The sequence below is a fragment of the Hypanus sabinus genome, chromosome 7 (genome assembly GCF_030144855.1).
Source record: "Hypanus sabinus isolate sHypSab1 chromosome 7, sHypSab1.hap1, whole genome shotgun sequence".
Lineage (NCBI taxonomy): Eukaryota > Metazoa > Chordata > Chondrichthyes > Myliobatiformes > Dasyatidae > Hypanus > Hypanus sabinus.
This window is the reverse complement of record NC_082712.1, coordinates 160,616,928-160,761,106: the sequence shown is the minus strand read 5'-3', so window position 1 is coordinate 160,761,106 and position 144,179 is coordinate 160,616,928. Positions and strand designations below refer to the sequence as shown.

Below are 144,179 nucleotides of genomic sequence, written 5' to 3'. Positions count from 1 at the left end.
GGACAATCTCAATTCTCCTCCTAGGCAGAAGATTCAAAAGCTTTAGAATATGTACCTCTGGGCTCAAGGAGAAATTCTGACCATTGTAAGACTATTGAATGGTCATCTTGTTCCATAAAAATAAACTCTTAATCCCATATTCTACCTTGTAATGACCCTCACACCTACACTGGTTGACCTATTCTACTCTATCCCTTGACTGTAACTTTTTTACATTCTGTTATTTGTTTTTCCTTGTACTATTTCAGAGTACTTATGTTTTCAAATGATCTGTATGGATGGCATGCAAATCTAAGAATTTCATTGTCTCAGTACAGGTGACCAATTAGAATTGCCAATTCAGGAACAAAATCAAAGGATATCATATTGAAAGGCTCATATAGAATGGATGTGGAGAGGAAACTTCCTGTCGTGGAAGAATCCAGGACTAGAGAGCACAGCCTCAGATTAGAAGGACCGTCCCTTTAGAACAGAGATGGGGGGAATTTCTTTAGCCAGAGGGTGCTGAATCTGTGGAATTCATTGCCATGCATGGCTGTTGAGGGCAAGTCATTGGGTATGTTTGAAGCAGAGGCATGATTAGTGAGGGCATGAAGGGTTAGGGGAGAAGGCAGAAGCATGGGGTTGAGGGATAATAAGTCAGCCATGATTGAATGGCAGAACAGATCTGATGGGCCAAAAGGTCTATTTTTTCTACTATGTTATATTAAGCACACATGCATGCATCATTCTCCTTTTCCACTCAGTTAACTCCTCAAATCTTAAAAGGAGATTCAAGCTACACTTCTGACTCACCTACAAGCTCTTCTCCAATGAGAATACGTTCCAGCAATCCCTGTCAGTGCGGTTGGACTGTGAATGAGATAGGTTGGCTGCAACGGAAGCAGCAGTAACAGCTATGCTAAACACACAGCTTTTTTTCTGCTATTGTATACAGAATGTCATCCCTTAAGAACTCACTGCCTGGCTAGAACTTAAACCAGTGCTTTTTCCCCTTGACAGGCAAACTCCCCCATAGCTAATACGAGTGTTCATGATTCAAGCCCCACCTCAGGAATCAATAAAAAGAAATCTTTGCAGAGCAAACCTGCAAATTCATTTCCTTTGTTCATACTCCACTGACTCGAAACTGGTTCACCTTATGTGCCAGCTCACTTTTGGAAACCCCTATTGATCTCGATTCCACCTTGCTTGTAGCCAATGGGTTCAAGGACATTAATTACTATCTCTCATGTTGTTTGTTGAAGAGAGAAGGCAGTGTGGTTAGCATCTTTTAATTTCTTCAAATCCATTCCCTCATCCTTAAATGTCAATAGTTCAGAAAAAGCCTGAAGTTTAAAGTTGGAATAATATCTTTGAGAAGTTTCTAGTTGCCATTAACGGCATTTCAGCTTCATAGAGTCATAGAGCATGACAGCACAGAGCAGGCCCTTTGACCCATCCAATCCATGGTGAACTGTTAGTCTGCATAATTCCATTGACCCACATCTGGACTAAAGCCCTTTATTCTCCTCTCATCTCTTAAAAGTAAGAACTGATCCAGCACTTTCACTGGCAGCTTATTCCACATGCACCACCCTCCGAGTGAAAGGGCTTCCATTTAAATACTTCATCTTTCAGCCTTAACCTATGACCTCTAATTCTACTCTTACCCAACCTCAGTGGAAAAAAGGTTGCTTGCGTTTACCTGTGCCATAGTTTTGTGCAAGCAGTCGTTTTCTTCCTATCGCTGAAGCAGGTAGGCTTCTGGATTACCACACAGCTTGTAAGACACCGCTAATGCTTTCCTTTGCCTGCACCCAGGCAATGGCATCTTTCTGAACTAGTACAAGGTAGAAGTAGTACGAGATCATGTTGTGTTTGTCGAAGTGGAGGTAAGGAAAAAGAAAACAGTTCAAATTCAACATCGTAACTAGATTTCAGCAATTAACCGTGGATCATTTGAGAGCATTCCTGCTCATGAGTCAAATTCAAAGGGTTTGAGACCAAAATTCTGCACTGATATTCCAGTACAGATTTGAAGACATGCAGCAATTTTGAAAGTGCCATTACTTGAAAGAATCACGAACTGTCTGAACATTCTCATGACACTATTTCCAAGGAAGTGTTGGAATGTTATGCATAATATCCAGACCAATATTTGTCCTTCAGTTAATTTTTCCAAAATTAAATTCAATCATTACCTCACATGTATGGGTAGGATGTGTACTACACATCCCACATTACAAGAGATAATTCAAAGCCTCTTCATTGACCATTATAAACACAAGAAATTCTGCAGATACTGGAAACCCAAAGTAACACACACAAAATGCTGGAGGGCAGCATCCATGGAAAGGAATAAGAATCAATGTTTTGGGATGAGACCATACATCGGTGCTAGAAAATTAGGTGGAAGAAGCCAGAATAAAAAGTGGGAAGAGGGGAAGAGGTACTAGATGGAAGATGATAAATAAAACCAGGTGAGAGGGAAAGTAAATGGGTGGGGTGGTGGGAATAAGGTGAGAAGCTGGAAGGTGATTGGTGAAAATGGTAAAGGGTTGAAGAAGAAGGAATCTGATAGGAGAGGAGAGTGGACCATGGGAGAAAAGGAAGTAAGAGGAGCATCAGAAGGAAGTGATAGGCAGGTGAGGAGAATTGGAGGGGTAAAAAGTGAGCCAAAATGGGGAATGAGAAAGAGACAAGGGTGAGGGTGGAGAGACTACCGGAAATTAAAATGTCAATGTTTTTTGCAGTCAGGCTGGAGGATAGCCAGACACAATAGGAGGTTTTTGATATCGTGATAAGCATGAGATAGGCAGCATACAATTGCATCTTTTAGTTTTTAAATATTGAGAATATAAATGCAGAAGTCCTGAAAATGACACTTATTTACAATGACGTATTGAAAGATCAATGATCACTGCAAAAATAAAGAATAGGCAATCATCAAACCCTTTGTTAATATAATTCTTCATTGATGAAAATGGTTAATCATGGTTATACCGTTCAGACTGCAATTAGTGGAATTTGGATCTCCTGAATCAACAGACTACTGAGGGAATGTTACTGCCCAAAGCGATATCCATGTCAGATATACAGGAAGGTGAGGGGAGCTCCAGCAAGTAACAATTAAGGGAATATGAAGATATTCATCAACTTCTTTTTGTAATTATATAATAGCTGATTAAAACTTACAGGAAAGACAAGCTGCATGTTTATTAAATCAGGTCTGCCTGTATGCTGAATCCCAAGAAAATTAGTATTTTGGTTTCTGTCATTGTAGCAACTGAAGGAAGCAATGCAAGACACAAAATCTAATTATGCTTTCAGTGTAATTATGAAACGTTGCTGCTTGCAAGCCTGATAATAATATAAGCAAAAACATGAATATGCTTCAGTCTTCCAGAGACATTCATCTCCGTAGCTTCCCTTTGTTGTACAATGAAATATCTTCTTCCCCTCTGCCATCAGATTTCTGAACAATGAACCAACCCACGAACACTACCTCATTACTTTTGCTCTCCTTTTGCTTTTTATTTATTTTAGATACTGTATATTTCTTATTATAACTTATAGTATTTTTATATATTGCACTGTACTGTTGCCACAAAACAAATTTCTCAAGATGACAGTGATACTAAACTTGATTCTGCTTCTAATTCTGATTTCTGAACATTTAAAAAATATATATATGATCTTTACATCACAAGTAAATTATGACTTATACAAACCAGGAAATTTGTGTCCAAGTGGGATCAACCTGTGGGACAGCTGAGAGATTAAAGAGAAAGTAAAGTTCCGTGGATGGAAGTCCAATAAATGGGGGTGGGTGGAGGTGTCAGTTACAGACTCAGACACCGTAAGTAGACTGACTGGCAGATTAGGGACAGAAAGAGTGTTTGGAGCAATACTTAACTTGGTAAAGTTCAAAGTTCAAAGTAAAATTTATTATCAGAGTACATACATGTCACCACATACAACCCTGAGATCCTTTTTCTGTGGACATACTTAGCAAATCTATAGAATAGTAACTGTAAGCAGGATCAATGAACGAAAGGCTGTGCAAAAGCAAATTTAAATAAATATCAATAAATGACAAGCATGAAATAACATGCCAGAGTCCTTAAAGTGAAACCATTGGTTGTATGAAAGCTAAAAGTAAAATGAGTATATTTCTTCCTTTTTGTTCAATAGCCTGATGGTTGAGGAGTAGTAAGTTCTCTTGAACCTGGTGTTCCAAGTCCTGAGGCGCTTGTATCTTCTACCTGATGGCAGCAGTGAGAAAAGAGAGAAGAGGAAAGGGAAGATGACGAAGGTGGGATTTGTAAGACCAGGTGCCGACTTAAATTAAAAATTGCTTGATTTTGTAAGAAATATGAAACTAAAGTAACAACTCTATAAAACTTATATGGATTTGACTAGGTACTGCATGTTCTTCGGATACTTTTCAGAGTAGAAACATCCATAAGATGATTGGTTGCACTGTAAGAAATGCCCATTTGTAGAATCTAATTACTTTAATAAACAAAATACTTTAAATTATCCTCCAGTGTATGAGAGGAAAAGAAGAAGATATTGAGACATAATGTTGGACGTATGGTTATGAAATGATGAAGTTTAATTACCACACCCAAAAAAGAATATTTAATACAGGTTGTCATCCTTTGTAGATGGATAATACAATATGAGAAGTAGCTTGCTGAATGATGCTACATTACAGAACAGGAAAAGATATGGGAGCTATTGTAATTCTTGGCAAGTAACCTGCCAGAGGGTCCTCCAGTAAAACCATAAGACCATAAGACATAGGAGCAGAATTAGGTCCATCGAGTCTGCTCCACCATTCCATCATGGCTGACCTATTTTCCCTCTCAACCCTATTCTCCTGCCTTCTCCCTGTAATCTTCGATGCCCTTATTAATTAAGAACCTATCAACCTTTACTTTAAAAATACCACGTGACTTTGCCTTCACCGCTGTTTGTGCCAATGAATTCCAGAGATTCACCACTCTCTGGCTAAAGAAATTCCTCATCATTCCTGAAGGCTGTGTCCTGTGGTACTAGACTCCCCCACTATAAGAGAAACACCTAATCTAGGCCTTTCAATGTTCGATAGGTTTCAGTGAGATCCCCCCCCCCCCCCCCATTCTTCTAAACTCCAGTGAGTACAGGTCCAGAACTAACAAACGCTCCTCATATATTAATTCCCAGGATCCCAGAAAGCACATTAAAGGCATCACAAGTACATCCCATCTTGTCTTTAAGTGAAACAAATCAGCATTACCTGACTTTGAGATGCAGCCATGAGCAGAGAGGATCCTTTGATGTGTCTTTTTTAATGGAATCAAAGTGATTAAGAAATAATGTTGAAAGATACTGGAGATAGCCAGTAATTCAAAACCAACATCAATGACAATGGAGTTCAGCCATCCAACTCAAGAGAAGAACTAACAGTAAGACAAAGCTGAATGCAGAGAAGTGCAGTCACACATGAAGGGTTCAAAGTAAGCAACCGCTTTACTTAGGGTGCAGGGATTGTTCATGTAATAGGGAAGATAGGAGTGCAACTGATGGGCAGAAAGTCAAATAACAGAATCTGAAATAGAGCCAACTAAGCTGTTACCACAAAGGTACCTATGACATACCATTATTAAGGTTTTGACAGGTTTTGAGGATGAAGTTCACGTTACCCCAATATCATCTAGGGGAGATGACTTGGTAGTGATACCCAGGCAAACATCATACCCTAGATCATGTGAGCTCATGACCAAGACTAGATAGGACTGGTAAGACAGTATTTCAAGCCCAAGTTTGGCAAGGTATGGCACCTACTGAGCTCCCCGCCCCCCGCCCCCCACACCCTTCCAATCACAGTCACGTGAAGCCATGGGAGCAGGTGGTGGATGATATTCCAAGTTCTGTTTATGCGACCACTGGTGCAGGCAGACAATCCCTGAAGTGGATTGATAATGGCTGAGGTCCCATCTGTCTTGTAAAGACACTGCCCAAAAGAAGGAAATGGCAAACCAATTTTATAGAACAGACATGGTCATGGAACAACCAGAATCGCCCACGTCATACATTAGGACACATAATGATAATCATGATGACTAGAGAAGGGATTAAACATTGAACGTTCAACATGGACACATAAACGCATAAAAATGGTACTTGGCCAGAAACATCAACCATTTACTCCCCTTCGTAGATGCTGCCTGATCTGATGAGTTCTTCAGCAATTTGTATGTGTTACATAGAACTTGGAACAGCAGAGTACAGGCTGATCGTTGAACTTACTCCAGAATCAGTCTCACCCTTCCCTCCCTCCATTTTTCACATATGGATTGAAGAATTCCAACATGTGACCAGACAGTCTATATGTGGCTGTTATATTGGACTATATTTCACAGATGACTTGTTGACAGTTCCCTAGGGAACACCCGCCTAGGTGCAGATTTCAGTGGATTTCATGCTTCTGCGCTTGTGTTGTTATACAGGAGCACAGAATGCACTGAAGGCCAGACGTGGGTGTACTTAGCACAAAGTTAGAGTGCACTCTGTAATTGAATTAAATTTGAATTGACTTTATTATTTACGTCTTTTACATACATGAGGAGTAAAAATCTTTACTTTACATCTCTGTCTAAATGTGTAATGTGCAGTTTATAACAAATACTATGTGCAACAGGACTGTCAGTATAACATAGAAATACAATTGTATCAGCATGAATTAATCAGTCTGATGGCCTGGTGGAAGAAGTTGTCCTGGAACCTGTTGGTCTTGGCTTTTAGGCTGCAGTACCATTTCTTGGATGGTGGTTAGCAGGAAAAGTTTGTGGTTGGTGTGACTCAGGTCCCCAGTGATCCTTTGGGCCCTTGTACACTCCTGTCTTTGTAAATGTCCTGAATAGTGGGAAGTTCACATCTACAGATGCGCTGGGCTGTCCGCACCACTCTCTGCAGAGTCCTGTGATTGAGGGAAGTACAGTTCCCATATCAGGCAGTGGTGCAGCCAGTCAGAATGCTCTCAATTGTGCCCCTGTCGAAAGGTCTTAGGACTTAGGGGCCCATACTAAACTTCTTCAACCATTTGAGGTGAAAGAGGCGCTATATTTCCTTTTTCACCACACAGTTGGTATGTACAGACCGCGTGATGTATATGCACTGGTCGGATTGAGCATGATCAGTGGCAGTTTTTAACAGGCCATTGCTGTTCATGTCCCCTCTGCATGGAAACCATTGTATGAAATGCTGCAGAATGCAATAGATACTTATTGTACTCTCTATTAGGTACACCAGTACACCTGCTTGTTAATGCAAATATCTAATTAACCAATCGTGCAGCAACTCACTGCACAAAAGTATACAGTTATGAGTAAGAGCTTTAGTTGTTGTTCAGACAAAACATCAGAATGTGGGAGAAATGCAATCTAACTGGCTTTGACCAGAAGCAGAATCAGAATCATGTTTAATTATTATATATAGTTACTGTAATTCAGTTTTTTTCTCTCCATTATCATATATTGCAATGTACCACTGCTGCAAAGTTAACAAATTGCACGACGTTGGCATATGTTAATTAAATAAAATAATCAAGTTAAATAAATAATGCAAAAATAGAAATAAAGAAGTAGTGAGGTAGTGTTCATGGGTACAATGTCCATTCAGAAATTGGGTAGCAGAGGGAGCTGTTCCTGAATCACTGAGTGTGTGCCTTCTAGCTTCTGTACCTCCTTCCTGATGAAAAGAGGACATGTCCTGGGTGGTGGGGTCCTTAATGATGGACGCTATCTTTTTGAGGGACCACTCTTTGAAGCTGCCTTGGATACTATGGAGGCTAATGCCCATGATGGAGATGACTAATTTTATAACTCTTTGTAGCTTACTTCAATCCTATGCAGTAACCAGCTGCCCCCTGCAACTCCCTCCCACCATCCTGCTCTTCCGTACCAGATGGTGATGCAGCCAGTTAGAATGCTCTTCATGGTACATCTGAAGAAATCTGCCAGTGTTCTAGGTTACATACTAAATCTTCTCAAATTCCTAAAGAATTATACCTGCTGTCTTGCCTTCTTTATAGCTGGGACCTAACCTAGGACCAGGTTAGATCCTCAGAGATATTGACACCCAGGAACTTGAACTTGCACACTCTCTCCACTTCTGATCCCTCTATGAGGATGGTTGTGTGTTCCCTCATTGTACCCCTTTAGAAGTCCACTATCAGCTCTTTGGTCTTAATGATGTTGAATGCAAGGTTGTTGCTGTGACATCATTCAACTACAGTGGTGCTAGAAACTTTGTGAACCCTGTAGACTTTTCTCTATTTCTGCATAAGTGTGACCTAAAATGTGAGCACATCTTCGCAAGTCCTAAAACTTGATAAAGAGAACCCAATTAAATAAACAACCCAATAAATTATACTTGTTCATTTATTTATTGAGAAAAATTATCCAATGTTCCCTGTATTTGTTGGAAAAAGTATGTGAACCTCTTGGGTAATGTCTTCTGCAAAAGTTATTTGGAGTCATGCGTTCCAATCAATGAGATGAGATTGGAGGTATGTGTTGTAGATGTGCCCTGCCCTATAAAAAGACATTCAAAGTCAGATTACTGACAGAGCCTGCTCTTAAGATCTGTTTATTTGCACAATGGTTTGATCAAAATAACTTTCAGATGAACTTAGAAGAATTGTAGAGATGCATGAAGCTGGAAAAAGCTACAAAAACATTTCTAATGATCTGAGTGTTCATCAGTCTACAGTAAGAGAAATTGTCTACAAACAGAGGAAACTCAGTACTGTTGCTACTCTCCCTTGGAAGGGGCATCCTGCAAAAATCACACCGAGAGCACAACATGCATTGCTGAAAGAGGTAAAAAAGAACCCAAGGCTAACAGCAAAAGATCTGCAGAAATTTCGAGAACTTGCTAAAGTCTCTGTTCACGTAATAAAACACTGAACAAGAATGGTCTTCATGGAAGGATGTTACATAGGAAATCACTGGTCTCCAAAACAAATGTGCTGCATGTCTCAAGTTTGCAAAAGACCACCTGGATGTTCTACAACACTTCTGGGACAATGTTCTGTGGACAGATGAGACAAAAGTTGAAATAGTTGACAAAATAACACATTGCTATGCTTGGAGGGAAAAAGGCACTGTACACCAACACCAAAACCTTATCCCAACTATGAAGCATGGTGGAGAGAGCATCATGGTTTGGTGCTGCTTTGCTGCCTCAGGGCCTGGACAGCTTGCATTCATTAAGGGAATGATTCAAATTTGTATCAAGACATTCCACAGGAGAATGTCAGGGTAGCAGTCCGTCACCTGAAGCTTAATAGAATTTGGATAATGCAACAAGACATTGATCTGAAAAACAAGAATAAATCAACTACAGAATAGTTTAAAAAGAAGAAAATTCATGTTTTGGAATGGCTGAGTCAAAGTCTTGACCTTAATCCTATAGAAATGTTGTGAAGGACCTGAAGCAAGTAATTCATGCAAGGAAGGTTCACGTACCTTTTCCAACAAATACACGTAATATTGAATCATTTTTCTCAATAAAAAAATGAACATCTATGATGCTTTTTGTGTTGTTTATTTAATTGATTTCTCTTTATTTAGTTTTAGGACTTGTGAAGATCTGATCACATTTTAGGTCATGCTTACACAGAAATAGAGAAAATTCTACAGGGTTCACAAACTTTCCAGCACCACGCCTATATGTCCATTCGTCACCATCTGACAATCTGCCAACCATAGTTGTATCATCAGCAAATTTATATATGGTATTTGTGCTGTGCCTAGCCACACAGTCATGGGTGTAGAGAGAGTGGAGCAGTGTGCTAAACATACATCCTTGAGGTGCATCAGTGTTTATTGTCACAGAGGTGGAGATGTTATTTCCAATTTGCACAGGTTATAGACAATAGACAATAGGTGCAGAAGTAGACCATTCAGCCCTTTGAGCCTGCACCGCCATTTTGAGATCATGGCTGATCAACTACTATCAATACCAGGTTCCTGCCTTGTCCCCATATCCCTTGATTCCCCTATCCATAAGATACCTATCTAGCTCCTTCTTGAAAGCATCCAGAGAATTGGCCTCCACCACCTTCCAAGGCAGTGCATTCGAGACTCCCACAACTCTCTGGGAGAAGAAGTTTTTCCTTAACTCTGTCCTAAATGACCTACCCCTTATTCTCAAGCCATGCCCTCTGATACTGGACTCTCCCAGCATCTGGAACAGATTTCCTGTCTCTATCTTGTCCAATCCCTTAATAATCTTATATGTTTCAATCAGATCCTCTCTCAATCTCCTTAATTCCAGCGTGTACAAGCCCAGTCTCTCTAACCTTTCTGCGTAAGACAGTCCAGACATCCCAGGAATTAATCTCATGAATCTATGCTGCACTTCCCCTACAGCCAGGATGTCCTTCCTTAACCCTGGAGCTGGAGACCAAAACTGTACACAATACTCCAGGTGTGGTCTCACCAGGGCTCTGTACAAATGCAAGAGGATTTCCTTGCTCTTGTACTCAATTCCCTTTTTAATAAAGGCCAACATTCCATTAACCTTCTTCACTGCCTGCTGCACTTGCTCATTCACCTTCAGTGACTGATGAACAAGGACTCCTAGATCTCTTTGTATTTCTCCCTTACCTAACTCTACACCGCTCAGATAGTAATCTGCCTTCCTGTTCTTACTCCCAAAGTGGATAACCTCACACTTATTCACATTAAACGTCATCTGCCAAGTATCTGCCCACTCACCCAGCCTATCCAAGTCACCCTGAATTTTCCAAACATGTCACACTGCCACCCAGCTTAGTATCATCAGCAGATTTGCTGATGTTATTTTCAATTCCTTCATCCAAATCATTGACGTAAATTGTAAACAGCTGTGGTCCCAATACCGAGCCCTGTGGCACCCCATTAGTCACCATCTGCCATTCCGAGAAACACCCATTCACCGTTACCCTTTGCTTTCTATCTGCCAACCAGTTTTCTATCCATGTCAATGGCTTCCCCCCAATGCCCTGAGCTTTGATTTTACCCACCAATCTCCTATGTGGGACCTTATCAAATGCCTTCTGAAAATCGAGGTACACTACATCCACTGGAGCTCCCCCATCTAACTTCCTGGTTACATCCTCGAAAAACTCCAACAGATTAGTCAAGCATGATTTACCCTTGGTAAATCCATGCTGGCTCCGCCCAATCCTATCACTGCTATCTAGATATGCCACTAATTCATCCTTAATAATGGACTCTAGCATCTTCCCCACCACCGATGTCAGGCTGACGGGTCGATTGTTTTCTCCCTCCCTCTTTTCTTAAAAAGTGGGATAACATTAGCCATTCTCCAATCCTCAGGAACTGATCCTGAATCTAAGGAACATTGGAAAATGATTACCAATGCATCCGCAATTTCCAGGGCCACCTCCTTTAGTACCCTAGGATGCAGACCATCTGGACCTGGGGATTTGTCAGCCTTCAGTCCCATCAGTCTTCTCATCACCGTTTCCTTCCTAATGTCAATCTCTTTCATTTCCTCTGTTACCCTATGACCTTGGCCCATCCATACATCTGGGAGATTGCTTGTGTCTTCCTTAGTGAAAACAGATCTAAAGTACTCATTAAATTCTTCTGCCATTTCTCTGTTTCCCATAACAATTTCACCCAATTCATTCTTCAAGGGCCCAACATTGTTCTTAACTATCTTCTTTCTCTTCACATACCTAAAAAAGCCTTTGCTATCTTCCTTTATATTCCTGGCTAGCTTGCGTTCGTACCTCATTTTTTCTCCCCGTATTGTCTTTTTAGTTAAGTTCTGTTTTTCCTTAAAAACTTCCCAATCATCTGTCCTCCCAGTCACCCTAGCTCTGTCATACTTCCTTTTTTTTAATGCTATGCAATCTCTGACTTGCTTTGTCAACCACTGTGGCCCCTTTCCCCCCTTTGAATTCTTCCTTCTCTGGGGGATGAACTGATTTTGCACTTTGTGCATTATTCCCAAGAATACCTGCCATTGCTGTTCCACTGTCTTTTCTGCTAGGCTATCCGTCCAGTCAACTTTTGCCAGCTCCTCCCTCATGGCTCCATAGTTTCCCCTGTTCAACTGCAACACTGACACCTCTGAGCTGCCCTTATCCTTCTCAAATTGCAAATAAAAACTTATCATATTATGATCACTACCTCCTAATGGCTCCTTACTGCAAGATCTTGCAGTTGTGGTCTTCCAGTTAGGAAATTGAGGATCCAGTTGCAGAGGGAGGTACAGAGGCTCAAGTTCAGTAGCTTTTCAATCAGGACTGCAGGAATGATGGAGTTCATTCTGTAACACCACTAGCAAAATGATTGCTAAAATCTCCCCCGTTGGGTAAAATGGACAGCACTTTACTGTGTGATTTTCCAGGTCTAATGAACAGGACTGGGGCAGCACTGCCATGTTTGTACACCATGAGGAAGTGATCATGAAGCATACTCTAACAACCTTTGCTTTGAAAGATTCAACAGTCCTTTCTTGGCAGTGTACTGACCATGGAATGATCGTGCTGGTGTTAGATGGGATGGTTTGAGTATTTAAGAAACTGCTGATCTCCTGGTAATTTCACGCACAACCATCTCTAGAGTTTTCAAAGGTTAGAGTAGAAAATCAAAACATCCTGTTAACAACAGTTGGGTAAAAATGCCTTGTTGGTGATAGAGGTCAGAGAAGAACACTCAAACTGATTCAACTTAACAGGAAGGCAACAGTAACTCAAATAACCATGTGTTACAGCAGTGGTGTGTAGAAGAGCATCTCTGAATGCACAATACATCAAACCTTGAAGTGAATTTGCTACAGCAGTAGTAGTCCACGAACGTACACTCAGAGGCCACTTTATTAGGAGATACACAATAAAGAGGCCATTGAGTGTAAGTCCTTACTTAAAACAAATTACTTTTCTTAGATTAAATTACCAGCTAACCTCCTGTATTATAGAAAGAGAATTGAGAGAAGGTAATGAAGCAGCATACTTTTGTCAGGATTTTCTCAAGGTTAATTTTTATTCCCAATGAAAATTTATCTTCTTACCATTGTAGTCATAAATATGTTCTGAATTTTACATTGTCAGACTACAGAAAACAATCATCTTAACCTATTTCACCAGAATATGTGGTTTAACCCTGCATGGTAAAATTAAACTGGCTTATTTTATTATTCAGTAAAATGAGAAGAATTGCAGCATAATCAAAATTATCGAGGTTTCAAATTCCAGACCATTACATTCACTCACTATATGTATAAAAGTTATCTATCATATCAGGCTCTCCCTGTGGGAAACACTAAGCTACATTTATTCTATATCGCTGGAAGGCAAACATCATGTAAAGCAATTAAGATAGTGTGAAGGGAAAAAAAGACTGAAACTTTGCCAAATACAATTGCTTTGCAGGTTTTTGTACTGTGCATAACTTTTTTGAGAGCCACGTAATCTTGTAATTTATGAATAAGCTCTGCTACTTATTTCTCTTATAATTTGTAAAATGATCATACAAAAGACATCGCTCACAATGGAATAGAATATATTCTGCTCTTAAAAAGGGTGGATTTGTGAAGATGGATGAGAAATGGCAACCCACATTTATGTCATTCCTTAATGTCAGAAGGGGCATTGCAAAGATGTAAAGAGAAATAAGACAATGTCATGACAGAAAAGAGGCAATGCACCAAAAGCTCTGTTTTAAGAAAGGCAAGCAGGAAAATAGAAGTGAAGCTGATTTAGGGAAGGAATTCCAAAGCATGGGGTCAGCTATCTGAAGACACTGCTGCCTAAAGAATGGAAGAAACACTTATGATCATATGAATCAGGGGCAGGAATAGAATGCCCAGTTCTTCAATCCTGTTCTGCCTTTTAATAAGATGAAGGTTAATCTTCTTGTAACCTTAGCTTTGCATTGCGGACTATCTGTGTGATATTTCATTTTCTTGCTTCTTCAGAGTTTATTTACTCCTGCCTTACAATCAATCAAAGAGCTCAGACTTCCTGGAAAGTTAAAACTTCCCGGATCCCGATTTTCTGACCAGAGGAAACATCTACATCCACCTTGTCAAAGTCCCTCATAATTTTCTACATTGAAATCCGGTCACGTCTCTTCTAACTCCAGCACATACAAAACTTTCCCCATAAGAGACATATTGTTCTGCTCAACACTGTTGGCCCCATAATGTGTGGTGACACTTGTGAGCTGCCTTCAGCACACACCTAGGTTGTGCTGGCAAACACAAATGAATCATTTCACTGTTTTGATGTGCATGTGATAAATTAATCTGACTTTGCATCATGTACTAGCCCAGAAGGCTTTCACTGAACTATGTCCAACACAGTAAAGTCTTTTTTTAAAGTAAGGAGACCAGTATACTACATAATACTACAAATGTGGTCTCACCAAAGTCCCATGGAACTGAAGCATATAAGTTTACATTCAAATCTCCTAGCAATGCACAAAGACTCAATCTGAACAAATAAAGACAGACCTGGGAGGCCTTCCAGAGAAAAGAAGGGACACTCCAATAAAGAATTTAAATACAAGGGCAAGAGTACTTATTTTGACTTTAGAGGGAAGAGAAGATGCAAGTTAAACATAAACACCAGAAATTCTGCAGAAGCTGGAAATCCAAAGCAACACAAACAAAATGCAGGACCTTCAATCCTGAAGAAGGGTCTCAGCCTGAAACGATGACTGTTTGTTCATTTCCACAGATGCTGCCTGACCTGCCAAGTGCCTTTGCGATATTGTGTGTGTTGCAAATAATAAAACAGTGAGTAGTCAGGCTAACTCAGGAAAATTACTTGCAATTGCAAAAACCTCTTTGATAGAACAGGATTGTGAAGGAATGTTTAATGATAGAGAAAGATGGTGACTGAGAAAGATTTTTGTAGGGCAGAACCAAAGACCTTCTGAACAACTTAGAGGCCACTGATAAATTCAAAGGATGCAGGCTGTATGGAGTTACACATGGTGACACAATGGTGTCAAGAACTTGAAAATGCAGACATTTTAAGTTCATTGTGTTGAAACTCAATAAGCAGGCCAATGGTGACTTATGTATGACTGGGACTTAGATTAGAAGTGGTATGTTGATACAAAGGATCATTTCAAATTAGCTGAGAAAAAGAAAATTAGTAAAATAATGGTAACACAGCTATGTGGCTGAAGGATGAATCCCTGGTTATATGAGGGAGATCAAAATAATTCTCTTTTTTATATGGAACATGGAAGTTAATGCAAATGGCTAGTTCAAAGTGTAGAAGAAAATCAATTAACATGGAAGTGTGAAGGAAGAAAAAAAGTAATTTCAACACTCCAGGCAGCCTACTTTCATTTCATATTCACAAGCTACACTAGTAGCATGTTCATGATTTGATTCTTATTAAAATCAAGTTAAAGGAAATTTTAAACATGAGAAATTCTGCAGATGCTGGAAAACCAAAGCAACACGCACAAAATGCTGGAGGAACTCAGCAGGTCATCTCTGGAAATAAATAAACAGTTGGCGTTTCAGGCTGTCATGTCTTTTTCATGACAAGAAAGGAAGGTGGAGAATGCCAGATTAAAAAGGTGGGGGGAGGGGAAGGAGGAGAGATAGAAGGTGATAAGTGAAGCCAGGTTGGTGGGAAAGATGAAGGGCTGGAGAGGAAGGAATCCGGTGGAAGAGCAGAATAGACCATAGGAGAAGGAAAGGAGGAGGGGGCCCAGGGGTAGCTGATAGATTGGTGAAAGCTATTTGCCAGTAGCAGAAACTGGCTCACTTGTAGGAGGTAGATAATGATCAACTACTTAAAAAAATATTGTCAGCTGTTAGTAATGTGGTTTATTCTAGATCTGTTGTATTGGATGCCTTTTGAATGGAAGGTATTTTTGCTATTATTCCCATACACAAAACAATGTAGGCAAGATTGATGACATCTTGGAAAGGGTGGATACGTTTAGACTGAGGACCAGCATATGGAACTGAATGTGGTTCAGGAAATATGAAATTTCTAGAAGCAATAGACTAATAGCTGTGGCAAAAGTTTTATTAAGACTCACACCACCACGTTCAGGAAGATTTAGTACTCTTCAACCATCAGGTTCTTGTACCAATGGGGATAAGTTCACTCACCTGATCATTGAAATGTTCCCACAACCTACGGACTCACTTTCAAGACTCTATATTTCATGTTTTTGATATTTATTGCTGATTTTGTTATTATTTGTTTGTTTGTTTATTTATTTTTGTATCTGCACAGTTTTTTGTCTGGTTGAACCCCCAAGTTGGTAAGGTCTTTCATTAATTTGATTATGGTTATTATTCTATTATGGATTGATTGAGTATGCCTGCAAGACAATGAAGTTCAGGGTTGTACTGTATATCGTGAAATATAAGTACATTGATAATAAGCTTACTTTGAACTTTGGGCTATGAACTTTTGAGACTCACTGAAAACTCCAGAAGAGTATGATGTCGTTCTTCAGTATATTTACAAGAATTCCGTGATGTTCAATGGCAAGATCAACCAAGCAACTTCAACCATTGATAAAAGTCATGAAATCATTGGGCAGTTTGGTCAGTGTGTTTGTGGCTGTTGAAAGAAGACTTCTCTTTGCTAGCAGCAGGTTTATAACTCAGCTGATCATGGCTCTTCAGGTTCATATCGGAGTCCATTTCAAAGATGCTAAGGACTGATGCTTTGAGCAAGCTTTCAGCAAGTGAATTGCAGACTCCAACCACAAAGGCTAGGTGATGAATATATCTGTCCTCATCTCTATCTTGCTCTTTATACCAGTTGTTTAAATTGACATTTCCAGCTTTTAAGGTCCCTGTTAAAGGAACAAAGTTACTTCCTGTTTTATCTTGGGCCAACATAATTTTAAACTCCAACCTCAGGACAATAAGTCATGGACACATAGAATCATAGACTCATACTAGTACAGAAACAGACCTTTCAGCCCAACTTGTATCTGCCGCCCATGTTGCCCAGCTAGCTACTGTAGTTCCATCTGTCTGCATTTGGCAAATAGTCTTCTAAATGCCCCTATCCAGGTACTTAGCTAGACAGCTTTGAGATGGACCCTACTTCAACCACCATTTCCTGCAGTACATTTCAAATACACACCACTTTCCATGAAGCTGTTACAGGTTCCTTTTTAAATCTCTCTCCTTTGGTCTGAAATCAGTACCCTCTCTCGCTCCCTCTCCCTGGGAAAACAAAACTATGTGCATTCACCCCGTCTCTCATCACCATTATGTGCTGTGTCGTATGATGTGGCCATTCATGGTACTTCCATGACCATGACTGTTCTTGACAAATTTTTCAAGAGAAGTAGTTTGCCATTGCCTTCTTCAGGGCAGTGAACCCAGCCATTATCACAAGTCTTCAGAGATTGTCTGTCTGGAAACCAGGAATTGTGATATTTGACAGTTGTTCATGTGACCATCCACCACCTGCTCCCATGGTTTCATGTGACCCTGAATGGGGGCTAGGCAGGTGCTACATCTTGACCAAGGGTGATGGGCAAGCTTTCAGAGGAAACGGGTGCCTTACACCTCCTTTGGTGCAGACGTATCTTTACCTCAACACTCTGTCTCTGCCTCTCTGATATATCTCCATCATATCAGCCCTCAATCACCTACATTCTTGGATATCAGGAGAAAAATCCAAGATCACAAAGCAAAGAAAGAAATGTAAAAGATGTGAATGTCTGCAGATGCTGGAAATCCAAAGCAACACACACAAAATGCTGTGGGATGTCAGCAGATCAGGTACCAACTATGGAAATGAATAGATAATCGATGTTTCAGGCTATGACCCTTCTTCAGGACTTAAACGTAGAAGAAAATTGAATATAGTGATGCTAGAAAGCTTGTTAACAGCAGAATTTTCTCTACTTTTGCATAATTGTGACTTAAAATGTGATCAGATCTTTGCGTAAGTCCTAAAACTAGATAAAGAAAACTCGATTAAATAAACAACACAAAAAATTACACTTGTTCATTTATTTATTGAGGAAAATTATCCAATGTTCCCTGTATTTGTTGGAAAAAGTATGTGAACCCCTAGGGTAATGCCTTCTGCAAAAGTTATTTGGAGTCAGGTATTCCTATCAATGAGATGAGATTGGAGGGGTGGGTTATAGAGGAGTCCTCCCTATAAAAAGGACACACAAAGTCAGGTTACTGACAGAGCCTTCTCTTCTCAAGAAAGAACTGTTTATGTGCACCATGGCTCGATCAAATCAACTTTTAGATGACCTTAGAAGAAGAATTGTAGAGGTGCATGAAGCTGGAAAAGGCACTAAAGCATTTCTAAAGATCTGAGTGTTCATCAGTCCACAGTAGGAGAAATTGTCTATAAATGGAGGAAACTCACAACTGTTGCGATTCTCCATAGGAGTGGGCATTCTGCAAAGATCACACCTAGAGCACAACTTGCAACCCTAAAGGAGGTGCAAAAGGATCCAAGGGTAACAGCAAAAGACCTGCAGAGATTTTCAGAACTTGCTAAAGTCTCTGATAATGTGTCCACTATAAGAAAAACACTGAATAAGAATGATGTTCATGGAAGGACACCATGGAGGAAACCACCACTCTCCAAAGAAAAGTCTCAAGTTGGCAAAAGACCACCTGGATGTTCTACAACACTTCTGGGACTTTTGGCAAAAATGCAGATAGCTATGTTTGGAAGGAAAAGGGCACTGAACACCAACATCGAAACCCCAACTGCGATGCACAGTGGAAGGAGCATCATGGTTTAGGGTTGTTTTGGTCCCTCAGGGTCTGGACAGCTTGCAATTGTTAGGGGAACAATCAATTCAAAATTGTATCAAGACATTTTACAGGAGAATGTCAGGGTAGCAGTCCATCACCTGAAGTTTAATGGAAGTTGCATAACACAACAAGGCAATGATCTGAAAGACAAGAGTAAATCAACAGCAGAATGGTTTAAAGAGTAGAAAATTCATTTTTTGGAATGGCCAAGTCAAAGTCCTGAACTTCATCCTACAAAAATGTTGTGGAATGACCTGAAGCAGGCAGTTCATGCAAGGAGGTCCACAACGTCACAGAATTGAAGCAGTTTTGTAAGAATAAATGCTCTAAAATTCCTCCAGGCTGATGTGCAAGACTGATCAACAGTTACCGGAAAGGTTTGGTTGAAGTTATTGTTGTACAAAGCTGTCACACCAGTTACAGAGAGCAAAGGTTCACATACTTTTTCTAACAAATACATGTAATATTGGGTCATTTTTCTCTATAAATTAATGCACAAGTATAATGTTGTTGTGTTATTTATTTAATTAGGTTCTCATTTTCTAGGTTTAGGACTTGTGTGAAGATGTGATTGATTTGAGGTCGTATTTGTGCAGAACCAGAGAAATTTCATGCAGAGTTCACAAACTTCACAGCACCACTGTATCAAATGCAGATGAGGTAACGGAGGGAGACTGATAGCCACGAAGATTTATAAGTATGGAAAGCATAGCTTAAACCTATCTTTTTTGTATGGCCCTGCAGTCTGCTTTTCAGAAACAGAAATATGGAAGCTGATGTCAATAATTAAAAGAGAAACAGAAATATGTTGATGCTCATTTTGCACATCAAGATATATTTTAATTTGACTGTTGCAATGGTTGTTTTGTTTTCACCAGAACTGTTCTACAATCATTTTTATACCAACTTGTCTGTGATCATTTATAAATTAAGTGTAATTAATTTTAAGTATCTGCTAAAAGTCAGTATAATTCTACTAATAGTCACATAAAAAAGGCACTTGTGTTTGACAGTGTGCACTTCCACAACATAAAACATATTTCCCAAGCAAAACACTCAAAATGCAGGAGGAACTCAGGTGGTCAGGCATCATCTAGGGCAGGGGTCAGCAACCTTTACCACTGAAAGAGCCACTTGGACCCGTTTCCCACAGAAAAGAAAACACTGGGAGCCGCAAAACCCGCTTGACATTTAAAATGAAATAACACTGCATACAACGTTTTGTTTTGCCTTTATGCTATGTATAAACAAACTATAATGTGTTGCATTTATGAAATTGATGAACTCCTGCAGAGAAAATGAAATTACATTTCTGCATGCAACAAAAACATTTTGAACTCCGAAAAAAAGACGTTGGGTTGAAGGTTACTTTTAAGTAAAATACTCAACGTCTATTTGAGTCCTTCTTGTATTTATGAAAAACGCCAAACTTAAATTTGCCGCCAGCAGCAAACCAAAAATAACGTCAGCCAGCTGTCAACCTGAAAAATAAAAGGACTATTTCACTGAACAATGAAAACATATGAATATACGTAAAATAATAGGCAATTAAAATATTTATCATACTTGTTCAGGTTGACTCACACCTGACAATGCAGTCGTATTTAGTAGGGATGGATCGATGCTTAGGGAAGGATAATGTGTTTTTTTCCTCTCTGAACTCACAGAAGCGTTTCCCAAACGATGTTTGCATTGCGATGATTGCAGAATGTAAATACTCCGAATTTATCATGTCGTGACCTTGTTTGAACTCTGTCAAATTGGGGAAGTGAGACAATGTGCCTTTCTGTAAATCTCTGGCAAGCAACGTCAACTTGCGCTCGAATGCCAAAACATCCTCCAACATGTGCAGGGCTGTACGTCCTTACCCCGTTGAAGAGCTGTGTTCAGCGTGTTCAGGTGCGCTGTCATGTCTACCATGAAGTGTAGCTTTTCCAGCCACTCTGGCTGTTCCAGCTCAGGAAAGTTGAGCCCTTTGCTGCCCAGGAAAGTTTTCACTTCTTCCAAACACGCGACAAAGCGTTTCAGCACCTCCCCCCTGGACAACCATCAGACTTTGTTGTGCAGCAGGAGATCAGAATATGCAATTTCCAGCTCGTCCAGTAACAAACGGAATTGACGGTGATTTAAACTTTTTGCCATTATTTTATTGACAATCTGAATGACAACATCCATTACTTCTGTGCATTCCGGAGGAAATGTTTGAGCGCACAGTGCCTCTTGGTGCAAGATGCAGTGAAAAGTCAGCAGCTTTCTGTCCAGCGACTTCTGCAGTAAAGCCACAATTCCCTTGTGCGTTCCCGTCATATTCGGTGCCCCCATCAGTAGCTACTGACACCAGATGGGTGGTCTTTATTCCTTTGGCTCTTAAACAATTCAAGACAGCCTCACAGATGTCCTCCCCCCGTGTTTGGTCTTTTAGAGGTATCAACTCAATCAGTTCTTCCTGTGGCCCGGCAGAGTTTACATACCGGCAGAACAACGCTATTTGTTCAATATCACCTTTGTCTTTAGACTCGTCACAGGCAATCGAGTAGGCCACAGCTGAATTGATGTCTTTAATTTGCTGTCTTGTGATGTCTTCTGCCATTTTTATGGTTCTGTCTTTGACAGTCTTTGCAGAGAGGGGCATATCCCTGATTTTCTGCACAATTTCACTCTTGTTTTTAAAGTCCGTGAATAGATGTTCTGAAATCTTAATGAAAGATTCTTTTATATATTCACCATCTGTAAACTGCTTCCCGTGCCTGACTATTTCCTGAGCGGCAATATAACTGGCGTATGTCGTTGATTTTCCAGACTTCATCCATTTCTGGAAATGATTTTTGCTCAGATCAACCTTCCGCATCAGTTCCGAAACGGCTTTTTTTCTCTCATCTCCATCCGGATATTTTTGAGCAAAGGCTGCGTGTTTATTCTGGAAATGCCTTGCGACATTTGACTTTTTGTTGTTTGCTAGTTTCTCATTGCATATTAAGCATACCGGTAAACCAGTCTCGTCAACAGTGAAAGCAAATGAATCTGTCCACGTATCATTAAACGTTCTGTTTTCTTCAGTCACTTTTCTTTTTTTAGAATTCTCCATAGTTGGCTTACCTTGGATCGAAAAATTAAAGAAATCGCGCACTGGCGGGTGTCAGGTATTGGCAGTGGTGACATATATTAATAGCGATAAAAACACTTTGTAGCGGTGTGCTCACGCAGTCAGTAAACTGCAGTCGAATAACTTTATTCGAACTAAACAGCCTTGCTTTTAAGCCTCCCTCAACCCAGCCCCCATGGACGCAGATGCTGCAAAAGACGCGTACTCACAAACCCCCGTAGGCTATCTCCCTTAGCCGGAATGCTGGCTAATTGTGAGGAAATGTGTCGCCACACTTAGATTGTACAAGATCACCATAATCTTCAAATTTAGAATTACATTTCAAAAGCTAACAAACTAACATAAAATACATTTTAATTAAATACTGACCAATTATTTCCCAAAGCCACAGGGAGCCGCAGCACAGAGGTGAAAGAGCCACAAATGGCTCGGGAGCCGCAGGTTGCCGACCCCCGATCTAGGGAAACAAATAAATTGATGACATTTCGGGTCAAGACAACACCCTCCCCTGTTTTTCTGTTCCCTCCTCTGGCCTCTTATTTCTTCTCACTTGCCTATTACCTCTCCCTGGTGCCTCTCCTTCCCTTCTCTTTCTCATATGTCCACTCTCCTATCAGATTCCTTCCTCTCCCACCCTTTTCCTACCCACTTGGCTTCACCGAGACCTTCTAGCTAGCCTCCTTCCCCTCACCCTACCTTTCTACTCTGGCACCCCTTCCTTTCTATCCTGAGGGTCTCGACCTGAAACATCGACTGTTCATTCATATATATAGATGCTGCCAATCCTACTGAGGTCCTCCAGCATTTTGTGAGTGTTGCTTTGGATTTCCAGTCTCCGCTGAATTTCTCACGTTTAAGACATATTTCCTATACTTTTCCCTGTTCGCGTACTGTATCCAAACAACATCATGGTACATGACAAGTTTGAAGGCCGCTCTTTGAAGACTTCTTATCTTTATTTTTTGAAATTCCTTAATCGATTGTTCCTCTCTTTTAACAGAAAAGCAACAGTGTGGGATTTTTCCAGTTGGATTGGTCTGTTCTTTCACTGCAAGTCAGAGGTCAAAAGTGCTTAATGAGAGAATAACGATGCTTGAAATCAAGGGAAGTAATGGAAAGAGGAGGAGGAAATAAAACTTAATGCAGAATTTGTGTAAGGAATTGAAAAAAATCTATTACATAAACACAAGAACTAAAGTAGAGTGGTTGGCTTCTGTGGAGAGATTGTTGGATGGAACTATGTTAATAATTTTAGAATAATATAAAGTGGACTTTCTTAAATATGCAATGATGTTGAGAGTGATTGGCTGAAAGATCAGGGTGGGAATATTAGAATTAATGGGTAATGTTTCAGGATAAAATGCTTCATTATTTATGTATAGCATACTGAGATGAGAACATTCTTCACTTAGACAATTGTGTATTGACAATGGAAAACTGCAGATTTTTAAAAAAGTATATCCAATGTTAAGGACCACGCATATTTAGACACTACAGTATTTCAGTATCCTTCTCTCTCTGATTCCCTGACAAAATTACTGGAGGATAGCCAGCAATTTAAAGTCACTCTATTGTGCTGAGTGGAAAGTGGAATAGACTTTGCAGCACAAAATTGGTCACTTGGCAGGAGCCAAAATGTACACCAGTACAAACTGCAATTTCATGGTCAAGCACCTCTCCCATTCAGCCATGACTAATCATCTAGGGAATAATCCTGGTTTAGTAAGGAGTTTAAAAGTGAGGAGCTCAAGCACATTTTGTTGTGAATATTGAAACTTTAACAAACTTTTATAGAAGCACAGTGGAGAGTATCCTAACTGGTGCATCATTTCCTCGTATGGATGCACCAGTGTCCAGGAACGGAACAGGCTACAGAACTTGGTGGATACAGCCCAGTCCATCAGAGGCACACCCTCCCCACCATGCAGCACCTTCACATGGAGCTCTGCAACAAGAATAAAGACCATGTTCCCTTCTCAATACTACCATCAGAGAGAAGGTATTGAAGTTGCACTATAAGGTTCAGGAACACTTATTACCCTACAACTATCCAACATGAGCTAGTGTGGTGCTGAATTCCTTAATTCTAAATCACACATTTAGAATTATTACATTTGAAAATTCCAAGGCAGGAAAACTTGTGGTATCTAGGTTCAGTAGAAAATAATCAAAAACACTACCTAAGTTATGAAAATATTAAAGGATATTGATAGGATTATGTCATGGTTGGGTAGATTAGTAGGCACACTTACATCAGTTTGAACTGCTCTATTAATAATTGCCGTATACAAGTGGTGGTGGTAGTCAGTTGAATCCTACAATGACAGAAGACCTGTGCGGGAGAGTTTTTATAGAGTAAAAGCATTGCACTGGGGCAGTTCCACTCTTTCAACCTTGGTTGATGTAAATTATGATAAAGCATATCAGGAAAAATAATATTAGAATAAAAATCATTATGTCCAGTAGTTGTGGTTATGGTTTGAAGTCTTCTGGCTGGTTAGTGATTTGCTGACTGTAGCCCAGTAGTAAAGGCATTGAGTTGAAGGTTACCAGCATGTTAACCTCAGTTCTTGTTGTCATCATGTACCATTTTAGCTCCCTTACAATAGCTAGCAACTCCCTTGCAAATAGCTGGAATTTTTACCTTCTAGTTTCATTGCCAAATAAGTAATTAAAAGTCCTTGGTAAGGACCTTCCCATTGAATTCCCAATGGATTCTTATGTGGCTTTTAATCAGGAATCAGCGTGTGTCCTCCCTCTGTTGGATCATTCTAAGTGGCAGAAACCTGTTGAGAAGCAGCCTGCATGCTTGGGCTAATTGCACACAATAGTTTGATAAACTGTCTGTCGTAATCAGCCTCTCTGAGATTCTGGCATTGAAGACTCCTGTTAGTAACATTGGACACCTTGTTACTACTTTGAATGGATTGAACTTAACGTTCTTGTTGGGCTTGCTCTGATGCCACTTAAGACCACAGGAAGAGCTATAAGCCATGGTACACCTCCTCATAATTCTCAGTCATTGTATGATGGTTCGATCCATTTGTTTGACTTGTCCTGATAACTTTGGGTGATGTGGATATGAAAAGACTATTGTTCATCAGTCACCATAATTCTTGACAAGCACTCCCTGTGAAATGTGTTCCTTAGTCAGTCAATGAGACATGGCAATTCCTATTTTGGAATACGGTCCTTAATCAGAGATTTTGCTGTGAATGTGGGACTGGCTTTCCTGTCTGGAATGGCTTCCTCCCATTTTGAAAACTTGTCCACTATTACCACAATATCTGAGTATCCTTGGTGCTTTGGCAAAGTAATATAGTTCACTTGTAAGTGTAAACATTTGGTAGCTTTTCTGCTGCTCAAGGATTTGTTTTCTGTCATATTCTGCATCTTTCAAACACTTGTTGAGTTTTGCCCTGAACTTTGGATTCCACCAGCATTGGGAGACACTGTCAATTGCCTTTTCCAATCAAATGTGTGCTGGGGATTTTACCTGCTGTGCCAAATAAGGAAGCAATATAGTTGCAGTTACTAGTCTATCACTAATGCTATATCTCTAAAGTTCATGACTGTTTAACCTCCCACCATTCTTAATAGGTAGGTTTCAATAGATACATTTAATGTCAGAGAAATGTATACAATATACATCCTGAAATTCTTTTTCTTCACCATCTATAACAACTTGTCCTGGCTGGAGCATTGAGCTTGCATCTCTTGAATATCTTATATGTTCATCTGTGATACAGAGTCCAACATTGTTTCCATTATTTCAGTTGTTGGGCTTGCTACATTGGTTCTCAGTACCTCTTTTAATTCTTTTACCCATTTGCATGCTGCCTGTTTTTTTGCAATAACATCCATGAATGCATTTCCACAGCTTTCCGTAGTAGTCATATTGGAGTGGTTTTTACATTTTAATTCAATAACTTCTCATGGCAATTGTATGATGTTCATGAATTCATGTAATAGTTGGCTATTCTTGATTGGGGTTCTTACAGCTGTAAAAATCCCTTTGCCTCCCATAAGTTTCCAAAATCATGAACAACTCCAAAAGCATCTCGAAAATTAGTGCAGATAGTAACTGATCATCCTTCTGCTATCTTATAGACTTCAATAGGAGCTTTCAGTTCTGTCTGGTGCACAGAAGTGCCAGAGGACATGCTTCCTGATGCAAGCACTTCAGTTCAGAAACAATGGCCCTTCCAGCCATCCAGATTCCTCCCTCACTGATTGAGGAGCCACCAGTGTGCAAAATCAGATATGGGTTTAATATAAGCATTTCTTCATAATAATTTGCTTTTTCATGGCCTGTTTATTATTCTTGCTCCATCATGGTTATCATAGTCTTCCATGTCCAACAGTAACACGGCAGCTGAATTCTCTGGACTTGCTCGTTGAATGCAGATATCAGATGCCTCAAGAACAGTTGATCACTTGGATCACCAAGCAGCTGTCACTTGAGAGGTCCTGTTTGTAGCCAGTCAAGTGTGTATCGAGTGTGAACATCGAAAATTCAAAATTTGATCAAGCTCAATGCTAGAAGCAGCCATAATAAAACCATAAGACATAGGAGCAGAATCAGGCCATTTGACCCACTGAGTCTGCTCCACCAGTTCCTCATGGCTGATTCAATGTCCCTCTCAGCCCCAATCTCCTGTCTTCTCCCCATATCCCCTCATGTCCTGACCAATCAAAAATCTATCAACCTCTACATTAAATAGACATAAAGACTTGGCTTCCACAGCTGCCTGTGGCAAACAATTCCACAGATTCACCACTCTCAGGATAAAGAATTTCCTCTTAATCTCCATCCTAAAAGGGTGCCTCTCTATTCTGAGGCTGTGTCCTCTGGTCTTACACTCTCCCACCATAGGAAACATCCTCTCCACATTCATTCTATCAAGGCCTTTCACCATTCAATAGGTTTCTATGAGGTCACCCCTCATTCTTTTGAATTCTAGAGAATTCAAGCCCTGAGCCATCTAATGCTCTTCATATGACAAGCCATTCAATCCTGGAATCACATTTATGAACCTCTTTGTACCTTCTCCAGTTTCACCACATCCCTTCTAAGATAAGGGCATAAACCTGCTCACAATACTCCAAGTGAAGCCTCATCAGTGCTTTATAAATCTCAATATTATATCCTTGCCTTTATATTCTAGTCCTCTTGATATGAATGCTAACAATTGTCTAACTCACCACAGACTCAACTTGCAAATTAACCTTTAAGAAATCCTGCACAAGGATTCCCCTTTGCACTTCAGTTTTTTTTTTAATATTTCCTCTCCATTTAGAAAATAGTCACCTCCTCAGAGGACCCGTGTCACTATCTCAGAGTACCCGTGTTGGACCCATCATATAAATATTATTGAGAAGAAAGCATGATAGCACCTCTACTCCTTCAGGAGTCTGTGGAGGCTCAGCATGTCATTGGAAACCTTCACAAACTTCTATAGATGTGTGGTGGAAAGTGCGCTAACTGACTACATTATGGCCTGGCATGGGAACACCAATGTCTTTGAGCAGAAAATTCTACAAAAGGAAATGGATTCCGCCCAGTATATCATGGGTAAAACCCTCACCACCATCGTGCATCTCTACATGATCCATTGTTGTAGGAAAGCAGCACACATCATCAAAGATGCTCACCAGCCAGGCCATGCTCTTTTTTCACTGCGGCCATCCAGTAGAAGGTACAGGTGTCTCAGGACACTCACCACCAATTTCAAGAACAGTTACTATCCCTCAGCCATCAGGATCTTGATCAAAAGGTGATAGCTACACTCATTTAAGAACTCTGTTATATTGTTATTTAATGCTCATTATTTGTTGGTATTTATTTATATCTGAATTTGCACAGTTTATTTACAATTAGCAGTTCCTGATGTTTACAGTTTACAGTTACTGTTTTATACATTTACTAAATATTCCCACAGAAAAAGAATCTTAGGGTTGTAGGTGGTGACGTATGTACTCTGATAATAAATTTTACTTTGAACTGCTTTGAAATACTCAACCCTTTCATTTCTTCTACCAATGAGCATTTCTATATATTTCCCCACACTGTATTCCATCTGCCATTTCTTTGCCCATTCTCTTAATCTGTTTAATTCCTTCTGTAACCTCTCTACTTCTTCAAAACTACCTACCCGTCCACCTATCTTCAAATTGTCCGCAAACTTTGCAACAAAGATGTTAATTCCATTATTCAAATCATTAACAAATAACATAAAAAGGATCAGTCCCAACACAGACCCCGTGGAACAACACTAGTCACTTGCAGCCAGCCAGAAAATGCTCCTTTTCTTCTCAGTCTTTGCCTCCTGCCAAAACACCACAACTTTATCCATGCTGGAATCTTTCCTGTAATACCTGGGCTCGCAACTTGTTAAACAGCTTCATGTGTGACACCATGTCAAAGGCCTTCTGAAAATCCAAGTAGACAACAGCAACCAATTCTCCTTTGTCTATCCTGCTTGTTATTTCTTCAAAGAATTCTAACAGATTTGTCAAGCAAGATCTTCCTTTGAGGAAACCATGTTGAGTACGGCTGATTTTATCACGTGCTTTACAAGTACCCTGAAACCTCATCCTTAATAATGGACTCCAACATTTTCCCAACCACTGAGGTCAGGCTAACTGGTCTATTGTTTACACAAAATATACTGCAGATGCTGTGGTCAAATCAATACGTACAAACGTCCTGACGAAGGGTCTCGGCCCGAAACGTTGACTGCTCATTTCAATGGATGCTGCCTGACCTGCTGAATTCATCCAGCTTGTTTGTACGTGTTGGTCTATTGTTTCATTTCTTCTGCCACTCTTCCTTCTTGAAGGGTGGAGTGTCATTTGCAATTTTCCAGTCTTCCAGAACCATTCCAAAATTTATTGATTCTTGAACAATCATTACTAATACTTTTATGATCTTTGCAGACACCTCTTTCAGAACTCTGGGGTGTACACCATCTGGTCCAGGTGACTTATCTACCTTCAGACCTTTCAGTTTCCCAAGAACCTTTTCTCTAGTTACAGTAACTTCATATGCTTCATGGCCCCTGATACCCGGACATTCCAACATACTACTGGAGCTTTCCACAGTGAAGACTGATGCAAAATACTTATTCAGTTCATCTGCCATTTTGTTGTCCAATATTACTACTTCTTTAGCATCATTTTCCAGTGGTCCGATATCTACTCTCACTTCTCTTTTTCACTTTACATGTCTGAAGAACCTTTTGGTATCTTCTTTAATACTATTAGCTAGCTTACTTTTGTATTCCATCTTTATCTTTTAATTACTTTTTTACTTGTTTTCTGGTGATTTTTAAAAGCTTCCCAATCCTCTAATTTCACATTAATTTTTGCTCTATTATATACCCTCTCTTTGGCTTTTATGTTGGTTGTAACTTAATTTGTTAGCCATGGTTGTGTCATCTTTCTCTTTGGGATGTACAGTACAAATCCTATGGGTTCCGAATTGCTTCCAGAAATTCCAGCCATTACTGCCCTGCCATCATCCCTGCCAGAGTGCCTTTCCAATCAATAATCCAACTTTAGCTCCTCTTTCTCAACTTTCAGGGTGAATTTGATCATATTATGATTGCTACCCCTCAGGGTTCTCTTACCTTAAGATCTCTAATCAATTCCTGTTCATTGCACGACACCAATCCAGAATAACTGATCCTCCAGTGGGCTCAATCACAACCTGCTCTAAAAATCCGTCTCATAGGCACTCTAGAAACTCCCCCTCCTGGAATCCAGCACCAACCTGATTTTCCTAGTCTACCTCATATTGAAGACCCCTATGATTATTGTTACATTGCCCTTTTGGCGTGCATCTTCTATCTCCCATTGTAATTTGTAAGCCATATCCTTACTGATGTTTGGGGGTCTGTATACAACTCTCATCATGGACTTTTTATCCTTTTAGTTCCTTAGCTCTATCCAAAATGTTTGAACACCTTCCAACTCTATGTTACCTCTTTCTAATGATTTGATTTAATTTCTTATCAACAGACCAACACTACCCCCTCTGCCTTCCTGCATGTCCTTTCAATATAATGTGTATTCTTGGACATTAATCTCCCAGCTATAATCTTCTTTCAGCCATGATTCAGTGATGCCTACAACATCATTCCTGCTGTAAACCAGATAGCTCATCTTCAGCACTATTATCCACTTCTCCAACGATACTTCGTGCATTGAAATATATGCAACTCAGGCCACCAGTCACACCATGCTCAGCCTTTTGATTTCTGACTTTGTTTGAGATCTTACCAACATCTGCCTCCACAACCTCTCCATTAACTGTTTTGACAGTATGTTCCCACCCCACTGCAACTCTAATGTAAAATCCACCATGCAGCATTCGCAAACCTTCCTGCTAGGATATTAGTCCTCCCTTCTAGTTCAGGTACAAACCTTCCTGTCTGTACAGGTCCCACCTTCCCTGGAGGAGAGACAACTGATCCAAAAATATTATGCGCTTCCTCCTACACCAACTCCTTAGCCACATATTGAACAGTACAATCTCCCTAGTTCTGACCTCACAAGCACATGGACCACAGGTAGCAATCCTGAGATCACAACCCTGGCGGTCCTGCCCTTTAACTTAGCACCCAACTCCCTGAACTCCCTATTCAGAACCTTATCACTTCTCTTACCCATATCATTGAAACCTACATGGACCACACTTTTGGCAGTTCACCCTCCCTTGAAGAATGCTGATGACTGCTATGATTGTAAGATATGTTGTTTGCATTGCTTATAATCACAAACTTAGTGTTACATTATCCAAATTAGCAAAGCGATAACCAATAGGGCACTGTGTTCTTGAGTTAAGACTGCCATCATGTAGCCAAGCTTCCTATTGACATATAGGGTAAATAGTTTATCTGTATCAGAGTTCCCTAATGCAAGTTTAGTACATAATGTCGCCTTTAAAGTTTGAATTTCTTCCAGCTGTTCTTCATTAAAAGTTACAGGGTCACCTGAACGCTTATTGCCATTCAGTGGAGTGTTGAGTGACTGGGTTTCAGCATGTGAATTGACCCTTGCCCTTTTGTAGTTGCACAAATCCAGAAATGATTGGAGTTGCTGGACTGTTGTAGGTGTCTTTGCTGACTTAACGCCTTTGCACAATCTTCAGTTATTTCTGGTTTATTACCTTGGGAAATTTTCTGTCCCAAGTAAATTACTTATTTTTGTTGCAATTGTGCCTTGTCTAGATTTGCTTTGTGACCCTTGGAGAACCTATAATTGAGCAAATGAAACACATCATGTTCATGCTGGTGTGCAGCTTCAGATGCAATCAGGACATCATTCTCACTTTGCAAATCAGTGGCTGGTACGTTCCTCAGATGATGTCTCAAAGCCACGTGACAGATACTAGAACAGCTGTGGAGCAATTTTGGCAGCCTTGTCCACTGGTATTGTTGACCTCAGCTGTAAAGGCCAATCACATTTGACATTCAGGAGCCGGTGGTAGTGACAAGAATATGGCGGCCATATCAATAACTGGAAATAATTTGGAAAATGTATAGCTTGGGTGCTTGATAAGTATATAAAGGCTAAGCATTCAGAGGACACATCACAGTTAACAGCACGTATCCTCAATTGGTAATGAAACGTATGCTAGTAAGTTGCTAAGTTTGGAGAACAATGATATCAATATCTGTAACCCACGTGTGATGGCTTCAGGGCAATGAAAATACTTGATGGATCTGCCACTAAAGGGGGTTAGCTTGTTAACACATTGATTAGCAAACCAGTAATCCACTGTCATTACCCAAGAGCTATTTGTGTTCTTAACAGGCCAGACTAAACTGCTCAACAGGCTCTGAGTTTTAACAAGACTCACTTGCTCATCCAGCTGGTTGACAATAGTTAAATACCTTCTATAGATGTTCTGCTCAGAGGATACTGTGCTATTTTACCAGTAAACTCAACAGGATTCATTTCTGGCAGGCCACAAATGTTTTTACCTTTCGACCATATGGGATGATTAGTTAATTCAGATTTGGCCAACTGCATGAAATTCCAAATGACTTTACCCTCCACAAACTCAAGGGTGGAATTTAAAGTTAACAAGACATCTATTCCAAGAAGAGAATGTGAGATATCCCCTATCCAGAATTGTATTTGTCATCAGAGAGGACTAAGTTTTACCTTGACTGGTTTGCTTTTGATTAGTGTAATTTTCTAATCTTCTGTACCATACGCACAGTTATGGATATCAGTTAATGGTATGTTGCACCTTTGTGCAATAGATTAAGTTATATATGTGATCTCAGTTCCTGTATCCAATAAGAATTTAGCACATTCATTTCCAATCAGTAGCTGAACATATAAGCTGTCTAATTTTTGCTCTATTAATGCAAGCAAGGGCTGTAATAGAACATAGAACATGAACATGGAGCCCATTACAGGCCCTTTGGCCCACAATGTTGTGCCGACCAATGTAGCCTACTCTAGGGACTGTCTAGAATTTCCCTAGCACATAGCCCTCTATTTTCTAAGCTCCATGTACCTACCTAAGAGGCTCTTGAAGATCCTATTGTATGAGCTTCCACCACCACCAGCAGCAGTGCATGTGAAAAACATACCCCTGACATCCCCTCGGTACCTATTTCAAAGCACCTTAAAACTATGCCTCCTTGTGTTAGCCATTTCAGCCCTAGGAAAAAGCCCTCTGGCTGTCCACACGATCAATGCCCCTCATCATCTTGTACACCTCTAACAGGTCACCTCTCATCCTCCTTCGCTCCAAGGAGAAAAGGCCAAGTTCACTCAACCTATTCTCATAAGGCACGCTCTCCAGTCCAGGCAACATCCTCGTGAATCTGCTCTGCACTCTCTCTATAGTAATGAAGGACCTAGTCATTTTTTTAACTGTTCAATACATACGTTGCATTCAACAATGTTTGTTGAAACCATGTTGTCAAATTACAATCTTCCAACAGGTTCAATTTTCTGCTAAGCTTATTTCTGTTGTTCACCTCATTCCTATTTGTAGCCTAATCTCCATTTCTTACCACAGAAGTGGTACTGTGCTTTAGGGAATCAGCCTTGGAAGTGTGACTCACACTGAGAATGCTGCAACACACAATGAATTCCAGCCCAGCTTCCTTTGGGTAATAGATGCCAACTGCTGACTCACCTGCAGTGGCTGTGGCTGTTGACTAGTAAGCAATGCCTATCGACCCATGGTGAACAGCTGTTGATCAACAGGTAACTGACTCACCTACTTGAATTTCAATATCACGTTCCACTTGTTTGGCGTCTCGCATCAACTCACTGTATTGAAACAGCATCTTCACTGCAACTCAATTTTGTCAGCTTCACCATTTTGGCAACGTCTGGTTTCAAGGCATCCATAAAAGTTGACTTCAAGGGATCATATGCAGAGTCATGTGTGTTATCTTCATCTGTGTCTGGAGGTCCTGAATAGCTTAACTACACTATTCTGTAACATCCCTCATATTCTGTCATATCCTTAGAAATCTATTGCTTGCAGACAACCACTTTCCTCCGGTCAGTCCACATTGGAGCCTATTTTTCCAACCACCTCTTAATAGCCACCTCTTTTCCACTCAGGTGGTTGATGACCAACCATTTGTCTCCTTTCATAAGTTCCTTCTCATGCCTTGTGTCTTCACTCATTTGGTCTTTATTGGAGCAAGTCGTGACATAGCTGCCAATCCTAATGTTTCATCACTGTCATCCCTGCTTGATTTGTTAGAGGCCACTCTGTACTGTCCATGTCATGTCCGGACTGTAATTCTTCAGAGTTCAGATGGCGGCACTGTCTTGTAGGACTGTTCAGTATATGCAGCGTTTCCTGGGAAGAAGTGTCACTGGCAGGACCACCCACTTAATGTCCCTGCTCAGATCTCTGACATTGCTTCAGTTAGTCTAGAAGCTGTGTACACTGCTTTTCACTCATTCAGTTAATGCAAAAACTTGCTCTTTAGACTTTTTACTGCCTCTAACATGCTGTTTTGTAGATTATTGCACATTTCTTTTACTTTCCCTGACTGATCAGTTAATTCCTTTACGTGCTCAGTTAACTCACAGGTTTGATTCTCAAGCTAAGTTGTTCTTCTAACCTAGCGCATTCACTCCTTCATAACTGCGCTAAAACTGCCATCGTCCAGGTGGTCTCTTTTTAGCTTGAAGTCATTTTCTGGATATTATCCCATAATTTACTAATATAATTTAAGAGCCACATTTCATTAGACTCAACATCAATGCAATATTTCATCCAGATTTTTTCATTAATTTTATCAAAATGATACGTTGTATTCAGGAAAGAATTCAAACCCTCAGTCATCTGTTTGTATATAACTGGAGCATCTGTTTAGGTTTCTTGACTTTTGAGATTGACTTAATTTAGCCTAGTGTAGTATTTAAGTTGTACATACATTTTAGTATTTTGACCGTGATCTGAAATATTATTAGACTGTGACTGAAGTTTCACTAGATTGCAACTGACGTAGTTTTCCATACTACCAAATTGCACGAATTTAATTTAAACACAATATCAATTTCAGTGCTTTTCTTAGATCAGAGTTTTTTTCAGATTAGCAACATATCATAGTTTTCTCTCTCTTAAGCTCCCACTAGATGGTGTATTAAAGCCTGAATTAGTCAATTCTCTCAGATAATTTGGAATTGTAGGAAGCTCTTATCTCTGTTTAAATTTCATCTGGCTTCTTCCAAGTTCCAAAATTTTTGCAAACATCCTGCCGACCATGCCAAGTTGTTGGATTCTGATGTCTTTGATCCAAGGTTCTTTCAGAATTCAACACTGAGGCATAACACTTGGTGCTTCACAGTCATTCCACTAAGTGCTAAGAGAATAAAGGAATTGAAAATGGACAGTATCAAGATTCTAAAAAGGCAAGAAAGTCTAAAGAAAGATGGTAAGCTGACATTGTCTGCCTTCTTGTACCAAAGTTAAAAGCTATTCCATTCAAGTTTGTAGATAAGAGTTAACCAGTCAAATAACCCCTGTTCAAATAATGCGATATCGAAGAAGCTTCCAGAATGAGACATAGTACTGAAACCACCAGGAAACATAATTACATATGCACAAGTAATTATATATAATACAAGCAGCGTAAGAAAGTTAAACTTCAAAATAATAACAACAATTATACAGTATAAACCAACAATGGAAAACTACACTCAACACAATTCTGAAATGATTCTATAACTTACTGTCTCACTTTCAAAGACTCTTTCTAACTCAGAAAGGTGTGTCTTTGTTCCTAAACTCCCCAACAAGAGGAAATATCCTCTCTCATGTCCATTCTATCTAGGCCCAAAGCTTCACATATGGATCAAAGGACAGAAATTTAGAGATAAACTGATTTCCTTGATATCAAGACAATGCTTTTCCTAGTGTTGCATTAAGAATCCCTGAAGAAGTGACTTCAACTGGCATTTTATCTTGCACTGTGGTTGTTGAAGATTGGTCATCCAAGCTACACAGTAGCATAGTTGATGTTCCTCAGGTCAGTGCCCAAGGTCCAACTACCTTAAGTTACTTCATCAATGACTTTCCTATGTCCTCTATCAGGGTGGCATAGTAACATAGAAGTTAGCATATTGCAGCACAATTGGGGTTCAATTCCCACTGCTGCTTGTATGTTTTCCCAGTCACCGTGTGGGCTTCCTCCAGCTGCTCCTGTTTTCTCTCACATTGCATAGACAGATGGGTTAGGGTATATGTTTTGGGCATGCAATTTTGGTGACACTGGAGGGGCTGCCCCAGCCCATCTTCAGACAGTGTTGGTCATTAATGCAAACAATGATTCTTCAATGCGACAAATTGTCACATATGCGACAAATAAAGCTAACCTCTCTAAGGTTGTCATGGTCTGGTCCATTAACCACTTATTTCAGTTAATTTCCTTTTCCCCGTGTTCCACCAGGCTCCTTGATTCTGGCACTTGATCCTCATTCGGAACTGGCAGCATAAAAACTCTGGCTTTCATCTACTCACTGCTGGTTCATCAACTGAGAATGCGGCTATGCTCGTTCCGAGCCAACAGGAATAAGAGACCGTCTTCCAAGCCGCCGAGAATGAGGCGAGTCAAGAGCCTGTTGTCCGCAACTCCTGGGTCGAGTCAAGAGCCTGCCATCCAGCTGAGTTTTGCCGCTTCCTGTGCTACCCAGAGTCGAGATATGAATGGACTGTCGTTGTTCGTTTTTGTCATCTTGTGTCTGGCTGAGTATTACTGGCCATTTGCTGCTGTTCCAAGCTACGATACGAATTGTCTGTTGTTGTTTGTTTTGTTGTCTCATTCCCAGCTGAGTAGGTCCAGCCATTACTCCGAGTTGGGAATTCTGTCTCTTCGTGCCTAGCTGGGGATTGCTGGCTGTTTGCCTTTGTCTGTCTGTCTTTGTTTGGTGTTGTCGTTTCCGTGCTCCATTTCCAGGCTGAGCCTGAGGCTACGTCCACACTAGACAGGATAATTTTGAAAAGGCCGGTTTTGTGTAAAAACAATGGGTGTCCACACTAAGCTTTTTAAAAAAATATCTCTGTCCACATTAAAATGGGTATTTTGGCGAATCTCCTCCTACTGCACATGCGCAGGACACATCTACTGAAAACAAGTGACATGTTTGGTGTCGAATCTCGCCGTGAAAGACCGTACATGTTTGTGTAGTTACAGACTAGAAAAATTTAAATGACAGACAGCTGTTGGCTCTCGCACAGGAGGACTTAAAAGTAAAATAATCAAATTTTGAAATGTATGGAGGCAACCGACAGGGAGTTCATGGACAGTATGACCCGGCTGATGACAAACATTGAAAAACTGACTAACTCTGTTGCATTAATAAAGCCCCTTGTTAAATGTATAAAACATGTCTGCATCAGTATTATCTTGTATTTCTGTACAATGTTACATTAGGCTGTTACACATCTATTGTCAGAGAAGTACTTGCATACTTGCATAAATAGGAAAACCACTTTCATACAAGCAAGGACAGAAAACAGCGCAAAGTGAGTATACTTATTTATTCAGTAAGTTATGGGTCAAAGTATTTGGTGAGTACATTTATAACTCTTCTGGCTTCAGTCTCGTTGCCGTCCATTCTGAAATTGATAGGTTGCGTTCAAGAAAACAATGAAATGGCGCGCTGCCGTCACATCTGTTCCAGTATGTCGTGACAGCGTTTCTCCGGTTACCCCGTCCACACTGCTTCGGCAAATCCAGCGTTTTCAAAATTACACGCTCTGGAGAGTGTTTCTGAAAATCTCCATTTTCAGGGGATGAAAATTGTGTCTTAGAGTGGACGGAGGGTAAAAATGAAGAGAAAAAACTTCGGTTACGGATTTATCCGGCGTGGATGTAGCCTGAGTCATGTCCAAGTCCGTCTCCGTGTCAAGTCTCCATGCCTGTGTCCTGTACTTGGGTCTGCTTCCAGTTGCTCCAGCCTCTCATTGCAACAAAGGTCTCAGATGGGGATACTTGCTGATGAATGCTTAATATTCAGCTGTATATTTAATTCATTAGACAATAAAGCAATCCAAACCAACACACACAAAATGCTGGAGGAACTCAGCAGGTCAGGCAGCATCTGTGGAAATGAATAAACAGTCAGTATTTCAGGCCAAGAGCCTTCTTCAGGACTGGAAAGGAAGGGGGAAGATGCCAGAATAAAAAAGTTGGGGCGGGGTGAGGGAGGAGGATAACTCGAAGGTGATAGCTGAAGCCAGGAAAGATAAAGTGCTGGAGAGAAAGGAATCTGATAGGAGCGAAGAGTGAACCATAGGAGAAAGGGGAGGAGGTGGGGACCCAGGGGCCAGTGATAAGAAGAGGTAAGAGACCAGAGGGGAATAGAGTAAGGTGAGCACCATGCCTGAAGCAGCAAGATTTAGAAAACATTCAAACACAAACACTAGTGTGCCAGAAAAATCTATTTCCAACCAGTGAGAGTTTAACCCATCTACTCTACACTTACATTGGCAAAAACTTACTGAGCCCTCACTGTCATCGTACTGGGAATCAGATGTGATATGAAACCCAAATGAACCACCAATTTAAATACCATATCTACAGCTTGTTCTTGAACTGACTAGGGGATCGGCTGTGCTGGACTGGGCAATGATCCAGAGGTGATAAAAGAGCTTAACGTTAAGAAACCCTTAGGGAACAGTGATCACAATATGATCCACTTCACTTTGAAATTTGAGAAGAAGAAATTAAATTCCAATCTGTCAGTATTTCAATGGAATAAAGGAAATTACAATGGCATGAGAGGGGAACTGGCCAAGGTTGAGTGAAAAAGGACACTAGCGGGAAGGACAGCAGAGCAGCACTGGCTGGAGTTCCTGCAAAAAATAAGGGAAGTGCAAGACAGATATATTCCAAATAAGACAAAATTTTCAAACGGAAGAAGGACACTACCATGGCTGACAAGCGAAATCAGAGCCAAAATAAAAGCAACAGAGAGGTTATCCAATGAAGCCAGAGTTAGTGGGAAGATTGAGGATTGGGGAGCTTTTAAAAACTTGCAGAATAAAACTGAGAATGTCAGTAGGAAGAAAAAGGTGAATTATGAAAGGACTGATATCAAAGAAGATACCAAATGTTCTTTTAAGTATATAAAGGGTAAAAGAGAGTTGAAGGTAGGTATAGGACCATTAGAAAAGAATGTTGGATATATTATGATGAGAGACGCAGAGATGGAAGAGGAACTGAATGCAGTGGAACTTCACAGTGGAAGACGTTTGCAGTATACCAGACAATCCAAGAGTGTCTGGGAATTGAAGTTTGTGTAGAGAAAATTACGACTGAGAAGGTGTTAAGGAAGAGTAATAGTCTGAGGCCAGATGAATCTCCTGGACCTGATGGAATGCACCCTTGGGTTCTGAAGGAAGTAGCTGTAGAGATTATGGAGGGACTAACGATGACCTTTCAAGAATCGATAGATTCTGGCATTGTACTGCATGACTGGAAAATTGCAAATGTTACTCCGCTATTTAGGAAAGGTGGGAGGCAACAGAATGGAAACTATAGACCAGTTATCCTGACATCAGTGGTTGGGAAGTTGTTGGAATCGATTGTTAGGGAAGAGATTACGGAATACCTCGAAGCACATGACAAGACAGCCCAAAGCCAGCATGGTTTCCTGAAAGGAAAATCCTGCCTCGCTAACTTACTGAAATTTTTTGAGGAAATTACAAGCAGGGTAGACAAAGGAGATGCAATGGATTTTCAGAAGGCCTTTGACAAGGTGCTGCACATGAGGCTGCTTAGCAAGATAAGATCCCATGGAATTACACGGAAGTTACTAGCATGGGTGGAGCATTGGCTGGTCAGCAGAAAATAGGGAGTGGAAATAAAGGGATCCTATTCTGGCTGTCTGCCAGTTACCAGTGGAGTTCCACAGGGGTCGGTGTTGGGACCACTGTTTTCTAAGATGTGTGTCAATAATTTGGACTATGGTATTAATGGATTTGTTGTTAAATTTGCCAATGATTACAAAGATAGATGGAGGAGCGGGTAGTGTTGAAGAAACAGAAAGCCTGCAGAGAGACTTAGATAGTTTAGGGGACTAGCAAAGAAGTGTCAAATGAAATACAATGTTGGAAAATGTAAGGTCCTGCACTTTGGTGGAAGAAATAAATGGGTAGACTATTATTCAGATGGGGAGAGAATTCAAAATGCAGAGTTGCAAAGTGACTTGAGAGTCCCTGTGTAAGATATCCTAAAGGTTAACCTGCAGGTTGAGTCAGTGGTGAAGAAGGCGAATGCAATGTTGGCATTCATTTCTAGAGGTATACAATAAAAGAGCAGGGGTGTGATGTCAGGGCTCTATAAGGCACTCGTGAGACCAATCTTGGAGCATTGTGTGTGGTTTTGGGCTCCTTATTTTAGTAAGGATATACTGAAATTGGAGACGGTTCAGAGAAGATTCACAAGAAAGATTCCAGGAATGAAAAGGTTACTGTATGAGGAATGTCTGGCAGCTCTTGGGCTGTATTCCTTGGAGCTCAGGAGAATGGGGGAATCTCATAGAAACACACCGGATTTTAAAAGGCCTGAACAGATTAGATATGACAAAGTTATTTCCCATGGTAGAGGATCTAGGACAAGAGGGCACGGCTTCAGGATTGAAGGACAAACATTTAGAACTGAGATGTGGAGACATTACTTTAACCAGAGGGTGGTAAACCTGTGGAATTTGTTGCCACAAGCAACTGTGGAGGCCAAGAAATTGGGTGTATTTAAGGCAGAGATAGATAGGTTCTTGATTAGCGAGGGCATCAAAGTGTATGGGGTGAAGGCAGGGGAGTGGGGGTGATTGGAAGAATTGGATCAGCCCATGATTGAATGGTGGAGCAGACTTGATGGGCCGAATGGCCTACTTCTGCTCCTATAACTTATGGTCTTAAGGTCTTGAGGCAGGTCAGAGTTCAGGCCACTATCTTACCACTATCTCACTGTAAAGGTTTTCAACTATGTAGTATGAGTATAGTGGACAATCTTTATTTACCTGGTTGAGCACAACTCCAACAATTCTCAGGAAACTTGAACCCATTCAGGGTAGAGCAGCCTGTAGCACCCTAAATATCCACTGCCCCCACTACTGACAACTGCAGTGTGTAGCAAATACAATATTTGCCATAGTTATTGTCAAGGCTACTGTGACAGCCCCTCTCAAATCCATGACCTCCACCACCAAGAGAGACAAGAGGTAAAAACTTATGGGCACAGCATCTTCTACAGGTTTCTCTCTAAGTTTAAGGAGCATCCCACTTTGAAAATCTACTGCTAGTCCCTAACCATGGTACCTCAGAAGATCCTTTATCAGAGGGACGGCCATGATTTAATAAAGCTGCTCTCCACTTTCTTAAGGAAAATTAAGATAAGTACTGACTTCATGAGTGAAATGTTCAGCAGAAGGACTGCCTTGATTCAGGAAAGCTGCTCTCCATCTTCTAATCAGGACAAATACTGGCCTCATTAGTGAAACCCATATCCCGAAAACTTGGATTAAAGAAGAAATCCACACTTGTTTCAGGTCATACTAGTCTTCTCTCTCAGATAGAGTGCAATGTAACTCACTATATATTTTTAACCATCATGTACAACTAAATGGAATTAAATATCTTGTCAAAGCTATTAGATATATATTTAAACACAACACAGGCAAGAAAGATCTGGAAATGTTTTCATAACCAATGTTTCCTTGATTGCATTCAGTTTCTGAAGAAATACCATTTTGTTGCAAACAAAATCACTGTTTAATACAAAAGATTATCAGGATAGATTCCATGCCTTATGCGAATGAGCACTCCAAATGTTAAATAATTCATCAGATATTATGTGAAACTACTGAATTCCAGCAGCAACTTTTCAAGGCTTCTAAGCTTCTTCAACGGTGTCCACCACCCCCCCCCCCCCCAGTCCATTATCATTTAGAAGGACGAGGGCACCAGGTTCAAGGGAATTCTGCAACATACCAACTGTTCTCCAACTGCCTGGACATGCATCTCTCTGTTCTATGTAGCATAGTGGTATAGTTAGTACACCTGTTGCGTCACAGCTTCCATGAACAGAGGCTAATCCTGACCTCCTCTGTGGAGCTTGTTCCATTTCTGGGATGTCACAAGGTTTTTTTTTAACTCCTAAGTATTCTGGTTTCCTTCCATACTTCAAAGTCATGACGCATCAGGTTAATAGCTGGCTGTAAATTCTCCACATGTAGTGAAGAGTGGTTGAATCAGGGGGGTTTCGAGGTAACATAGGAAGAATAAGTTATAAAGAAAATTTGTGGGTGAATCAGATTGCACTGTGATTGCTCTTGATGGACAGACTGTTTACAGTTTTCAGTTCTTGATGTATACAGATTATACTTTCTGTACCATAGATTTGTGAAGCATGCCCGCAGAAAAAGATTCTCTGGTGGTATGTGGTGACATATGTATTCTGATACTTTGTAATTTGAACTTTACTTTGGAGTGGAACTGTCTCCTTTTGTGTGATAAGGAAATATGTGAGATGTTATTCCTTCCTCATCCCCAGGTGTAAATCTTAGAAGACCTGACCCTCAAGTGTGAGTGCTTCTCCTGAAGGAATAGTTCAAGAAAATGGCTTAATCTTACTTTCTTAAAGGCATTTTGTGATAGGTACAGCAGCCATTTCTACATCATGTAAATAAATTTTAAAAATGATTTATAATATCAGAACATTAATTTCAACAATCCAAAGGGTAACATGGACTTATTTTTATGTTGAATAATAGCTGACTGGTGCAGGTAAAAAAGTGGATGGATAAGCTAAAATAGGCAAATCTGTTAAGAATAGAAAATGCTGCTCGCTGTCTCAAACACATTCATCTACCGTCACAACAAGCCTGTTTTCAAGTAATCTGCTATGCTATAACCATTTTCCTGGAGGGTGGACGTTAAGCAAGTAAGTTGCAGTGATAAATTCGGATTGAATGAAATATGCTTCTGAGGCTAATTAAAAATAATGAATGCTGCTGTTAAAACAGTCATTATCTTTTCCATATGGATAGGGAGAAGGATTTCCTTTGTGTGCTGTATATATAGCATAATTGTAAACATGCTGATAAAGAAAGAGCTTATGATTTCATTACACATCCTGCACGGAATAAATTCAGAAATAAAGGTCAAAATGTGTTCCGAGATACATTGCACTGTATCTGAGGGACAATTAATTTGTCAGTACAAATGAATGGCACTAGATAACTTGGAATCACCATTCTTCCTTCAAATAGTTTAATGGAAGTGGCAAACAAAACCTACAGGAAGAATAGGTCCAATCTATTTCCTACCATTTTGCAGAGAAACACACAAAGTACCGGAAGAACTCAGCAGGTCAGGCAGTATCTATGGAAGTGAATAAGCAGTCGACATTTCAGGCTGATACGCTTCATCAAGACTGGAAAGGACGAGGGAAGAAGCTTGGGGGAGGGGAAGGAACATAAGCTAAATGGTGATAGGTGAATCCAGGTGGGTGGGGGGAGGGGAGAAGAAGTAAGAAACTGGGAGGACATAGGTTTAAAAAGGTGAAGGGCAGCAACAGAAATCTGATAGGAAAGGAGTGTGGACCATTGGTGAAAGGAAAAGAAGAGGGGCACCAGGGTTGGTGATAGACAGGTGAGGAGAAGAGGTAAGAGGAATGGGGAATTAAAGAAGAATGAAGGGTGAGAGGGGGACTGGTGTGTGTACCCTCATCTTACCCTTTCTCAGTCATTTCTTTCATCTTACTGACATTGAGTGCAAGGTTGTTGTTTTGACACCACTCAACTAGCTGGTATAGCTCACTCCTGTGTGCTCCCTCATCTCGATCTGAGATTGGTGATAGTGCAGAAGACAATGGACTGATGGGTCTGAGTGGGGCCCTTATCAAGGGGTAAGTAAGAGGAGGTGTCTGAGAGTTGCTGCCTGGCTTCAACAAGATAGCTATCAGTCTTCCACATTACAATTGCACCTCCTTTGTTTGTAGGTTTGATGGTGATGTTGGAATTGATGCAGAGAGAGTGGAAGGCAGTGTGTTCAGAGCGGGAAGGTTCAAAGAGGAGAGAGGAGTGCTGGAATTGGAGGGAGGGAGGAAGAGAATTGGTGGAGTCAGAGGAGAAGGAAGGGTTGGGCTGTTCAGGGAAGGTAAGATGAGAGAAAGATGGAAGCTCTGAGGACCCAAGAGGTGACTGGGAGCCTGAGAGACCTGGGATTGGGGAGGAGGGGAGTCCAGCAGCCCACTTTTGGTGAGGAAGGTCCTACCATTTTGCTTTTGTTCTAAAGAGCAACTAGAGAAATTTTTTAAAAAATCACCTTAACTGACATCACAAGAACTATTTATGGTGCAAACATATTGAACAGGGTCAAGTACTTTGCTTGTATTGGGGATGTCACTATTAGTTATTGTGTATTTACCTCTATTTGTGTAAAGACTGAAGGCATATCTTTCCTAGGTTTTCTTATAAATGTTCCTTAGTCAGAGTGACAAGGAAAAGGAAAGGTTCCTGATACTCAGCAAGTAGGGACCATCCCCACTCATCCTATATTTTCCAATTTCCTCCAAATTTCAGTTATCCTCCTCCATATCCTCCAGTTGCCTACACACAGTGGGAAAATTCCAATGGTCAATTAACTTACCTATGAAAATTCTGATAAAGTTAGACATATATTAAAAACGTATTATCTCTGATTTTGCTGTGTAGTAGCACATCTGGGCCATGCCAAAGGGTCTATCAGATTTTGCAACTGACATCTGGAACAACCTATGAGGTTCTGCAGCCTTCATCAGAATGTCCATTCAGATTAAGCTGAATGATCACTAGTGGTGAGAGAGGAATTGGTTCACAGCATAAGTCTTTGATGGTAACCCTGAGAAGAAAAAGTGGAAGAAATGAAAATAGCATAATAATATGAAGAGGAGTGATGCAAGATATTGTACTGTTAAAGATGTTATTAAAAGTATGGATTGGTGGTGCTGGTGGTACAGGCAGGCTGGGGGTTATGCTGATGTGGGGGTTGTGGTGATGAGTGAAGTGGCCTTATGGTTGGCCAAGTGAAGGTGTGAGGCTGTGATCATAGGAACAAGTTTGAAGGTGGATTGGGGACAGAAACCGTAATGTAATCTTACTATTTAATACAATCAAATGTGGGGCTTATGCCATATAATTATCCCAATAAGGGCTCAGAATTTTAAAATATATTTTGTAATCAAGTGCCAAAGTTTCAAGAAAATAATCATGATGCAAGTTTTCAAAAATCATAGAAACTTGCCAGTAACGGTCCTTTGAATGCATTAGCTCTGCAGCGAGCGGATTGAGTAAACATATATAATGTGTGAATCTCTTGCGTTTATAATTTGTGAGTTAGTTCAAGGCACTGTGGAGGATTTTAATCAGAAGCAATCTCAATGTGAAACATACACCATCCAACACTTCGCATTCTGGGATCAAATTAATATCAGGTCACATATTCTACCCAGCATTGTGCCTTGACCTTTCGTGAATGAAAACATTTTATTTTAGATTTAATGACATTAGTATTATTCAGAGTCTATAATTTGCATGCTAACATTTTAAACACTTTTCTCCTGTTGTAATATTTTCTACCGTTGCCAAGGCTAATAGAGGTTCACTATATAGGAATATGTTGGATGTTTCTTAATGAATTAGATTGGCAACTTGAATTACATTTTCTCAGCATGAACTCCAGTGGCCTTTGCATGTTGCCAGAAGTTCTCAGTTTTACCCTAGAGGTCTCATTAAATTCTGGCAGTAATTCCTTTGAATTAAATTCTAAGGTACAATCCAAAAACCTTTTATAGTTTCAGCAATTTGCACTGATTAATTACCATGGAAAAACTAACTGTGCTCAACTATTATGAATACCGCAACACTATATAGCGCCAGCGATTAGGGTTCATTTCCCGCTGCTGTCCGTCAGGAGTTTGTATACTTTCCTTGTGCCTGCATGGGTTTCCTCTGGGCGCTCTAATTTCCTCCCATATGCCAAAATCCCGCATGCCAAAACAAAAATGCATGGGTTAAGTTTAACGACACCGCCTGTGAGTCGGCTGGTGTGGTATACTGCGTCTGGTGCTCCCGACGTGGCCTTTTATATATTGGTGAGACCCGACGCAGACTGGGAGACCGTTTCGTGGAACACCTACGCTTGGTCCGCCAGAAAAAGCAGGATCTCCCAGTGGCCACACATTTTAATTCCACGTCCCATTCCCATTCTGATATGTCTAACCATGGCCTCTTCTATTGTCAAAATGAATCCAAACTCAGGTTGGAGGAACAACACCTTATATACTGGCTGGGTGGTCTCCAACCTGATGGCATGAACATTGACTTCTCTAACTTCCGTTAATGCCCCTCCTCCCCTTCTTACCCCATCCCTGATATATTTAGTTATTTGCCTGTTCTCCATCTCCCTCTGGTGCTCCCCCCTCCTTTCATTCTCCTGAGGCCTCCTGTCCCATGATCCTTTCCCTTCTCCAGCTCTGTATCACTTTCGCCAATCACCTTCCCAGCTCTTAGCTTCATCCCACCCCCTCTGGTCTTCTCCTATCACTTCACACTTCCTCCTCCCCCCACTACTTTCAAATTTCTTACTATCTTTCCTTTTGATTAGTCCTGACAAAGGGTCTCGGCCCAAAATGTCGACAGCGCTTCTCCCTATAGATGCTGCCTGGCCTGCTGCGTTCCACCAGCATTTTGTGTGTGTTGTTGGGTTAAGTTTAGTAAGTTTTGGGTATGCTGAGTTGGTGCCAGAAGCATAGTGACACTTATGGGCTACCCCAGCACATCTTCAGTCTGTGTTAGTCATTGAAGAAAGCAATGCACCTCACTGTATGTTTTGACATACGTAAGGCAAATAAAGCTAACCTTTTGCATCTGTAAATCTTTACCTGAATTTTCAGGTCACCTTGTTTAGATATACTGAATAAATTAACAAGAGTTTTAACATATCTGTTTGATTAGCAGTGCTTATCAGTATAATATTCACAATGACGTGCACTAATAATAGATCAATTATTCCTATATTTTAATCACAGTAACAGTATCTACTAGTTCCAAGTTTATTTGAAGCATCTTAGTCTTGTCTTTTTGTTAAAGCCAAAGTAAAGTTATTATCAAAGTTTATTTATTGTATGTCTCCATATACTTCTTTGAGATTTATTTTCATGCAGGCATTTACAGGAAAATAAGGAAACAACAGAATGTATGAAAAAATATACATAAAAGTGACAACCAATGTACAAAAGAAGACAAATAGTACAAATAAAAAAGAATAAATAAGAAAATAAATAGGATTAAGTACACGAGTTATAAAATCATTGAAAGTGAATCTATAAGTTGTGGAGTCACTTCAGAGTTGAGATGAGTGAAGTTATCCATTCTGGTTCAGGAGCCTGATTTAATGCAAGGTAATAACTGTTTCTGAATCTGGTTGTTTGGGACCTAAGGCTCCTGTACCTCCTTCCCAATGACAGCAGCGAGAAGACAACACAGCCTGGATGGTGGGGGTCCTTGATGATCGAAGCTACTTTTTCTGCAGTTCTCCTTGTAAATGTGGTCAGTGGTGGGAAGAGCCTCCCCAGATGATGGATTGGTTCCAGTTTCATCCGGTTGAATGCAAAGTGATTAAAGTGGTTACGCTGTTTCTAACCTGTGGTGATTAGAGATTTTCCATTTAGCTCAGGAGCTGAATGGTGAAAAGATATAACTGGCCTTGAAACTGATGATGTGGGACTTCAGGCTCCTATGCCTCCTGCCCAGTGGTAGCTGTGAAAAAATGGCTTGGCCCGAATGGTGGCGATCTGTCATGATGGATGTTCTCTTTCTGAGGTACTGCCTCCTGTAGATACTGCCAATCATGGTGAGAGACATGCCTGTGATGCATTGATCAGAGTCTGTAACTCACTGCAGATTGTTACAGTCCTGCGCATTCTAATTGGTGTACTAGCCCACCCAATCAGGACACCTTACACTATGTCGGTAGAAAACTGTTAGTGTTCCGAACATAATGTTACAAACTGTAATTCCACCACACCTCACTTAGAACAGTGAAAACTGCAGACAATAAAACATGATGAGTCCTCTGTGTGAGAATGAGGTTTCTCCACAGACACTGTGCAGTGATCATTCCTATCATTGCTGCCTTGGGCAGGTATATCGCTGATAGGTAGATTAATTATATCCTAATACTTTTGAGGACGCCTGTACAGCCTAAGCTTCTGAAGGGTTTTAAAACCAGCAGCAACTAAATATTTCCCATTTTAAGAGATGCATTCAATAAAATGCAATTCCCATACCTAGAGCTAATCCATTATATTCAAATTAAGCCATTATGACTACAGCTTGTAGGTGGGTGGTTGGATGTGCTGACTTGTGAAAGTTCTGGTGAAAAGAATCATGCTGGAACAAGAAATTTAGCACTGGAAGCATTCAGATTCTTGTTTATTTACCTAAAGTTTATTTATTCATTATTCAGGAACTGGGCATTTTTTTGTCATGCCAGGATATCTTCCCCATTCCAAATTATCTTTGAGAACCTGTCTTCAGTTCCTCTGGTGAAGGTAAATTGGTAATTATTTTTTCATTGTTCCAATTACCAAGGTAAAATGAAAACCTTAGCTTGCATACTGTCCACACAGATTAATTCACTGCAACAGTGCATTGAGGTAGTACAAGGCTAAAAAATAACGTTACAATACGGAGAAACTGATGAGGTAGATCTTGAGGTCGAGCTCATGTTATTGTTCTTGAGAGCCTTTCCATAGTTTTGTAACAACAATATAAAAACTGTTCTTGAGCCTGGTGGTGCTTTTATATCTTCTGGCTGATGGGAGGAGTATGTGAAGAATCAGAGTGTCTGGGATGGTTAGGAGCTTTGATTATGCCGGTTTAAGATGGCGCTGGTGAATCACAGAGACAACTTGCTGGCAGCAAACAGAACTACTATGTACTTCATTTATCACAATTTTTCTGGAAAATCACCGCAGTCAATAGCCTGTAACTTCCCTTTTGGAGTTGAGCTTTTGAACAACCTGGCATCTTTTCAGCGTGAAGTTTCGGAGGTGCAGGGCGATTGCGATGTGGTGTGTATGGGCTGAATTGAGGCTCAGGCCCGAGAGTGAGGAAGTTGCCAATGCTGGAACGGGCTTGTAGCTGATTCAAAGCGATAGATCCGAGGCAAGGCAGAGCCGAGGCAGCAGGGCCTGTGCCTGTGACCAAGGAACAAAATGATGCCTGACTGATTTAAGCACTGGATCAGATTGGAAAGGTTAGGGTGTTGGGGCTGGAGAAGAGGGATGGGCCAGTGTGAGGCTCACTGCTCTGTGAGGTTTACTCGTCTTTGAGCTGGACTGAGGCTGTAGCCTGCAAAGACTGGGCTCCTGGTTCGGCTGTGACTGGCTTTGTGGCTGTGGAATCACTTCTGTGAACTTCAATTCTGAATGCCTGTAAGAAGGTGAATCTCAAGCTTATATATAGTGTACGTATTTTGATAATAAATGTACTTTGAACTTTGCTTTACCAAGACAGTGAGAAGTGTAGACAGAATCCATTGGGGGGGGGGGGGCTGGTTTCTGTGATGTGCTGAGTTGTGCCTACAACTCTGTGAAGTTTCTTGTAGTCAGGGGTGGGCATACCAAACTGTCATGCACCCAGTAGGATGCTTTCTCTGGTGCTTTGATAAAGAATGATAGGGTCAAAGGGGTCATGCTTGTGAGGAAGTAGAGGTGCTGGTGGGCTTTCAAAGTGGTTGGTCATTAGTAGGCTATTGGTGAATAACCAGCTCTTTTTTTCTCTGACACTGAGTCATTGTCTTGACGTCATGTCACTTGGCTCTCTAATCTGACTCATCGTTATTTTAGATGCAGCCCATGAAGGTGCAGGCATGTAACTGGTGTTAGTGCAGAAACCTGGCCACGTAGTCATGAGTGTATCGGGAGCAGAAGAGGGGGCTGAGACCACAGCCCTGTTGGGTGCAGTGTGAGAATAATCATAGTGAAGAAGTTCTCTACCTGTTTTTTCTTGTTATTCTTAGTGGTAGAAGTCATGGGCTTGAGATATGATTCATTGGTTGTCTCTGTCATGTCAACAGGAAACCTGTGCAGTAGCGTTTTTAAAGTGGAAAGCTGCGGCAGTTCCACTCTTGTAACATCAGAGTCCAGGTCCAGTGGCAAGAGTAATCACAACTAAGCCCTGCCTTGGTTGCAGTGGATAACAATAACTTACATACCTCCTTCTGTTCTCCTTTGCTCTCCATGAAGCTTTTTAGAACCAACTTCCTGGCCATTTGATCTCACCAACCAGTTCACTGGAACTAGCTTTCTCATGCTAGGACAGATGTGCCCCTATCTCAACAAGGTTATGAGGCTTGCTGGCTAAGCTCACCTGGTTTAGTCCGCCTGTCGAAGCAGTTTACTGGATTCGCATGCGAGCAACAGCTTAGAATGGAGGGTTGTGGGCTGAGTGCGGGCCAGTGGGACTAGGTGAGAGTAAGCGTTCAGCATGGACTAGAAGGGTCGAGATGGCCTGGTTCCATGCTGTAATTGTTATATGGTTATATAGGTTTCTCAGTGAGAGCAGAGTGTCTGGTGCAGATCAAAACTGAGTGATCTGCCCCAAAACAGACGGGACAAAACCCTTCACCAGAGGTACTACCCCTCCTTGGACACTGCATATACCCTGTTTGAGAGGTGCGAAGCTAGTAACTACAGTCTATTTCTCAGCTGGAATATGCTGCCGCCACTGAGCATTTGTAGTGGAGGGAATAACTGTTTAGGGAGGTGAATGGGTACCAGTCAAGGAGACTGCCTTGCCTGGAATACGCAGAGCTTTGTGAGAATTACTAGAGTTGGACTGATGGTGATAAAAGCTTCAGGTGTGAGTCACTGACTATACGATACATATCCACTAATAGGTTCTTGTAGTCACTGTATTTAGTTAGCTGGACCGGCTGAATTTCTTGCCTGTGGTGACACTGGGATATTGATAGTGGGTGTTAAAGTGATGGCAATGCCATTGAATTTTAAGGGCAGTGGTGAGATCTTCTTTTGTCAATGATAACCTTTGTCATGCAGCTCTATCAAGTCAGAGTCAAAGTCTAAGTGCATTTATTATCAAAGAATATATAAATTATATATTTGAGAAACAACTTGAGATTTGTTTGCTTACAGGTAGCCACAAAGCAAGAAGCCTGAAAAAACCATAAATAAATAAATAAACAAACAAACAAACAAACAAACAAACAAATAAATAAATAAATAAATAAATAAATAAATAAATAGATAAATAGATAAATAGATAAATAGATAAATAGATAAATAAATAAATAAATAGATAGATAGATAGATAAATAAAGACCAATGCCTAATGCAATAGAGAAAGGAAAAAAAAAACACACACACACATAAATCATGCAAGCAATTGAAGTGAATAACACCATTCCAAACCAAACTGAACCCTGATCTGAACCCTGGAACAGACCAGAGTAGGCCCAACGCTCGCTTATCAGTTCGTCATATTAGCAGGCACGGAGCTCAGCAGCGTGACAGTCTTCACAGTCTCAGCGCCATGGAGAGAGGAGTGACCATCACAGACAGTGAGTGAAATCGGCTCTCGTCTCAGATCCCAACACCCTGTCTTTACAGTCTATCTGTGACGATATTTAAATTGACTGAACAACAGAACAGCAAAAAGCTCCAATGCCTTGGAAAGAGGACTGAACATCACCGAGAATGAACAAAATCAGTTCTTGCCTCTGATCTGGGCTGGCTTTTATATACCTTGCACTATGGCACAGCTACTGTGAAGGGCACAGGGATGATTATGGTATAACTGTTACTTACCCTTTCTCAGTCTGTGTCCCAATGTTGTCATGGATTGTTTGTAGCACTCACTTACAGGGCTCTGCCATTATTGAGGATGGACATATTCTTGGAGATTCCACTTTCCATTAGTTGCATGATTGCCACAAATCATAGGTACATGTGATATTACTACAGACCTTCAATCTGACCTAGTAAATTAAGTCGCTTGGCTCTGCCTTTGGCAGGCTGCTTTTGATTTAGGCCCACATGTAGCTCTGTGTGGCTGTGTCACCAGGTTGACACCTTATCATTTTCAGGTATTCCAGTGCTACCTCTGGTGTACCTTCAGCACTCCTCATTGAATCAATGTTGATCTCCTGACTTGATGCCAATAGCAGAGAAATGAATATGAGAAGGCAGGACTTTATTGCTGTTGACGGTGGTCAACATAATTTCATGGATGTCCAGTACTGAGCTATTTGATGTGCTGTGACCCTATCCCATCTGGCATGATTATAGAGCCAGGCATGATGGTGGAGGATGTCCTAAGTATAAAGGCAGAACTTTGTCTCCCATGCTCCACATGGGGCAGTCACTTCCTATAATGGACAAGCGCACCTATCCAAGGATGTTTGGTGAAAGTGAGCCTAGTGGGATTTATCTCTTGTGTTAATTCAACGCAAATTGCCACTCATTCAGACTGGAGGTGAGATCCTTTAATATGGTTATAACAGAGGCACTCACTGAAGTTCTGCACCCAGAGTGTCAAAACCACAGACTCTGCCATGGAGTCTGGGAACTGTCGAGGGCTGGCAGCAGAACAGGGTTGACAATCATGCTTGTAAGTATGCACAGTCCAGTCAATTATTGTCTCTATGTGGTTGTATTTAACTGCCTTCCTTTTGTTTCAGTCTCGTTGAGTCTTTACCAATGCTCCTTGCTTACCCTGGTCCAAGTTCCAGGAGATACGGATTACATCCACGCTGTAAAGGAGCAGAATTAAGTTAGTATTCAGTTACTGCTTCCGAGCCACAGTGTTGGCTTTAGCTTTTAGCTTGAGTGTTTTAGTTAACTGGCTTACTGGCCAAGAGATTATTATTTTCCTTTTGTTTTTCACAGTTGTTATTAAAACTCAGTGAAATGTTCAATCTGCTTCAGTGTCTCTCGGCCTGCGCTTGGGCCATCACCACACACCGTGACACCAAAATGGACCCCTTGGAGAAAGAGTAGCTGACCCCGGCCCTGACACTCATCAGTCAGATGGAGGAGAAGTTAAACTCAGCGGAGACTATGTTGGCAGAAATGACGTCACGTAGCGTGACAACTACTTTCAGAGCAGCAGGTCCGATGCAAGCAGGAAGAACAGGTGGCTGCACTTACAGCAACAGTTCTGCAGTTTGCTGCAGACAGTCAGGATCAGGTAGCAGCCATTACTGCTTTCATTGCCATTACTCAGCCGCCTTCTGCCAGCACGGTCCCTGTCCCAGCATCAACACCTCCCACATCCTCCTCTGCAGCAATCTCGTCCTCTTGCTTTGCAGGTTTCTGACATGAACCAAGTCCTTCTCCAAGAAGCAGATAATCAGGTGACCCTGCTGACTGAAGGAACTTCTTAACCCAGTGTGAACTCCTTTCCAAGCCCAGTCAGGTCTGTTCGATGATGATGCAATAAACTGGCCTACATGGTGAATCTCTTAGTTGGACCCCACTTAGCCTGTTCAATGCTCTAACAGAACAAGGTTCCCCTGCAGCATAGTTTTTCCAGCAATTTGTAGTCAAGTCCGAGAGAGTGTTTGATTTTCATTACGGGGTCAGGAAGCTGCCCACTGACTCCTGGACCTGCACCAACAGAAAAGGTTCATGAGGGGCTATGCAATTGATTTCCAAACACTTGTAGTTGAGTTGGGGTGGAGTGAGAGATCCCTCAACCCTACTTTCTAGAGAGGGCTGAGCACAGGAATCTGGCATGAGATCACAGAGCAGAATCAACATGTGGCCATTTGATTAGACAACTGGGCAACTGAATGATGCAGAGAGCATGCCTCAAGCCCCCTACTTTTTAGATAATCACCTGTCTTCACACTCTCTCTCATCTACAGTGGATACTATAGAAAGGGTGCAGAGGAGATTTACAAGGATGTTGACTAGACTGGAGAGCATGCTTTATGAGAATGGGTTGAGTGAAATTGGCCTTTTCTCCTTGGTGTGATGGGGAATGAGAGGTGACCTGATAGAGGTGTATAAGATGATGAGAGGCATTGATTGTGTGGATAGCCAGAGGCTTTTTCCCAGAGTTGAAATGGCTAATACTAGGGGGCATAGTTTTAAGGTGCTTGGAAGTAAGTACAGAGAGAATGTCAAGGGTAAGTTTTTCACACAGAGAGTGGTGGGTGCATGGAATGCACTACCAGCAACGGTGGTGGAGCTGAATACAATAGGGTCTTTTAAGAGACTCATAGATAGGTACATGGAGCTTAGAAAAATAGAGGGCTATGCAGTAGGGTAATTCTAAGCAGTTTCTAGAGTAGGATGCATGGTTGACGCAACACTGTGGGCCGAAGGGCCTGTAATTGCAACAAGTTAAAGGATAAGACACAAAAGATCTGGTAAGTTCAAAAATTGTTAAAAACAGCGAAAACTCATGTTAAAAAGGGCTAAAATACTAACAGGTATTTAATTCATTTCATTGTTTCTTTCATTCTTTATTGTGTAAAGTTAAGCCCTGATAGTATTATCAGTGATCTGCAGAGTAGCCTTGATCTGCTAGCCAGAGGTCATTTGCTTCTTTCTCCACCCACATACCCAAGGGACATTGTGGTACTTTCTTCACTTGAGTAAATTCTCAATGAGGAAACCAGATCACGTCTTTGTCGTGATGATCTCTCCCCGTTTTTCAGGTATGTTGTCAGTAATTTACGCTGTTAAAGGGGTCATGATAACTTCCTAATATGTGTAAAGTGCCAAGAGAGCATTCATGTAACGTTCGACTAAGTAAGAGTAATGTTTGCCGAGTATATTAAAGCGCGTGTGTGAGCGGAGCGGCTGCCATTCTGTGTACCAATATCGTGTGTTTTGCTGCTTTGTGAGTTTACATGTGCACCTATGTAAAATGCATTTTGCACAGTTGTTTGTGTATTATTTATTTAGTAACTTTAAGTTGTGAGAGTTTACTGAGCTAATGCTACATATTATGCACCAGTAACAGTAGAGAAAATGTGAATGATGTCTCAGGGAAATGCTATGTATTGCTGTAATTTACAGAGGGTTTCTATTCTGTTGTGACCAATTTGTTGTTTAGATATGTTTTTTTTGTAATTTGTGTATATTTTGTTAAATTCTCAATGAGGAAACCACATCACGTCTTTGTCGTGATTATCTCTCCCCATTTTTCAGGGGCGTAACATAATGTGCTGCAGATTTTTATGTTCTATGTTCTATCACCCAGTAAACAACCCACAAAGGAGCCCATGCAGGTGGGGGAGGGGGCAACACCTATCACAGGAGGGATGGAATTGGTGCAGGAGAATGGGCTGCTGCCTTTACTGTTACAGTCTAGGACACTTCTGGGCGTCATGTGCCAAAAACCCAGAAGACCCAGAACATGTCCCAAACACCCAGAAAAAGGGAATTCTGACAGGTCATTCTCTCTGCAAGCATCTTCCCCTGACCAAATAATGCTTCTAGCTTCCCTATCAACTGTGTCCCAGACTGATGAGCATTCAGGCATTTATTGACCCCAAGACAGCCGGAAACCTCATAGATATCTCTCTGGCTCGAGGATGAGGAGTTCCTATTCAACAATTGAGAGCAAATAATGATGGTTGGCGTCTGGGCACCGATAGGATCCACTTTTCCACAGTCCTTCTCCAACTTCTGTGAGAAAGTAACCATAGGGAACAGCTCTCCTTCTGTCTTGTGGATTCTCCTGAACTGCGGCTGGTGCTTGGTCTTACCTGGCCATCAAGACACAAACCATGGATTGAATGGTCCCTAAAGGCATTCCAAGAGTGAGGTCTGGCACACCTGTCTTTCTGTCTGGGTCTAGCTCAAGCCTCTGTCAGCATATTCCCCCTTCTGTGCCAACTAGAATATGTCTTGTCCATATTGCACCAACTGCCGCCACTGGGCTATAAACGTGCAGGAGCAGTGTGTGGTTAAGTGCCTTCCTCAAGGACATACACGCTGCCTCGGCTGAGGCTTGAACTAATGACCTTCAGATTGCCAGCCTAAAGCCTTAACCACTTGGCCACGCGCCAAAAGTGTGGACCCTGTTTGGTGTTCCAGCTGAATAAGCTTGAGTTCTTCAGTAAGAAGAAGCTCATCTCCCTGACTCCACACTGGCTAGACAACTATGCCATTGACCTCTTCCCCAGTTCTAGTCTTTCCTGGAGCCAGCTCTTTTCCTTCTCTCATCCTGAAATAGTGGCTATGTAAGAGCACATCAAGGAAGCATTGGCTTTTAGTCAGCAGGAGCAGGCTTCTTTTTTGTGAGCAAGAAAGATGGCAAGCACCATCCCTGAACAAGAGAAAACCTGCGTAAGCTGGAAATCAAAGGAATACAAACAAAATTCTGGAGAAACTCAGCATTGCAGCATCTATGGAAACGAGTTAGCAGTCGACATTGCAGGTCGAAACCCTTCATCAGGACAGCTCCACCCCTGCATTGATTACCAGCCCCTCAACAACATTCTGGTGAAGAACGGCTACCCTCTTCCACTGCCTGCCTCTGCATTTGAAAATCTTCAAGATAGATCTGCGGAATGCTTGCAACCTGGTCCGCATTTGAGAGGTGAACGAGTGAAAGAGCATTCAACACTCTCACTGGCCACAATGAGTACCTGGTGATGCCTTTTGGTCTGGCAATGTTCCTGATGTTTATTAAGCCCTAGTCAATGATTTGCTTTAGGACACATTGAATCTGTTTATTTTTGTGTACTTGTAGAAAAGTTTTACCTATTCCCTCTCTTGCCAGAAACATGCCCAGCATGTCCAGTGAGTTCCAAGATGGCTCCTCGAGATGGCCAAGCCAGAGAAGTGTGAGTTCCAGAAAGAGCAGGTGTTGTTCTTGGGGTATTTTCTCATCCCTTCTAATAGACTCATGTATAGTCACAGATTGGCCCGAACCATCTACGATCAAACAGGTGAGAAATTTCATGGGGTTTGCAAACTTTTAACACTGCTTCATCAGAAACAACTGTTCCATCATGGCTCCCACAAGTGCACTCACCAGGAAGATCTGTAGGATCCTCATGGACAAGTGAAGCAGAACAAGCATCACCAGAACTAAAGCAACACTCTACCACAACATCCAGACTCCTCTCATCGTCGAGGCCAATGCATAGATGTTGGTGTTGGAGCTATGCTCTCTCAGTGTACCTCTGTAGATATTTGGCTTCATCCCTGTGCTTTTCTTTCCTGTCACTTGACTTCTGCAGACTGTAACTATGATGTTGGAAACCAAGAACCTCTGGCTGTCAAGGAGGCCCTAGAGGCAGAGAACCTCTCTTACATCAGTCAAGAGACTAAACTCCCACTAAGCCATTGGGCACTCTTCTTCACCCGGTTTAATTTCACCCCCACCTGCCATCCTGGAGCAAGAATACCAAGGCTGATGCTCCCTCCCACCAGGTTAACACTTCTGAGGACAGCACCACTACAGAGCCCATCCTTCATCGATCGTGCATTGCTACTCTAGTGATTTTGGCAATAGGGACTGAGGTGCAGGCTGCCTTATCTGTGCTAACCCCAAGGTTTGGAGCTCTGGATTGGTTTGGGAAGAGATTGCCCACAATAACGTCCAGTCATCCTCCACTCGCTTGCCCCCCTTTGAATGCTAAAAAGGGGTCTCAGCCCCTCTCTTCCTTGACCAAGAGATTGATGTGGCAGCTCCTGCTGCTGAACTGTTGGTCCATATCTACAAGCACAGGTGGAAATAGGCCAGGGCTTCTCTGCTGTGCAGTCAGAAATAATATGCCTGGCATGTGAGGCCTCTGAAGTCTGGCTGGCTTCTTTGTTCTTTGAAAGTTGAAAGTCACAAGTTGGCCCCATGCTACATGCAACCATTTGTAGTGGCTATTACTAGATCCTCCACTAGGCTGCATCTACCATCATCAGTGAAGATGTACCCAGTGCTCCATGTTTACCAGCTCAAACAGGTGACTAACTCCCCCATGGCTCCAGTCACCCCCTTCTCCCTCCTCCGGCTTGGTGGATGGGTCCCTGGTTTATTTTGTGTGGTGTGTCCTGGTGTCTCACTGGGTGTAGGGCAGGGTCTAGTACCTCATGGATTGGGCGAAGTATGGCCCAGAGAAACATTTTTGGGTTCTGGATCATGGCAATGCGGGCAGGGCATTTATTCGGGAATTTCAGCAGGCTGAGGTCTCTGGCCCCTCTGGTGCTGCGCCTAAGTAGGAGATCTTTGTCATATCCATGGACTCTGCCAGTGGAGCAAGCAATGCTCCTTGCTTACCTTAGTCCTCATTCTAGAAACAAGACAACAGTTCAGATTGACGTGGCAAAGGAGTGGAATTAATTTAGTATTAAGTTACTGCTTCCGAGCCAGAGCTTAGACATTAGCTTTTAGTTTGAGAGTTTTAGTTAATGACGCTATTAGCCTAGCATTTATTATTTTCCTTTTGTCCTTCACAAAATTCAGTTAACTGTTCAATCCACTTCAGTGTCTCTCCCTGTGCACTTGGACCACCAAGGTACACTATCTCACAGAGTCCATCCTACACCCTTACTATTTCTCCCAGGTGCCGTACAGCATGGGAAGACACTTTTTCACAAGTTGAGTGAGGATGCTGAATTGGTTATCAGTAGAAGGTTTTGTTGTTCCAGATGAAAATACATGGGATTTAATAGTAATGTTAGCTATTCTTTGCTCCTGCAAAGAATTGTGCCTTCATAACGTGGGAATGGCATAAGGATCTGAGAGAGTCATAAGAGAGGCAGGACCTACACAGGACTGTGATGGAAGAGTGTATCACATTATCTATGAACTATGTTCCTTCTAAGCTGTGCACGTGTGCGCGCGCACACACGTTTTTCAACCAGTGCATAAAGGAAATTAATGTGCGCACAAAAGGTTAGTTACCTATAATAACGTAGTAATTGATAATTATACCTCTTGAAAATAATCTTTTAGCTAAATGTTTCTGTTAACTAGTTAGCTGGTTTTTCCAAATACCACAATGTACGCCACTAATTTATGTCACCTCATCTTTCCTGTTCCGGTTTGTACAGCTGCATCACGGCGGCAGCCACCTTTGGTGGACAGTGTTCATATTGTAAAGATTACAAAGATCCGTTTCAAATCCTGTAGATAGCTTACTAAGTTTTTAATTGAAAAAAATATTGATTCTCTATGTCGATTTCAAAAGAAGTGACGGGCGTGAAGTGCAAAAGAACTGCAAATTTGTCTAAAGTTGAATGGCTTAACAGACTAGTAGAAACTGCTACACCGAAAGCTCACAAGGTCATAAACATTCAGCAACAAGAAATGTTTATGTATGATTCGGAAACTGGAATTATCTGTTTGATTTGTCATGATGCGAAAGTTGTTGGACAATTTGCTAGTGGAAAGAAGTGGGATGATATTTGGAAATTTGACTTTTTGAAGCGTCATTTGGCAAGTAAATCACATTTGTACGGGGTACAAAAGCTCAGGCAACAGAACCCATCATTACCCGTTACAACAGTGCTACGCATGTTATGGTTGAGTGCAAATGAGCAAGAGTGAAAACGATCAAACCCAGAGGAAATCAAAATTCTTATCGACAGTATGTTGTTAGCTGCTAAAATGAATAACTCTTTACATTCAGTTCAACACATTAATGAACATATGGAAAAGTACGTTCAACTCCCAGACAGCTGGTGAAGCAAAAATTATGCGTTCGAATTTCTGGAGTCTATCAACTATATTGTTCAGTAAGACATGTTCGAAGAAATAGCATCAGCAGGTTTTAAAGTTTGCTGTTGACTTTTATAAATAGTCTTTGTGTTCATTTAGAAGAAATGTATCCTGAAGATGAGGTACAAGAATGGTCAGCTTTCTTGTAATTTCTCTGCAATTGCAGATTGTGACTTCACATTTGGCGATGAGCAAGTTAATGCCTTATGTCTAAAATTTCCATGCAAGAAAAAATTAAATTCAAACTTATTTCAAACTTTGCTCAAATGGTGGCATTTATACTTCAAAATGAACAGTTTTGTGACTTTGCACAGTTGATGGACATTGGGGGAACCTTTCTTGCGTCTGATGCAGACTGTGAGCGAGCTTTTAGCCTAATGAATCAACTCAAAAACAAGCTGAGAAACCGTTTAGGTGAATGTCATTTGGATATGTTAATGAGAATCAAAAGCTATCAATTGGATGGAAGTTCTATTAGTCTAGATAGAGTTTACAAAGAATGGGTAAATGCCAAAGACAGGAGAGAGAAAAAATAACTGAGTGACTTAAATATGTATGTTATTTTGTTGTTATTCTGTGAAGTTTTATGTCAAATATTTTGTATATTTACATAAACTGTGCCGTGAATGCATTCAGTGCACATGTACTTCTGTCACGGGAAAAAAATTTGCACAACATAAAATTTTTGCACACACTGACTGCTAAAAATTAAGAAGGAACATTGTCTATTAAGGTATAGCTCTATCAATATGAGCATGTCAGGTTACTTAGACTCATAGATTCAGGGAGTCATATTTCTTGACCAATTAGTGGGACACTTCATTCTTCTAGGTACACTCCTAAGTTCCAGGTTCTATCTGTGGTTCTCATTTTATAATATAAACACAAAGCAATCAGATTAAGGATTGCCAGAAAGAAAAATATATCATACAGTGCATTAGAACATTCTGAGGACTTTAGTCCCTGCAGTGTAGGAGAGTGAGGTGTGATTTGATAGAGATATTCAAAATTATGGGGGGTAAATGCAAGCAGGCCTTTTCCATTGAGGTTGAGTGAGACTACAAATAGAGCTCATGGGTTAAAGGTGGAAGGTGATTTGTTTAAAGGGAACATGGGGGAACTTCTTTACTCATTGGGTGGTGAGAAAGTGGAACGAGCTCCCAGAGGTAGTGATGGATGTGGGTCCCATTTCAATATTTAAGAGAAATTTGGATAGGTATATGGATGGGACGGGTATGGAAGGCTGTGGTCTGTGTGCAGGTTGATGGACTAGGCAGATTAATTGTTCAACATGGACTAGATGGGCTGAAGGCCCTGCTTCTGTGTTGTAGTGTTCTATAACTCTGTAGTATGTTATGGAACCCCCCTGAAATGTGGATTTAAATTTAGCATCCTCCCAACTCTCTCACTCTCTCACTCGCTTTGTCCTTCTCTTCCCCCTTCTGAAGTGAGCGCAGATCTAAACTGATGTGATATTGGCAGCCTCAGACAATACATTTTGAAGTGTCAGAAATACTTTTCAAATGCTAATTATTCTAACATTATTTGCTTTCAAACCTTCTGCAGGACTAAACTATGCAAATACGAACATGGTCCTTAAATCCCTGGTAAATAGGAACAATCTCTCAGAGACGTTCTGTAAATAGTAATTCATTCTCAGAGATCCCCCTCTAAACATGAACACATGGTTAGAAATCCACTATAATTATTGACATGCTCCCAAGTATATCTAGTTCTTAACTTTAATAGACAACATGAATGAATCAAAGGAAGTCCAAAGATCGATACCTCACTCAGATTGCGCTGCTATTGCATTGGCAGCTCTTCTGGAGCCCATTAACGTTCCCAAAGTTCTATGGGTCTGTTCTTTCTCCACCATCATCCTTTCTGCAATATCTCAAAGAAATCATCAAATGACAAATAACTCAGATCAAAGATGACATCAAAGACTGTCATATGAGGACTGTAGGCCAGCTAATTATTTTTTGATTCCCTGAGATTTTCTTGACCACTTTGATGCTGGAATCTTTGTCTGAAACATTATACAATAAATTATTAATCTTGAAAAGAGAGACATGGAGATTTGTCTGGTCCAACTACACAGACAGCACGTCAGAATCAGAAGCAAGTTTATTATCACTGGCATATGACGTGAAATTTGTTAACTTAGCAGCAGCAGCTCAAGGCAATTTGTAATCCAGCAGAGAGAGAGAAAAGATAATAAATAAAATAAGACATAATAAATAAACAAGTAAATCAATTATGTATGTTGAATAGATTATTTAAAAATGTGCAAAAACTGAAATACTGTATATTAACAAAAGTGAGTTAGTGTCCAAAGCTTCAATGTCCATTTAGAAATTGGATGGCAGAGGGGAAGGAGCTGTTTTGAATTGCTGAGTCTGCACCTTCAGGCTTCTGTGCCTCCTCTCCACATCTACAAAAGCTCACCAAAGCCTCTACTTCCTCAAGAGTTTAAAAAGGTTGTCATCTACTTGTTGGCCCTTACCAATTTTTCTTGATGCTCAGGTATGGTAACTGCTCTGCATTTGACTGTCAAAAGCTGCAGAGAATTGTGGACACATCTCAGATACATTGAAGCAGACTCCCGTCAGTGGATTCTGTCTGTACTTCTCTCTACCTCAGTAAAGCAGCAAGCATATTCAAGAACATCACCGACGACAGATATTCTCTCTTCTCTCTTTCCACTTCAGACGTTTGCCATTCTCTCTTCAATTGGGCAGGAGATACAAAAGCCTTAAAAAACTTACTACCAGACTCAAGGACAGCTTCTACCACACTGTTATTAAATCAGAATCAGTTTAATATCACTGGCTTATGCTGTGAAATTTATTAACTTTACGGCAGCAGTGCAATGAATATAGAAGAAAAAAACTGAGCGACGTTAAGTATATATATGTCTATTAAATAGTTAAGTTAAAATAAGTGATGCAAAATATACAAAAGTAAAAAAATAGTGAGGTAGTGTTTGTGGGTTCAATGTCCATTTAGAAATTGGATGGCAGAGGGGAAGAAGCTGTTCTGAATTGCTGAGTCTGCACTTTCAGGTTTCTGTACCTCCTCCTCAATGGTAACAATGAGAAGTGGGCATGTCCTGGGTGATGTGGATCCTTAATGATGGACCACCACCTTTCTAAGGTACCATTCCTTGAAGTGTCTTGGTTACTACGGAGGCTAGCGCCCATGAGGGAGCTGACTAATTTTACAAATTACTGAAACTTACTTCAATCCAGTTCTCTAGCTTGATCAGATGGGCTTTTCATCCCACAATCTACCTCGTTACAATCCTGCAACTTATTGCTTACCTGCACTGAACTTTGTCTTATTCTGCATTGTTATTGTCTTTACCATATTCCACTTCGAAGCATCTGACCTTTATGAACAGTAAGCAAGACAAGCTTTTCACTGTATCTTGGTACATGGGACAACAGTAAACCAATTCCATTTCTAATTCCAATATATTTTTGCTTTCAAGCTCAAAGACAATGCACCCAGTAACATTTCTACCTTTACAGATAAGTCAGGAGCAAAGTTTAAACTGGAAAATTTCCCAGTATTTATCATTCAGTATTGTTACCCTCCAAACCACCCACAAAGGTCATTGTGGACAAATATCGCCTGAAACTGCTTTGGAATAAAATGGATATTACAGCCAAAAGCTATTAGGTCAAGCCATCCTCAGAGCAATTATATTATACTGGGAAATGCCCATTATTTGCTTCAGCACAGTCTAGGCTTAGCATTAATATGGCATCTCATATAAAATCCTGGTTTAAATAAAACATTAAACTTTACAATGGAAGTCACATCCTTCGGTCTGGTATCTAGGATACAGAAAGATAAATTACAATTCCTGTAGTGCAGGTTCATGCACTTCAATGTAAATAATACCCTCATGAAATTGTTACACACATTAGCATTGCTTAGTTTCAACTATATCCAATATGCATAACATTTAGCTGCCTCTTGTTATTAAGCTCAGTCAACACAATTTTTAAATCACTCCATTAGAATTATTTGGTACATTGGTTGACCCCACAGATTCAAAATAATTTCAGCAATAACATTCTAACCATGTAACTAAATGTAATATAACAAGATAACTTCCAGTTCGAGCTCTACGTTGACTATAAGTTCATACCGTGGCGCAAAAACACGATGGGAGGCAGGAATTAGTTATGGTACGTGGTCACTGCATTGGTAGGTGATGAAGGTGTCAGGTGAAACTCTTAACTTTGAGAGAGACGGTTGTGTGTTTAAGTCTTTTTGCAAAGAAATGAGTACAAAAACCTAGGACAATGCTGGAGTGTGATTTGTCAAGATATGTCACATTTCAGATGAGACCACTTCTACCTTTTAAATAATCTTAAAAGATCCAATAACACCAACTGGAAAAAGTGAAGGCTATTTCATTGTTAGTCACACAATCAGCATAATTATACTTATCCAAAATAATGGCTATTATGTTTCTTACATTATAGTTTAAAATTATATACTTGTATTGTAAAAGGGTGTTATATAAATTCATTCTCTCTTTATTCTAAAAGGTAATACCAGCTAAATGTTCACTTTTCCCTCTCTTATTTGTTTTTGACTGAGGTTTTTCAATTGTGCTAAAATGTGGAATTAAAACCAAACAATGTGGGAAGTTAGAATGAAACTGAAGAGATTTATGCTAATCCTGATGCAGAGTTTGGAAGTGAAATGTCAATTATGTCTTTCCTCCTACAGATACTGCTTGACTCATTGAGTTCTGCCAGCAGATTGCTTGTTGCTCCAGATTTCAGAAACTGCCAGGTCTTGTTACTTCACATCCACTTTGACACAATCGTTGTCGGTAGACTCTCAGATGGTGACGGGGGTGGGGGGGGGGACATAAAGAAGTGAGGTAGATCGGCTGGTTAAGTAGTGTTGCAACGACAACCTTGCAATCAATGTCTTTACGACCGAAGAATTGATTAAGGATTTCAGGAAATGGAGTGACACAGACCAGCCCTCATGGAGACATCAGTAGTGGAAGGAGTGGGTTGTTCTGTGATCCTAGGTGTCAACATCTATGAAGAGCTATCCTGGCCCCAACATATTGATGCAGTTATGAAGAAGGTATATTAACGGCTCTATGTTGTTAGGAAATTTAGTATGTCACCAAAAAATCTAGAATATTTCTGTTGTGGTGAGCATCATCCTCTGGTATGGAGGGGCCATTTCACAGGTTTGGAAAAAGCTGCAGAGAGTTGTAAACTCAAACAGTTCCATTATGGGCACCAATCTACCCACCATCAAGGATATTTATTTATTTATTTACAGCATTTATGACAAAGTTGAGAGTTCAAAGTAAATTTATTATTAAAATACTTAAATGTCACAATATACAGCCCTGAAGTTCATTTTCTTGTGGACATACTAAAAAAAATCAAAATAGAATAATATTAATAGAAACAATGAAAGACTGTGCCAATTTGTATGTTCAATCACTGTGCAAAAGACAACAAACTGTGCAAATACAAAAATAAAGTAATAAGTTAATTAGGCAATAAATACTGAGAGCACGAGATAAAGAGTCCTTGATCGTGAGTCTATAGGGTGTGGGAACATTTTAATGATGGGGCAAGTGAGATTGAGTGACGTTATCCCCTTTTGTTCAAGAGTCTGATGGTTGGGGGGTAGTAACTGTTCCTGGACCTGGTTGTGTGAATCCTGAGGCTCCTATACATTCTTCCCGGTGGCAGCTGTGAGAAGAGATACAGTGCAGAATAGGTCATTCCAGCTCTTCAGACTGTGCTGCACCAGCAACCTTCAAAATGCCCTGATTTAACCCTAACCCAATCATGGGATGATTTATAATAATCAATTAACCCAGTGACTGGTACGTCTTTGGACAGTGGGAGGAAACTGGAGCATGTGGGGAGGGCATACAGATTCCTTACAGAGGATGCCAGGATTGAACTCTGAACTCCGACACCCTGAGCTCTGCTAACAACTACACTACCCATGTGCCCGTCATTTTGACATCATTAAAATAGAATGCCTAAATAAGGCAGCATCCATCATTAAGGACCCTCACCATACAGAGAGCAGAGAATCTGTGGAATACTCTGCCAGAAACTGCACTGGAGGCCAAGTCCTTGGGTACATTTAAGGCGGAAGTTGATCATTTCCCGATAGGGTAGGGCATCAAATGTTAATGCAAGAAGGCATAAACATTTGAGTGAGATCCGGGGTCAGCTGTGATGGAATGGCAGAGTAGATTTGATGGGCTGAATGGCATATTTATGCTCCTAAAGTCTTATGGACATGTCTTCTACTTATTACTATCATTAGGGAGGTACAGGAACCTGAAGACACACAGTCAGTGATATATGAACAGCTTTCTCCCCTCTGCAACCAGATTTCTGAATGGTTCATGAACCTATGAACAATACCTCACTATTTTTGTTCTCTTTTTGCTCTACTAAATTACACATATATACACAAATTTCACAATATATGCCAATGATAATAAACCTAGTTCTCATTCTGGTGTTGGTTCTTCATTTTATCTTCTTTCAAGGTACAGCATGATTACAGGCCCTTCTGACACAGGAAGCTCCCAGCTGCAGCCATGTGACCAATTAACGTACTGTGCCGTACATTTTGGGAATGTGGGAGGAAACCTGAGCACCCGGAGCAAACCCACACGATCACGGGTGAAAATATAAACTCCTTACTGACAGCAGCAGAATTGAAGCCGTGTGTCTGGTGCTGTAATAGAGATATGCCAACTGCTACACTACCATGGAACCCCTTTACAAGTGGACATTCCCCATTTTAGGCTCTCCTTGTTGTTCGGAATCTTTATCTGCCTACAAGAAGCATCTCATCACTGTGCTATCTTCTTCTCAGTAGCAAAGTGGCCCAAATCTAATATTACATATTTTAATGACATTACTTTTAATATTACTTTTACTTCTTTATGGGCAAAATTATGTTATATTAGATTAGACTAGATTTATTTATTGCCATACAGTATACACCAGGGTGCAATAAAATTCCTTGTTCACATGAGGCTTATGTACATAGCAATAACAAAATAACCAAAAGAGGCTTTAGAGTAGAAGAATGTAGCAGCAACACTTGGAAGGAGGTGTGGAACTGGTGCTTGGCCCAATAGCAATAGAGAAAAGTCTGTTCTTAAGTATAGGCACAGGGGCTTTTAAGTTCCCAAATCTTCCTTTAAAACATAGAAGAGAGGGAAGGGAATGGGCAAGATGGCCAGCATCCTTTACTATGCAATAGCTTTCCTGAGAAAACACACTATGAAATGGGACTGGGTGGAAGGAAGTGTGGAGTCTGAGATGGACTAGGATGTGCTTATCTCTTTCTGTCAAGGATTGAACTGTTGCCGTATCAAGCTGAGCTGCAACCTGGCAGAATCATTCTGTTCAAGATAATCCACATGCATATACCAAGTTGTCTCAGATGTCTAAGGAAGTAAACATGTAAATATAGTTTCCTGATTATCCCATCAGTGTCACTGGACCAGTGAGATTGTTGATATTGTGGATACTCATAGCCTCTTGTTCTTAACCCTTTTGTTTAAGTTCAAATTCAAAGAAAATTTATTATCAAAGTACATATACAACCCTGAGATTAAATTTTCTTGTGGACATGCACAATAAATCAATAATAGAATAATAACCAGAATAGAATCGTTGAAAGTCAACATCAACTTGGGCATTCAGCCAGAGTGCAAATGACTGTGCAAATACAAAAAAAAGGAAATAATAATACAAAATAACTAAGCAATAAATATTGAGAATATGAGTTGAAGTGAGTCCACAGATTGTGAAAATATTTCAGTAATGGAGCTAGTGAAGTTGAATGAAGTTGTCCCCTTTGGTTCAAGAGCCTGATGGTTGAGGGGTAGTCACTGTTCTTGAACCTGATGGTGTGAGTCCTGAGACTCCAGTACCTTCTTCCTGGTGGCAGCAGTGAGAAGAGAATATGACCTAGGTGGTAGGGGGTTCCCTGATGATGAATGCTGCTTTCCTGTGACAACACTCCATGTAGATGTGCTCACTGATGGGAGAGAGGACTTCACCCATGACGGACTGGGCCATATCTACTATTTTTGTAAAATTTTCCATTCAAGGACATTGGTGTTTCCATACCAAGTTGTGATGCAGCCAGTCAATATACACTCCACCACGCATCATACATCTACTGAAACCTCTGGAAGTTTTAAATATTATGCTGAATCTTTGAAAATTCCTAAGGAAGGAGAGCCACTGTTGTACTTTTCTCGTAATTGCACTTATGTCCTGCACACAGGACATGTCCTCCAAAATGACAGCACCAAGGAATTTAAAGTTGCTGACCCTCTTTACCTCTGATCCTCTGATGAGGACTGGCTTATGTTTTCCTCCTCTTGACGTCAATAGTCAGCTCCTTAGTCTTGCTGACATTGAATAAGGGTAATTGTTGTTAAGGCACAGACAGATTCTCAATTTCCCTTTTATATGTTGATTTGTCACCACCTTTGATTCAGCCTACGACACTGGTGACATCAGCAAATTTGAAATTAGCATTGATGGATATTATGAAGGAGACTTTGTTACCGAGCTGAATGGGATCTGCATGTATGGAAATTGCACAAGGAGTTATTAAGGCCAAGGTCTTGAAGCTCTCGTTAGAGATAAAAGCTGTTGTTTTTTTTCACAATATTAAAACAGGGTCTGAAATCTTCCATTGAGACTCTCACAGCACTTCAATTCCAAAAAAATATTGTCCCAGTAGGCAATGACATTCAATGTTGCCATAATTTCACTTCCCTGACATTGTAACTTTTTTTCAATGGGTTATACATCTTAATAATTGAGCAAAATAGGACATTTACTCTTCTCTGGCCTGGCCAAAGCCTTGTCCAAGTGTATCATTATTTCTTTATACTCATTGTCTATGTTTTCTTTTCCATTTTTTACTATGATATCTGGTCATTTATTAATTATATTGATATCCGTCTACTCACCCACATTAATCGATTTGTTCACATTGAGTATAAAATCTCATTTTCCCCCTGAAATAAATTACCTCACATTTCCATGAAATCATTGAGAATGAACTTTCAATAATAGTACACCTTTTCTGAATTTAAACTATCTCAGAATATTCCACAATTAATGTTTTGTTTAAATGTTGTAACCTGCCCTGGGCCCAATGCACTGATGCATTCATGAAGAAGGCACATCGGTGGCTCCCCATCATTAGAAGCTTGAGGAGATTTGGTATGGCATCAAAGACCCTTGCAAGTTTCTACAGATCTATGGGGCAGAGCATTACGACTGGTTGCACCAATGCCTGGTATAGAAGTACCAATGTATAGGACCACAAGAGGTTGCAGACGGGTATGCACTCACCCAGCTCCATAGTGGGCTCAATGCTCCTCCCTCCCGCCATTGATGACATCTATAAGAGGCAATGCCTCAAAAAGGCAACATCCAACATTAAGGATTCTCACCATTTGGGAAAAGCCCTCTTCTCATTATTAGCATGGAGGAGGTACAGGAGCCTGGAGACCTAGATGATGACTTAGAAACAGCTTCTTCCCTTCCGTCATCAGATTTTTGAATGTTTTATGAACCCATGAACACAACCCCAATATTCCTTTTACTGGCACTATTTATTTATTTTGTAATTCACAGTAAATTTATGTTTTTGGACTGTACAACAGTCACTAAACAACACATTTCACAACATATAAGACTCTGTAAATAAATCTAATTTTGATTCTAACTTGTTCGAAATTGACCAGGGGATAAATGACAATACAGCTTGTATGTGTGATAGGGACTGAGAGGTAAATATATTTCCCCCATTCTTCCAATTATGTAAGAGATATTTTATATTTACCCAAGGGAATGGACAATTTAGGTTAACATTTCATTCCAATGCAGCTCACTAAAGCCACAAAGTAGATTATGCACTGAGGATCATAACTTACACCCATTGGGATGAAAGAGCATCACTGAATGAATGGATTATGTCTACTGTCAGTCAGTGAATCCTGTTGTTTTATGTTCTCAAAATCAGTTAACATTGTTTGCTGAACTCCTTACCTGCGCGCTTGTCAACAAATTCCAATATCATGTTGACTATAACCAAGTCCAAAACATTTATGCCTGCTGAGAACAAAAGTGTCGCCATTCCTGACTGCACAGATAGATTAAGTACATCTTTTTTCCAATCTGAGGAATGTTTAGCAAATTCTTGTCTAGCAAGTTATTTACTATCTTAAATTGAAGATAATAGGATTTTTTATTGATATAAGCCTCTTTGAAGATTTTTTTATCATTGCTTTGTAAAAATTCAGATACATTTAATTTACCCAATATGCAAATTCCGGCAGCATGCTTCGAAATCTGAATTCTTTTGAGATATGTGCTGTTCTTTGAGAAGACTTCAGACTGTTTGCCCTTGATGAAACCATGAGGTTCTGGATGCCCACTGAGGGAGACAATCACCATTGATCTTTTTAAATCACAGCAGGCTCAGAGGCCTACTCACGTTTCTAATTTTTATGCTCTGTTTATACTTATTACCAATTCTGGAGCTTTGCTCTCAGTCTCTAGTTACTCTAACTGGCTTTTTTTTTAAAACACTGATTTTGTTCTTTTTCACTTTGTTAAACAGATATGTTCCATTGGCTACTTTCCAACTCCCAGACACAATTTACACATCTAAAGAGGATGGAGAAATTCAGATCACAATCTTTTCTGTCTCTTCACTGCCATCCATCAAGGTCCAACGTGAATTTTGCAAAGGCCTGTTTAGTTATTCAGCTGAAGCTCCGTTAATTTTTTAAAATCATTTTTTTCCTACCTGCTATTTCCAAAAGACACGCCACTTTCTCCTTTACCATAACTAGCGTGTCACTTGCATCCATCTAAACTGATGCAGATTTATATAATGCTTCTGCTATATTTTTGTATCATTCAACGGATTATTTTCCTGATTGTTTACATGTACCAATTTTCTTCAATATGTTTTATATTTTATTCTCACAACAAATTTTCCTTCCATATTTGCAATGAATTCAAAACCCTATTGCATTTTACATTTTTTATAATTTTCAGAATTTACATTTATCATGAGTCTCCCTCGAAAATATCCATGAAATGGCTCCTTGAGATTTGCCACTCCTATGAAAGCAGAAATCCTCGTTCTGTTATATTCTAAGATAGCCCTTTTTTTATGTCTATCCTAATTTCTCCAAAATCAGACACAATCCTCAGAAGGAGAAATAGTTTAAGACAGTAACTTTTAACGGACAGTTCAATGACCTCTTGATTTATGGTAACTTCTTTCATATTACTTTTTTGGGCTGTTTAATATTCTGATCAAATAGAAGGTCCTGTATAACTTCTAAAGTGAATCGAAGCTTCAGTTTAGAACAGTTAGAATCAGCCAATGTTATTGCTTATTTTCTTGAATGTTATTTTGAGTCTGCTCCTATTGAATGTCTGTTTAGGTGGGAAGGGGTGGGAGCGAAGAGGGAGAGTTGAGAGCACCAGTTAATAAGCTAGTATCAGAATTAGCATAGTAGACTATTTAAGCACTCGGATAATGCAGAAAAAAGTAGTTTCTAGAAGGCAATATTTAAATATGTAATTGTTGTGATGCAATACCCAAGCATTGAATGGGAGGTGAGTATGGTAGATCAGGGGTTTATCTAGTATGCCTGGAGCCCAGAAGAGCTAGATCATTCCTATTCCTGATCCCTTCATACACTGCTTTCCCAAAAGCCTTTCAAGCAGATCTGCCCCTATCTCACTTACCATGCCCTTGAATTTGCTCTGTCTCTGTGATCTCAACCTATCTCGTTGTTCCTCTTACTCTGTTCTTCAGTCCACGTTATAGCTTAGCATCAGAAACTTCCCCACCCATCTGTTTGCTTGCAGTCAGGATTTAATAAAGTATTCCCTGTGCTTGTAGTGTGCATACAATATCCTTCCCTCATCCCTGTGAGCTGCAAACTCCTTGATTATGGCCTGTTTGATTGCCCCCCCCCCCCCATGGAAAAACATTTTCCAGGGTCAATGTACCATGACTAAAATAATAACCTACAACAAAAAAAATCTTATCACTCATACTGTCATTAAAATAGATTTCACATTTCCCAGTACTACCAGAAATAATAAGAAAATCTTCCTTTGTAAATGTCACAAGTACTTTGCAGGGGCAAAATCTTCAATAGACAAAGAAAATTTCGCTAGAATCAGCTAAAATTAATTGATGTTTGGCACCCAGTATGTAAACGGTGTAATACCGACAAAATGGCGTCAGTCCGAAATGGCGACTTCTAAGAACATGGAACACAGAAGATTGCAGTACAGGTCCATGTGCCCGAGATGTTGAGCTGACCATTTAACCTACTCCAAGATCAATCTAGCCCCTCCCTCCTACGTAGCCCTCTATTTTTCTAACTTCAATGTGCCTGTCTAACAATTTCTTAATTGCCCCTAATGCAGTTGCCTCTATCACCATCCCTGGTGGGACCCTCCAGACACCCACAATCCCCCTTCATTAAACCCTAGGCAAAATTGCACTCACATGGCACTGTTCAAAGAGAAATTGTAAAGGTCTGGCCAATATTTATCCCTAAAGCATTACTTAAGCATCAGCATTAAAACTACCCTGAAGTCCCACAACACCATGTTCTAAAACAGCTACTGGCCTTCATCTGTTCCAGTCCTTGATCCAATCTGCATAAACCTAATCATTACAGGTTAGTAACACAATGACTATGACCACTTTTACTACAGTAAACTGTTTTTTTATTTTGTTCTGATTGTATAATCCCTTGTGTAATTTTGTATAATTAAAGTTTAATTTATAATTCTATCGTGAATGCTGTTTCTATGTGTGTGTGATGCTACTGCAAATAAGTTTATCATACACATATGCATATGTATATCAAGTTCAAGTTGAATTTCAAGTTTATTGTCATCTGACTGTACATATATACAATCAAACTAAACGTTTCTCCAGGTCACGGTGTATCCACAAAACATATATCACACACAGAGCATAAACTGAAGTATTACCATAAATAAGTTAATAAAATATAATTCTAAATTCATGTAGAGCGGAACACAGGTAAACAATAAACAGCTTACTGTCCTGGTGATGAGACCTTGATTGGGGTAGGGTATTTATTAATCTCATTAGCCTGAGGGAAGAAGCTGTTACACGGTCTGGAAGTCACAGTCCTGGTGCTTCCGTACCTTCTCCTTCCTGATGTTAGTGGGTCAAAGAGATGGTGGAATAGCAGGTAGGGATCCTTAACAGTGCTTCGGTTAGTATCACTTTCAGTAAAAGTTACAAATGGTGAGACGAAGACCCCAGGGTCCCTCTCGGCCATTTTGGCTATCCTCTGTAGGGTCTTGTGGTCCAAAGCCTTGTTGTCTCTATACCACAGTGATGCAGTCGGAAAGGACACTCTCAATGGTGCTCCTATACATAGGTTTTAGAGTTGGGGTGAGGGCCCTGCATGGCTCAGTCTCTTCAGGAAAAGTGCCTTCTTGACTAGTAATGAGGTGCTGGGGATCCAGGTTTGATCATCCTCCATTGTGTGCTCGTCACTCTCTCCACTGCAGAGGCACTGTTCTGCAATGGAGAGCAATGATAATGTGGAAAGTATATGTCAATAAGTTCAACTTGAACTTTTGGCTATGAATTGATTTTGACTCTGAGATCACCTGGTCTTCAATGCATGGCTGTTCATGGGAGCAGGATGAATGTATGTTTGCTGCTATGTCTCAGAGGAGGGAATTGACTGTATAATTTCTTGGGGTGCTTTGAGTCTGCAAAAGAGTATGTGCTTATTCTTATCCGTGAAGAGAGATATTATTTGATAGTGCACCTCATCTGGCAATCCATTTGGCAACAAGGGGCTTTAAGCGCACCATTGTCATCAAAATCATAAAGAACTCACTTGAAACATATAATTTTTTTTTCCTCACAGATTATTGGCACACATTTATGGCTATTGGGGAAGAAATTACAGCATTAAACCATTTGAAAACTGATCTCAATCAGTACTTGAAAGAGAAGGACTTTGAACAATATGAAGAAAGACAGGGAAATGGAATTTGTGCAGCTTTGACCCCTGGAAGAGCAGCTCCAGTAGACAGAATGCCTCTGTTTGCTGCAACATTATTTTGTGATTCCATTCCCAAGAGAGTGTACTGCTAATTAAAGGGGAAAATTCCAGCGTGATTTATTGTATCATATATGTATATTGTTCCAAGTATTTGATGATTGTCTGCTTTTATTCACAAGTTTCAAAAACTGGATGTAACTCTACATAACTGGAGAAATGCAAGGAAATGGTCAGTGTTTACACAAATGGCTTTCCATTATTCTGTCAACTATGATATATAACTTTCCTGTTTTGCATGAAGCAACATTGGAGAAGTCAAGCAGCAACATGATTGAAATGTAAAATACTTCAGATGAAAAATGTGGCTTGGTAATGCTTGCATTTGTTGCAGATTATTGTAACTGAAAAGTAACATTACCTAATGACTTCTATAACACGTTTAAAAGACTCGCCTGTATTTTGTGGGTGCAATCATATACAACCGAACAGTTCAAATACAAAACATATCACAAGTAATAACAACACAAAATCAAATGTGCAGTGTAAGAAAATACTATATTTCCAAAATAGTTACAACAGTACAATCTGAACTTCTTTATCTTCTCACTTAGTTTCATTGGTGATATTAAAAACAAGGTTTGAATGCAAACCCCTCATTAAGAAGATTGTTTGTTGACAACATAATAGTTTTGGTAGCATTTAGGATTGGATTTAACTGGAGTATCTTTCCACCTCTTTATATAGTGGTACTTCATCATAGAATAAAGATAAATAAAGATAAACGTGATGGATAATGCAGAGGGTGTGTTGTATATGAAGTGCCACATATACTATGATAAAATACTCTCACTTTCTTTGTTCCTCTCCAGCCTATTGTGACTTTGTCCATCTTCGGAATCAGAATCAGATTTATTATCACTGCCATATACTAAGTGGCAACTTTATCAGGTATCTCCTATACCTAATAAAATGTCCACTGAATGGATGTTTGTGATCTTTTGCTGCTGTAGCTCATTGTGTATTGTGCATTCAGAGATGTTCTTGTGAATACTACTGTTGTAATGTGTGGTTATTTGAGTTATTGTCACCTTTCTGTCAGTTTGAACCTGGCTAGTCGTTTTCCTCTGACCTTATCCATTAACGAGACATTTTGGCCCACAGCACTGTCAATTACCGGATTTTTTTTGTTGTTTTTTTTTGCATCATTCTCTGTAAACTCTAGAGACTGCTGTGCATGAACATCCCAGGATATCAACAGTTTCTGTGATACTCAAACCATCCCATCCAACAGTCAAAGTCACTTAGATCACATTTCTTCCCCATTCTGATGTTTGGCCTGGACATCAACTGAACCTCTTGACCATGTCTGCATGCATTTATGCATCGAGTTGCTACCACATGATTGGCTGATTAGATATTTGCCTTAATGTGCAGATGTACAGGTGTACCTAAAAAGAGTGGCCACTCAGTGTATGTCTTGAAATCTGTTGTTTTGTGGTAGCAGTACAGAAATCTGATGGCAGAGGGTAAGAAACTGTTCCTAAAACATTTGCTGGGTGTCTTCAGGCCCCTGTAATCATCCCTTATGGTAGTAATGAGAAGAGGGCATGTCCTGGATGGTGGCAGACCTTGATGATGGATGTTGCCATTTTGAAAAGCACCTTTGGAAGATGTCCTCAATGATGCGGAGGCCAGTGCCCATGAGGTTGCCGGCTGAGCCTGCAACATTTTCTTTTCAATCTCTGATGTCTTTCACTTTCCAACTCACCATTACTAACTTGTTTTAATCATCATAGTTTTGATATCATTTTAATGAAATTATTTTTTTCTGCATCACTACTGCATATCTTTCTTCTCTTCTTTCTTCCTCTCTTACTGTATATATCTCTCATTCCTTGCCTGATCAACTCAGATTTAGGAAGTTCAGGATACTCAGGAACTGGGAAGAGAGAATTCTCAATGACAGAGAGAATGTAGGAGGGATTCTCCATTGCCAATTGCTGGGTAAGAAAGTGGAGTTCAGGCTGATGTGAGGAGAAATGGAACATGGAATTTCTCTGGATTCAGTTTCAAATTCAGATTAATTTATTTATCAGATTTAAGTTGAAACACAAAGTGAAATGTGTCATTTGAATTAACAACCAATACACCCTCAGGATGTACTGTGAATATCCCACAAGTGTCACCACAAATGCTGGCACCAACTTAGTAAGCCCACATGCCCACAAGTTCAGAATCCAGATAGTGGAAGCGTAATAACTGTTTCTGAGCCTAGTGGCGTGAATCCCAAGTCTCCTGTATATCTTTCCCCACGGCTACAGTGAGAAAAGAGCATGGCCTGCTTATTCATATCCTTATAGTTTCATTACAAGTTTAAAATCACAAAGCAAACACTTCTGAGTCAGCTGAATCCAAAAATTGTGTGCATGTTAATTACTTATTGCATGAGTAAACGTGAAGGGTATGTAAACTTCAGGTGGGAAACTCTTCTTTATCCAGTATAGATATTTTGGGATGTGTGGCTCTCTCTGTGCAACAAAGTTCAATGTTTTTTTTTCTTTTTGTTGATTTCCTTCTGGGTTTTGGAATATTTATTACATGGGAAGAAGTGTTTGAAGCAAAATGAAAACTAAACAATGCTTATCGGTCAGGGCCCATTGGCTAATATTTCTGGTCAAATACTATTCATCAGTACTTTCTTCTAGTTTGCCAACAACTTTCATTTTCATGGGTTTAGAAACAAATGGATGGGAACCTCTAGCATAAAAGAGCAAGAGCTCAGAACTGAGATTGATTATAGGACAGGGAGACAAAGTGTTTGTAAGTTGTGAAGGTCAAAACAGCCCTGGGTGAAGTCAGAACACAGTGAGGTGTTGGAGCCTGGATGCTCAATAGCATTATGTTCAAAACTCCTGGTGTACTCTGTTAGAAAAAATGTAAATAAAATCTTTAGGAAAAGATGACATCAGATCAAATGATATAGAATCCTCATGGGTAGAATTGTGAGAAACTGTGAGGGTTAAAAGACCTGACAGGAATTATATACAGGCCTCTGAACAGTGGCCAGGATATGTGATATAAATTTCAACAGGTATTAGAAGAGGCATCTGAGAGGGATAATGTTACAATAGTCTTGGGGGATTTCAATATGCAAGTAGATTGGGAAAAGCAGATTGGTGCTGGATCCCAAGAAAAGGAAGTCGTCGAACACCTATGAGATGGCTTTTTAAAGCATCTTGTAGTTAAGCCCACTAGGGGAAAGACAATACTGGATTGGGTATTGTGTAATGCACTAGATTTGATTAGGGGCCTTAAGCATGAGGCAAAGGAGCCCACAGTAATGAGAATGCAATAGAATTTACTCTGCAGTTTGGGAGGGAGAAGATAAAGACAGATGTTTCAGCAACACAGTGGAGTAAAGGGAATTACAGTGTTATAAGAGAGGAGCTGGCCAAAGTTGATTGCAGGAATGATGGCAGAATAGCAATGGTTGGTCTTCCTGGGGACAACTTGGGAAGTGCAGGATAGATACATCCCAAAGGTGAAAAAGGATTGTAAAAGGAGGAGGAGACAACCATGGGTGACAAAGGAAATACCAGAGATGGCATAAAAGTAAAAGAAAGGGCAATTTCTGGTTTACATTTTCTGGTTTAAGATGGCACTGGTGAAGCATAGTGATGACTTGCTGGTAACAAACAAAACAAACAAAACTATCAATAACTGAACGAATGAGACCTTTACTCAGATATGATCACTGCGATCAATAGCCTGTAACTTCCCTTTCAGAGTTGAGCTGTTGAACCGCCTGTAAATCCTGACATTTTTGCAGTGCGACCTGAAGCCTCGAAGGTGCAGGATAATTGTGTTGTGGTGGGTACTGGTCAAATCTAGGTGGTTAGGCCAGTGCCTGAGAGTAGGGAATGAGCCAATGTTTGGCCATTGCTGCAGCTAATCTGGAGACAATTCAATGTGGCAGAACTGAGATGCACCAGATTCGAGATGGCAGGGCTCAGCCCCAGCTGTGCTTACTTGTATTGCTTGTATGATTTGTACGTTGGATATTTGACAGACATTTTTTTAATGCATTTCATTAGATTTCGTTGTTTTGTGGCTGACCGTAAAGGGATGAATCTCAAGGTTATATACAGTATACATTCTTTGATAACAAAAGTATTTTGAAATTTGAATTAGCAAAAATTAGTGGGAAATTGGAAGCTTTTAAAAACCAACAGAAGGCAACTAAAAAACCCAAAGGAGAGAAAAGATGAAATATGAAAATAAACTAGCCAAGAATATCAAAGAGGATACCTATTGTTTTGGATATTTTAAAAGTAAAAGAGAAGCAAGAGTGAAAGTTGGACCACTGGAAAATGATTCTGAAGAACTAGTAATTGGGGCCAAAAATTGATGGACAAATGTAATAAGTATTTTGTGTCAGTTTTCATTATGGAAGACACTACAGTATGCCAGAAATTTGAGAGTGTCAAGGGGCAGAATTGAGTTTAGTTGCTAGTGCTAAGGATAAGGTGCTTGGGAATATGAAAGGTCAGAAGGAGGATAAGTCTACTGGACCAGATGGACTACAACCCAAGGTTCTGAAAGAGGTAGCTGAAGAGATTATGGAGGCATTAGTGATGATCTTTCAAGAATCACTAAATTCTGGAATGGTTCCGGAGAACTGAAAAATTGCAAATGTCACTCCACTTTTTAAGAATGTTGGGAGGCAGAAGAAAGGAAATTATAGGCTAGTTAGTCTAACTTCAGTGGTTGGGAAGATGTTGGACTCTATTATTAAGGATGAGGTTTCGGGTTACTTGGAGATGCATAATAAAGTAGACCAAAGTCAACATGGTTACCTTGAGGTGAATTCTTGTCTGATAAATCTGTTTGAATTCTTTGAGGAAATAACGGGCAGGATAGACACAAGAAAATCAGTGGATTTCATAAATTTGGTTTTTCAGAATGCCTTTGACAAGGTGCCACACATGAGGCTATTAACAAGATAAGAGCCCATGATATTACAGGAAAGATCCTAGCACGGATAGAAAATTGGCTAACTGGCAGGAGGCAAAGAGTGAGAATAAAAAGGGCCCTTTCTGGGTGGCTGCTGATGACAAGTGGTGTTCTGCAGAGATTGGTGTCCGGAACATTTCTTTTCACTTTATATGTCAACAATTTGGATGATGGAATTAATTAATGGGTTTGTGGTCAAGTTTGGAGATGATACAAAGATAGGTGGATGTACAGATAGTGTTGAGGAAGCATGGACTCTGCAGATTGAGTTGTCAGATTGGGAGAATGGGCAAAGAAGTGGTAGATGGAATATAGTGTAGTAAAGTGTATGGTCATGCACTTTGGAAGAAGGTGTAGACCATTTTCCAAGTGGGGAGAAAATTCAAATATCTGAGGTGCAAAGGGACTGGGAAGTTGATGTGTAAGATTCTCGAAAAGTTAATCTCCTCAATCTGATATTTAGAAGGGCTCATGAGACACTGTAGAAAAAAAAAATTGTTGGGATCCCTAGGCTGTCAGAGCTAGCTAGTGTGAAATTGGAGGGTAGGGGGGAAGTAAGCATCTTAACTATGGATGTATTAGGCAGTAGGATATGAAAGAAAAAATGTTTTGGGGATGTTTGAGTACTAGAGGTAGTTGTGTAAATATTGAAGGGGAAGATGCAGTGGAAGCATTGATATTATGTTTTATTTATTTTTGGACTTGAGCTTGGATCACAGATGTGAACATGAGAACTTTGAATTTTTGGGATGGGGTAGCCAGCTTTCCAGGATAAATCTAATGTTGTGCTGGGCGGTTGGTTCTGAAGTATGAGGGATTCTCCATAGCTGCCTCCTGCTGACCATTGCAGAACTGCTTTTGCATTCTTGCCCGTGCTCACTGATTGCGTACATAATCTGGATCAGAATCAGGTTTATTTTAGTGACATACAGTATGCTGTGATACTTGTTTTGAGACAGCAATGCAGTAAAATGTACTTAAAAAATGCTGTAAGCTACAAAAAAAGTTCAAAAATGAAATAGAAGATAGCGTACATGGGTTCATGACCATTTAGAAATTTGATGACAGAATGGATGAAGGTGTACCGAAAATCTTCAAGGCCTCCATGTTAAACATAAAGACTTGCTAAACATTGGAGTTCAATGTTTGACTGAAATAGGCTATGGGCTTGCTTTTTTGGTGGCAATCTGCTCTGCACTTTTCATTGTTTGATCTCCTCAAACATTTCCTCTATCAATGTCAGACTGTCTTGCATATAAAATAAGCGCAGTTAGAAAGGGAACAAACATTCAGGACCTACATGCTATCAGAAGACATTGGACAGCCTTGTGTTGTTTCTCTGGACCAGCCGAGGCTGAGGGAGGCCTGACAGAGGTTTATTAGATTATGAAAGGCATAGATAGGGTAGAGAGTGTAATGTGCTGCTAGAGATGGTGGTAAAGGCAGATATGATAGAGGTACTTAAGAGGCTCTTAGATAGGCATATGTTAATACAGAGAATGGAGGCATATGGAGATTACGTAGGCTCAAGAGACTAGTTTAGTTAGGCACAAGAGAAACTGCAGATGTTGGAAATCATGAGCAATACACACAAAATGTTGGAAGAACTCAACAAGTCAGTCAGGATCTATAGAGGAGAAACAGATGTTGTTTCAGGTTGAGAACCTTCTTCTGGAAATGAAAGGGGCAGAAGCCAGACTGTATGTTTTACTGCTATTGTAGTTGTATGTGCTAAATATGCCTTGTATTGTATGCGACTGTTGCAGCTATGTTTTTCACCCTGACCTGCAGATGAACACCGCTTCATTTGGCTGTACTCCTGTGTATGGTTGAATGACAATTAAACTAGAATTTAAGAAGGTGGGAGCAGGGGAATGAGTACCATCTGGCAGGTGATAGGTGAGACCAGGTGAGGGGGAAGATGGGAGCGTGGAGGAAGGGAAGATGAAGTAAGAGATGATATGTTGAAGAGGTAAATGGCAGAGGAAGAAGGGAACTAGCCGGAGAGGAGAGTGGACCATGGAAGAAAGGGAAGGAGGAGGGATACCAGAGGGGGATGACGGGTAAGTGAGGAGAAGAGAAAGAGTGAGAGGGTAACAAGAATGGGGAATGGAAACAGAGGAAAGGGAGGAAGGGAGAGATATTACTGCAATTGATATTCATGCCATCAGTTTAGTTAGGCATTTAATTAATAATTTGGCACACCTTGTTCTGAAAGGTCTATTCCTGTGCTAATCCGTTCTATGTTGTATGTTAATCATTGAAGAACACATACACATACAATCGTTAAATGTCTGGCTATGTGTGACCTCAACACTTTCTCACCTCACTATTTCCTATTTGCCAAGAGCATCAATAAGTTAAAATTGGATTATATGCTTGTTTCTAGAAAATAAATCTACTTTGACTTTGAACGAAATGTCCGGTCAGGAGTTACTGTTGCACTGTAGCTATGGGATTGTGCTATTGGCTTTTTTTCTGTCTTTAATAGCATTGTGATTTGGGTGTAATGTGGAGCATTTTTGTGTAAAGCTGCTTCAAAGCTCAGAGTTCAAGCTTGATATATATTAGTACAATGAAAAAGATTTAAAAGATGTGATGACCTGATTGGAATTCTAATCCCATCTGAAAGATACACAGGGGACTTTGTGAAGCCCTTTGGTTTGTCTGCAGCAGCAGAGGAGCTTGAGGGAGCTAAGGTAAGAGAGATACAAAATCTATTAATGGACAACAAAAAGTTATTTGAAATTTACAATAAGGCGATAGAGTTTCATGTGTTCCCTTCAGGTTTCTGAATGATTTCTGCAAAGAATGTTAATAGCTTTTGCCTAACATTTCTTTGTTATTTTCACAATGCTTTGAATTCATTTAAGATTTAGTGATTGGTTCCATTGAAATAACAAACACAGACGTTTGTAAATTAATTTCTAACATGTATCCCTCTGTAGGAATGAAATAGTTATTTTCTGATCACACTGAGAGAAGCTCTTTGAAGTTGTGCACCTTTGTATTTCCTTTCAAAAATTCAGCTTTGTTATTGAATAAAATAAATGCAATATTTTGCTGCCTTACATTAAGAGTGTGGTGAACTACATATACCTGTCTGGACATGCCCCTCTGCTGACTGCTCCTGTGGCTCCTCCCACAGACCCCTGTATAAAGGCGATTGGAGGCACTGCTCCTCCCTCAGTCTCCAGGATGTTGTGTGGTGGTCTCTTGCTGCTAATCGTGGTCTCTTGCTGCTAATAAAAGCCTATTGTTTGTCTCCCGTCTCCGAGAGTTATTGATGGTGCATCAAAGTGAAATTGGGAAATTGGATGAATCACAAAAAGAACAGGCAAGCATCTTGTACCTATTGAACAACAGTATGTTTTCAGTTAAATCAATACTGCAACTAATCAAATTTAACAGGGGCTTCCATTGAAATCTGTAATTTTTTGTGCAATCCCCTCCAGGCCTTGTCCAAGGTATATATCTTCTCGGAAGCCTCAAGCACACAGATTTAATGTTCAGTTAACATAAAGATTCCTCTGATTTTGTCACCAAGTATAGTAACCAATTATCGCTGAAGATGCATCAGAAAAATATCAAAATAAGCTTGAGAAGATCAAAATTTACACTCTGTCTTTAGGTGAAAACGGAGTTAATAACTGGTAAGTTGCATTAAGCACTCTCATTGGTTTCAAGTCGATGACCTTTCATCAGCGTTAGCAATACTTTGAAATCAAATTAAGTTGCAGAGTAGAAAGCAGGATGTCTGTGATAGTTCAGGAGAGCGTGAACTCCCAAGTAAATGATTAATGGCAGCAGATTTGTCTGAAAGAAATGCAACTAAAAGATGAATGAGAAGAAAGAAAAGAGAAAAAAAACTAAAATTATGATCTACAAAATATTACAGTCAATAGATATCTGAAATATAAGAAAATGAGGAGAAATAGAAGAAATTGTGGAGAGAGAAAACCCGTGTTAACAATGTAGGGCACCACTTTTCATCAGGAATTCACAGCTCTGATGAAAACTGGAAAGGTCAATCACACTGGACAGCAAATTCTTTTGGAAGTGTTGCTTCCTCCGATTTTATTTTGTTTAAAATAGACTGCTTGAAGCTGAGCACCTGTATAGTTTCAGATTACTCGTATCATGTAGGAATTTGGAGAAACAAGAAATTAACTTTTATTGAATGTGATGCACTTAATAGCATAATGGTGCTGATGCTTTGCAATGGTTCAACTAAGCTAACAATGTTCTGATGCTGATTTTCATTTGTACTCAGTATCCAAGGCTTCTTGCTTAAGTGTCCAATAATAATCAGCCAAAGTTGATGGACTCCAGTTGCCGTGATACCATTTCTCCATGACTGCAATGTCCTGGTGAAACCTTTCACCATGCTCGTCACTGACAGCATCAAGATTTGTAGGGACGATGCTACATGGGAATGCAGAAAATGAATCTTTAGTGACATGTTGCACTTCATGGTTATGTATACTTGAAGCACGTTGCCAACCAGCTCCTTAAGATCTAACTAGCAGAATGTTGAACCATCTAGGTAGAGATTAGGAATAAAAAAGGGAGAAAAAAAAAGGTCACTGGTAGGAGTTGTCTATCGGCCAACGAATAATAACATTACAGTGGCACAGGCAATAAACAGAGACATATCTGAGGCATGTAAGAATGGAACAGCAGTTATCGTGGGGGAACTTTAACTTGCACATAGTATGGGTGAATCAAATTGGTTGAGGCTGTCTTGAGTAGGACTTCTTAGAATGTGTCCGTGATGGCTTTCTTGAACAGCATGTAACTGAACCTACAAGGGACTGTGCTATCTTAGATCTGGTCCTGTGCAATGAGACAGGGAAAATTAGTGATCTTGCCATTGGGGATCCTCTTGGAATAAGTGATCACAGTATGATTGAGTTTCTCATACAAATGGAGGGTGCAATGGTTCAATCTAAAACCAATGTATTATGCCTTAACAATGGAGGCTACAATGTGTTGAGGGAGGATTTTGCTAGGGTAGACTGGGAACACAGGTTATGTGGTGGCATGGTTGAGGAACAGTGGAAGACTTTCAACGTGATTTTTCATGGTGCTTAACAAAAGTATATTCCAGTTATATTCCTGTTATGGACAGTCAGGGTGGTGTTATGAAGGTACCACAGCTCTGAGGGGCCGAAGGAGCGGGAGCAGCCCCCTCCTTCCGGAGAATCGCAAGATCACTATTAATTTGGGACTCGGAAGTGTGAGACAATGCAACGGTTTTGACCATTTGTTCTTAGAGGCACCTGTGTCACGTGCATGACCCGGCTACGTGACAACTACCATGGACATGAACACCCTCGGGCCATGTGGGGGTGGGGATTGCATCCCCCTACTTTGATGGACAGCTACAACTCTGCAAGTAAAGATAAAAGCGGACTGCAGGAGGCAGTACCCTAGCGATGCACCAGAGGAACTTGCTCGCTCAACGCTCCCGTGAGAGCTGGAAGCCACTCAACGCCACGTGTGCTCCTAACCCCTTTGCCGGGGGAGCGGATGGCTGATACTACCGAGGAGGACTTCGAACTAACAACAGGGAAACCAACGCTCCCCTGATTTTCACGGAGTGGTCATAAAGACACGGGCAAGTTTTCTTTTCGTTTTCACCGATCCCTCTAAAACACGTGAAACCCAACGATTCCTTGAAAGGCTAAAGTCTGCAGACACCTGAATGACTTTTTATATTTCCAATGGACAAAAATATTATCCCCTAGACAACAGCCGAGATTTCTTCTTAATGATGATTATGACTATACTCGCACTTTAGATTGAGTATTGTTGATGCGTGTTATCTGAATGTTTGCATTAACCTTACTTTTGTGCCCCTTCATAAATAAAAACGTTTGAAAATAGTGACATCAGACTTCAACGGACCTCTCTATCTTTGCTGGTAAATTCTCCAGTTGCGGGATACGTAACAGTGGGAAGAGCCAGCCTTGGATAACTAAGGAATTAAAAGAAACCATTAAAAAAAAGCCCTCACGTACAAAGTTGACAAGAGTAGTGGGAATCTGGAAGATTGGGAAAACTTTAAAAAGCATCAAAAACCATTATGTGAGCAATAAAGAAAGGGAAGCCCGATTATGAAAATAAATGAGCACAAAATATAGAAATGGATAGTAAAAGTTTTTGTAATTATATAAGGCAGAAAACAATGGCTGAAGTGAGTGTAGGTCCCTTGGAGCATGGGAAGGGGGATTTGAAATTGGGTAATGAGGAAAAGACAGAGGCTTTGAATGACTATTCACTATCTGCCTTTACAGTGAAGGACATGTCTAATATGCCAAAGAGAAATGTTATGGATACAATGGGAGGTGAGGATCTCGATACAATAGCTATCATTAAAGAGGTAGTGCTGACTGAATTATTGGGTCTGAAGATAGGTAAATCCCCTGGTCCTGTTGGAATGCATCCCAGGATGCTGAAAGAAATGGCAGAGGATACAGTGGAAGCTTTGGTGATAACTAACTAACTGGTCTCAGCAGACTGGAAGGCAGCGAGTGTCACATCACCGTTCAAAGAAGGATGTAGGCAAAAGGCAGGTAACTAAAGGACAGTTAGTTTAACATCTGTAGTTGAGAAAATGTTTGAAGCTATCATTAAAGAAGAAATAGCAAGACATGTGTAAAGAAATAGATCCATCAGGCAGATCCAACATAGATTCGGCAAAGGCAGGTCCTGTTTGGCGAACTTATTGGTGTTTTTTGAGGATATAATGAACACAGTGGATAGAGGGGAACAGACAGACATTATTTACTTGAATTTCTGGAAGGTGTTCGATAAGGTACCACATAAAAGATTTATCCATAAGATAAGGATGCATAGAGTTGGGGGCAATATATTAGCATAGATGGAGGATTGATTAACTAATAGAGAACAGACAGTTGTGATACATGGGTATTATAGTTGGCAATCAGTGGTGAGTGATGTGTCGCAGGGTTGGTGCTGGGGCTGCATCTTTTCATGATATACATTAATGATCTGGAAGAACTGGCTGAGTGTTGTGTATCTAATTTTGCTGAAGATACTAAATTTAGTGGAAAAACAAACTGTGCAGAGTCTTCAGAGAGAAATAGATAGGTTAAGTGAGTGGGCAAGTATCTGGCAGATGGAGTACAGTATTGGTAAATGCGAGATCATCCACTTTGAAAGGAAAATTGAAAGAGCAGATTATTATTTAACTGTTAAAAAACTGCAGCATGCTGCTGTGCAGAGGGACTTAGGAGTGCTTGTGCATGAATCATAAAAGATTGGTTTGCAGGTGCAGCAAGCTATCAAGATGGCAATGGAATGTTGTCCTTCATTGCTAGAGGGATTGAATTTAAGAGCAGGGAGGTTATGCTGCAATTGCACAAGGGTACTGATGAAGCCGCAACTGGAGTACTGTGTGCAGTACTGGTCTCCTTACTTGAGGAAGGATATACTGGCTTTGGAAGTGGTACAGAGTATGTTCACTAGGTTTGTTCCAGAATATGAGGAGAGATTGAGTTGCCTGGGACTGTACTCATGGAATTCTGAAGAATGAGAGGAGATCTTATAGAATTATATAAAATTATGAAAAGGATAGATAAGAAGGAAGCAGGAAAGTTGTTTCCACTGGTTGGTGAGCCTAGAACTAGGGGACATAGCCTCAAGATTAGGGGGAGTCGGTTCAGGATGGAGATGAGGAGGAACAGCTTTTCCCAGAGAGTGGTAAATCTGTGGAATTCTCTGCCCAATGAAGCAGTGGAGGCTGCCTCAGAAAATATATTTAAGACAAGGTTCGATAGATTTTTGCATAGAAGGGAAATTAATAGTTATGGGCAAAAGACAGGTGGGTGGAAATGAGTCCATGGCCAGATCAGCTACAATCTTATTGAATGGCGGAGCAGGCTCAACAGGCCAGATGGCCTACTTCTGCTCCTATTTCTTATGTTCTTACACACACAGTTTAGTGCTCTGTAGTTGCCAAGAAAATATCCAACAACATCATTGAAAGTCATCCATATGATTTTCTCTGGTCCCACTAGAGGTTCTTTGAATTGACAATAGACAATAGACAATAGGTGCAGAAGTGGACCATTTGGCCCTTTGACCCTGCACCACCATTCTGAGATCATGGCTGATCTTCTACTATCAATACCCGGTTCCTGCCTTATCCCCATATCCCTTGATTCCCCTATTCATAAGATACCTATCTAGCTCCTTCTTGAAAGCATCCAGAGAATTGGCCTCCACTACCTTCCGAGGCAGTGCATCCCAGACCCCCACAACTCTCTGGGAGAAGAAATTTTTCCTTAACTCTGTCCTAAATGACCTACCCATTATTCTTAAACCATGCCCTCTGGTACTGGATTCTCCCAGCATCTGGAACATATTTCCTGCCTATATCTTGTCCAATCCCTTAATAATCTTAAATGTTTCAATCAGATCCCCTCTCAATCTCCTTAATTCCAGCGTGTACAAGCCCAGTCTCTTTAACCTCTCTGCATAAGACAGTCCGGACGTCCCAAGAATTAACCTTGTGAATCTACGCTGCACTTCCTCTACAGCCAGGATGTCCTTCCTTAACCCTGCAGACCAAAACTATACACAATTCTCCAGGTGTGTACTCACCAGGGCCCTGTACAAATGCAAAAGGATTTCCTTGCTCTTGTACTCAATTCCCTTTGTAATAAAGGCCAACATTCCATTAGCCTTCTTCACTGCCTGTTGCACTTGCTCATTCACCTTCAGTGAGTGATGAACAAGAACTCCTAGATCGCTTTGTATTTCTCCCTTACCTAACTCTACACCATTCAAATAATAATCTGCCTTCCTGTTCTTACTCCCAAAGTGGATAACCTCACACTTATTCACATTAAATGTCATCTGCCAAATATCTGCCCACTCACCCAGCCTATCCAAGTCACCCTGAATTCTCCTAACATCCTCATCACACGTCACACTGCCACCCAGCTTGCTGATGTTATTCTCAATGCCTTCATATAAATCATTGATGTAAATCATAAACAGCTGTGGTCCCAATACCGAGCCCTGTGGCACCCCACTAGTCACCACCTGCCATTCCGAGAAACACCCATTCACCGCTACCCTTTGCTTTCTATCAGCCAACCAGTTTTCTATCCATGTCAATGTCTTCCCCCCAATGCCCTGAGCTTTGATTTTACCCACCAATCTCCTATGTGGGACCTTATCAAATGCCTTCTGAAAATCGAGGTACACTACATCCACTGGAGTTCCCCCATCTAACTTCCTGGTTACTTCCTCGAAAAACTCCAACAGATTAGTCAAGCATGATTTACCTCCGCCCAATCCTATCACTGCTATCTAGACATGCCACTATTTCATCCTTAATAATGGACTCTAGCATCTTCCCCACCACCGATGTCAGGCTGACAGGTCGATAGTTCTCTGTTTTCTCCCTCCCTCCTTTCTTAAAAAGTGGGATAACATTAGCCATTCTCCAATCCTCAGGAACTGATCCTGAATCTAAGGAACATTGGAAAATGATTACTAATGCATCCACAATTTCCAGAGCCACCTCCTTTAGTACCCTAGGATGCAGACCATCTGGACCTGGGGATTTGTCAGCCTTCAGTCCCATCAGTCTTCTCATCACCGTTTCCTTCCTAATGTCAATCTCTTTCATTTCCTCTGTTACCCTATGTCCTTGGCCCATCCATACATCTGGGAGATTGCTTGTGTCTTCCTTAGTGAAAACAGATCTAAAGTACTCATTAAATTCTTCTGCCATTTCTCTGTTTCCCATAACGATTTCACCCAATTCATTCTTCAAGGGCCCAACATTGTTCTTAACTATCTTCTTTCTCTTCACATACCGAAAAAAGCTTTTGCTATCCTCCTTTATATTCCTGGCTAGCTTGCGTTCATATCTCATTTTTTCTCCCCGTATTGCCTTTTTAGTTAAGTTCTGTTGTTCCTTAAAAATTTCCCAATCTGTCTTCCCACTCACCTTAGCTCTGTCATACTTACTTTTTTTAATGCTATGCAATCTCTGACTTCCTTTGTCAACCACTGTGGCCCTTTTCCACCCTTTGAATCCTTCCTTCTCTGGGGGATGAACTGATTTTGCACCTTGTGCATTATTCCCAAGAATACCTGCCATTGCTGTTCCACTGTCTTTTCTGCTAGGCTATCCGTCCAGTTAAGTTTGGCCAGCTCCTCCCTCATGGCTCCATAGTCTCCTTTGTTCAACTGCAACACTGACACCTCCGATCTGTCCTTAAGCTTCTCAAATTGCAGATAAAAACTTATCATATTATGGTCACTACCTCCTAATAGCTTCTTTACTTCAAGATCGCTTATCAAATCCTGTTCATTACACAACACTAAATCCAGAATAGTCTTGTCCCTGGTCGGCTCTCGTACAAGCTGTTCCAAGAATGCATCCCGTAGGCACTCTACAAACTCCCTATCCTGGGGTCCAGCACCAACCTGATTCTGCCAGTTCACCTGCATGTTGAAATCCCCCATAACTACTGCAACATTACCTTTGCCACATGCCAATGTTAACTCCCTATTCAACTTGCACCCAATATCCATGCTACTGTTTGGGGGCCTGTAGACAACACTCATTAGGGTCTTTTTGCCCTTACTGTTCCTCAGTTCTCCTGACAGAATACAGACCCCCCTTGCAAAGGACTGAATCTCATTCCTCACCAACAGGGCCACCCCACCCCCTCTGCCCACATTTCTGTCCCTACGATAGCACATATACCCTTTTACATTCATTTCCTAGGTTTGATCTCCCTGCAGCCATGTCTCTGTTATCCCAACAACATCATAGTTACCCATTCGCACCTGAGCTTCAAGCTCATCCGCCTTATTTCTGACACTTCGTGCATTCAGATATAGAATTTTTAGCCCATTTCTCCTCTCTCTGTTTAAATCGCTGCCTATTGTGCTTAACCCAGCTCCCTGAACTCCCATCGGGCTATATTGAATTTTGTTGTCCTTCCTAAATTTACTTATTCTTTCTGCATATTTAACTCCATGTTCCGTCAGACCATACCTCTGTACATGTGTCCTCTTTATCACTTGCCTATCATTAATGATCTATTTGATTTGTGGACTGATAGAAATGCCTTCCTTAATCTTGGCATCAGTTATTCTGACTTACATTATGATTGAAATAACAAAGATACCTGATTTTTAAAAAAACTGATGTGTGATTTGGATGTTTCATGATGATTTTCACAATCGGCAGCCCAAAATCCATAAAATACATAAAATAAAAAGGCATTCTGGAAGCAAAATCTTTGTTGTTTCCTGTTATTAATTCAATATTGATTCCTTTTGCTATAAAGCAATAGGACAATAAGACAGCAGAACAGAATTAGGCCATTAGGCTGATCAAATTTCCTCTGCCATTCCATCATGGCTGATTTATTATCCTTTTCCACTCCATTCTCCTGCCCATCACCCTGTAACCTTTGAAGCCTTTGCTAATTGAAAACCTTTCAAACTTCATTGGTGAGAGAAGAAGAAGGAAGGTGCGTGTGGAGAGAGCTGGAAGCCATCGGACAGAGTGGACTGGGAGCAAGGAGCCCGGAGCTTGGCGATGGTTGATAAATGGCCGTATCAGTATCAGTGAACTCCAATGTGCACTTTTTGACTTTTTCCTTAAAATGGGCCTTTTTTCTTTTTATGTTCTTTGCTAACCCTATATTCAGATTGAGATTTATAAAGTTCGATAATTTACTTGCAGGTGGTGCACTGTCTGATATTTTGTGGTGCAGATTTGTAACTGGGCAACACATCACACAGCATCCACACAAACGAGATTTCTCAGTTTGGTGGGGCCAGAAGTTGTCTTCCCCTAGATGAATGCATGCTGGCCAATCCTGAGGGTTACATATATACAATATACCCAATGGCTTGCCCTCCACAGAAGCCTGTTGCAATGATTTCCATACCTTTATCACCATCTGGATAAAGAAATTCCACTTCATGTCTGTTCTAAAAGGACGTCCTTCTATTCTGAGGCTTTGCCCTCCCATCTTAGATTCCCCCACAGTAGGAAATGTCCTCTCCATGTCTACTCTATCTAGGCCTTTCAATAGTCACAAAATGCTGGAGGAACTCAGCAGGTCAGTGTGGTGAACTATGTGCCTGTCTGGACACGCCCCCTGCTGACTCTCCTGTGGCTCCTCCCACAGGCCCCTGTATAAAGGCGATCTGAGGCCTGACGCTCGGCCTCAGTCTCCAGGACATAGTATGACACTCACTCCTGGTTCCTTCTTCCAGTCAATAAAAGCCGATATCTCGCCTTACGTCTCAGTGTGAGTTATTGATGGTGCATCAGTCAGGCAACATCTGTGGAAGTTAATGATAGATTTCAATGAGATCCGTGAGTACAGGCCTAGAGCCATCAAATGCTGCTCATCTTACTTTCTTTTTACTTACCTTTTAATTTTTTTTATCATTTTATCATTTTACTTATCTTCTTGTTCACCACAGACCTGCTCTATTTTGTGTCTTCAGCCCTCCCCTTCCATGCAATTTAAATACGTTTAAGTTCTAACTTCTCTCAGCTGATGAAAGATTAACAATTTGAACCATTAACTCTGTTTTTCAGGTTCTGCCTGACATAAAGATCCAGTAGTTTCTATTTTCATTTTAGCTTTCCAACAAATGCAGATTTAGTTTTATGTTCAAAATTATTGTGTTCAGCTCCTTTCCCCACCTTAAACCTGGTTCTTCATACAGGATCGTTTATATCTCCAAGATAGTTTGGATTTTTAAAAGAACATTCTTTTGCAAGTAAAAAAATCGTGTAGTGGGTAGATTGATTTAAATGATTGTGTGGTATTTTTGTGAATAAGTGACTGATATTCTTTAGTAAATTATCATTACATTTTTTCATTAAATGTCAGTAAATCTGCACAGGGATGCAGGAATCTGCAATTGACTTAATCATTGAATCCCACTGGGAGTGATTTAATCAGTAAGGAATTTATTAGAAGTTGAAAACATAGAAAACCTACAGAACAATACAGACCCTTCTGCCCTCAAATTTATGCCGAATGTGTCCCTACCATAGAAATTACTAGGCTTACCCATAGCCCTCTATTTTTCTAAGCTTCATGTACCTATCCAAAAGTCTCTTAAAAGACCCTATCGTATCCACCTCCAACATCATTGCCAGCAGCCCATTCCACGCACTCAGCAATCTCAGTGTAAAAAACTTACCACTGACATCTTCTCTGTACCTACTCCCCAACACCGTAAACATGTGTCCTCTTGTGGCAACCATTTCAGCCCTGGGAAAAAGCCTCTGACTACACACACGAACAATGCCTCTCATCATCTTATACACCTCTATCAGGTCACCTCTCATCCTCCCCAGCTCCAAGGAGAAAAGGCCGAGTTCACTCAACCTATTTCCAATGGCATGTTCCCCAATCCAGGCAACATCCTTGTAAATCTCCTGTGCACCCTTTCTATGGCTTCCACATCCTTCCTGTAGTGAGGCGACCAGAACTGAGCACAGTACTGCAAATGGGGTCTGACCAAGGTCCTATATAGCTGTAACATTACCTCTCAACTACTAAATTCAATTCCACGATTGATGAAGGCTAATACACCATATGCCTTCTTAACCACAGATTCAACCTGCGTAGCTGCTTTGGGCATCCTATGGACTCGGACCCCAAGATCCCTCTGATTCTCCACACTGCCAAGAGTCTTACCATTAATACTATATTCTGCCATCATATTTGACTGACCAAACTGAACCACTTCACACCTATCTGGGTTGAGCTCCATCTGTCACTTCTCAGCCCAGTTTTGCATCCTGTCAATGTCCTGCTGTAACCTCTAACAGCCCTCCACTCTATCCACAACATCCCCAACCTTTGTGTCATCAGCAAACTTACTAACCCATCCCTCCACTTCCTCATCCATGTCACTTATCAAAATCATGAAGAGTAAGGGTCCCAGAACAGATCGCTGAGGCACTTCACTGGTGACCAACCTCCATGCAGATTAAGACCCATCTACAACCACTCTTTGTCTTCTGTGTGCAAGCCAGTTCTGGATTCACAAAGCAATGTCCCCTTGGATCCCATGCCTCCTTAGTTTCTCAATAAGCCTTGCATGAGGTACCTTATCAAATGCCTTGCTGAAATCCATATGCACTACATCTACTGCTCTTCCTTCATCAATGTGTTTAGTCATATCCTCAAAAAATTCAATCAGGCTTGTAAGGCATGACCTGCCCTTGACAAAGCCATGCTGACTATTCCTAATCATATTATACCTCTCCAGATGTTCATAAATCCTGCCGCTTAGGATCTTCTCCATTAACTTACCAACCACTGAAATAAGACTCACTGGCCTATAATTCCCTTGGCTATCTCGACTCCCTTTCTTGAATAAGGGAACAACATCCGCAACTCTCCAATCCTCCGGAACCTCTCCTGTCCCCATTGATGATTCAAAGATCATTGCCAGAGGCTCAACAATCTCCTCCTTCGCCTATCACAGTAGCCTGGGGTGCATCTCATCTGGTCCTGGCGACTTATCCAACTTGATGCTTTCCAAAAACTCCAGCACATCCTCTTTCATAATATCTACATGCTCAGTCTTTTCAGTCTGTTGCAAGTCATCACTGCTATCACCAAGATCCTTTTCCATAGTGAATACTGAAGTAATACCTCTGCTATTTTCTCCGGTTCCCACTGTCACACTTGATAGGTCCTATTCTTTCATGTCTTGTCCTCTTGCTCTTCACATACTTGTAGAATGCCTTAGGGTTTTCCTTAATACTGCCTGCCAAGGCTTTCTCATGGCCCCTTCTGGCTCTCCTAATTTCCTTTTTAACCTCCTTCCTGTTAGCCTTATAATCTTCTAGATCTCTAATATTACCTAGCTCTCTGAACCTTTTGTAAGCTTTTCTTTTCTTTTTGACTAGATTTACTGCAGCCTTTGTACACCACGGTTCCTGTACCCTACCATAACTTCTCTGTCTCATTGGAATGTACCTATGCAGAACTCCACACAAATATCCCCTGAACATATGCCACATTTCTTCTGTACTTTTCCCTGACAATATCTGTTCCCAATTTAAGCAATCTCCTGCCTGATAGCCTCATAATTCCCCTTACTCCAATTAAACACTTTTCTAATTTGTCTGTTCCTATCCCTCTCCAATGCCATTGTAAAGGAGATAAAATTATGATCACTATCTCCAAAATGCTCTCCCACTGAGAGATCTAACACCTAACCAGGCTCATTTCCCACTACCAAATCAAGTACAGCCTCTCCTCTTGTAGGCTTATCTACATATTGTGTCAAGAAACCTTCCTGAACACACCTAACAAACTCCACCCCATCTAAACCCGTTGCTCTAGGGAGATGCCAATCGATATTTGGGAAATTAAAATCTCCCATCATGACAATTCTGTTATTATTCCACCTTTTCAGGATCTATTTCCCTATTCGCTCCTCGATACCCCTGTTACTATTGGGTGCCCTATATAAAACACCCAGTAAAGTTATTGACCCCTTCCTGTTCCTAACCTCCACCCACAGAGACTCCGTAGACAATCCCTCCACGGTGTCCACCGTTTCTGCAGATCTCTGATCAATAGTGCCACGCTCCCACCTCTTTTGCATTCCTTCCTGTCCTTTCTGAAACATCTAAAACCCGGCATATGAAGTAACCATTCCTGTCCCTGAGCCATCCAAGTCTCTGTAATGGCCACCACATCATAGCTCCAAGTACTGATCCATGCTCTAAGCTCATCTGCTTTGTCGACAATACTCCTTGCGCTAAAATAGACACATCTCAAACTTTTGGACTGAACGCGTCGCTTCTCTATCATCTGCCTATCCTCCCTCTCGCACTGTCTCCAAGCTTTCTCTACTTGTGAGCCAACCGCCTCCTCCCCAGTCTCTTCAGCTCAGTTCCCACCCCCCAACAACTCTCCCCAGTAGCCTTAGCAAACCTCCCTGCCAGGATATTGGTCACTCTGGGATTCAAGTGCAACCTGTCCTTTTTGTACAGGACACTCCTGCCCCAGAAGAGGTTCCAATGATCCAGAAATCTGAATCCCTGCCCCCTGCTCCAATCCCTCAGCCATGCATTAATCCTCCACCTCACCCTATTCCTGTGTTCTCTGTCTTGTGGCACAGGCAGTAATCCTGTGATTACTACCTTTGCGATCCTGCTTCTCAACTTCCTTCCTAACTCTCTGTTGTCTGTTTTCAGGACCGCTTCCCTTTTCCTAACTACGTGATTAGTACCAATATGTACCATGACCTCTGGCTGTTCTCCCTCCCACTGCAGGATATCTTGGACGTGATCTGAAACATGCTGGACCCTGGCACCTGGGAGGCAAACTACCATTCGAGTTTCTTTCCTACACCCACAGAATCACCTGACTGACCCCATAACTATAGAGTCCCCCATCACTACTGCCTTTCTCTTCCTTTCCCTACCCTTCTGAGCCACAGGGCCACAGTCTGTGCCAGAGGCATGGCCACTGTCACTTCCTCAAGGTAGGCTATCACCCCCAACAGTACTCAAACAGGAGTACTTATTGTCAAGGGGTACAGCCACAGGGGTACTGTCTAGTACCTGACTCTTCCCCTTCCCTCTCCTGACTGTGACCCACTTGTCTGTCTCCCGTGGCCCCGGTGTGACCACCTGCCTGTAACTCATTTATTTCATCTCCTCACTCTCCCTGACCAGATAAAGGTCATCGAGCTGCATCTCCAGTTCCCTAACTTGGTTCCTTAGGAGCTGCAGCTCAACACACCGGGTGCAGATATGGCCATCTGGGAGGCTGCGGGACCTCCCACATCTGACACTGCACACAGAAAACTGGCCTCACACACATACTACTTCCTTTCTGCAATTAAAACCGGTAGACCTACCTCGCCTTGTTACCTCCTAAGCCCATTGAGCCAAAGCCCTACCACTCTGCTAACTCCCACTCCGCTGCCTGCTTCAAACACTGCTGGATATGGCAGTCTTCTTTCTAAACGTTTCCCGCTCTACTGGCTGACGTTACACGCCTGCGCGGTCTTGCCTCTCTTTTACCCCGAGTAGTAAAACTGCCTTCGCTCCAGAAATCCTTAGCCATTCCCCCGCAGTCTTCTTGATTCAGATCATTACTGAGGAATAAATATCAGATCGATAGCTCAACATAAGCAGTCTGGATGGGAAACCTGCCACACAATTTCAAGCTGTGTTATTGGAGTTCTGCTTCATATTGGACATGGTGAGGTAGTTTCAGTCTACCCTTCAAGGGCAGTGCCAAGTGCACAAAAGAAAATTTAGTCTCATCTTGTTCTCATTGCTTCAAAGTACATTTATTATTGAAGTACTTTTTACAACCCTGAGATCTGTCTTCCCACAGACAGCCACAAAACAGAGAAAACTATGGAACCCATTCCAAGAAAAAACATCAAACTCCTGCCAAAGTGTAAAAAAAAACAAATCGCAGAAATATCAATTAAAAAACAAGCAAAAAGCACAGAATATAAAACACCAACACACAAAGGCATCAAAAGTGTCCAGGCAGATTCATTTTAAGTCAAAGCCAAACTGAACTGATCTAACCTGAACTGAACATGCCTGGACTCTCTGTTTGCGCTCATATGGAATTCAGGGCTAAGTAGAAGATATCAGTGTTGAAAGAAGCAGTTTGTTGAATATCACCAAAGAATATGTGATATAATTATGCTAATGTCCATTCCACAAACAAGGCTCATGTAAATATTTAAATACAAGAGAGTCTGCAGATGCTGGAAATCCAAGTACATGTTTTTTTTCTCTCTGTCAAAGTACCACAGACTTGAATCAATCAAACCCCTGTGAAGTATATGTGCATTCTGTGCAAATATTTATTATTATGCAGTTGGTGAAATTAACCTTGCCTATCACCAATCTTGGGCTCATGATGTTCACTGACTAAGGTGACATATTGGTCAAGATGCACAGGCAGTTTATCACTGTGAGTTATGGTCTCCATGATTCTCCTTGCTCTATTTTAATCTGAAAACACAAGATGACTACATTTGCGAGTAAGTTTTTAAATAAACAAAAGATACATTTTATTTTAAGCAGCTTCTTTTCTCAACTCCTATTATTCAAGAAATAGAAGTCCATTAAAATTGTTGATGGTTCTGATATAATTTGACAATTGAATAAAAAATAACTTTATAATGATCATCAATGAATATGTTGAATACAAATGAACTGAAAGCCAAAATAGTCAAATTTGTATTCCTTTTCAGCATTAGAATCAGAAAGGGTTTTATTATCACTGACGTATGTTGTGAAATTTGTTGCTTGTGCAAGGCATGAGAATTACCATAAGTTACAATAAATAAATAAGTAACTAATGCAAAAGAGGAATAGCAAAGTAGTGTTCTGGGCTCATGGATCATTCAGAAATCTGATGACTGAATTAGTGTTCTTCAGCTATAGCATATGAGAATGAGGGGAGATGTGGTAGAGGTATATAAAACAATGAGGTGTATAGACAGGGTAAATGTAAGCAAGCATTTTCTTCTAAGCTTGGGTGAGACTAGAAGTAGATGGGTTAAAAGTGAAAAGTGAAAAGCCCACTGTGCTATTCCATGCCCTCACTTCGGAAAGTCTGATCACCTCACTGTATTTTTCCTGATTGAGTATAGGCAGAGACGGAAGACTGCAGCACCAGACGTGAGGACCAAGAAGGTATGGATGAGGGAAGCACAGGAGAACTTACAGGACTGCTTTGAATCAGTGGACTGGACTGTATTCAGGGATTCATCTTTGAATTTGGATGAGTATGCTGCAATTGTTACTGTCTTCATTAAAACCTGTGAGAATGAGTTTCTGTGTATGAAAACTGTACATTCCCAAACCAAAAGCCATGGATGAACCAGGAGGTTTGTTGTCTGCTGTGAGCTAGATTTGTGGCATTTAAATCTGGTAACCCAGGTCTGTATAAGAAATCCATGTATGAATTGTGGAGCATTATTTCAGGAGCAAAGAAGCAATGCAGAACGAGGATAGAGGCAACATAGGATGCATGTCTACTCTGGCAGGGTTTGCAGGCCATTACTTCCTACAAAGTGAAACTCAGTAGCATGAATGTGAGCAATGCTTCACTACCAGATGAGCTCAATGCCTTCTATGCCTGTTTGAAAAAGGAGAACGTAACTACAGCTGTGATGATCCCTGCTGCACCTGGTGATCCTGTGACCTCTGACTCGGAGGCCATTGTCAGGTTGTCTTTCAGGAGGGTGAACCCTCGCAAGATGGTAGGTCCTGATGGCGTATTTGGTAAGGCTCTGAAAACTTCTGCCAACCAACTGGTGGGAGTATTCAAGGATATTTTCCAACTGCTACAGTTGGAAGTATCCCCCACTTCAAAAGGACAACAATTATACCAGTACCTGAAGAAGAGAAGAGTGAGCTGTCTTAACGACTATCATCCAGTAGCACTCACGTCTATGGTGATGAAATGCTTTGAGAGGTCGATTATGGCTAGAATGAATTCCTGCCTCAGCAAAGATCTGGACCCACTGCGGTTTGCCTTACACCACAATAGGTCTATGGCAGATGCAATCTCAACGGCATTTCACATAACCAAAGACCTATATCAGTATGCTCTTCATTGACTATAGCTCAGCATATAACACCATCATTCTACAGTCCTGCTTGATAATCTACAGAAACTGGGCCTCTGCAATTGGATCTTCAACTTACTAACTGGAGGACTACAACCTGTGTGGATTGGTGATAATATTTCCTCTTCGCTGATGATCAACACTGGCACATCTCAGAGATGTGTGCTTAGTCCACTGCTCCACTCTCTATGTGGCTATGTATAGCCCAAATACCATCTCTAAATTTGCTGATAGTACAAGCATTGTTGGTACGATCTCAGATGGAGATGAGAGGGCATACAGGACCAAGATATTCTAGCTATTTGAGTGATATCACAGCAACAACCTGGCACTCAACGTCAGTAAGACCAAAGTGCTGATTGTGGACTTCAGAAAGGGTAAGGCAAGGGAACACAAACCAATCCTCAGAGGGATCAGAAGTGGAGAGAGTGAGCAATTTCAAGTTCCTGGGTGTCAAGATCTCTGAGGATCTGACCTGGTCCCAACATATTGATGCACCTTTAAAGAAAGCAAGAGAGTGGTTACACTTCATTTAGAGTTTGAAGAGATTTGGTTTGTCACCTCATAGCTGTACTGTGGAGAGCATTCTGACAAGCTGTATCACTGTCTAGTCTTGTAGGGCTACTGCACAGGAGCAAAAGAAGCTGCAAAAAGTTGTAAAATTAGTCAACTCCTTCTTGGGTATTAGCCTCCATAGCATCCAAGAGATCTTCAAGGAGCGGTGCCTCAGAAAGGCAACATCCTTTATTAAGAAACTCCAACACCCTGGGCATTCCCTCTTCTCATTGTTACCATCTCATCTCTGTCAGAGGTATACAAGCCTGATGGCACATACTCAATGATTCAGGAACAGCTTCTTCCTCTCTGCCATCCGATTCCTAAATGGACATTGAACCCCTGACCACCACCTCACCATTTTAAAAAATATATATTACTTCTGTTTTTACTCTATTTTAATCTATTTAATATTTATATACTGTACATACTTACTGAAATTGATTTACTTTTTTATTTTTTCCTATATTATCAGGTATTGCATTGAACTGCTGCTGCTAATTTAACAAATTTCATGACACGTGTCGGTGATAATAAACCTGGTTCTGAAATGTTTAAAGGGGACATGAGAGGAAACTTCTTCACTCAGATGGTGGTGAGAGTGTAGAACAAACTGCCAATGGAAGTGTTAGATGGGGGTTCGATTTCAATATTTAAGAGAAATTCGGATAGTTAGATAGATGGGAGGGGTACGGAGAGGTAGATCTCAATGTAAGCTGATGGAACTAAGCAACATAGTAGTTTGGCACAGACTAGTTAGTCCAGAAGGCCTGTTTCTGTGCTTTTGAATTCTTTAACTCTACACACAAAAATTTTGACTCTATGACTCTAAAACTTTGAATTTGGGTCTTCAAGCTCCTGTACCTCCTCTTAGATGGTAGCAATGAGAAGCAGGCAGGTTGCAGATTGTCCTTAATGTTGGATGCCACCTTCTTGAGGCATAGACCCTTGATACTGGGGAGGGTTGTGCCCAAAATGGAAATAGCTGGGTCTACAACCCTCTGCAGCCTCTTATGAACCTGCACCTTGAACCCTCCTGTGATGCTTCCAATCAGAATGCTCTTCAATGTATATACATCTGCAGAAATTTGCTAGTCTTTGGTGACATACCAAACTTTCTCAAACTCCTAATGAATTACGACTGTAAGTATGCTGCCTTCAAGATTGCATCAATGTGTTGGGCCCAGGATAGATCCTCTGAGCTGTTGATGTCCAAGAACAACATTGCCCACCCTTTTCACCACTGACCCCACAATAAAGACTAAGATGAGATTAAATGAAATGCCCACAATTGACAATTATTTAATTATCTCCTGTTTGTTCCAATGGATCAAGTCAAGTCAAGTCAAGTCAAGTCATTTTTTATTGTCATTTCAAATATAACTGCTGGTACAGTACATAATAAAAATGAGACAACATTTTTCAGGACTATGGTGTTACATGACACAGTACAAAAACTAGACTGAACTACGTAAAAAAATCACAGAAAAAAACTACACTAGACTACAGACCTACCCAGGACTGCATAAAGTGTACAAAACAGTGCAGGCATTACAATAAATAATAAACAAGACAATAGGGCAGTAAGGTGTCAGTCCAGGCTCTGGGTATTGAGGAGTTTGATAGTTTGGGGAAAGAAACTATTACATAATCTGGTTGTGAGAGCCCAAATGCTTTGGTGCCTTTTCCTAGACAGCAGGAGGAAGAAGATTTTGTATGAGGGGTGTGTGGGGTCCTTAATGGCACTGAAAGCACCAGTTCAGTGACTCAAGTGCAACTTTAGTCATCTTTCTCAGAATGAATGGGGGTAGTTGGCCTAAATTTGGAGATCTACTGCTTTACTCTCAGTTAAATTACATCTACCTGTTGCATTATTTTGATTAAAGGTACACCCATAGTGCTCTTGGGAAAGACATATTCCCAAGTCCGGATAGCATGCAATTTGGCGCTGTTCTGAAAGGTTTGCTGTCCTTATCCTGCTTTAAGGTCATGAATCTTGGAGGCATCTAGGTAATTAATTGTGGTGTACTTTGTAGATGTTACATTCTTTGAGCTGGTAAGAAGGTTGATGAGATAATAGTCAACCTTTGTCGTGAATAGCTTGATATTCATTGAACAAGTATATTATTGTACACCTAACTTGTCTTAGGTTTGTTAGGAGGTGTGCCATTCACTGCAAGACACTTAGTCTATAACCTGCTCTTGTGCTCGGAGTATTTCTGTAGAAAATCCAATTGAGTTTCTGATTAGTAGTGAAACTTCAGGAAACAATGATGTGGTCTTATTGATAGTAATGCCATTAGATATCAGGTGTTGATGGTAAGGTTCATTTTGTTGACAATAGTTTTTGCTTGGTTCTACTATGATGCAAATGTTGTTTGTTAATTCCATGCTTGTATTTTGTTAAGGCCTTGGGACATGTAGGCATTGGCTGTATTACATGCTGAGGATATTGTGAAAATATTTTAAAAATCCCTATTTTTGACATGGAAGGAGGATCATTGATGACACTTCAGGTAAGGAGCATCTGCAGCAATGTTTTTTAGGCTGGAATGATTAATCTCCAATAGTCACAGATGTTTTCCTTTGTGTGAGATCTGAGCTTCAAACACTGAGTGTTTTTACTTTGAAGTCCCTTGACTTTGGTTTTGCCAGGATTCGTTGATGCCACACTCAGTCAATTGCTGCTTTAGAAGTCAAGACCATAAGACCATAAGATATAGGGGCAGAATTAGGCCAGTGGGCCCATCGTGTCTTCTTGTGTTGCCTTTATGGCAGTTATTTAGTTTATAATATTTTCACCTTAGTAATTCGTTTGTTAGCATTCTAGTTAAAGTTAGGATTGTTTAAAGTAAATTTGTTGTCTGTGATATATTGCGGCATGCGATGACATCACATCCGGTTTCGCTGCATCCTGTGGGAAAATACCAGTTTGGAGAAAAGGGAAGGTAGGGGCTGACATGTGCGAGTCCAGCGCAAGAAAAGTTGTCTTCTACGCATTAGAAACATAGTGAGGCAATGCCGTAAGTCATGAGATAATCGATATGTTGAATTAAAATGTTAACGCCGATTCCGTTAAAAGTAACGACGGTCAATAAGGTTTATGTTTTCGTTAGTTAAAGAGTTGCGGATAGTTTGTGTTGAAGTGTATTTAAAGCAGTCAATGGTGTAGGTAGATTCTGACTGTATGCTGCACTTTAATGTAATGTAGTTGTTGTAGTTTTACCTTTGCAAGTATTTACGATGTAAATGTAATATCAAGAAGGAAACAAATGCTGTACAAATCTTGTATTGTTTTATCAACAGTTTTCACCATACGTTAATGTGAAAGAGTGAACAGTAAACGGTTAATCTTACTGCGACCCTGTCTTCATTAACAACGGTTTACCTCAGTGTTTAGTTCAGCGTTATCTTACATGCCGAGCGATAACACTACAGTGTCTTCTCTGCCATTTCATCATAGCTGATCTAATTTTCCTCTCAGTTCAATCTCCCACCTTCTCCCCATATACCTTCATTCCCTGACCAGTTAAGAATCTATCAGCCTCTGCCTTAAATATACATAAAGACTTGGCCTTCACAGCTGCTTGTGGCAAAGAATTCCACAGATTCACCACTCTGGCTAAAGAAATTCCTTCTCATTTCCATTCTAAAAGGATGCCCCTTTATTCTGATGCTGTGTCCTCTGGTCTTAGACTCTCCCAACATAGGAAACATCTCTCTGACAAGACCTTTCACCATTCAATAGGTTTCAATGAAGTCACCCAGAGGCTCTGAGCCATTAAACGCTCTTCAATCCTGGAATCATTTTTGTGAGCCTCCTTTGAATCCTCTCCAGTTTCAGCACATCCTTTCTAAGATAAGGCACCCAAACCTGCTCATAATACTCCAAGTGAGGCTCCACCAGTGCTTTATAAAGTCTCACATTACATTCTTGCTCTTATATACTTGTCCTCGTGAAATCAATGCTAACATCACATTTACCTTCCTCACCACAGATTCAACCTGCAATTAAACTTTTAGGGAATCCTGCACAAGGACTCTCTAGTCCCTTTACACCTCGGTTTTTTGTGTTTTCTCTCCACTTAGAAAATGGATAACTTTCATTTATTCTACCAAAGAACATGACCATACATTTTGTGACACTATATTCCAGCTGTCATTTATTTGCCATTCTCCTAATCTGTCTAAATCCTTCTGTAGCCTCTTTACTTCCTGAAAACTACCTGTCCTTCCACCTATATTCATATTGTCTGCAAATTTGCAACAAAGCCATCAATTCCATCATCCAAATCATTGATATATAACGTAAAAAGAATCAGTCTAATACAAACCCCTGGTCACCGGCAGCCAGCCAGAAAAAGCTCCTTTTATTTCCACTCTTGACCTCCCGCCATTCAACCACTGCTTTATGCATTGCAAGAATCTTTCTGTAATATGATGGGCTTAGAGTTCTGTATTCTAACACCAATCTCACTGTTGTTCTCAAATCTTTAGACTTAAAAGGGAGACATGGGGCTGTGAATTTGTGCCCCCGAGGAAGAGTTGGTCTTTTTTACTTTTGAGCTGAACCTCAGCTGCTAATCCCTCAGGCGCAAAAGTGATCCTACCAGATAACAATATTAGCCCCCTCTTGCCCTCATGTTGATTTGCTTGGTTTCTATAATCGCCATTGGATTCTGGATCCCGGAAGGTGACAGGAATATGTAGTGCAGTTTCTGGTTCCAATTAAATCATCCAGAAATTCTCTTGCTGTAATGTCAGCTTCAATTTGTTGCCATAACCAATTTCCCCAGGGATTCCCCTCAATTCCCAGCTATAGAGAGCAGTTGGATCTCCTAATTGTTTAGTTTTTCGTAGCATTATAGTTTGGAGCTCAGACAGTCTTTTTTCAGGGACTTCAAGATACCATCCTTTGGAGGTACAATGAATAATGGCATCTAATTTACAGAGTGCTTGGCAGGCCCATTCTGCTTTTCTATAATGCTCTCCCCACAATTCTGCCAATCCCCAGTTCTCAAGCTTAACTCCTTTCTAGGGAAGGAGGGATCTGCACAGAAGACATGGTTTGTGCCTTAACAACAATAAGTAAATAAGTTTGCGGATGACATGAAGATTGGAAGAGTTGTGGATGGAGCTGTAGATGGTCGAAGGTTACAAGAGGATATAGACAGGCTGCAGAGTTGGGCAGAAAAATGGCAGATGGAGTTCAATCCGGCCAAGTGTGAGGTGATGCATTTTGGAAGGACAAACCAGAAGACTAAGTACATGATTAATGGTCAGTTACTGAAAAGTGTGGATGAACAAAGAGAACTTAGGGTTCAAATCCATACATCCCTCAATGTCACTGCACAGGTTGATAGGGTAGTTAAGAAGGCCAATGGGTTGCTAGGCTTCATTTACAGGGGCATTGAGTTCAAGAGTAGAGAGGTCATGTTGCAACTCTACAAATCTCTGGTGAGACCGCACTTAGAGAATTGTGTTCAATTCTGGTCACCTCATTATAGGAAGGATGTGGAAGCTATGGAGAGGGTGCAGAGGAGATTTACCAGGATGTTGCCTGGTTCGGAGAGCAAGTCATATGAAGCAAGGTTAGCAGAGCTGGGACTTTTCCCTTTGGAGCATAGAAGAATGAGAGGGGACTTGATAGAGCTCTACAAGATTATGAGAGGCATAGATAGGGTGGATAGTCAGTACCTGTTTCCCAGGGTACCAATAGCAAACACCAGAGGGCATATGTACAAAATTAAGGGAGGGAAGTTTAGGAGAGACATCAGGGGTAAGTTTTTTACACAGAGGGTTGTGAGTGCCTGGAATGACTTGTCAGGGATGATGATGGAGGCTAAAACATTAGGGGTATTTAACAGCCTCTTGGACAGGCACATGGATGAAAGAAAAACGGAGGGTTATGGGATAGTGTGGGTTTAGTACTTTTTTTTAAGGATTATATGGAAAGTATTCTTAGAGATAGTATTAATAATTATCTGGATAGACAGGATCTGATTAGGCATAGCCAGCATGGATTTGTGCGTGGAAGGTCATGTTTGACAAACCTTATTGAATTTTTTGAAGAAGTTACCAGAAATGTTGACGAGGGTAAGGCAGTGGATGCAGTCTATATGGACTTCAGCAAAGCCTTTGACAAAGTTCCACATGGAAGGTTAGTTAAGAAGGCTCAGTCGTTAGGTATTAATGCTGGAGTAATAAAATGGATTCAACAGTGGCTAGATGGGAGATGCCAGAGAGTAGTGGTGGATAATTGTTTATCGAGATGGAGGCCGGTGACTAGCGGGATGCCTCAGGGATCTGTTTTGGGCCCAAAGTTGTTTGTAATATACATAAGTGATCCGGATGATGGGGTGGTAAATTGGATTAGTAAGTATGCCGATGATACTAAGGTAGGAGGTGTTGTGGATAATGAGGTGTGTTTTCAAAGCTTGCAGGGAGATTTATGCTGGTTAGAAGAATGGGCTGAACGTTGGCAGATGGAGTTTAATGCTGAGAAGTGTGAGGTTCTACATTTTGGCAGGAATAATCCAAATAGAACATACAGGGTAAATGGTAGGGCATTGAGGAATGCAGAGGAACGGGGAGATCTAGGAATAACAGTGCATAGTTCCCTAAAGGTGGAGTCTCAAGTAGATAGGGTGGTGAAGAAGGCTTTTGGAATGCTGGCCTTTATAAATCAAAGCATTGAGTACAGAAGTTGGGATGTAATGTTAAAATTGTACAAGGCATTGGTAAGGCCAAATTTGGAATATTGTGTACAGTTCTGGTCACCGAATTATAGGAAAGATATCAATAAATTAGAGAGAGTGCAGAGACGATTTACTAGGATGTTACCTGGGTTTCAGCACTTAAGTTACAGAGAAAGGTTGAACAAGTTAGGTCTCTATTCATTTGAGCGTAGAAGGTTGAGGGGGGATTTCATCGAGGTATTTAAAATTTTGAGAGGGATAGATAGAGTTGACGTGAATAGGCTGTTTCCATTGAGAGTAGGGGAGGACATGATTTGAGAGTTAGGGGGCAGAAGTTTAAGGGAAACATGAGGAGGTATTTCTTTACTCAGAGAGTGATAGCTGTGTGGAATGAGCTTCCTGTAGAAGTAGTAGAGGCCAGTTCAGTTGTGTCATTTAAGGTAAAATTGGATAGGTATATGGACAGGAAAGGAGTGGAGGGTTATGGGCTGAGTGCGGGTAGGTGGGACTAGGTGAGATTAAGAGTTCGGCACGGACTAGGAGGGCCGAGATGGCCTGTTTCAGTGCTATGATTGTTATATGGGTCAGCACAACATGGAGGGCTGAAGGGCCTGTACTGTGCAGTAGTGTTCTATGGTTCTAACTTCTGCCTCCACAACTTCTCCACTAACTGTCCAGGCACTCTGGTTCCCTTCACCATGCAACTCTAGTTTAAACCCCAACATGCAGCATTATTCAGGTACAAACCATCCCTTCTGTACAGATCGCTCCTTCCCTGGAAGAGAGACCAATAATCCAAGAATATTATGCCCTCCCTTCTACACCAATTGCTTAGCCACATAAATAACGGTAGTTCTGGCCTCACTAGCACATGGCATGGGTAGAAATCCTGAGCTCGTAACCCTGGAGGACCTGCCCTTTAACCTAACTCCCTAAACTCCCTATACAGAACTTCATCACATGTCCTACCCATATCATTGGAACCGACATGGAGTATGACTTCTGGCTGTTCACCCTCCCACTTAAGAATGCTGAGAACTCGAACTGAGATATCCCAGACTCTGGCACCTGGGAGGCAACATATCATCTAGGAATCTCACTCTCGCCTATAGAACCTCCTGTCCATTCCCCTATCACCACAGCGTGCCTTTTCCTCTACCCACTTCCCTTCTAAGTCATAGAGGCCGAATCATTGCCAAAGACAAAACAACTGTGACTTTCCTCTGTTAGGTCCTTTACACCCCCCCCCCCCACCCCCAGTGTTGAGGGGGATGGCCACAGGGGTACTCTGCACTGGCCCCTTAAATCCTGAGAGTGACCTGGTTTCCTGTCTCCTGCACCTTGGGTGTAACTACCCCTCTCAATATCCTATCTATTACCCCTTCAGCCTCCTGAATGATCCGGAGTTCATCCAGTTCTGGCTCCAACCCCTTAAGCTGGTTTGTTATAAGCTGCAGCTGGATGCACTTCTCACAGTCGTAGTCATCAGGGTCATCGGAGGTCTCCCTGCCTTCCCACATCCCGCAAGTGGAGCATTTCACTATCTTGTCTGGCATCTCTACTGCCCTAGCCGAACAAACATAAGAAGAGATGGAAAAAAATCTTGAGCTTTCCTTTCCTTTGCTTTCTCTGATTGAAGCCTCTGTTCTCTGAAACTTCAAGCCCCAAGGTCACCATTCTGACTATGTCCACTCAGCCAAAGGCCATCTTGGGGCAGTGATGGCCACTGTGCCTACTCGTGCCTTCCTTTAATTTGTGCTCACTAATCAATCGCAATTGCCAATTGATTGCTGCCATAACACTGCTGCTGCCTTTTATCCTCGGGCAGTGAATCTGATTGAAGTCCTTCCCTCTCCAAACTTCTGATGTCCGGATTGGCTGCTGTTCAAAGCTCTTTTTTTACCCCAAGGGCAGTCACTCTCCTCTCCATAATTCAGCTCATTGGCCCATGAAAATTCCTGAGGTGTAGCTGATTAGTCTTGCTAACCCAAAGCAGATATTGGTGAATGGGTTATTGTTAAGTAAGTGCCACTCGATAGTACTATTGACAACACTTTCCATCGCTTTGCCAATATTTGAGAGTAGACTGATTTGAGCGACAGTTAATCAGATTGGGTATCTTTTTGTATACCTAGCATATCCAGGTAATTTTTCACATTACTGGTTAGATTGCACTGGAACAGTTTAGCTAAGAGACCCACTATTGTTGCTATTAATGTCATTAAGACTACAGCTAGAATGTTATAAGGTCCCAAAGCCATTACAGTTTCTGCTACTCTAAGATGTCCCTTGATGTTAAGTTTGATTAATTTAGTCCTTCATCAAAGGATGGAAGTTTGTAGATGGTAATCAGGAAGTAGTTGTCTTATCCATGCTGAACTTAAAATAATGATGCTGAAGGGATTTTGCCATCAAGCACGCAGACTCTCGGGGACAGTGAATGACCATGGTGGCAATTGTTTTATTAAAGTTCCCCCTCCTTTATTTAGAAGTATTGTTGGATCCTGAACTTTTGTGATTCAAAGGCTGTTTGGAAGTCAAGAATGAGCACAAAACTTATTGCTAGCAATTAAGTGTAACAAGAACAAAGAAAGACAAAGATTGTCTCATAGCCTAGAGATAACAATTAACCTATAAAATAGGCAGATTTCAGTGGTGCAATACTTGCTACAGAAAGCTAGAAAACTTCTAAAAAAATACAGAAATGACTGTACCATAATTGCTGGGAAATTCACTGAACAATTACGTGTATGTAGGTGTTCATATAACAATACAAGCAAGCAAAGAATATTAAACTAAAATAAAAATAACTATTCTACACACTAATCCAATGGTTCTCAAATCATTGCTCTAAGTGCAAATCAGAAGGTTAGGCTTCTTCACTCCTTTTTGCAGGATTTCACTGACTTTCAACTGATTCTAAAGTTTCGAGTTGCTTTTTTGCCATCTTTGATATATCTAATTCTGGACATCTGTTGTGGTTGCAGGAAGAAGAATGTCAACCAGGAAACCAGGATGAGTTGCAGAAGGGGTTAACAGTCATGAGGACTCATGTTAAGTCTCTGTTAAACAGTCGTGTTTGAAAACTCAGAGTTAAACTTCAGGAGGACAGTAGCCCAGAGAAACTAACATTTTTCAGAGAATCAGTTGCAAACTTGTGCAACCTTTAGAAAAAGACCTGCAATATATTTTTCCAACTGGTTATGTGACACTCTAAATCAGAGGTTCCCACCCTGGGTCCATGGATCCCTCAGTTAATTGTATGGCTCCATGGCACAAAAAAAGTTTGAATCCCCTGGTGTAAATGAATATGGCCTTTGATGATGCTGGGCTTGGAATGGACACTGGGACAACAAGAAGATCTTGCACTTACAGTAGATACAACATCTAACATAATGAAACTTGCAGTAAGGGTCCCTCATCCAATACTATTTGTACATCATTCACTTCTTTATGACATGGTTGGCTTCTAATTATTCATGTTTTCCTCACTAATAGATCACCTTACATGGGAGGGTGACATTACTGAGAAATTTGTAGGGGTGCTGTAGTCTCTGAGCAATGATTGCCTAGAAAGAGCAACTCTTTCCCCCTCCTGCCAAAGAAATATATTTCTCTTGCTTTCAACTATTGCGCTCTTACATTCTCTCCTGAGCAGGAAAGACTCACAAGGTTATGTGATGTCTTGCAGTGTTGAGACCCTGTGTGGCAAAATTAATGCTCTTTGCTTGACTCTGCGTGGTCTGTCATGTAGGGTCAGTACAACTAACCCTCTTGCTAGTCACATTGGCTTGCACTTCCAGACTTAGAGAGTAACTTTAAAATCTACAGAGCTCCATTGTAGTCAACATTAGCCAGTACTCTGCATCAAATTGCCTGTTAGCTGACCTGGCAAAAACTCTATTTATAAAGCACAATACCATAGACATTATTGAACTGGTTGGACTCTGTTTCCAAGTCACTTATATTAAACTGCTTATCTATTATTCATTCCCCAACATTAGTATCGCATATCGTGATGCAGGAACTTCAAAAACAAGTAACAGATTATTGCTTTCCTTTGTAAAGTCTGTTCCATCCAAGAATGCTGTGCTTGGTGCTTTCTTTATATGGCAAAAAACCCTTCACATCAGCATAATGCCAGCTAAAATAAAAAAACATCACTGTAAAAAAAAAAATCCAATGGAAGTACAGCGCAGTAAGCACTGAACACCATATTTGGCTACATATCATGAATCAAAACTCTTGAAAAAATTTCCAGTACATCAAAGGCTATTTTAAAGTATCTCCTGCAAGTCATTTTTTAGATTTACTCAAAGTATTGGAAGCATCATAGAACCTATTCTCCATGGGCACTCCCATGGGTCAAGGCTGATATTTTTCAAGGCATAAAATGAGCAACTGGAGGAACTCAGCAGGTCAAGCAGCATGTACTGTATAGCCCAGATGAAGGGTATTGACCCAAAATATCAATTTGTCCATTTCCCCCTACGGATGCTACCTGAGCCACTGAGTTCCTCCCACAGTTTTTTTTTCTCTCTAGATTCCATCATCTGCAGCCTCTTGAACAACACAGACTGGAGACACTCAGCAGGTCAGGCAGCTTCTATCGAGGAGAGTAAGCCATCAACAGTTTCAGGGTGTGAGCATTCATTAAGAGTGAGCTGCAGCAGAAGTGGTGGGTGGGGATTCGTTTTCAACATTTAAGAGAAGTTTGAATTAGTACCTGCAAGGGAGGGGCATGGAAGGTCATTGTCCACATACAGGTCTATGAGACTGAGTACCCTTTCCCTTAATCGACCAAAAGCTGTGCTGGCACTTTGAAGAAAATTGTGAATTTCGTCATCAAATTTCGACTTGACAAGTATGGCAATGGTAAGTGGTTTATCTCTTCCAAGGTATAGTTCAATAGCTCAGTTTATTGCTATGATACTTTGTAGAGAGAGGGTGGTGTGTTTCAGTCGGGGGAGGTTGTAGAAGGCCTTCACTGTAGTTATTGGTTTTAGTTTGGAACTTGGACTGTGAATATGTGGAAGTATAACTGCATCTACATATTGCATCTTGACTACAATTGGGTAAGATTGGTTCTGGAATGTAGTCACCTTACAATACTGTTATTTCACCAATGAAAAGGTCTCAGATATTGTCCAAATTTACCTCAGAAGTCAACTGAAAAAAGAGGTATCAAATTAATGAGAAGAGACAACATGAAGAATAGTAGGCCAAATAGCCTCCTTTAATTCTGTAGAAATATACTATGGCATTGAAAAGATTAACAATACTTTGTGATAAATTATCAACCTACAAAAGCCTGTGACTTAAATCTAAAAAATACCGGTGAAGTATACTGCTCTCTGCTCAGGACATTTGGTTGGCATTTTGATCTACATATCACAGGGTTATGTAAATAGATGTGTTATTAGACTTCACAGCCTTGAGTCCCCTGAGGTGGTGTCTGCACCTGTGTCCGACTGGGTTAACTTCAACACATACGAAGGCTTATTTATTTATTAAGCTGATCTGCTGTTTCTGGCACAGGATGCAAGCTGCATTGACACTACAGTGAGTTCACAGCAATGGAATTCCAGGTGTCAACAGCATGTCAAATCAATAAATAGTGTGCCAAATAGATAAGTAGGACACAATCAAAAGAGATACCACAACAAATACTATACATCACAGGTGGAGAGTGACAAAAATGAGTATACCTAAATTTTGAAAGATAATGAACAACACCATATCAGCAGTCAGTTTTACATCTTCCTCATTTTGCTTTTAAAATGAGCTGTCAGCTCATACACATCTGTTCTACATTACTATACAAGTTCAACATACTTCTAGATTCAAGTTTATTTATCACATGTACATCGAAACATACAATGAAATGTGTCATTTGTATTAAGAGCCAGCACAAACAAGGATGTTCTAGGGGCAAAACGTTAATGTTGCTGTACAACTCTGGTGCCAAGATAGCATGCCCATAATGCTCGGCAGAACAACACAGAGCACAGCGAGCAACAACCGCCCCAAAATAGGAAGATGATCATAAGAACAATTGCACTGTGGAGAAATAGCAGAGAAACAACAACAGAGGGGAAACATCTTTGTTTGTGACAGCAATTAGTTATCAGAAAGACACAAAAGCTTGTTTCAGAAGCTGGCTCAACTTTCACCAGCTGGTGAAAAAGGCACAGTTGGCATTTAACTGCTTGCATGCAGGTCTGTCCTTAGTGATATATTCAGAGCACCAAACCCATCAAGTGCTAGGATTCACCTGGGGTCCATCTTATTCCATCTTCCTGAATTCACCAGGAGAATCTATCCTAGGTTGGACTAGACAAGAATTATTCCAGGAGGAATTTTAATAAAGAATTATATTATTGTGGAGAAGTAAAAATGTCTGTCCTTTATTAAAATAGAGACATGACAGACTGCAGATGCTAATATTAGGCCTTTGTCACTTCCATCTATCACCTCCCTGCTTCTGGTATTGTCTCTTCATTCATCTTCTTATTTGTCTCCTCATCTGGATCTACCTATCACCTGCCAATTCATGTTCCAGCTCTTCTCTCCACCATTTTATATTGACCATCTCCCCTTTTTCATTCTAGATGAAGGGTCTCGATCTGAAAAGCTGAAGATCCATTTCCCTGTCCCAGCAGTCTATGTCATTTTTCATCATGAAATTTCATTATTTTGTGTCATCCTTCTATAAGGAGTTCTTCATTATTACTCTGTATTGCCCTGCATTTTGGTTACTTTAACATTTTAGTTATTTATGTCCAGCTGGCAAGTAATCAGAATCAGAACCAGGTTTAATATCACCAACATATATCGTGAAATTTGTTAACTACGGAGGCTAGTGCCTACGATGGAACTGAATAATTTTGCAACTCTCTGCAGCTTACTTTGCTCCTGTGCAGTAGCGCCCCCCCATACCAGACAGTGATGCAGAAATTTCTATGACACACCAAATCTTCTCAAACTCCTAATGAAATATAACCACTTGAAACTTGAAATTGCTCATTCTCTTCACTTCTGATCCCTCTATGAGGACTGTTGTGAGTTCCCTTGTCCTATCTTCTCTGAAGTCCACGATCATCTTTTTGGTCTCACTGATGTTGAGCTTAAGCTTGTTGCTGTGACACCACTCAACTCGTTGGTATATCTCGCTGCTGTGTGACCTGTCGCCACCATCTGAGATTTTGCCATAATGGTTGTATCATAGCAAATTTGAGCCGTGCCTTGCCGCACAGTCATGTAGGTGGAGAGAACAGAGCAATAGGTTAAGCACGCATCCTGAGGTGTGTCAGTGTAGATCGTCAGTGAGATGAAGGTGTTATTTCCAATCCACACAGATTGTGGTCTTCCTGTTAGGAAGTCGAGGCTCCAGTTGCAGAGGAGGTACAGGAACAGATTTTGTGGCTTATCAATCAGGATTTTGGGAATGGTGGTGTTAAATGCAGAGCTATAGTCAAGAAACATCATCCTCACATAGGTACTTGTATTGTCCAGGTGATCCAAGGCCGCTGGGCGAGCCAATGAGATCACGTCCGCATAGACCTATTATGGCAATAGGCAAATTGTGGTGAGTACAGGTCCTTGCTGAGACATGAGTTGAGTCTGGCTATGACCAACCTCTCAAAGCACTTCATCACCATAGACCTATCGCCCAGTAGCACTCACAACTATTGTTGGTCATGGCTAGAATCAGCTGCCATAGCAAAGGCTTAATTGGCTCAGCGGTGGGAAGCAGAGGCTGAAGGTTGAGGGAGGTCTTTCAGATTGGAAACCTGTGTCTAGTGGTTTTCTATAGGGGTCAGTGCAGAGAACCTTACTAATTTGGATCTGAATTCACAAAGTATGGTCGGAAAGTTTGCAGATGATTGCCACAGTGTGCACTGACAAATGACTGAACCCAGGTGTAGAGAAACAACAGATTCCCAGGTAGAGACAAAAATAAGAGTTTATTCATTGGAATAAACTCAACAGAACATCGATAGCTTAACTGAGTGACACCACAAGACAAAACATTCTCGAAGCACAAGGACACCACAACAAGCAGAGTCCAGAGTCCCCTTTAAATAATCCGTATGCTGAAAACCCATGCCAATCAAAATAAACTTGACAAAATTAAACAGAAAGCATGAGAGCTTGAGGACTCTAGATAAGACAACAATTAACAAATACAGGTGCACAGGTCCGCAGGGCTCATGACAAAGATACTACAATAGGTGGTATTGTAGATAATGTCCCTGGAGAGCATTTCGGAACAGAAGGACGTAGAAGTACAAGCTTGCTGAAAATGGTGTCACAGGTGGTGAAGAAAGGATTTGTCACAATGGTTTTCATTAGTCAGGGCACTGAGTAAAGGAGTTGTGAGGCTGTGTTGTAGTTTTTTAACGTGTTGGCGAGGCCACATGTGGAGTATTGTGCACAGTTTTGGTTACCCTGTTATAGGAAGGAAATTATGAAACTAGAATGAGTGCAGGGAAATTGTACCAGGAAGTTGCCTGGACTTGAGCACCTGGGTTACAAGGAGCTTTTTCCCTGAAATGTTGGAGATTGAGGAGTAACGATAGAGGTATATTGGATCATGAAGGGTATAGATGGAGTGAAGGCACATAGACCTGGTTTCCAGGGAGATGGTGCCAAAGTAAGAGGTTTAAAAGGGTTATCAGTGGCAGTTTCTTCACGCAAAGAATGGTATATGTTTGGAATGAGCTGTCAGAAATATTAAGGTGGGCACATTAGCAATGCTTGAAAACCTTTTTGATTTGTATATAGGAGAAGTGTTGAGAGCTATGGGCCAAATACAAGCAGATGGGACTAGCCTGCATGGCAATACAGTCAGCATTGATTATTTAGGCTGAAGGATCTTTCCGTACTGTATGATTATAAGACTATGACTCCAAGTGTTAGCTTATTTCTCAATTGCTTTGATGTAAAAAAAAATGGAATTCACGGATTCACCACTCTTTGACTTTCATTGACCCTGTTATGCTTACAATTCTATGGATTTACTGAATATGCCCACAAAATATGAACCTTTGGAATGTATATGGTGCCATTTACATACATTGATAACAATTTACTTTTATTCCCAAGATCATTTACAGGAACCTCCTCTGGACCCTCTTTATTGCCAGCACATTAGTTCTTAGATAAGGTGCCCAAAAATCTTCACTGACCAAGTGCTTCTCTGCTATTGGTCTTGTATTTTATCAAATCCTTCTTTGAACACCTTCTAATATTTATCTGAAGCTTTTCACGCCTTCACTTTCTACCTCCTTCCATCGAAGAATATTCTTTAAATTTAAGGCCATGGATGATGGTTCCTCTTCCTCCCTCTCAAATGCACATTATAAACATGCATACTTAGGTTTTCCTTTACTGTTAGAAATATAGGACCATTACTTATTATTAAATCTAAATGGACTGTTCATTTGTTACTTCAAGAATACATTGATCCAGGAAATTGTCCTGAATATCACCTGAGAGTATCATTGGCTATGGAATTCAATATATTCTGTTTCGCTCTGTCTAAGAGTTCTTGTGTTTTGTGCTGCATCCATAAAAAGGGACAAATGCTGGGAGCTTAAATTACATAAATTATATCAAAATTGTTTGAAAAGTATTTGATTTTCCTTCATTTTACTTCGAAGCTGTTCAACTACTCAAGATTATATTACACTGGTCAGCAAAAATTGCAGGGAAATTTTATGTCCATTGTATAGAGATACAATAAAGCATGTCTTCAGCATAAAGAATGTCTTTTGGCTCACTGTTGTCTGAACTGACCATTAAATATCTATTGTTGCGCTAAATCTATCATTTAATGGAATCTGATTTTGAAGAGTGGAACTAAATGAAGGTGTAATTGGGGAGGCAGGGAAGATGGAACAGTGGGTGGGGAGGAGAGGAGGGAAATAGGTTACTTAAATATGGTCAATTCATTGTGATTAAATGTTCATGGAATTTGGTTGAAGACTTTGCAGGTGGATTATAAGCTGATCTTCCATTTTGGGTTTGGCAATGGAGGAGGTCAAAGGCAGGCAAGCCAGCATGGGAATCGGAAGGGGAATTAAAACATTTTTCAGCTGGTTGCTCAGATAACTCTTTGTTGTATCCAGCCTCTGTCACCATCTCCATTCTTTCCTCCTTCAATGACTCTATCCACAATTAACCCTTCCTCACCTGTCACTAGCCAGCTCTCAAACCCACCCTTTTCCTTCTCCTCTTTATACGGCCTCTCCACTCTAGCTTTCAGTCCAGTTGAAAGGTCTTGACCCAAATTATTGACTGCCTATCTCCCTTTATAAATGAAGCCTGACACACTGGCTTCCCCCAACAGCTTGTTTTTAACTCCAGATTCTAGCATCTGTGCTTTACTGTGCCACAATTGTACTTAATAACCTTTGTAACTAAAGAGTATAAAAACTTCATGTTACCTCAGTTCAGGTGATTTCTCCACCAGGTCTCTCCCCACACTTTTGCTTGTGGTGAATAAAGAACTATTCCTGAAGTAAAGATCTTTTTACATCTTCAGCTTCAAACTCCATCAAAGTCACAACACCTTGGAAAGAAAAGTGAAAAAATTACCTCAGATACAAACAGGAGAAAATCTGCAGATGCTGGAAATCCAAGCAACACAAACAAAATGCTACAGGAACTCAGCAGGCCTGATGAAGGGTCTCTGCCGGAAACATCAACCATACTCTTTTCCATAGATGCTGCCTGGCCTGCCGAGTTCCTCTAGCATTTTGTGTGAGTTATTTTAGATAGGTATTTTATGAACTCAGGGCCATAGACATATAATAGCAAGGCTACAATAAAGGCACATATCAATAGATGGACAGCCTACATCTGAGTTCAAAATTTTTGGCTGGGAGATCTTGCCTACCTCATACCTTCAATATCAACTGTCTGTTTAAAATTATTCATAAATGCAGACAACAGACTTCTGAATGATTCACACATTCACTCTCCCATGTGCCCTAAACATACTGTATATTTCCACTCTAACTGAGGCATTGGTCAGACCACACTTGAAATATAATGAGCAGTTTTGGGCACTTTATGTGAGAAAGAATATGCTGGCATTGAAGAGGATCCAGAATAGGTTCAAGAGAATAATCCCAGGAATGCAAGGGTTAATGTATGAGAAGTATTTGATGGCTCTGTGTCTGTACTCGCTGGAGTTTAAAAGAATGAGGAAGGTCTCATTGAAACCTGTTGAATATTGAAAGACCCTGGATTTTGTGAACTTGGAGAGGATGTTTCCTATAGCGGGGGAGTCTAGGATCAGAGGGCACAGTCTCAGAATAGCAGGACATCGCTTTAAGAGGAAGAGGTGGTGAATCTGTGAAATCATTGTCACAGCAGCTGTGGATGCCAAGCCATTAAATATATTTAAAGCAGAGGTTGATAGGCCTTTGATCAGTAAAGGTGTCAAGGCAGGAGAATGGGGTCGAGGGGGATAATAAATCAGCTAAGATAGAGTGGTGGAGCAGACTTGATGGGTGGAATGGCCTAATTTGCTCCCATGTTGTATGGCCTTTTGGTCTGAACATAGCTTTATAATTTTAGACACTTGGCATATTGTTTTATTGAATAACTGAGTTGTAATTAAATTATATTGAACAGAGTATCATGTATGCAAACAAAAGACATTGCTTAAATCAGAATAAATGCAGATTAGATTTATAAAAATTGATGCTCTGCTTTCCAAGCAATGAATGATCAAGTTTAAGTCAAGTTTTAAGGAGGTAACTGCAGTTTTCGTCCTCGAGACTTTCTATTTTAAATAGAGTCTGAGGAGATGGCTACAGAGTGCATGCTGCCGAAGGTGCCCTCTGTGAATCCAGGAACTATGTCTACCTTGCATATCTTTGCATAGTATTCTATACTTTATCTGAGCTTGCTGTTTCTATAAGCAGAGCAGTTGAAAATATTAGGTGACAACCTTGGACTCTTGAGAACTAGTCAGCAGAATAGAAAATGAATCATATCACTATTTTATAATTAACTGTATTAACTATAAGCTGAACAAACAGAACACTTGCTGCTCACTATACTCTGCATATTGTTAGTGCACATTTATCTGGACATCTGGATTTCAAAGGTCTCAATCAATGCTTCTCTGGCTGTTGCTTGAGCCACTGAATTCCTCCAGCAAATTTTGTGTTGCTTCAGATTCCAGTATCTGCAGTTCCTTGTTCCAGGAGCAGCTCGTTCACAAAACAAGTTTGTTGAATAAACCACACACCTTCTTTGTGCTCTGTTTCTTAATGTACATTTTGCAGTTCACTGAATGAAAACACACACACACAAACACACACACACACACACACACACACACACACGTGATTGGATGACAGGATACTCTTTTATTTGCACACTGTATAGATATGCAGCTTTAATTAGGTGAGTGCTCAGTCTTGAAGAGGTGTTTTAAAATCTCCAAGGGAGAACAAAGGACAAGTCAAAGCCGATTCACAATAATCAGCACTACAATACTCTAAGTGGCTTTAGGTATTTTGTAAACATGAAATATGGGAATGAAAAGTTTTCACATGTAAACCTTCAAGATTTCAATGCAGGAGTGTAGTTCAATAAACACTGCACCTTTCAATCTTTTCTTGCGAGGCTAAAGAGTCTATCTGGAATCAAGAATAAAAGTTATATATACTGTAATGCAAAATGATGTGTAATTTATGTTAAGTTTATGTTAATATATCAGAAGCATGGCAACTTGTGGGTTGATCCCTCAGAACATTGCAAAAATACAGTGACGCGATGCATTTCACTGTATGTTTTGATGCTTCAACATACATGTGAAAAATAAAGCTAATTCAAAATGTTTTTTTCCCATGTATATGTAATGTTGTAAGGATGTAAGAAGATGTAAAAAAATAATGTTGGGACTTTATATAGCACTGGTGAGGCCTCATTTGGACTATTGTGGGCAGTTTTGGGCACCTTGTCTTAGAATGGATGTGATGAAAATGGAGAGGTTACAAAGGAGGTTCACAAAATTGATTCCAGGTTTGAACAGCTTGTCAAATGAAGAGTGTTTGATGGGTCTGGGCCTATATTCACTAGAATGCAGAAGAATGAGGGGTGACCTCATTGAAGCCAATTGAACGGTGAAAGGCCTTGACTGAGTGGATTTGGAGAGGATGTGTCCTGTGGTGGGAAAGTCTGAGACCAGAGGACATGGCCTCAGATTTGAGGGGTATCATTCTAGGATGGAGATGAGAAAGAATTTTTTCAGCCAGGGAGTGCAGTATTTATGGAATACATTGCCACCAACAGCTGTGCACACCAAGTCCGTATGTTTATTTAAGAAGACGTGGTTGATGGATTATTGATTGGTTAAGGCATGAAGGGTTATGGGGGGAAGGCAGGAGATTGGGCTGAGAGGGAAAATAGATCGGTCCTGAAGAAAAGGCAGATATAGACTTAATGGGCCAAATGACCTAATTCTGCTCCTATATCCTCTGGTCTTATGGTATATAATTCACTGCTACTGCTAATTTCCATGGTTTGTATGCTTGTGACAAATAAACCTAATTTTTAATCTTTCTTTATCTTAGGTGTGTTTGTCTATGACTTCAATAACATTGAAACTAGAAACTTGTAAAAGTGTTAAGCCATTTAGAAGTATCTACTGCATCTCAGGTATCACTAAGATGTAAGTCAGGAATATTGCAAGAAGTTGTTTTCTAAGCTCCTCCAATGTCATGACTGGGACAGGACTCACATGAATCTGTATATATATGCAGGAATTCCAAGTGTCCAGGTGGTTGCAGGGGTTAAATGTGTCCACTTTATGCTGAGCAGCTGGAGTTTCTCATTAAGACCCAACCAACACTTCCCTGATCTGTCAGGCCAGCAATAGCAATCACCAAATGAGTTGCTACTTGGCATCTGTGTTGGCTATTCTATGCACTTCTGCAAAACTCTTTGTGATTTTTGTTCACATACATTAACCCAAGTTGTGATAGAAATGCAAGCTGTTAATCCCAGTAGCAGATGCTGTTGCTGTAAATGGCAGATTTCTGCATCTGCTTTGTTTTGCTAAAACAGATTCTTAGAAAACAATTCTAACTTGTGGGTATCCGGGTCTGTAGAAATGGTTGGTGATGGCCAACCAGTTAACAGGTACACCTGGCCACATTGGCAAAACTTCCCTCCTGCAAAGTGATTGACAGCAAGATGCAGTGGACTGGATTTTGTTCCATCTTCTCTGTGAGTTAACCCCCCCAGGGCCATGCTAAACACTTAAAGCAATGCAGCTCTGAAAAAATTCAGGCCATTCGTGTGTTTCCTTTCTGACAAAAGAGCAGGATACAAATAGTTTCACATACTGGTGTCCCAGTTTATGTTTTTTTGAACAGCTGTTCATAGAGTTCAATATAGAAGAATTGCATTGCACATTTTGGCCTATTCACCACATCGATATCTCCATTAAATGTTGTGCAAGGTGGTGCAAAGTAAAATTGACGTTAAGAGAAAGAAATCACTCTGAGGACTTAAGGTAAGTGTTAATTATATTTTTAAAGATATTTTATTGAATATCCAAAAAATTCAGTAAATTCAGTTTTGATAGCAAGTTTAGTCATGGAGCATAACTTAGCTAACTATTTTTCGTTCCCCTGGATGTTCCCTGCTGGAGTGATCACTGGAGTCAAGTCTGAACTATCCTGGAAATCAATGATCTCAAAGGGCATTTTTTACAAACTGCAAACTTAAAAGTGATACTGTGTAAGTTGGCAGAGTTAGTTCTCACAACCTCATGGACCCAGATTCAATTCTGACTTCAGTTGCAGTCTATGTGGAGAATGCACGTTCTCCACTTGACCATGGGTTCATCGTAAGTTTCGGCATGTTTAATTTCTTCTGTGAAGTTACACCTTTCTGAAGAATCAAATGGGAGCTGATGAAGAAAAGATAAAACAGCATGGATGTTGGAGAACTGGAATGGCATTGGTGGAATTAACCTACTGAGAGCTAGCACAGGTCAGGGGAGCTATATTACTTCTTCCGCCATATTTTAAGAAAGCAAAAAATAGGATAGAAAACATCCGAAATTACAATTGGTTTAATATCCTTGGTGATTCTGTAGTTTTCATTCACCCAGCATTAATGTTCCAAAGTTCAAAGTAAATGTATAATCAAAGTATGTGTTTGTCGCCATGGGGTTCATTTTCTTGCAGGCATTCACTGTAGAACAGAAATACAATAGGATCTTTGAAAAACTACACACAAACAAAAGCTGACAAACAACCAATGTACCAAAGAAGATAATCTGTGCAAATACAAGAATATTAATTGCTTGCTTGCTTATTTATCTATCTATCCATTTATTTATTTATTTATTTATCTATTTGTTTGTTTATTTATTTACTTACTTTTAATTTTTTAAATTTATTTATCTGTCTGTCTATAAATCAATCAATCAATCAATCGATTAATTAATTAATTATTATTTCTTCACTTTTGTATTTGCAGAGGTTTTTATCTTCTGCACTCTGCTTGAATGCTCAAGTTGGGTGGTCTTTCGTTTAGTCTGTTATAGTTATTATTCTAATTAATCTCAGCAGTTGTATATGGCGACATGTATTTATTTTGATGATAAATGTACTTTGAACTTTAATTCAGTAGCCTGATGAAAATGATCCAATGTCACCTTTGCCTGAATATACCCTTTACATACGGCTACTGCCTATGGCTTGATGTGCACCTTGCCCAACCTGATATTGCTCTAAGTATGTCAGATAGGTTTTCCAAATGTGAATAGCCAGTAATTATGTACACCAATCCTACAGTACCTGGTTTCGATCTGATCCATGGTGTAAGAGATTCCAAATTATCACGGAGATTAATATTTGGCATGGAGTTCTGTATGCTTTTAATACAGAAAGAACTGCAAAGCCAATAAAAGAAAGGAGAGTATGTGTAAGAAGGACAGATATATTCATGAAAAGGTAGGAAGAGAAAAAAATAACACTTTTCAGAGCACAAGTATTTCAGAACTGATTTGTTATAATATTGTAAAGTGAATGATTTCAATGAGATATCTACCGTATTGTGCAAAAGTCTTCAGCATATGTAAAAAAAAATTCTGTAAAGCGAAGATGCTTTCAAACATAATGAATTGACAAGTTTTTAAATATAAAAAAATACTATAAAGACCAGTAAGCAGTAGAAGAACTAAATGAAATCAATATTTGGTGTGACCACTGCTGGACTTTAAAACTGCTTCAATTCTTTATGTTGTGCAGTTTTATAAGTAAGTCAGATGGTAGGTTTTTCCAGGCATCTTGCAGAACTTGCCACAGTTCTTCTGCAGACTTTGGATTCCTCACTTGCTTCTGTGTGCCCAAGTAATCCCAGACAGCCTCGATGATGTTGAGATCAGGGCTCTGTGGAGGCCACACCATCTGTTGCAGAACTCCTTGTTCTTTTTGCTGAAAATAGTCGGCCTTGTGTTTGGGTTCAATGTCCTGCCGCAGAATGAAGTTGGGACCAAGCAGATGCCTCCATGGATGAGAATCTGCTTGTACTTCTAGCTTTGAGGATTCCATTTATTTAGGTCAGATCACCAACTCTATTTGTAGAAATGCAGCCCCAAATCTTCAAGCAACCTTGCTTCACTTTTGGCTGCAGACACACATTCACGTAGCACTCTTAAGCTCTTCTAAGGACAATCTGCCTCCTGTTTGAGACAAAAAGTTCAAATTTTGACTCTGATGTGACTGTGAACGAACTCTCTAGAGAGACACTGAAGATGGTGGAAATAGAGTCTTTATTCAGCAAAACAACCAGCAGGCATCAGACTGGAGTCAATCTTGGAAGAAGAGACTTGCCTGACCCAATATTACATGACATTTTCATATGCTAAAGATCAAAGGTAGCAGCAGGACAATTCTAAAGTTAGAATGCATCCACAACACTTCCACTGAATTGCATATAGTAACCAAACACCTCCATCTTCACACTAACACTTCCAGATACCCAAATTGAATGGTAATCCCCACTGACTCTGGGCTGCATTCATACATATGCAGGCATCTGAGGTCAAAATGGCATGTTTCTTTATTTGCAATTGACCCAAGTCTGCAGCTTCATGAAGACTAGTGTTCTCAGCTGCATTTTAAACTCAATCTATGATCTACGTTCAGGTCTGATGATTGGTTGCTGTTGATATTAGTATTTGCTATACACCATTACTCCAGTATACACCCTATCAGTCCAGAGCACACACTGCCATTGTTCAGCACCCCATTTCCTGAGTGTTTGTATATAGATGAGTCTTTTGGCTTCATATCCACTTCTGAAGAATGGCTTTTTAGCAGCATATCTTCATGAAGATCACTTCTGACAAGATTTTACTAGACTGTAGAGGGGTGTACTTAAGTTCCAATGGTTTCTGAGTTCAGAGCTGACAGCAGTGCTGGACTACTTCCAATTTAGAAGGGATGTCAGTTTGTTTTATCTCTTGTCTGCTGCACTCAGTTTCTATGGCCAACCACTGCACTTCTGGTCCTCAACCTTGCCCATTTCTTCAGAAGAGCTCATACAGCACATCTTGAAACTCCTATCTGCCACAAAATTTCTGCCTGAGAGACCTTACTGATACAGGACAATCCCCTTGTGTCTTGTTGCTATGCTCCCTCTTGCCATGGCGTAAGAATAAATGATTTGAAGGTTAAACTGTCACATCTACAACACCTTAAACTTTTAGTCTGGTTGTCCTTTGCCCAGTCTGATTCCTTCTACATCCATTACTGTTTGAGTTAATCAGTTTAGATCATTCAACTCATAATGTCATTGATTGTTAGTACTTGTTTGTTATCTTTGTTTAACCATGCACTGGGTTATGTATCTACAAAGTAATCAAGTTTTTATTTGAAAAAATAGTCTACACTCAATAACACACACAAAATGCTGGAGGAACTCAGCAGGTCCTGAAGAATGGTGTCAGACCGAAACATTAACTCATCACTCTTTTCCATAGATGCTGCCTGACCTGCTGAGTTACTCCAGCATTTTGTGTGTGTTGCTTTGTAGTTCCAGTGTCTGCAGATTTCCTCCTGTTTGTGCTATTACCTAATGTGTTGCTTTCTTTAATGATACACAAAAAAATTCTCTGTAACATTGGGTATTTTGGAAAATGAACACTTGGAAATCTAAAATTTGCTCTTTTCTGCTGACACACTAATGCAGAAGACAAAAATAAACAACTAAAAGAAAATTTAGAAACATAGAAAACCTATTGCACAATACAGGCCCTTCAGCCCACAAAACTGTGCGGGACATGTCCTTACCTTAGAAATTACCCTAGGGTTACCCATAGCCCTCTATTTTCCTAAGCTCCATGTACCTATCAAGGAGACTAGAAACATAGAAAGTAGGTGCAGCAGTAGGCCATTTGGCCCTTCGAGCCTGCACCACCATTCAGTATGATCATGGCTGGTCATCTAACTCAGAAACCTGTGCCTGCTTTCTCTCCATACCCCCCGATCCCTTTAGCCACAAGGGCCGTATCTAACTTCCTCTTAAGTATAGCCAATGAACTGGCCTCAACTGTTTCCTGTGGCAGAGAATTCCACAGATTCACCACTCTCTGTGTGAAGAGGTTTTTCCTCATCTCGGTCCTAAAAGGCTTCCCCTTTATCCTTAAACTGTGACCCCTCGTTCTGGACTTCCCCAACATTGGAAACAATCTTCCTGCATCTAGACTGTCCAATCCCTTTAGAATTTTATACGTTTCAATAAGATCCCCCCTCAATCTTCTAAATTCCAGTGACTATACGCCTAGTCGATCCAGTCTTTCTTCATATGAAAGTCCAGCCATCCCAGGAATCAACCTGGTGAACCTTCTCTGTACTCCCTCTATGGCAAGAATGTCTTTCCTCAGATTAGGGGACCAAAACTGCACACAATATTCTAGGTGCGGTCTCACCAAGGCCTTGTACAACTGCAGTAGAACCTCCCTGCTCAAATCCTTTTGCTATGAATGCCAACATACCATTTGCCTTTTTCACTGCCTGCTGTACCTGCATGCCCACCTTCAATGACTGGTGTACAATGACACCCAGGTCTCGTTGCATCTCCCCTTTTCCTAATCAGCCACCGTTCAGATAATAATCTGTTTTCCTGTTCTTGCAACCAAAGTGGATAACCTCACAGTTATCCACATTAAATTGCATCTGCCGTGAATTTGCCCACTCACCTAACCTATCCAAGTCACCCTGCATCTTCTTAGCATCCTCCTCACAGCTAACACCGCCGCCCAGCTTTGTGTTATCTGCAAACTTGGAGATGCTGCATTTAATTCCCTCGTCAAAATCCTTAATATATATTGTAAACAACTGGGGTCCCAGCACTGAGCCTTACGGTACCCCACTAGTCACTGCCTGCCATTCTGAAAAGGTCCCGTTTACTCCCACTCTTTGCCTCCTGTCTGCCAACCAATTCTCCATCCACATCAATACCATACCCCCAATACCGTGTGCTATAAGTTTGCACACTAATCTCCTGTGTGTGACCATGTCAAAAGCCTTTTGAAAATCTAAATATACCACATCCACTGGCTCTCCCCTATCCACTCTACTAGTTACATCTTCAAAAAATTCTATAAGATTCGTCAGACATGATTTTCCTTTCACAAATCCATGCTGACTTTGTCCAATGATTTCACCTCTTTCCAAGTGTGCTGTTATCACATCTTTGATAACCAACTCTAGCATTTTCCCCACCACCGATGGCAGACTAACCGGTCTATAATTCGCCGGTTTCTCTCTCCCTCCTTTTTGAAAAAGTGGGGTTACATTATCTACCCTCCAATCCTCAGGAACTAATCCAGAATCTAAGGAGTTTTGAAAAATTATCACTAATGCATCCACTATTTCTTGAGCTACTTCCTTAAGCACTCTGGGATGCAGACCAACTGGCCCTGGGGATTTATCTGCCTTTAATCCCTTCAATTTACCTAACACCACTTCCCTACTAACATGTATTTCCCTCAGTTCCTCCATCTCACTAGACCCTCGGTCCCTTACTATTTCCAGAAGATTATTTATGGTCTCCTTAGTGAAGACAGAACCAAAGTAGTTATTCAATTGGACTGCCATGTCTTTGTTCCCTGATCAATAATCAGTTCACCTGTTTCTGACTGTAAAGGACCTACATTTGTCTTGACCAATCTTTTTTTCTTTTCACGTATCTATAAAAGCTTTTACAGTCAGTTTTTATGTTCCCTGCCAGCTTTCTCTCATAATCTTTTTTCCCTTTCCTAATTAAGCCCTTTGTCCTCCTCTGCGGGTCTCTGAATTTCTCCCAGTCCTCAGGTGTGCCACTTTGAAGTGTGAGATTTTCAGTGTGAGACTCTGAAAAGACCCTATTCTATTCATCTCTACCACCTTCACTGGCAGCCCATTCCACGCTCTCACCACTCTTTGTGTTAAATAACTTATCCTTGACATCTCTGTATCTACTTCCAAGCACCTTAAAACTGTGCCCTCTTATGCTAGCCATTTCAGCCCTGGGAAAATGCCTCTGACTATCCACATGACCAATGCCTCTCATCATCTTATATACCTCCCTCAGGTCACCTCTCATCATCCATCGCTCTAAGGAGAAAAGGATGAGTTCACTCAATCTAGTCTCATAAGGTATGCTCCCCAACCAGGCAACATCCTTGTAAATCTCCTCTGCACCTTTTCTATGGTTTCCACACCCATCTTGTAGTGAGGCGACCAGAACTGAGCACAGTACTCCAAGTGGGGTCTGATCAGGGTCCTATATAGCTGCAACATTACCTCTCGGCTCTTACACTCAATCTCACGATTAGTGAAGGCCAACACACTGTATGCCTTCTTAACCACAGAGTCAACCTGCGCAGCAGCTTTGAGTGTCCTATGGATTTAGACCCTGAGATCCCTCTGATCCTCCACATTTGCCATTAATACTATATACTGCCATCATATTTGACCTACCAAAATAAACCACCTGACACTTATCTGGGTTGAACTCCATCTGCCACATCTCAGCCCATTTTTGCATCCTATCAATGTCCTGCTGTAACCTTTGACAGCCCTCCACACTATCCACTACACCCCCAACCTTTGTGTTATCAGTAAATTTACTAACCCATCCCTCCACTTCCAGGTCATTTATAAAAATCACGAAGAGTAAGGGTCCCAGAACAGACCCCTGAGTCACCAACCTCCATGCAGAATATGACCCATCTGTAAACCACTCTTTGCCTTCTGCAGGCAAGCCAGTTCTGGATCCACAAAGCAATGTCCCCTTGGATCCTATGACTCCCTACTTTCTCAATAAGCTTGGCAAGGGATACCTTATCAAATACCTTGCTGAAATGCATATACACTACATCTACTGTTCTACTTTCATCAATGTGTTTAGTCACATCCTCAAAAATTTCAATCAGGCTCATAAGGCACGACCTGCCTTTGACAAAGCTATGCTGACTATTCCTAATCATATTATGCCTCTCCAAATGTTCATAAATCCTGCTTCTCAGGATCTTCTCTATCAACTTACCAACCACTGAGGTAAGATTCACTGGTCTATAATTTCCTTGGCTATCTCTATGCCCTTTCTTGAATAAGGAAACAACATCTACAACCCTCCAATCCTCCGGAACCTCTCCCATCCCCATTGATGATGCAGAGATCATCGCCAGAGGCTCAGCAATCTCCTCCCTCGCCTCTCACAATAACCTGGGGTTTTAATTTATATTAAAAAATCTAGCATGCCTAAGACTTTTGCACAGTATGATTGAAAATATTGTTAAGTGTAATGCACAAATTTATGGCTTTCACAGAAAGAATGTGATGATGAATTAGAAAAAAATCTACTGAACGTAGAAACTGAGTTGGCTGGAAATTGCCAGTCTGGATGCCCTATGAGTAAGAGTGATTGAAGCAAAATGCGCAATACCTTGTAAAAAGGAACTAGGCAAAACCTTGAAAAATGAAAAACCTCTGAAGGCATTGTCAAAATGCACTTCCCTTTATCTTACTACATTATGCCAACACTGAGCTATTCTGCAGGCATATTTCAAATGCATCAAATTAATATTAAGTTTCCCACTTCCTGCAGTTTGAACTATATCATTGATCAGCTCTGAAATGAATATGGAAATGAAGAATTCAACCCACTCATGGGTTGTGCATCTGCTACTGCATATAGTATTTTATACATTTATTTATAGCAGCAGTGACATCAATGAAGAAAACATTAGAGCTGCAGATTTGACTCGAGGCTTCATACCAGTTGCAGTTGGCGGATGAGTGAATGTGCAAATCCCCATTTTAAATTCATACATCCCCTTCTTGTTGTTTCGTGAACTTCCGAGTCCTCATTAATGAAGGAAATTGTCTATGTAAATTTATAATGACTTCTGACACCCTCCCCCTCCTGCTGCACTAGGAGGGGCAGGATGTCAATACACAGCAGCGTGATTCTATATACAACTTTCAATTTAAACATGTATAAGAATTTATAATTGATGAAGTATGTGCAAAAATTAAATTTTAATAAAGTGTCATCTACAGTTCCTCCAGGATTATGGCAATAAATAAAATTGTCCCAATTATAGCATTAAATATTTTTGCACTCTTGTTCTGCAGTATGTTAACAAAATACCAATCAATTAGGATTTGTATATTACATCAAACATTTATGCAAGTCCAAAAGAATGGAAATTAAAGCTCTGGTACTAGTGTTGTTCTCCTTTCTCGATTCTTATTCTGCACTCTAGACCAGTGCTCATATAAATCTCTAGTGCTAATGGTTATTCTCTCCTCGAGATTTTGCATGCCTTGGACACCTGTCCTAGGTGAGCTACACTCAGACCATCCCTCAAGATGATTTCAAACATCCTGATATCTGCACTATCAACAAAACAACACCTTCTCTCCAATTCCTCATGTATGCAACTTTAACCCTAGAGACTTTCAATAAATTTGCATTCCTCAAATTGTTCTGTTGTTCTATTCATAATTATAAGCACTGTCCCAGAGTTAAGCATTACTTCTTTTACAGAATTCTGGGATTCCATTGCTAGCTTTCTCTTTTAAGAACTTCTTCCTTCCTGAGATCTTATTCTGTGACTCAGTTTTTATTCAATAATGTTTTTATCTATTCATGCATTTCTATGCACAGTTAATCTGTCACTTTGATACAGTTTAATGTTATTTATATATTGACTCAGCTGGGTTATATCACCTCTAAAGATGATAAAAAAAAATGTGTGCTTGCTTTAAGACTTTATAATTCATTGAGCGTAGATTACAAAATTAATCTTGGGATATTTCAATGCATTGGAGATGCTGTATGGATAAAAACTGTTGCTGTTGTGCAGGAACTTCAGTCAGAGTTCCATACCTGTAGAAATTATTCAATAAATTGTGTTTAATTAATATGTTCTTCCAATAATTACAATGTTCTTTTGTAATTACAAATACTGAACATCAAGCTGTCAACATTAATCTCATTCTAGGGCAGAAAGTGCACAATAAAAATAATAATTTAAATATTGAGAGAATAAGTAATATGGCTTTGGGTGCAAAGTCTTTCTTTGCTATGAATAGGTGGAACTGAAGGGGCCTAAATCAGATGTAACCTATACTATTAGCAGTTAATCCATCATTTGGATGCAGTAATTTTTATTTATGTATCAACTCAACTGATTTATGTCATTTTTAAAGGCAGATAAATCTCCTGTTGTTTTTAAGGTTTTATAGTCCATTTAGTATAAATTAGAAAATGTAATTTCAAGCTGTTGTGTTTTCAACCAATTTGATTGCTGCAAGGCTGCTAGAGACCTAAGGGGTATGCATTGAGTCTATTTTGCCATCTGTGGGAGTGGTGTTAACTACCCCGCAGAGATTTGAGATATAGTGGCACAATTTGGGTACTTTAAATACTTAATTGACTGTGGATTATTTGCTGTGAGTATTTCGGAACAATGCAGTCACTCGTTGCAAGATCCTTATTATTTTATATTGTTTCATTCCAAGATTATTGTGCTATTCATTTTATACTTGATTAGGTACTGGCCACCTCATGCAGTCCAGATTTTCAGCCCATTAAATGTTTAGCCCTTGGAAATTCTGTCAAATGTTGCCAATGAGCTGAACTCAGAAAGTAACTTCAGGGTCAACTGGGCAAATGGAATAGGAAGGGAAAAGTTTCAACAGGGCAAAATAAACTTGAATGTATAGAAATTGGGCAAAAAACTAAGTCAAAGGCTGATATCCACTAGATATTGTAACAGCAACAATATTTAAAAAATAAATCTATTTGAGAGATCCTGACATGACAGACAAGGCTAGGATTTAATGACCACTTTTGATTTCCATTGATGATGAACTGCTTTCTGAAATCACTGCCGACTGAATGGATTTGTCAATTGTGCAATTCCCTAGTTAAAAACATTGTTGAGGTATTATAAAAAGTGTTATTAAAGTACTTTTTTCATTCTTACTTATATCATCCTCAGTTTATGTAAAGCACAGGTTAGACAGGTTATTGCTAAACTAATCTTGAGAAGAGTCTTTCAACTCTGTCACATGATCCAGATACTTACGAGGTGCAATTTCCAAAGGACTTTGATGATAAAATGGAAATGAATGCTTTACTTTGGTGTTAAAATCAGTGCCATGCAGATGAAACACATTCCATTGCAGCCTCCTCTACATCAATGAGGCACAACGTACACTGGGGGACTGCTTCATCAACCACCTTAGCTCCATCTGCCCCGAAAAGTGGGATTTCCCAGTGGCCATCCATTTCAATTTAGCTTCCCATTCTCATTCTGACACTTTGGTCCATGACCTCCTCTGAGGTCACAATGAGGCCACTCTTAGAATGAAGGAGCAACACCTCATCTTGCATCTGGGTCACCTCCAGGCTGATGTTATCAACGTCAATTTCTCTAACTTCCAGTAAATTCTCTCTCCTTTTTCCACTTCCACTTTTTTCCATTCCCCATTCCGGCACCTCTCTTACCCCTTTCTCTTCTCCTCACCTCCCTCTCGTGTCGCATCTCTTTCCCTTTCTCCTCTCCAAACATATTCCTTCTTTTTCAGCCCTTTACCTCTTCCACCTATCACCTCCCAGTTTCTCACTCGCTGCCCACCACCCACCCACCTATCCCATCACTTGGTCTCACCCATCACCTGACAGCTTTTAATCTTTCCCCTCCCACTCCCCCCATCTTCATATTCTGTTTTATTCCCTTTCCTTTCCAGTCTTGTCCTAAACTCCTTCATAGATGCTCCCAGAGCTGCTGTGTTCCTCCACAATATTTCCAGCACCTCCAGAATCTCTTGTGTAGCTGAAACGTTTTTTACTTTACAAATTCGAGTATCTCACTAACCTATTTCATGGGGAATTATAACGTTCAATCGCATAGCTTGCACTTGTAGTCACACATTGGCCAGCTGGTACAAAAATGTAATTTCTTGTTCCCACTTCAATCATGCTTTCTTGGCTTTTTGTGCCAGATTTTCTTCATTAAATTATTTTAATTTTCTCTGGTGCTGTGGAAAGTTCCAAACTTACATCTTCAGATCTATAGTCCAGATTTTTAGATTATTTGTCCTGCAACATAAAGAACATGTTACTATTCTCACATAAAAGCCAGCAAACTGCTTTGACTTTAGTTAAAAATGTTACGTCATGGCAATTGATTTCTTAAGGTTTGTCTTTTTTTCTGGTTCAATTGATAGAGGTAAATTTTCTGAGCCTAGATAAACACCCAGCTTGCCAATATCGGACATATTAATGCTGAACGAATTTACTGGTGAAGAGATTAACACTATTTTCCAGAATCTTAATATTCCTTGACAATTATTTCCTTCTAAATGCAGACCATCTTTGTTAATCCAAGTATAAGGTGAGAAGACAATGGGAGAACAGTAAAGTACATTTGGAAAAAATGGACAATAGGATATTGTTTACAGTATCAGAAGAGATCATGCCTACAGTTTCAAGATTCACTCTTCTTGTGCAGAAAGTATCTTCCTCCAGGTGAAAACCTAGAAATAGTACTTAATTAACTGTTTATATTGATTGGATTGTAAAATATATCAAGTCAAAAGTCAAGTCACTTTTATTGTCATTTTGACCATAACTGCTGGTACAGTACATAGTAAAAATGAGACAACGTTTTTTAGGACCATGGTGTTATATGACACAGTACAAAAACTGGACTGAACTACACACAAAAAAACAACACAGAGAAAGCTACACTAGACTACAGACCTACACAGGACTGCGTTAAGTGAAAAAAAAACAGTGCAGGCATTACAATAAATAATAAACAAGACAATAGGGCAGTAAGGTGTCAGTCCAGGCTCTGGGTATTGAGGAGTCTGATAGCTTGGGGGAAGAAACTGTTACATAGTCTGGTTGTGAGACCCCGAATGCTTCGGAGCCTTTTCCCAGATGGCAGGAGGGAGAAGAGATTGTATGAGGGGTGCATGGGGTCCTTCATAATGCTGCTTCCTTTGCAGATGCAGTGTGTAGTGTAAATGTCCGTGATGGCGGGAAGAAAGACCCCGATGATCTTCTCAGCTGACCTCACTATCCACTGCAAGGTCTTGCGATCCGAGATGATGCAATTTCCGAACCAGGCAATGATGCAGCTGCTCAGGATGCTATCAATACAACCCCTGTAGAACGTGGTGAGGATGGGGTGGGGGGGGGGCGGTGGTGGGAGATATATTTATAATATCAGAAAATAGCAGTGATTGAAAGAATATACAATATTTTAATTTACAATGTTTTACCAACTCAACTGTTAAAAATTAATTGATATGTGATAGTTGCTTGGGAATAATCTATGTTGAGATCTAAACAATCTCAAACTATTTTGTTGTTTGCATGATCAATTACTGTTTTAATTTCAATAAATTAATTACATGAATGCAATGAAGTCTACATTTAAAAGTAAATTGAGGAGATATTTCACTTTCAATTGTTTGCCCCTTTTCAATAATACATACAAACTGTAAAGAAATTTAGAGGACTCGAAGTAATTTGGTCCATTGCCTGTGGTTCTTTGAAAGTCCTATTCATTTATTCACATTCAGTAGAGCTTCTTTTCAAATATTTCTCCAGCTGCATCATCCATAACCCCGTTCCATTTTACATGTGTATTAGGTTGATGGACTCCTGCTCCTTCCCCTACAAAGAGTTTCTTCATTTTTCACCACTGTTTCTTACAGCCTCTTATGCAAACAGAATACCATCTTCTGCCTAATATGTCTAGTCACCAATATTTTAGTTACAATTGCATCAACCAAAGAAAATAATCTTTCCTTTCATAAGCAAACCATTTTGAGTACAATTTCAGCAAAGCTCTTCTGTATTATACTCTCAGCTTCCAAAAGTCAGCCAATCAAAACCATAAATGATTTTGCATCATAGTTGGAAAAATAAATCCAAACTACAGAATACTCCATGTACATCGAATTTGGTCCTCCTTAATCTTGTCTAGCAAGCAGAACAATTCTTATCCATCGATTTGCTTTTGCTGCCTGGTCTTACTGGATCTATGCTTTACCTGTCTGTCATAAAATATTATGTTGAAACAAACCATCATTAACATGGATTTTTTTTCTTTTCAGTTTTAATTCAATCCCTAATCATGTAGTCTTTTTTTAAATAATTTTTTTATTGAATTTTTGAATGGTTACAGAAGGAAAAAAATATTATCAACCCTTTCCACCTCCCCTTAACCCCTCCCCCCTAACATATCCCTGTAGAAAGAGAGAGAAAAAAAGAGAAGAAAAAAGAAAGAAAGAATGCCTGGATATCCCCACATGCTCCATGGAGTTCATAATAGCTTTAGTATATATATACACACATACATACATATATATATATATATATTTCTTTCCCCAAATAACCAATAATTTTATCTTCAGAGCACCTATATATTTAATCCTATCTTCTGTAAATAAGGGTGCCAAATTTTCAGAAATACTTCATATTTATCTCTTAAATTATAAGTAATTTTTTCAAGTGGAATGCAGCTGAAAGTTTCATTCTTCCAACGATCTATACTTAAGTATGAATCCGATTTCCAAGTAACTGCAATAGCCTTTTTGGCTACTGTCAATGCAATTTTTATGAATTCTTTCTGATATTTATTCAGTTTGGATTTCGGTTTTATCCCTTCAATATCGCCTAGTAAAAATAATGTTGGATTATGTGGAAGTTGTGTTCCAATAATTTGTTCCAATAAAACTCTTAAATTTGTCTAAAAAGGTTGAATTTTAAAACAAGACCAAGCAGAGTGTAAAAAAGTACCAATTTCTTGATTACATCGGAAACATTGATCAGATAAATTTGGGTTTAATTTATTTATTTTTTGTGGTGTAATATATAATTGATGTAAAAAATTATATTGCACTAATCTTAACCGGATATTTGTTGTATTTGTCATACTGTCAAGACATAGTCTTGACCAACTTGTTTCTTCAATTTCAATATTCAAATCAGTTTCCCATTTTTGTCTTGACTTATGAGGTATAGTAATGTCATTTGATCAATTAAAGAATAAATACAAAATATCAAAGAACACTCTTTTTTGTTATTTCCAATTAAGGGCTTATTTAAGAGATAAATTGACGTGCTGAGCTCCTCCAGCATATTGTTTGCATTGCTTTGGATTTTCAGCAGCTGAAGACTTTGTTATGGTTTTGTGTTTTCAGTGTAGCTCCTCCAGATTTTGATAATGAAAGGCTTTAAAATTGCGAACGATTGAGTAAATGCTCTAGATTAGTTCTTGAGGCTCAGTGATCCAAATGCACTCAAATGCATTTAGATAATATATGCATTATCTAAGGTGAGGCATATTTTATTTGGAGTAAGCACCATATCCTAACACCCTTTGCTATTTATAACTCTGGCATTATTTCAAGATGGGTCAGTGTGTTCATCCAGTATTCACTAGTTCAGCATCACCCAACATAACTGTTCATACTGGTTGTATGGATTTGTTTTGGGTAAATTGGTCACTATTTCTTCCTCCTCAAAAAGATGAACACATTTCAAAAATAAATGAATGTCTCCAAAACACTTGAAGTTCAGAAGATATGATGAGGAGTGAAAGGCAAGTTCTGATTGGACTTCTTGGGGTTTGAGGCGACTTGGCCGTTAGATTGGCTCATTCACCCACACACCAAAGTGTTCAGTGACAGATGCTTCAATAAAGATATAGTAATTATTTAAATACATCAGATATATCTTGTACACAAGTTTGTTATTAACTCTCCTTTTGTTGTTGTTGACCCACCTTTACATTTGAAAATTGATTGTATTTTTAATTCCTAAATTGTGCTAGTGTTTCATGATAAATATTCCAATAGATGAATAATAACAAGGTACAGATCCAAACTACACAACCACTACATAATGAAAGCACAACTATCTTTCTCTGTAACTTTTAGTGATGCTGAAAGAACTTAACAATGCCTCTACTTTTTCAATAAGCTAAAGAAAATTTCTACATCCTTGTTGACCCTTACTAATTTCTATTGATGCACCAAAGGAAATTTCTTAACTAGACGCCTAATGGCTGGGTATGGCCACAAGAAACTGCAGGGAATTGTGGAAGAGCTCAGCACATCACAGGAACCAACGTCCCCTCCACAGACTCTCTCTATACTTCTTGCTACATCAGTAAAACTGACAGGATAGTAACGATCCCACCCATCCTGACTCATATCCCTCTCTCATCAGGGCGGAGGATATAGAAGCCTAAAAGCACGTACCCCACCGAAGTTCAAAGGTAAATGTAAATCTTATTAGCCAAGTACATATTTATGACCATATACAACTCTAAGATTCATTTTCTGGAGACATACTCAGCAAATCTACAGAATAGTAGCTCTAACAGGATCAATGAATGATCATCCAGAGTGCAAAAGACAACAAACTTTACAAATGCAAAGATAAATAAATAACAATTAATAATGAGAGCAGGAGATAACAAGATGGGGTCCTTAAAGTGAGATCATATGTGTGGGAACATTTCAATGATGGGCAAGTGAGTGTAGTTATTCCCTTTTGTTCTAGAGCCTGATAGTTGAGGGGTAGTAGCTGTTCTTGAGCCTGTTGGCGTGAGAACTGAGGCTCTTGTACTTTCTACAGCAGCAGTAAGAGAGCATGGCCTGGGTGGTGGGGGGCTCTGATGATGGATGCTGCTTTCTTATGGCAGTGCTTCATATAGATGTGCTTAATGGTTGGAAGGCTTTACCCGTGATGTACTGGGCCAAATCCATTACCATTTGAGGATTTCCATTCAATGGCATTGGTGTTTCCATACCAGACTCTACCAGTCAATACACTCTCCACTACACATCTATAGAAGTTTGCCAAAGGACAGCTCATATCCCATTGGTATTAGACCTGTTTTATGATAAAATGGACACTTGAACTCACAGTCTACTCTGTTATAGTCTTGCATATTATTAGTTATCTGCACTGCACTTTCTCTGTAGCTTATACACTTGATTCTGAGCTGTTATTGGTTTACCTTGTCTAACTTCAATACGCTATGTAACTTTATTTAATGACACAGCGCATGGTAGGCCATTCTGGCCCTGCAAGCCATGCTGGCCCATCTACCTCCAGCAAACCCAATTAATCCTAACCTAATCATGAGACAATTTACAATGATCAACTATCCCATATCTTAGGACCATGAGACGAAATCGGAAGTCCCAGAGAAAACCCACTCACACACTCGTATAGAGGAATTCATATCAGGAGCACAGTACCATGGGAGAGGCCTGGAGAGGCCTGGAGAGGCCTGGAAAGTGGTAAAATGTCACATTATAGTATTTGATGAAACAACAGCATGGTAAATAGAAGTAATTGTAAAATACGACTTAAAATAACCATTGGCATTCTGATCATGTCAAAACTGATTTTACCATCAGGTGCTAACAATAAAAGAATTCATAATTTTGGCATTTGGCATGGAGAAATGTTAAGCAAGTTAATACAAGTTAAAGGAACAGTAAATATATGTAAACGCACACACACATACACACACACACGTGCACATACCCACACGTAAATATAATGTATACACACCTTGCTAAATATTCATGCTATTATATAAGTAAGCATGAACACAAAAAAATACACGTAATCTCTGAATGGAATAGAATGGGATATTAGTGATATTACCTACATTTTTACATGCTAAGGCAACTGCAGAAACCTTTAGATATTTTGGGTAGCACTGCAAGAATATCAAATATCCAGCAACTGCTTGAACCCTGGCCAACAGAAGCATTACTGTTCAGGCAGAAGTGCTAGAGAGGTAAAACAGTCTGCAGAAGGTAGACTTGATACCAGAGTATAAGACTGAGCCAGGATGTGGATAAATGCTTACATTCCAAGATGGAGTTCATGTGCTCAATTACAAAACATGATGAGTAATCTTGGTGAGCTGTGAGCTCAAGCATACACAGCTGGAGGAAGGCTAGATACTGTGGCTTGTGAACAGATCTTCCAGATGGATTGGAAGAAATTAATAAGCAGAGGAGTAATTAATAACTAGATGCCTAAGATTTAAACAAAAGTAAAATTGCCTGCTTATACAGTACACACAAAATACTTGCCCAAAGGTCCACTGCTGAGAAAATCAGTGGTGCAGAGGGCCAAACCATCATGTGATAATTGAAAACATTTTACTAGAAAAACCCTTTTCTAAATGTTGCCAGGAGTTCATGTAGGGTTCAGTTTCAGAAGGTCAGGAATACTGGCTGGATAAGTTGGTGTAAGTCTTTGTCTGTGAAAAAGCCAGTATGAGAGAGTTGTGATGGGATTTGATAAGCAGAGATATCATAGTCAGAATCAGTATGTGTACGTGACAGGGCTATTATCAGTACATACACTACAAAGGTGGAAGAGAAATCAGCATAAAGGATGGTAAGGGGTTCAGTGAGGGTCAACCACTGACGGTTATTGCAGGAGGGTTGTGAGAAAACCAAATAGGAATTTATAACATCATGAAAGGCACAGACAGACAGTTGATATCTTTCTTCCAGATTTGAAATATTTAATACTAGAGCACATGCATTTATTGTGCATGGGAGTAAGTTCAAAAGAAATGTGCAGGCCTGAACTTTTTTCACTGTACTTTTCTTTTTGCAAGGTGAGTGGGGTTGCCTGTATGCACTGCCAGGATTGGTAGTGGAGGCAAGTACAAAACAGACTTTCAAGAAGCTCTTAGATACGTATATAGATGAAAGGAAAATCGACTATGTAGGAGGGAAGGATTAAATTGATCATGGAGTAGTTTAACCTCACCATTAAACTCAGCCAGCTCCATCATCCTTGACATCTTCCAAAGTGATGCCTCCAAAAGATGGCATGTACCATTGAGGACTTCCTCTGTCCACTTCTCATTACCCACTTCTCGTTGCTTCCAGGAGCCCAAAGACACACACTTATGACTTAATGTTTTAAGACCAGCTTTTTCTCCTCCACCATCAGATTTCTGAATGGACAATGAACACATGAATACTACGTCAATATAGTTTAGCTCTTTTTGCACTACTTATATAAAATTGTAATTCATAATATATTTTATATTTTACACTGTTGCAAAACAACAGATTTCATGATACATGGTAAGAAACCTGATTCTAGTTCAGATTCACCCAATTATGGAACTAAAGAACGATAGAGCAAAACAGTGGTCTCATAAATGTTTGAGCTTGTTCTGACTATTTGATTTAATTAACTTCACCCCCTTGTACCTACAGTTCTGTAATTTTATGGCATTAATTAGTTATCTTGTTTTTTTCAACTGCCTCCCACCATCCTTTCAAACCATCTGTTCTGCATCATAACTTGTTATGTTTATTTAAAAAATCATGTTGCCTTGGGTTATTTTACCACTCACTTCAAATCTGTGTCTTTGGAATCCATCCAGTGTTGGACTTCTCTGGGTGGTTAAACATACAAAGATTAAAAATGAAACATAAACATTTTTATTACTACAATTTGTCTTCTTTTACACATTGGTTGTTTGTCAGTTTTCGTTTATGTGTACTTTTTCATTAATTCTATTGTATTTCTTTTCTTTCCTGTAATTGCAGGTAAGAAAATGAATCTCGTGTTAGTATATGATGACATATACATACTTCGATAAAAACTTTTTTCTTTGATCTTTGAAGCTTAAAGCCTACACAAATTTAATAATGCAACAGAAAATCAAAACAGTGAGAGGAAGTCTAGGAATAAGGAAAATGGGGCAAAACTACAGAAAATGAACCAATAAGCAGTTAACATTTACAACATGTGGAACACCCTGCTAAGGGTAATGATGGAGGCAGATACATTATGGACATTTGATAGATTCTCAGGTAGGTACATGGATGATAGGAAAAAGGACCACGTGGGAAGCATTTTTAGAGCAGGTTAAGAGGTCAACACAACTTTGTGGGCTTAAGGGCCTGTGTCCTAATGTAATGTTTTATGTTCCATGTTAATTACAGACCAATCAGCTGGATGTGCTGGTGGAGAATTATTTATAGAACACAAACCAGGGCAGAATTAATTGCTGACTGGATAAGTATTAGGTAATTTAGTAAAGTCAACATGGATTTGCTCAAGGCAAATTGTGTTTGACTTACTTGACTGCCTCCCTTGAAGTAACAAAACGGATTGATGAGCATATTGAGCACTGCTCTGCAAGTAAAATGTCAAGTAATGTCTCTGATAAAATACCATCAAAATAGACACTGCAAACATGGAATTAAAGGGAAATTTGGGGCCTGGGTACGAAATGGCCAAGGAACAAAAAGAGGACAGCAATGACTGGTTATTTTTTAGAGCGGATCTTGTAGATCTGCTGTTAGGACTGCTTATCTTCTCTGCATTAATGACCAGTGTTTGAAGCATAAAGAACGACTTAAAACTCAACATTATACACACGGTGGACACTTTATTAGGTGCCTCTTGTACACTGACAATATGTTTGTCATCGTCTGTGCTGCTGCAGCCCACCCACTTCATGGTTCTACATGCTGTGTGTTCAAAGATGCTCTTCTCTACACCACAAGGATATTTGAGTTGCTGTCACTTTCCTATCAGTCTGGCTATTCTCCTCTGACCTCTCTCATTCACACTGAGTGCTCTTCATTTTTTGCACCATTCTCTGTAAACTCTAGAGACTGTTGCTTGTGAAAACCCTAAGAGATCAACAGTTTCTGAGATTCTTAAACCAATTTGTCTGGCATCAACATTCATTCCACAGTCAAGGTCACGTAGATCACATTTCTTCCCCATTCTGAGGCTTGGTCTGAACAACAACTGAATCTTTTGACCACATCTGCATTGCTTTTGTGCATTGAGTTGCTGTCTGATTAGATATTTCCATTATTGAGCAGATGTATAGTTATACCTAAAAAACTGGCCATTAAATGTACTAAACAGTAGAACAAAAAAGTAAGAAGCTTCAGGAGATCATGACCAAGTTGTAAAATATGCCAAAAATTTGACAATTTTTCTCAGTGTATGGAGGTATGATATGTGTTGTCAGGAAGAGTGAGAAGTTGAACTACAAAGATGGGAATGGAACCCGATGGGACCAACTCCCAATATTCCTTAAAATAAAAACTGACAGAAACTGTTGAGGAGGTTATTAAAATAATGTATCTTTTGCTCTATTCTTCTTATTGTTGGTGGGACTGCTCTGCTGCTGGAGAGGGGAGCCTGTGTGGCCTGTGCTATGCCCGGAAAATGTTTTACTGAGGCTTTCTGCATTTTGGATACAACTATGGATATGGATATGGATTTGGACCATGGACTTTTGTTTCAATCTTATAGTTTCTTATACTCTGTGCTCTTGCCTGTTCTTTCCCTTTTTTTTGAGTGGAGCAGGAGAATTTGGGGGGGGGTCAACATTTTGTTCAGGGGAGGGGGATTTGGAAGAATCTTTTTGCATATCAACTGGGGGAAGGGGTTTGGGGTCAATGTTTTTGTTGCCTTTTTTTGTTTTTTTTTGTGCAGAGGAGGACGAGTTAAAACTCCTGTGTTCATTTTTTTGAAGGAAAGAAAGAATCATATGAAAGTTTGTTAGAGCATCATAACAAACTTGATGAAGGCTCTCAGCCCAAAACATCAACTCTTAATTCCTTTCCAAACATGCTGAGTTTCTCCTGCATTTTGTATGTGTTACCTGTTATTGCACGAGTTGGTTTCCATTAAGGATTTAGGGAAGAGAATTTTAGGGGATTGAGCATTGCAGGTGCTAAGTAATCTTGGAATTGAAATTCTCTTAGACTTTGAACCAACTCTGAATTCAGACAGGAGAAATATCACATGTAACTTCATTATTCCAAAGCTACTTATCGTTCAAGAAATAAAAAGTACAGAATATGATACAGGATTGACTACAGAACAACTCCTTCCGTGCATACAGTATATGGATTGAAAAAACTTCTGCAAACTGTTGAAACATAATAAAGCAACACACTTTTTGCTAGATTGCAATAATACTGTATTTGCCAGATGGTAATTTAACTCAGTTTGCTTAAACTTTCACAATGGTTTATTTTTTGCATTGTTGAGAAAGGAAAAGTTTCTTTTTAAGCCAATTTTATCAACTAAAATATAAAATTCTCTTAGAATTGAGAATGCATACATCACCATGAAGCATGCTGGGCATCCTCACTGGAAAACAGAAGACCTGAGGAATACAGATTAAATTATATATAAAAAAAATATCAAGTGACGGAGATAGAGGGACAATTTCCACTTGTAGGTGAGTCCACAAGTAGTTGAAGATGCCTATTGATATCAGATCACAAGCTGAAAAATATAGAACTCGAAGCTTCAATATTTCCATTTGCAGAGATAATATGAGGTGTTAAGGAGAAGCTTTATGCAAAATGAGGAAGAAGGGAATAGTGAGAAAGAAGCTGGTAATAATGTAATGCCACCAAGATCAATTGATCAAATTAAAACACATGACATTTTCAAGGACTTCAGTCATTGGCAAAGGAAATTAGCACAAATGTTGTGTTATGACCTGCCTACAGGAAAGATATCAATAAGGTTGAAAGAATACAGAGAGAATTTCTAAGTATTAAGATGGCCTGTGGCCATTCGCTTCAATAATAAGAATACAACCTTAGATACTATTGAGGGCATGACCTACTGGAGTGGAGCCATAGTGACCAGGTCTCTGGCTCTGGTAAGTAGGATTGCCTGAGTCAGAGGAACAGAGACAAGGTCTAGCAGGTGTGATAGAGACAACTGGATGGTAAGTTGCCTCTCTGGTGCCATGATCAGGAATGTCTTTGATTGGATCCATGGCACTCTCAAAGGTGAGGGTGAGCAGCCAGATGTCTTAGTACATATTGGCACCAATGACATACAGTGCTGATAAAAATTATTCAACCCCCTTGGAAGTTTTCACATTTTATTGTTTTACAACATTGAATCACAGCAGATTTAATTTGGCCTTTATTGACCCTGATCAACAAAAGTAAGATCCTTCAGTGTCAAGGCGAAAACAGATCTCTAAATATTGATCCAATTTAATTACAGATATAAAACACAAAATAATTATGACAATTAGACAAAGGAACAGAATTAGGCCATTTGGCACATTGAGTCTACTCCACCATTGAATCATGTCTGATCCTTTTCTCCCCTCCCCAGTCCCACCCCTCAGCCTTCTCCCCATAACCTTTGATACCTATCAAGCTCTTCCTTAAATACACCCAAAAATCTGGCATCCAGAGCTGCATGTGGTAAAAAAAATTGCACAAATTCATCACCCTCTGGCTAAAGAAATTTCTCCACATCTGTTTTAAGTGGGTGCCTCTCTATCCCGAGATGTGCCCTCTTGTCCCAGATTCCTCCACCATGGGAAAAATCCTTTCCACATCTACTCTGTCTAGGCCTTTCAACATTCAAAAGGTTTCAATGAGATGCCCCCCCCCCCTCATATTTCTAAATTCCAGTGAGTACAGCCCCAGAGCCATCAGATGTTCTTCATTTGATAACCCTTTCATTTTCAGAATCATCCTTGTGAACCTCTTCTGAACCCTCTCCAATGCCAGCACATCTTTTCTTAGATGAGGAGCCAAAACTGTTAGCAATACTCAAGGTGAGGACTCAACATTGCCTTACAAAGTATCATAAACCCTGCTCTGGTATTCGAGACCTCCCAAAATGAATGTCAATGTTGCATTTGTCTTCCTCACCACTGACTCTACCTGCAAGATAACCTTTAGGGTGTTCTGCACAAGGACTCGCAAGTCCCTTTGCATGTGAGATTTCTGGATATTGTCCCTGATTACAAAATAGTCTGCACATTTATTTCTACTACCAAAGTACATGACCATGCATTTTCCAACATGGTATTTCATTTGCTAATCCTTCTGCAGCCTACCTGTTTCCTCAACACTACCTGTCCCTTCCCCAATCTTCAATTCATCTGCAAACTTGTCAACAAAGCCATCTATTCCATCATCTATATCACTGATATTAAGCATAAAAAGCAGTCCCAACACCAACATCTGCAGAACACCACTAGTCGCTGGCAGCCAACTAGAACAGGATCCTCTTATTTCAACTCACTGAGCCCTACCAAGCAGCCAGTGCTCTAACCATGCCAGTAACCTTCCTGTAATACCATGGGCTCTTAACTTGGTAAGCACCCTTACGTGTGCCACTTGTCAAAGTCCTTCTGAACATCCAAATATACAACATCCAATGCATCCCCTTTATCTATCCTACTTGTAATCTCCTCAATGAATTCCAACAGGTTCATCAGACAGGATTTTCCCTGAAGATAATGATGCTGACTTTGACGTATCTTGTCCTATGTCACCAAGTACTCCATAACCTCATCTTTAACAATTGACTCCAACAGCTTCCCAACCTCTGAGGTCAGGCTAACTGGTCTATAATTTCCTTTCTGCTGCCTTCCTCCATTCTTAATTGATTGCATAAGTATTCACCCTGCCCCCCACTTTAATATGACACACATAGTCATTACTATGTAGCCAATTGGTTTTAGAAGTCACATAATTAGTTAAATGGAGATCACCTGTGTGCAATCATAGTGCTTCAATTGATTATAGTAAAAATACACATAGATCGGGAAAGTCTAACTGCTAGTGAGTCAGTATACTGGCAAAAACTACACCATAGAGGCAAAAGAACACTCTAGGCAACACTATGAAAAGGATATTGAAAAGCACAAGTCAGGAGATGGATACAAGAAAATTTTGAAGTCACCAACCATCAAGAAATGTAAAGAATATGGCAGAGCTGTAGATCTGCCTAGAGTTGGCCATCCTCACAAACTGAGGGACCATCCAAGAAGGACTCCCAAGTCACTTTGCATGTCACCAAAAGACTTATGACAAATCTGGAGGGGTAACAAGCTTCAATAGCTGAGATGGGAGAGACGTGCTTTCAGCAACTGTTGCCCGGGTGCTTCACCAGTTGCAGCTTTATGGGAGAGTGGCAAAGAGAAAGTCATGATTGAAAATCTTACACAAAATCTTGGCTAGGGTTTGCCAGAAGACTGAATGGGAGACTGAAGTCAGCTGGAAAGATTTTCTATGGTGTGATGAAACCAAAATTGAGATTTATGGTCATTAGACTAAATGTTATATTTGGTGTAAGCTCTGAGATGCTTTACTGCAGCAGGCCCTGGAATGTTTATAAAGGTAGACAGTAAAATCAATTTAGTAAAATACAGGAACTTCTAGAGGAAACCCTGATGCAGTCTTCAAGAGAAATGCAATTTGGGTGAAGATTTGTTTTTCAGCAAGACAATGACCCCAAGCGTGAAGCCAAAGCTACACGGTAATGACAAAATGATGGATCTATTTCTTTCCAGATGCCTTGCTATTTCTTC

The 144,179-nt window shown here is 40.3% G+C and overlaps 1 long non-coding RNA gene across 1 annotated transcript; it reads left to right on the top strand.

Annotated features, from left to right (window-relative positions):
- Positions 1-80,771: 80,771 nt before the first annotated feature.
- Positions 80,772-133,824, top strand: LOC132397353 (uncharacterized). Its single transcript, XR_009513342.1, has 6 exons — positions 80,772-81,001; positions 96,990-97,124; positions 100,934-101,041; positions 108,211-110,098; positions 131,137-131,296; positions 131,782-133,824. It is a non-coding gene; the product is annotated as an uncharacterized LOC132397353 (long non-coding RNA).
- Positions 133,825-144,179: the final 10,355 nt, after the last annotated feature.